Genomic DNA, 138,821 nt, shown 5'->3' on the forward strand with positions numbered 1-138,821 from the left:
GGCAGGTGCCCCACTAGGTGAGCCTCTGGCACACGGATTATCCTAATGAAGTTACTCCAGAAACAGTGGGTTCAAGGACGCTCACGTCCTCCCCCGTCCCACTGAAAGCAGGAAGCATATCTCCCATACGAAACATACCCTCCCTTTATTAAGTAAAAAAGCATCCGCATCTCCAGAGGACAGAGGCTGGAGAAAGCCAAGGAGATACTGGAGGGGGGACTGCTCCCAACCCCAGGGCTCTTTGGCTCTCTCAGCAAAAGCAGTAATTGACGCGAGGCCAAGGAAAGATCAGGCCGTGTTTATTGGGGGTTTATGCTCCAAGACCAGGGAGGCGGCCCAGGGAGCTAAGGTCTCAGCCCGCGCTCGCTGACAAAACCCCAGAAAGCCTGTAAAGAGGCCGAGGAGGGAAGGATAGACGTCCTGGAACCGAGGGGTGGAAATTCGGGAAGCTGTGCGCAGGCGCGGAGGCGGCACCAGCCTCCCACGCCTCATTAGCATCTTAAGCCTCCACCCCAGGCCCTGACGGTGAGCATTACAATGAGGAAAAAAGTAGGTGAAGGGTCGGCGCCAAGGTCCACCAGGGCACAATCTGGTTTCGCCCGGTTTCTTCTGGCAGACATCCTGCTTCAGCATCCCTGGAGACGTGCTCACAAACGGGTAGCTCCGCCTTGTCTTCTGGGTGACCCGCTGGGAGCACCGGGCTGGGCGGTGAGGGCAGGGGTGGGGTACCAGACACAGCCCCTGTGCTTGCTAGCTCAAGTCCCCTGAGAGATTTTACTCTCCTTATTTCTGAGGAGGAGGGGCTGAAGGTCTCCTCTTCTGAAACTGCTTCTTGCGGAGCCGGGGCGTTGTCCCTGTCCTGCCAGGAGGAGTAAAAATCTCGCTGACTGCTCTACTGATCTATAGGGTCCTTGTTCTTCTTGGGACTGGATAGGTGGGTCCCTTGTGCCACCATCAGTCTGACAGGAAACTGCTGTCTAGAAGACACAAACTTAACCAGAAGATTAAAGAGGCAAGGTTTGAATATTAACAAAAGAATTATTGGCACAAGCCAACCTAGGAAAGGAAGGTATCGTGTGATGTTAGGAGTCCTGAAGAGTTTGGGGATTGTGATTATGGAACCCATGCAACCATCTGGTTTGTCTGTAAATCTCCTGAGTATTTAGTTCAACTTCTCCAGAGATGCTGATGTATGTACAGCAGGTGTTGTTGACCACTGCACAGACACCCCCTTGTTCAGCCCGAAGATAATCTAGAGCTAACCGATTGTCAAGTATGTCATTAGCCAAGGAATCCAGGGACTCCTGGAAGCCCTCTAAGGCATCACCAGCGTTTGAGGCCAGGTTTTCAATGACCTGGGTAAGGTTTTTTAAGGTTGTTTCATGATAGGCAAACTCTCCCCAAGGGGCAGCCAGTCCCATGGCTTCTTCAGTTGCTCCCAAGATTAATCTGAGTGCTCTCGTATGTCTGGTTTGAGAAGTGACATTATATATAGTGGCACCTAATCCTTTAGGGCCCAATCGTCCCAAAGTGCATTCTCCCCGGAAGTGAACATTATCTAAACACGAATAGGCCACTGCCTGAGGAGGCCAAGAGAAAGAGGAATTGGGGCTCCCTTCATAGGGTAGTTTATTTTGTGGTGGACCGCAGAGAAACAGATACCCAGGGGGAGCACATGCTTGGTGGGGTGAAGAGGAATTAAACCAGCTTCGTAAATGGGGACCCCAATTAGGTACAGTTTTGCATCTGGGCGACAGGGGCCCTCCATCCAGTGGCCCCCCACCTAGTTCTGAGTCCTCTTCTATTCCCTCCTGGCTATCAAAAGCAGATGGGGTCTGGTAGGTGAGCCTCCAGGAAGGGGTTGCTGTTCCTTTCCAGTATGTACAAGAGAAGTTAGGTTGGTCGTCTGGAGAGAGTAGAGATGAGTCTACACACCAGTGGGTCTTGTTGGGGGTACATGTAGAGCTTGCAGAGGAGAATGACATAGGATAAATGGAGGGCAAGCTGCCCACATTGGTGAGGCAGGCGTTTGTCCGGCAGGGACAACAGGGCTGTCCCTGTTTTTTACAAAGAAGAGGCCGCTTAACCTGGAGACCAGTTTGATTCCAAGAGTCTGTAAGCCTGACACATGGCATAGCATCACGATCGTCGAGTTCTACCACTAGAAGTGGTATGCTCCTAACAGACCCAGAAGTCAAGGTGAGAGTAATATCCTCATTTATAGGTACAAACTGGAGCTTAGGAACCCCATCTTGTGGGCGTGGATGACAGATCCAACAATTGGAGAGATTATTTCCAGAGGCCACAATGCTAGAAAAATTGACAATTGAGTTTTCTCTCCAGGTTGCCCCCACTTTGCTATTTTCTTCCCAACTCATTCCCAGGAGAAGGGCCAAGAGGAGGGTCCACTTCATCCATCCCATCATTGGTTTTGATCTTCTAGACCCCGTAAGGGCAGAATGGGTCTTTCCCAGGGAGGGGAGGTAACCGGAAACAGTACTCACAGAGAAGGAAAAGTAAAACAAAGGCAACAAAAAGCAAAGTTGGCAAACCAAAGCACCAAGGTATAATCACTTATCTGATTATGAGGGTCGCTTCTCAAATAAGTACTTGAGATCTTCTACAGGCTCACATGAGTAAGATGGTCCAGGCCTTTCAGGAATTTCTGAGGCTGTCCAGGAGAAAAAGGTATCAGCCTGGAAAGATATACGCAGCTAAGAATTCCTTGCAGCTTAACTGCTATTGGGGTGGCTAAAATCACCCAATAAAGGCCTTTTCACTTGGGTGGCAACTGATCTTCCGGGGAGTCCTCCTTCCAGTGTTTTAAGGAGGATCAGATCCCCTGGATTAATTGCAGTGGTGGTGGTTGGAGGGTTCTCTTCTAAATTACCTCTAGGGGGGTGCTGGTGGTATGTGATTAGCATAATCCCTAAAGCTTTTTGCACCTAGCCCAAATAAAATGCTGCAAACTCTGGCTTATTTTCCCATCTAGTAAAATACCAGAGTTGAGCAGGGGTCTCCCATGTCATTTCAAATGGGTTGAGTCTTAGGTTAGTCTTAGGGGCAGTGGCAATCCTGAGTAGTGCCATAGGAAGCAATTGGACCCAAGGTTCATAAATTTCTTGACAAAGTTTTGCTAAAGTCCCTTTTAGGGTAGGATTCATCTTTTCATCCTTCTCTGAGGAATGGAGGCGCCAGGGAGCATATAATTTATAATTTATTCCCACAGCTGCCGAAAGGCTCTGGGTGATTTTAGCTGTAAACGGAGGCCTGTTATTGCTTTGGAGAGACTTGAGAGCCCTAACCAGGGGAATTCTCTTTTAGGAAGGAGTTCTTGACCTTGGTTGCCTTCCCAGACTAAGTGGGGAAGGCTTCTACCTATTTAGTAAAATTATCAACAAACATGAGGTGGTATTTGTAGCCCACTCATGGTGGAAGCTGGGTAAAGTCTACTCACTTGTCTTCTCCAGGATATGTCCCCTGGTGTTGGACTGGTGTAAGAAGTGGGAATCAAATGGACGGGTTTGAGACGCATAAATTATAGGCGAGGGTAACTTGTTTTATTGTCTAAGTCCCTATCCTGAAAAGACCCTTTGCACCAAGTCCCAAAGGATGTCTCTTCCATAATGGGTGGCATCATGGAAATGTTGGGCTTCTAGAATGAGAATTTTCTCTCTCCTAAGCCACCCAGTGCTTTGTTCTGTATATCCCCATGTCTCAGATCTTCATGTTCCAGCAGCAGGTATTGAGGGCAGCTGGGGAACTGGTAATAATCCGAGCTGGCTCTTGTGCTCAGGTGGCCTGTCTAAACAGTTGATTGGTCAGCCTTAATACTTTCTTCAATTACAGAGGTCTCATCTTTCTGACAACTTTTACAATAGACTCCAGCTACCTGATTGAGAAGTTGCGCTATCTCCAGGAGGGTGAAAATTAGGGCTTTATGTTTTATTGATAAATTTGTAACTGTTAACATTCCCCTTACTTTCCAGAAGAAAGAATTATTATTATTATCAATCAGTATAGAGACTTCATCTTTTCCCTTCTCCCAACTGTAAGGCCCTAATTTGGGCTATCAGTTTAGTCTTTTGGGTGGGCAGAGCATTGAGGTGGAAAAGCTCAAGCCTCTATGACTCTACTTAGGCTCATTATGTAGCCTGGCTTCCAGATGTCTCCTTCCGCAAAACTGCTCCTGTCCATAACCGATACCAGATCTGGATGGTCAAGGGGTTTTTCTTGAAGGTCAGGTCTACTAGAATATGTCTGTTCCATTGTCTCCACACACCAATGCTGGAAACCTTCCTCTTCTACAGACGGGAGCAGGGGAGCAGGGTTTAGTTTGGCATATGTTTAAAATAACATCTGGGGAATCTAGCAAGAGGACCTGATCCTTACTTAGCCTTTCTCTGGTCAGCCAGTGGTACTCTTTCATTTCTAGTACTGTCTGAACCTGATGGGTAGTCAGCAGTTGACCCAGGTCAGCTTAGGGGTCTCGCTCACTAAGAGAGCTGGGCTGCCACTGCTCACAAGCAGCTGGGCCATGCCTGTGCAACTGGGTCTAGTTATTTTGAAAAACAGGCACCAGTCTCTGATCAGGGTCCAGCTTTTAAGTCAGGACCCCCAAAGCAATTCCCTGCCTCTCAGGGACATCTAAGTAAAAGGCTTATCCAAACTTGGGTAGGGGCACCACCCAATCCAGTTTTCAAGGCTTTAAAAAGGCCCAGTGACATCCGTGTTGTTGGGGTCCCTTTCTCCCCACTCAAGGCCTATAAGGGGAGTTAGCATCAGACCATAATTAGGGAACCAAATGCAACTGAGCTCTGCCATATCCTGAAAGCCACAGAGAGCTGCTTTCTGGTTTGGGAAATGGGCACAGTGCTGGTGGTCCTCTTGGGATCCCCGGTCTGGTGTGAGGATCAAGTCCACATATTGGCCCTATTGTTGTGATATGTGGGCTTTTGATGGGGGAACCCTATATCCTCTCTTAACTAGAAAATTTCAGGTTTTTATAGTCTTATGATCTGAGGCCTGCTTAGCCAAACTGGCTATTAGCAAATTCTCAACATACTATAAGAGGATCCCATCTCTCACTTTTAATTCCCATTTAACTGTCTTGCATAGTACATTTCCAAATAGATGGGGGCTGTCTCCAAAGCCCTAGGGAAGCAACGTCCAGGTGTACTAAGTAGCCCCTTAAGTACCAGGAGTTTTTCATTCAAAGACAAGTAAATCTTGACCCTCCTCGTGAAGGAATATGCAGAAAAAGGCATCCTTCAGGTCTGGCACAGTGGAAAACTGAGCATTGCCTGGGACCTGGCTAAGCAGATGATTCAGGCTGGGTACTCTTGGGTTTAGGGGAACAATTATTTTATTCACAGCCCTCAAATCTTGTACAAAGAATATTCCCCACTGGGCTGCCTCACTGCAGGATCTGGGGTATCACATGGGGATTGACAAGGTTCAATCATCCCATACTTGAGAAATTGTGAAATTAATGACTGTGTTCCTCTTAAAGATTTACTCTGTATGGGATCCTATTATTCCCAAGGACAGCCTGCTCTGGGTTTTAACTTTATCTGAATGGGGTAGACATTTTTTGCCTCACCCAGGACATGAGTGTCACACACAGGTGGAGCTACTCGGTTTTGTGTTCTGAGCAATATTTGAGGGCTCAAATCTGGGACCATCCAGCAGTGCCTGTGGATGAATTTGGGTTTCTGTTCAATTTTCATCTTAGTACCAACCCTTTTCAAGGTAAAACATGGCTCCAGAATCATTTAGCAGACCTCTCCCCACCGGTAGGGTCATCAGAAAAGAATGAGTAATAACATCTGATCCGGCTTCACAAGCCAGGGGAAGAGTAAGCTGTCTTACCTTTGACTGTCCATCTATCCCAGTTACCGCACAGTCATGGTTAGAGAGGGGCTGATCATCAACAGGGTGAGGTGGGACACAGGAGGCGGCTATAGTATCCACAGGGAATTTAGTTTTTCTATCCACCATGTCAAGGGTGACCCCAGGCTCCACTGGCATGATGGTGATGGGCCTGGTGGGCGCTCAGGCCTCTTCTCTACAGCTGTGTGGCCCTGCTTCCAAGAGGCTGGCCAGGAGGAAGCCAGTCAGCTAGGGCTGCCAGCTTTCCCTTCCACTGGCCTTCCTGTCTGCAGGATGCACATTTGTTCCATCCAGGTGGCCTCTGCTCTGATCAGATGGCTCAGGCTAGAGTCTTCCAGGCCTCCTGGGATCACCCTGAGGTGGTGGGCTATACCAGGGCAGCCAGATCTGCACCTTTTTGACTAACCTTTTGTCTTTATTGGCCTCCTCTACCCTGTCTCAATTGTTCAAAACCTTGAAAGCCTCCTCCACCAAGGGTGACAGCAGGGTCTGAGAGCCTAACTCTAACTTTCATAGAGTCCTAATATCCGAGGCAGATGGGGTGATAAAATGCATGGCCAATAAAGACTTCCCCGCTGCTGACTCTGGTCTCCACTGGCATATTATCAGAAGCTCTCTATCACTGGTTTAGAAAGACAGCTGGATTCTCATCCTCTTCCTGAGTTGTTTCCCTCACTTTGTCGTAATTAACTGGTTTCACAATGCACTTCATCCCTTCAGAAAGGCAGGTAACAAAGTGCCTCATCTGCACCTTGTCTGTTCTGCCCTCATAATTCCATTGTGGGTCCTCATCAGCGACAGCATTTCCTTCTACCCAAAGCACTCTGTCCCCTGGGCTGGCGGCAGGTACCAGACTGATAGCATACTCACTAGCCTCCTAAAGATCCTGTCTTTCTCATCTAGGGTGCAACAGTAAGGACTATGATGACACCTTGTCAGGTGAGAAAGGAGGTTAGTTAAATAAATGCATCTCTAAATTTAGAGGGTTTTCTGGAAAAATGACCAAACTTTTCTTTCCACAGCCCCAGATCTGTGAGGGAGAAAGGGATGGGAACTCTGGTCACTCCTCCCTCGGGGATGGCACAAGTCCCTTAATTTGGGGTCTTGGTATTTCTCCCCACTTCTGAGATCTTTTGCAAAACAAGTCCAATTGCAAGATTGTATTAAAACTTAATGATCCGGGATCCCTGGGTGGCGCAGCGGTTTGGCGCCTGCCTTTGGCCCAGGGCGCGATCCTGGAGACCCAGGATCGAATCCCACATCGGGCTCCCGGTGCATGGAGCCTGCTTCTCCCTCCGCCTGTGTCTCTGCCTCTCTCTCTCTCTCTGTGACTATCATAAATAAATAAAAAATTAAAAAAAAAAAAAAAACTTAATGATCCATTTTGGGGCCACAGTTCCTGGTCTCCTAAGTTATGTTGGAGCCAAACAGTATTGTAAAATATATATATATAAATGTGTGTATATATATATATATATATATATATATATATATAAATTTCCTTTTCTTCAAACCATCCAATTTAAATTGATCCCAATGATTAAGAATATATCCTAGAAGGGAATCCTTTGTCACATCTAAGGTGCTGACCAGGTTGGGTGGTTAGACAAAGCTGATGATTTAATTAAAAAAAAAAAGGTGAAAGCTGACTAGCAGGTGTCATCCCTGGGACTTTGTGTCTGTGTGAATAGTGGACCTGTTCTCGTCCCACTTGGGCTTTTGGTAGAGGCAGACCAGTATGATGAGGCAATCTTGATTTCTTAAAAAAGGCAGCTTCCAGTACAGAAAACGATTAGTCCCTTGAGGCCCCCGAATCCAAATCAACGTCTGGATTTCTTCCATCTTAGACCAGAACCAAGTCTGGCTCACCAAGAATTTTCCTTCCCTCTAAATAGAATAAATTACCAAATGTTTCACAAGACAAACAAAAAGGGAAAAGACAGGATGATCAGCGGCAAGACAAGACATGGTAGGAAGTTAACATGCCACTTTCACAAAGACAATGAGATTTCTCAGGGCGACAGCTGATCTGAACCCCAAAGAAAATAACAGAGTCTGGAAATAATTCTGGGTTTTAAATAAACCCAGGAAACCAGCTGGTCTAGAGACCAGCTAGAAAAGCCAGGGGAGGGGCCACGAGCCATAAGCCACGAGTCACGGGGGGAGGGAACACTTAGGTCGGGCTCGGCCCACCAGAGGACCTCCAGTGACCCCGCAGGGGATCAATACCGGGGAGAAGGGAGTGTGGGCACAGGGGACACTCGGCCCCGGAACGCTCGACCATTTCCGCCGGGGAACTGCAGAGCGAGGTGACAGACGGGCAGGAATCCGCGAAGCCTCTGAGCGGAGGCAGGGGCCGAACTCACCGCCGCGGAGACGCGGGATCAAGCTCCAGGCCGCTCAGCCACTCCGCAGGGCGGACGGGCACCATCCGCGGTCCGCCAGGGCCGACACTCGAGCACCGGGCGTCCTCGGGAGCAGGAGTCCCGGCGGGCTCCCGGGACAGACGCCGGCGACTCCCCAACAGGCTGAGGCGGGAAAGGCGCGGAGCCGGGAAGCTGCGCGCAGGCGCGGGGGCGGCACCTGCTACCACCTGCCTCGCGCGCCTTATTAGCATCTTAAGTCAACACCCCTGGCCCTGACTGTGAATATTATAATAAGGGGAAAAGTAGGTGAAAGGTCGGCGCTGGGGTCCTCCGGGGCAACAAGCCGGTTTAGTCCGGTTTCTTCCGCGGAGTTCTTTCCGGCAGACATCCTACTTCCGCATTCCTAGGAGATGTCCGGAAAGACTTGCTCCGCCTTGTCTTCCAAGGTGACACGCGGGGAGCCGGGGGGGAGGGGCGGGGGGGGGAGGGTGTCCAAACACAGCCCCTATTCGATCTCGAGACCACCTTTGATGGCAAAGTTAGGAGGGTCTCCTGGAGGAAGTGATGGTTCTGGGGAGACTTGTCTGCTGCGTGACTCACCTCCTCTTAACCCCACTCATCCCCCTTCTCATTTCCTGCCTCGCGTTAGTTTGGAAGAATTTAAATGCCTAAACCAAGTGTTTGATGTTATTCTTTATTATACAAGCGATTTCCCACAAGGTACCCCACAGTCCACCCCCCACCCCCCACCCCGCCTTTCTCAGAGTCAAAACCTTTCTGATAAGGTCAGGGTTGAGTTCGGCACAAGTGAAAGCGTTTTTTTGTTTTTTGTTTTTGTTTTTGTTTTTGTTTTTAAAGCGTTTAAAAGAAATACAAACCTGCTCAAAGCTTTATTGTCCGGAATGCTGAAACACTGGAAAGCTGTAACTTGCTTAAAATCAGCATAGCCAGTTAGTGACGCAGGGAAGGGGAGGGACTCCATTGTTAGGAAGGCTCCATTTCCCTTCTCTCTGCAAGGCCCAATTTACTCATGTTCTGTATTTCCCCTTGCACCTGAGTAAACCGAAGAAGCTCTGTTCCCACTCCAAGAGGGAGACATTAAAGTTCATCATTCTGAGTTTCCTCCTAGGCCCCCATACACCTGGTAACATGTAAGAGGAACCAGATCCCGAGCATGTTCCAGAACATTAGCTTCCAACAAACCTCGGTTTTCACTGGTGCCAACCCCCTACCTCCATGATTTATGGAATTATGCTTGACACCTTTGACTGAACCCAACCTTGCATTCCTTAAGGAACATATGCCCCTTTCCAGTATAAACCCCTAACTCCAAGTGAGGAGGAAACTCACTTCTCTGAGCCTCCAAGACACTCCCATCTGCTATACTCTATCACTAATCCTAGTCAATAAACTCTGCTCTTGCTTTTTCCTGGCTCACATTTGATTTCTATCCCACTCAAAGCCCAGGACCCTCTTGGTGGGTCCAGCAGAAACCCCGCTGGGTCTTCGGGCCTGCCCTACCTACTGCTTCTCTGACTCTACTTTTTTTTTTTTTTTTTTAAGATTTTATTTATTTGAGAGAGAGAGAGAGAGAGAGAGAGAGAGAGAGCACAAGCAGGGGGAGGGAGGAAGCAGACTCCCCACTGAGCATGGGGCCCCACATGGAGCTTGATCCCAGGACCCTGAGATCATGACCTGAGCTGAAGGTAGAAGCTTAACCGACTAAGCCACCCAGGAACCCCTAGCCCACTTTCTACAACTGGATTACTACTATTTAAGCCATCACTTTAGATACCTGACTTGGTTCCAGGATCCTCCATCCTGGTTCTCAACATATGATTTGAAGATTTCTGGCAAGGTGGGGGGATCCCCTGTTATACTTTCAAGGAGTCTATAAGGTTAATACTCACTAGTGTACAGTGAAGCTTCTAGAGATGACGGCCTGTGATACCTCAACACTAAGTACAGACGTACCTGTGAGGGTCTAGCCCATCTTTTAGTGAAAGCCAGATATTAGATTTGTGAAAACCTTAAAGAATGCTACATTTCTCAATAAAATCTATTTTACTTTAGAAACAAGTTATTTTTCATAACACATTTTTATATTAACTTATAATGGGTTTATTATTGCTATTTTAATATAAATTGCAAATACATTTTTTAAATGTCTCAGTTTCCATCTTTAATGCCATAAATATTGGCAGATATAACCCAGCTGAGCAAAAGCTCTTTGAGGCCCTCAATAATTTTTAAAATTTTTGTTTATTTTTAAGGTTTTATTTATTTAGTAAGAGTGGGGGAAGGGCAGAAGGAGAGGGAGAGAGGGAATCTCAAGCAGACTTCTCACTAAGCACAGAGACAAGGGGCTGGATCTCAGGGCCCTGAGATCATAACCTGGGTTGAAATCAAGTGTCGCACGTTCAACCAACTGCACCACTCAAGAGACCCTCTCCATAACTGTTAATGTTTAAAGGCAGCCTGAGGTTAGCTGCTTTCCCCACTGAACCTGAACCTGGGGACCTGCCAGGTTGGGGGTACTCACCTGCTCAGCTGGGACCATAAACCTTAGGCCATACTCAGGAACTGAGTATTGACTTCTAGGCTATTGAGGGAAGACCTGAGCCAGGCTGAGATGTGTCTTTATCCTCATCCTCCTTTAGCTTGGAGGCCAGGAGAGTTGTGCTGTGTGGTCTGGAGATGCCAGGGGAGGAGTGGGAACGGACCACCAGCTCCAGAGCTCCCTCAGCTGTCATGGCAAGGCTCAGAGCACCCACACCCTAGGTCCCTATGCAACCCCTGGCTGGCTTCCTCTATGCCTGACCTCCACATGTGGCTTCCCTCCCCTGGCAGCCTGGTGTGTTCAGCTGCCTTCACCCTGAGTCACTCTGATCTGAAAACCTGTCACTTTCTCACACGTTCCTCTTAGGTGTGAGCCATGTGGTGGCCCTTCTTGGAACTGGCCCCTACCCCACGATACCAGCAAATGAGTTCCTAAAGCAGCAGCCTAATGAGGGGCTGGGCCTGAAAAGAGTGTGAAAGGAGCCTCTGGAGGAGGTTCTCTCAGGTGCCCAGAGGGAAGAAGGGCCCATTTCCTTCCAGGGGTGCTGTGCTATGGTGGCAGGAGGGCCAGGGCTTCTCTACTTGGGTCTGAGGCCAGGGAACTGATGGTGGCTGCGATGGGGCCCCGTCCTGTGGAGGATCAGGCCGCCCTCAGGCACCGTGACCCCCCGGGCCCCAGTGAAGGCTGGGCAGATGAGGAGCAGACTATCATCAGACCCCAGCCTGAAGAAAGGCTTCAGGGGCCCAGAAAAGGGTGACCGGGGACATGTGTAGATATGTGATCTGTCCCTCATGTTGTAGAAGGAGATATCTCCAGCTTCATAGTCCAGAAAGATGCCCACTCGGCGAAGACGCTCTTTCACGGGGAGAATCTTCTCGGGGGAAGACAGGGCCCGGTACTGGTTTCCAAACATCTCCAGGGTCCAGAAGCCATTCTGAGGAACCAACAGGGCCTCCCCTTTCCGCTCAACGCTGTCTCTACAAACCCCCACGGCCCACACCATCACATTTTCCACCTCCACCTCCCAGTAATGCCTCCCCGAGGAGAAGCTGTCCAGGCCTAGGACACAAGGCCGGCAGTCAAATCTCTCCAGGTTGTCAGGGACACTCTGCCTGGAGGGGCCTCGTCTCACTCCTCTTCTGTCCTCTGTCAGGAAGAGCTCAGGATGAGCACTGTCGGGGTCAAGCACCACATCAGCTGCAGAGGAAGTGTCAGTGTGAGGCCTGGGGTCCCAAGAGATGGGCTATCCCTGTGCTCCAGAGAGGTCCCAGGAAGGTGGTGGGAGATCCCTGTGTGGCCGCCTTTTCCATGGAGGCCCCTAGGTCCCAATTCCCAGGCAGCTAGCTCACAGAATCTGGGAGGTGACACTTCTCCCTCCTGTGTGACAGGGGCCTGGCCCCAGGGAGAGGACAATCAGGGCTCTAAAAAAATATGGGAAGGGAACACCTGGTGGTTCAGTAGTTAAGCATCTGCCTTTGGCTTAGGTTGTGATCCTGGGGTCCCAGGTCCTCAGATCTGATTGAGCTCTGAATGTGGCTCCCCACAGGGAGCCTGCTTCTCCCTCTGCCTGTATCTCTGCTTCTCTGTGTCTTTCATGAATAAATAGATAAAATCTTAAAAAAAAAAATGCAGGAAGTTTAACGAATGGAAATTAATGGCTCCCACTTTTTCTCCACATTCTTAGGTCAGCCCCCTTTTCTATTCAAGACACAGGCGGGGCAGGGACTCTCTTGAGTGAATGAATTTTACAATCTGGCCTAAACCAGAAAAGAGGCCCATCCTGCCCCCTCTCCCAGTGAAGCAGTGAATGCAATTTTTTCCCTGCAGATTCCCAAGTAGTGAAAAGTCCTTTCATTGATTCTCTGTACGGCACCAGTTTAACCAGGTAACAACAGATTTCAATGACTCACAAGAGCACCCCACACAGGGGACAAAGGGAGGGTGACGTCTCCACAAGCCAACCTGCTTCTGCTTTAGCAACATGGGTCTGCAGCCTCTGTCTCTGACTTCTCTGGATGTGGGAAAGGCTGCATACCCCGACATTCTGCAGATTCCACCCCTATAGGTATTTCTCAGCTGATCTACATTCTTATTGTATTAACGTGATTTGTTGATATGTCTGACTCTGGCAGTTTTGAAATTCACCTACAAAGGAAAGGTGCAAGTACGATGGTATCTGGTAGAACCAGGATTCCTCAGTGCTTTTGAGCAGAAGGGGAGAAATCATAAGATGCAAAGCACTCTCTAGGATGGGGCCTTTGGATCCTATGCTCTCCACTGTGCTCAACCCTTGCTTCCATCACAGGCCATACACAGAGCATCAGTGTTCCCAAGGAGCAGGAAGGTATTCTGGTTCCCCAAGCAGCCACCCTTACAGGGGGCGTGAGGAAGCTTATTGCTTTTCCAACACATGGTTCTCCAACCCTGCGGAATCTATACCATCTTCCAAAGTAATCCAGGATTCAAAGAGTAACAACTAGTAAAATGTAACCTATGGGGTGGTCCATTATGTATGGTAAATGTCTGGTAAGCATAGATCAAATTATTCTAAACAAGAGGACAATGGGAAGTAAGCCACAGCATCCTTCAGGAGCTGTGGGAATTCCTTAATGGCAGAGCGGACCAGCTGGTGAAGGAACCCCAGTCCCCTGTTTGTGACCTCTAATGTGCCCTGTTGGCTGGCCTGGGGGCAGGGCTTGAAGCCTGAGGGCATGTCCAGGGTGCTCACCAGCATGTAGCAGGGATCGTCTCCAGTCTGCAAGGGGAACAGAGATGTGAGCTGCAGGAGCCAGTGACTAGCCCAGCAGAGTACAGAATAGCATGGGCTACCCCCGGACATGGCACACTTACTCAATTCTTCTTGAAGTTGCTCTGAAAAAAGAAACAGAAGCCAACTAATGTCCTTGAAAGAAGAAATAAGAGAATTGGGGTTTGCAGTAAACAATGGGCCCTTTGTGAGCACCCCTCCTCCCCTGCCTTTCCCTATGGAGCTGTCAAGATTCCAGAAACCATCTGTGAGCCAGTGGCAGTATTATCAGTACTTATTAGGTTTGCTTTTGTTAGATGGTCTGGGGCTGCACACAGGTGAGGGCCCAGTGTCTGCAGGAGGCAGCAGGCAAGCCGGTAGGGTCAGTCCCCAAATGCCACTGTCCCCAGTCCCTGGCTGTGGCCTCTATTCATTCCCAACTCCCCACCCCCAGGCTTCCAGCTGTCAGAGCTGTGTCCCTGTGTGGCCGTAACCTGTCCTCCCATCTTTTACCTCGGATTTGACGTTCTTTCTCTTTTTCCACTTGTTCTTTTTCCGGTTCCTCACATGCAACTTCTTTCGCTTCATTTTCGACCTCTTTTCCCCTGTGGAGTTTCCTGACGAGACAGATGCTTCCAGCGGAGAAGAGGAGCAGAGAAGGCAAGACAGCAGCTAGGCTTACCATCCAGGGGAATGTGCTGGGAACAAAGGACTCTGAACAGGGAGCCAGAAAGGTCCCACTTAGAAGAAGGAGACCCAGGACAAGATGCACATGGAAAGAGCTTCCTGGGGTCCCTGCTCTGCCAGAAACCCCACAGAGGAGGTGCCTGGGGGGCTCAGTTGGTTAAGTGTCTGTCTTTGGTTCAAGTCATGATCCCATGGTCCCATTGAACCACCACAGCCGCCACCTGGCACAAGCTGCCATCCCTCCTTGCCTGAAATATTGCAGGCAATATCATCCCTACCCCTGCTTCTGTCCTCAGCTATCAGCCTAAGTGCCATCATGTTACTTCTCTGCTCCAAGCCTTGTAGTGTTTCCTATCACGCTCAGACTAACTCACTGCCTGTCCACCAGCCACACCTGCCTCTTGGGGTTCCTTGAAGCTGCCAGAGGAGCTCCTACCTACCCATCCTTCCTCCAGGCTCTAAGCTCCAGGCTCTAAGCTCCATACTCCTGCCTCAGGCCCTTTTCATGTGCTGTTTCTGCTAATGGCGTTGCTTGGTTCAAATATCTGCACAGCTCATGCCTCACTTGCCCAAATGGCATCTTTTCAGTGAAGACTTCACTGACCATCCTATTTATAATGACAACTCCCTCATCCCCCAGCATGCCCTGTCCCCTCCCCCAATTAGTTTCTTCTATAGTACTTATCACCATCTGATACAATCTGCAGTTTCATTATTTCACCTATTGCTCTCTGCCCCTCTAGAATGTTAGCTCCATGATGGTAGGGATCTTTATGTATTTTGTTCATTGATTTACCTTTGGTCTTTAGAACAGTGCCTTGAACATAGGTGATACTTGTTGTGTATTTGTTGAATGGATTCATGCATGTCTGTAGTTAGACTCCCACCCACCGACCCCTACCTTAAGAAATTCCATGGGCAGGAAGGGAGACACTCAGCAGGCAGCACCTCTGGGTGTAGCCACTTGCTCAGGCCACTCTACATTTACGATTGTCCTAAATATTTAAAAATTGCTGCAACGGGGCACCTGGCTGGCTCAGGAAGAAGAGTGTGTGACTCTTGATCTGGGGGTGTTATAAGTTTGAGCACCACGCTGGGTGTAGAGATTACTTAAATAAATAAATAAATAAAATTTAAAAAAAATTGCTACAGGATAAGAACCGTGACAGAGAAAAGACAATCAGAGAAGACTTTGATTTTGCCCTTGAGAAAAGACAAGGGGAGAGGTCTCGCCTCAGCTGCAGCTGCCAGCTATTCAGGGCTTAGGACCCTTCCACCCCACGCCTCTACCTACCCATCCCTCCTCCAGGCTCTAATATGTCTGAAGATCCTGCCTCCATGTGATGAGCCTCCAGAGGGCAGGGAACTAACCTGGGATGAAAATCACAGTTTCCCTCTCCTGGCCAAGCAGGGTGTTGTTGACAGAGCAGGATGCGTTCCTCACAGAGAAGTCCATGATGATCACAGCCATGCTGACCATGAAGAGGCCATCCGCATCCACAGTGTGAGCCTCCTCCAGGGCTGGCATGATCTCCCCATAAGGGTCCCTCCACGTGGCATGGGGCTCTGGGTACCACCCTATGGATGTGCACTCTAGCCGGATACCTCCATCCTCGTGGCCCTTCATTTCAATGAGGGGCTTAGAGCCCAGGCCTGGGGACAGAGACCAGGGAACAGCTAAAAAGGCAATGGTGTCTTAGCCTGAGTGTCTTAGATCAGCTCTCAACAGGGAATGCCAAGGGGAAGAGGAAGACAGCAAGTCACCAGTGGCCACTAAAGCTGGTTATGGGTATTCTACACATTCCCACAGTAGCCCTTCTGTGAGGCGGGGAGAGATAGAGGAGAGGAAGGAAGGAAAAAGACCCTGATCGGGGATAACATCAGGAGACCAATGTGCCAATAAATCATGAGATCTCTGAGGACAGGATGACATGGCACTTCGCTTTGGGCTCTGACCCCATCACAGTGGCACACCTCCATCTGTCTCATACTAATTGTTTGTCGATTGCTTCATTCAGTCAGAGAATTTAGTTTTCTCCCTTCTGGGTGAGTGTGTCCGCTCTGACCTGAAACAGGCCGGTTGAGGATTTCTCTTTCTGTCCTGGGAGGACTGCTCAGTCTTGGTGGTCTCCTGAGGCTCTGGAGTCACAGGAGAAGGATAGAAGCCTGTCAGGCCATCAGAATCTTAGGAAACTTTCTGACCAAAAGAGATTGTCCCTTCTCTCCTGGCTCAGGGCTTTCCAGGACCACAGGTCATCAGGAGTGGCAGGTTTTTAGGAGAATGGACAGAACTAGAATCCTGAACGAACCCTTACCCCAATTCAGAGATGATTACCTCGGGGGGGGGGGGGGCCTGTCAGCCAGGGGATTTCCTCTACAACATCTACCTATTATTAGAAAGATCTGGGTGCTCCTGGGATCCTCAAGCTAACAGTATCATCTCCTCGACGTCAGCAGAACATCACAAAAAATTCTGACTCTGAGCTCTTCCCAACTTATTGTCTTTAAAAGAATCTCTAAAAAGGGGCACCGGGGCGGCTTAGTTGGTTTAGCATCTGCCTTTGGCTTGAGTCATGACATAATCTCAGGCTTCTGGGATTAAGCCCCGTGTCAGGCTCTCTGCTCACCTGAGTCTGGCTTTGCCTGTTTGTGCTCTCTGTCAATAAATAAGTAAGATCTTAAAAATAATAAAAGCAAAATGTTTAAAAAAATAAGAGTCTCTAATAAAAGAGAATACTGGTACAAGACCTGCAAGGGCACAGTCCTAAGAAACTTCTGCTCCTTTAGCCAGGGGTCTTGCAGTCACCAAAGTCTTAAATTAAATTAAATTAAATTAAATTTTAGAACAGCTCAGCAAAATAAAATTCCTGTTTATTGTTGGACAATATTGTTTCATCCAAACTTTTTTTTTTAAGATTTTATTTATTGGGGCTCCTGTGGTGGTACAGTCAGTAAAGTGACCGACTCTTGGTTTTGGCTCAGATCATGATCTCAGGGTGCTGAGATCGAACCCTTGTCTGCCTCTACTTCGGGCTCAGCTCTACACTTAGCATGGAAGCTTCTTGTCTCTCTCCCTCTACTGCTATCCCCATACTCTCTCACTTTTTCTTGCTCTCTCTTGAATAAATACATAATCTTTTAAAAAATAAAGATTTTCTTTATTCATTTGAGAGAGACAGGCAGAGCAAGCACAAGTGGGAGGGAGGGTGAGAGGGTGAGGGAAAAGCTGACTTCCTGCTGAGCAGAGATCCCTGCGCTGCCCCCCACCCCACTAGATGCTCAATTCCAGGACCTGAGATGACCTGAGCCGAAGGCAGATGCTTGACAGACTGACCATAGGCACCTCATATTCAAATGTCTTTTAAATAATTTCTTTGTTGGAGAAGAAATGGGTAGGAAATATCAGAAAGGGAGACAGAACATAAAGACTCCCAGCTCTGGGAAACAAACTAGGGGTGGTGGAAGAGGAGGAGGGCGGGGGGTGGGGGTGAATTGGTGACGGGCACTGAGTGGGGCACTTGATGGGATGAGCACTGGCTGTTATTCTGTATGTTGGCAAATTGAACACCAATAAAAAATAAATTTATTATAAAAAAGTAATTCCTTTGTTAAGGCAATTCAAAAAATTAAAAGACAAAATTAAAGCAATCATGTAAGTCTCAGCTACCTGCTCCATCTGATTTTTGCCAAGAAGAAATAAACCAAAAATAAAAAAAACCTGAAAGACTGGCACAGAAACTCTAAAGTGTGAGAAGATTTAAAAGAATTTGGCAAGCTGGAAATAAGTTCTACAAAATGAGGTTCCATGGGGTTCAGCCAGGGCAAGATTGAGACAGTAGACATAAGGACAAAATCAGCCAGCCAGTCAACCGACCAAACAAAAAACCGATAAACAATTCTACAGCTCAGCTCAGAGTGGGGCAGGTCAGACCTGAGTCATGCTCACAGGGAAAGAATAGAGGCTTCCTGTTACATACAAATCATCCTACTCAGCTGTGCAGTGTTGCTGTGAAGAATCAGGCCACCAGGGTTGAGAAATCCTCCTGCCACAACATTTTCTATTCATCCCATACAAGGTTGCCCTTCTAAGTGACAAAGATGGGGTCTCCTGGGGAGGCCACACTGTCCCCTAAGCCTTCCTTCCATTAGTCTAATCGACTGAAATGCCATTGATTTATGTGTATCTTAAAGGCTCTTCCAGCCTTCAAATGTTCCTTTTAAAGTATAATACACTGGCCCCGAGAGCAAGGTCATGCCTTAAAACCATTATTAATAAACTCTGGGACATGCCACTTCTCCCCTACAGCCTTGCCAAACTCCTCCTGATTACATTGTCACTAGTTCTCCTAGGGGGCCAGCAGGCTTGGCCCTGGAACACGCTTTAATAAAATCATCTGGATGCGTCAGTCATTCTCATATGATTAGGATTTGGGGAAAGGGGAGAAAAAACAAAATTAATACCTATTGAGACAAGGGATGTCCATATGCCCTCCCCCATGTGGTTACTGACAGGGGCTCTTCTCACTCTCAATGTCAGAGGGTTCAAATGACGATGTATATGGTCCACTATCTGGCCCCCAGACTCTCGGCACTGGGCCAAATGGGACATCCCATTGGTTCCTCTGGGGGAGCCCCCAGAGAGGTACAAATCTCTCCCTGACTTTGCTCCAATTGTGGTCATTTGCCATCCTTTCAGTGAAGATATTCCCCTCACTCCCCCTTGGACTCTCAACCCCTTCTCTGCTTTTTTCCACAGTACTCACCACCATCTAAGGTACAGTTTAATTCAGTAGTTTATTGATGGGCTCTCTGTACTCTCTAGAACTTGGGCTCCATGAAGTCAGGAACCTTCCTGTATTTTGTTCACTACTTTGTCTTCAGTTACTTGGAATAGTGACTTGAATATAGGGGCTTGTTAATAACGGATTTGTTCAATGAACTTATGAATGTCTGTGATATGAGGGAGCCCAAAGATAAATTTTCCCACTCTGCCTTTTTTTGTTTTGCCTTTTTTAAATGTGTTTATTGAAAATTTTAAAAATATATATGTGGCTCACATTTGTGGCATATATTTTATTGCTAGTGAATTGTGTTGCTTTAGATGAACCACCATGCATCATTCTGATTGCCTCCAAAGTCTTGATGGTTTAAACTGACTCTGAAAGTTTGATATCAGCAATGTATTTGTTTTTCACTCATTCATTTTACAACTATTTATTAAGTATCTACTAGGTGTCAAGCAACTTGCTAGATGCTAGAGATAAAGTGGTGAATAACTGCTATTGTTAGATCCTGATTGGTTCTGGTTATGATTAGGACAATAAAGCTTAAGAAAAAAAAAAAAGTCCAAAGGGGCACCTGGGTGGCTCAGTTGGTTGAGTGAGTATCTGTCCTGGGCTCAGGCCCTGATCCAGGGGTGCTGGGATGGAGCTCCACATTGGGCTCCCTGCTCACTGGGGAGTCTGCTTCTCTCTCTGCCCCTCCCCCACCCATCACTTGTGTTCTGCCACTCTCTCAAATAAATAAAAACTTTAGGAAAAAAATTTTTAAAAAGAAGAAATCGATTGAAAATCAAATGAGAAACACTAGTCTTTGAACTTAATGAAAAACATATGGAGCATCATATGCTATTGGTAAGAGTGTATATTGGCATGAACATTTTGGAAAATAAATTTGTAGTATCTATTACAGAGGAAGAAGAGAAATACTTCTCATCATACAACACTTCTAGGAACATGCTTCAGTTGGGGATTTTGAGAGGGGGCATGTTATGAATTATACCCCCTCCCCACCCACATTCAAATGTTGGAGTTCTAACCTCCAATACCTTTGAATTTTTTTTTTTTTAATTTTTATTTATGATAGTCACAGACAGAGAGAGAGAGGCAGAGACACAGGCAGAGGGGAGAAGCAGGCTCCATGCACCGGGAGCCCGATGTGGGATTCGATCCCGGGTCTCCAGGATCGCGCCCTGGGCCAAAGGCAGGCGCCAAACCGTTGCGCCACCCAGGGATCCCTAACCTCCAATACCTTTGGATGTGAATAAGCGATCAGTAGGTACAGAGAAAGATACCAGGCTTGTGTCCACACAGAGGAAAGGCCATGTGAGGACACAGCCAGAAGGTGACCATCTGCAAGCCACGGAGAGAGGCTTCAGAAGCCAAACCTGTGGGCAGCCTATCATGGTCACATGGGTTATTGTTCATAGTTCCCGAATCTGTATATTAACTTTTTTAATAAGGATTTTATTTATTTATTCATGAGAGACACAGAAAGAGAGACAGAACCACAGGAAGAGGGAGAAGCAGGCTCCATGCAAGGAGCCCAATGTGGGACTTGATCCCAGGCCCTGAGCCAAAGGCAGACGCTCAACCGCTAAGCCACCCAGGTGTCCCTATATTAATGTTTTATAAGTTTTTCTGGATGTGTATTAAATATCACAATAAAAATATCCAATTAATTATAAAACAAGTTGCTGGGAAAGACCCTTAGAGATCTCTTAGTAGGCATAAGAATTATCTGTGGGAGTTAAACCTTCACTCTGGCTCAAGGCTACAGTGGAATTCTACATATGCTTCTCAGGAACTGACGCCCACACTGAAGCAAGGCAAACCCACTCATTTGGTCCTTGGGCCAGAAGGAGGTACCTTCCTGTTTAAAGGGGATGCTAGGCAAAAATCTGCTGGGCTGCAATGGTCCTGAGGTTGGGAGAGAAACTCTTCCTAAGGGTCACACTGAAAAAAACTGAGCAAAACGAAATGACGCACTTGCCACCATCAGGTGCATAACAGCCTCATCATAGGATCTGCCTTCTTGGAAGTAACAGTGGTAGATGCCGTTGTCATGGGCTGTGACATTGTGTATGATGAGTGCCACGCTCCCCTTGTTGATATGTTCGCTCACAAAGGTGGTTCTTCCTTGATACTCCTCCATCTGCTCCTCTGTTCTCTCCCGTCCAGCCTTATACACGAGCACCGCCAGGGAGAACTGAGCTCGGAACCAGCGCACCTCCATGTGCTCTGCATCCTTCTCGGGTGACAGGTGGCAGTGAAACCTGGTGTTTTCTCCCGCCATGGCCAGGACTGCATCTGTCGGCCCCACAACAGTAAACTGGGCTGTTCAACAAAGGAGCAGAACAGGGCATGGCCATCAGATATCAAAGGCAGGAAAGGCAGTGGTTATTCCAGGGGACAGATGTATTCTTTCTAGAGCCACAGGGGCTTCCTGAGCTGAGCCAGTCAGTGTGGTTGGTTGGCAGTGACAGATGCCTGGTGGGGGATCCACCGAGGTTGTGAATACTTATTAAGAAGCACACACTGAGCACTGTCCCTGCAGACCCTGTGCTTACAGAGATTTTTCCCCTATTCCCCAATGTAACACAATGCCTGGAGTCTAGGATAAACTTGATCTGTCCATTGTGGTAGCCACTAAGTCCCCACTGGAACGTACTTTAAATGAAAAGTACACACACACACATTTTAAAATGTTAGAATAAAAAATGTGAAATATCTCACTGTTAATAATATCTTACATTAATTAAAAGTTTACATACGAATATTCTGGTTATTTGGGGTTAAAAAACGTGCATTATTAAAACTTATTTCATCTGTCCCTTTTTACTATTTTAAATGTAGCTACCCAAGCACTTAAAATTGTACGTGCAGCTGGCCTTTGGGCCCTGCCTGTATTTCTATCTGATGGCGATGATGTAAATTCGGTGTACACGAGGGGAGTGAAAGTTGCTTGAACCCCAACCGCAGTACTGATGCATTTTACCTCTCGGCAGACTGAAGTGTTGATCCCCCACCTCCCACTCCCGCCCGGGAAAGCCGACGGGAGCCGGAGGCAGGCGCCCTTACCTGAGAGCAGTGCAGGGCCGCCGAGCATCACGAAGAGCAGAAGGGAGCCGGGCGCGGTGAAGCGCAGAGCAGCCGCCGGCTCCATCGGCGAACCCGGAGGGTCACCCGGGGGCGTCTGCGACCCGAGGCCGGGGCGAGGGGGCGGTGCGGGGTGCAGACGCAGAGGAATCAGCCACGGAGCCTGGGCACCCCCTCTGATGGATATCAGACCTTCCTGTGACCCGCCCCGCGATGCTCAGCGCCCCTCCTCTCCCGGCTCGGTAGTCTCCAGATGGACCCGTCAGACATCCCAAGGAATAAGCCAACCACGCGACCATCCGGGAGGCGGGTTTCCGCCCTCCCCCGCTCACTCCTCTGGCAAGAGTTGAGTTTCTTCAGGTGTCACTTGATACTTTTCCATCGCCTCCCCCCACCTTCCACCCCTCCCCGGGGATCGCTCAGAGTGATGGCGGGGAAAGCCAGACCCCTCCCGGGGACCCTGCCTTCCCCCAAATCACTTCCCTCCCATCCCCCACCCCTGCCCCCGAGGGGCGAGCGCGACCCTCCCTTTCCGACCATCTCGAAATAACTTCTGCGTTATTTCTCCTCTGACGCTCAAATGATTTTCCTGTCGTCCTTCTCTCTAATCTCATAGTCATAATCGGAGAACGATACATCCTGAAAGCGGAGGGAAAAAACCTTTATTCGCTTCCCACGAGGCGCGGCGTGGGCAGCGGCGGGACCTGGGACAAGCTCCACTCTATTCTGACCGCAGAGTCCCAAGAGGTCAGTGAAGGGTCTAGAGCCCAGGATTGGCCGGCTGCGGGCCAACCAGCCAATGGCATCCCTAAAGGTATCTTCTCGCCGGTCACCAGGCGGAATACACAACAGTGGAAACTCGTACAGCTGCGCGTAGCTTTTGAGATTATCTGGAGTTTTAAAATGTCCTTTTTCTTCTCTCCAGAAGGAAGGACTAACCACCAGGAAAGGCGTCAGTGCGTAGACATTGGGGGTGCGGAGGGGGTGAAGGAAACAGAGGCTTTCTTCCTTCCAAAGCCAGAGAACTGTTCCAGGTGCTGGACTTGTGAGGGCCTAGGCTAGTGAAGGAGAGAGAGAGAGAGAGACAGAGAGAGACAGAGAGGGGAGGGGTAGAGGGAGAGAGAGAGACAGAGAGAGGGGGAGAGACAGAGAGAGGGAGAGAGAGAGAGGAAGAGACAGACAGAGAGAGAGGAGGGGGAGAGAGGGAGAGAGGGGGGAGGGGGAAGAGGAGAGGAGAGAGAGAGATACACAAAGAGAGAAAGAGAGAGAGAAGAGGGACGGGGGAGGGAAGAGGGAAGAGAGGGAATGCAGGGAAGAGTAGGGAAATTGATGAAGAAGGAAGCCAGACAGCAGCTGCAGTAGCCATTATGGACGCCTTATCATTCATTCAAAAACGACTGAGTTTTTGAGATACCAAGGAGAGGATGTGAGATGCGGACATCCCTTTCCTGGAGGATTGGCATCTAGTGGAAGATGGCATCCAACAAAAACTTTCTAGTTGGGATTCATGGCCTGCCAGTAGAGGGTCTACACCCACACAGTATTCCCGGCCCATGCCCCACAGACCCCAATCAGGCCACAGATAGCTTTCTTCTAGAACAATCTTCCCAAGGCACATTTCTTAATATTTCCCCAAGTGCCTAAATGCTTCCTGGAAAGGCCTCCAAATCCCTTCTGATCCACTTCAGGCCTACACTGGCCTGGTACAGCAGAGCTCACAGTCCTGAGGCCCACACTCCTCACCCACGTGGCTCTCTATTTCTGCCTCTAGAGTCCCGTTCTCGGGATCCCTGGGTGGCGCAGCGGTTTGGCGCCTGCCTTTGGCCCAGGGCGCGATCCTGGAGATCCGGGATCGAATCCCCATCGGGCTCCCGGTGCATGGAGCCTGCTTCTCCTCTGCCTGTGTCTCTGCCTCTCTCTCTCTCTCTGTGACTATCATAAAAAAAATAAAAAATAAAAAAATAAAGTCCTGTTCTCCCTGAACAATTCTACATGTTCCCCATTTGCCGTGTTCTCAGACTTTCTGGACCCCCAAGGCTCTGGCCATTACTCTGTTCTGTCCTGTGTTATTGCTGTGTAGGTGCCATTATTGTACAACTTCGCAGAGACTGGAGTTTGCACCCCCAGGAGCAGATATTCACACTCTGTGATTCCTCTCTTCCTTAGGGTCAGCTATTGCTCTACACACAGCAGTTGTTGGACAACCGAGTGAGAAAGCTAAGTGGGAGGCCACTCCCCAACTCTGTATATCTGTACCTCTGCTTTGGGCCAGTCTCCCTGCAGATCACCTACCTTTGCTTCTCTGGGTCACAGTGTGAAAAATGCTGCCCCGACCCAAGCCTTCCATGCATACCTGCTATAGGTGTGACCCGTTATATAGCACTGAGTCATTCAGGCAAAACATGCAAGGCATACCCTCTGGCCTGGCCTGGGTCATGGTGTCCATACCAGATCTAGTCCATGTGTGTAGGGGGAGTGGGCAATGGGGCCAAGTTAGGGGTACTCGTACTGGAAGACTGGAAGTCACCCCTGCTAACTGGATGGGGTGGCGGGGGTGCCAACAGATCTTACCAGAGGCAGAGCCTTGTTGGTGTCAGTGCTGTTGATGTGCAATCCCATGTCCCCTTGGTCCTAGCAGGTAGACAACTTCCTACAAGGTAACAAGTCTCCAGGTGCCTAACTTTATTCTTCTCCATCTCAGAGCTTTCTCTAACACTGATGATGAACAGTAGAAGCACAGGGGAGTTGACATCCCTAGGGGCAGGGGGATGGGAGGGGTGGGTATGTAGCCCAGGCCACCCACACCTGCCAGGAGGATTCTGAGAGTAGGGGTGGGATTGGGCCTGGTGGCCAGTACAATAACCAACCAGTTAACATACACCCTTTCTGCCACATTTCATTTAGTTGACTTTTTCCCCTTTATTTACTTCTGAACTGGGGTTTCCTGGGGTCACTTCCCAAGTAGACTACCTGAACCCAAGTCCTTGACTCAAAAGCCAATTTTGGGGGAACCTGGGCCAAGAGACGGAATTAGGTAGCAATCTTATTGCACATCATATCTACCAGGGTGAACAATCTTTTCTGGAGAACTGCACTCGGTCATATATACCTGTTTCTCTACTGAGAAACTTTTGTGTTATTTTCTTTTTCGTGAACTAATAATTCATGTCCTTGGCTCATGTTCCTCATAGGTTGTTTTCTATTTTAGGGAGATTGGCTCTTTCTCTAAGATAGGAGTTGTATATATATTTTTTCCCATTTTATCATTTAGTCTTTGCCAAAGGGTCTGTTTGTACCAACTCACATTGCCTGTCATAGATTCTGGTTCCACAGTAAATATTTGTGGAGGAAACAGCTCTGTGTGGGAAAGAAATGTCTCTGGAGCAAGTAGGCTAGGGGTGCTGCTCTGTGCCTTACAGTCACTGCAGAAACCCAAGTCAGCAGCAGAGAATCAGCACCCTCCTCCCAGTAGCCCAGCTCAGTGCACTGTCCTCGCATAGGGGCAGATACAGGCTGTCTTTTACTGGCCCAGGAGGGACTTTCTTATGACACAGGATCTATCTGCTCCAGAGTTCTTTTCAGGTTCTCAGCTGCTGCGGCAGGGGCACAGATCTGCTCCATTTGCAACCAAAGAGGCTGCCTTGCTTAGCTGGCAGGCTCTCTCACTGGAGGTGGCTTCCCCGGGCTTGGGGCTGGGGACACAAGCAGGGGACATGCCCTCCAGGCGGATCCTGCCATCTTCATAACGCTTCATTTCAATATGAAGTTCTATCAGAGCCCAGCGCTGCAGAAGGGTCTATGAGCCTGCCATCTGGGGAGCCTCTTGCATTGGGGAGGTTCCCAGCAGGCATCAGTCAGCACACTCACATTGGATAATTCAAGAAGGGTTTCCCTAAGGAGCTGTTTACAAAAAGGTAGGATGGAGCTATACCCCAGGCCCAGGAATGCTGGAGCTGTTATCACCAGCCCTAACACCAAATAGATGAGGAGAATAAACTATTGTGAAGATGTAAAAGAACAGAGTCATGTAGAGAGGGCTCTCTTCAGAGGAGCTGTGACCTTTGAAGGGGAATGTGTAGCCAGCTACAGGAGCCCTGCAAGGGGAGAGCCCGGGAGAATAAGTTCCCAGACTTCTCTCTCCTCTCTCTCCCTTCCATCGTCTACTATGGCTGCCCATTGACCAAATCCAGCTAGAAGCTCAGGGAGCCCTGAGAAGGGGACATGTCTAACAGCTGGATATGGGCCTGGTCTCAGTGTTCTGTTGAACATAAGCAATTTCACACAGCAGCATCAGACAAGAGCATTTTGTCTTACGATGGATTGAGATGAAAACAAGACCCTCCACAGCAGTGTATGAACGTGGAGGAAAACATGAGTGTGTCCACTCCACAGCTGGGACCAAATATCCCCTTCTGAGAGGCTTTGAGAGACTGCTGTGCTTTCTTCATCAGTTACTGCTGTAGCCTCCCTAGATCTAGTCTTCCTCCTACATAAGACCTATTAAGATACCTGTCTACAGAATTACACGTGCCCCACCGCCCCGGCAGCATCCAACCCAGAGCAAAGCCCCTCTTCCATAAGCCCTCCCCCAAATTCCCTACACAAGCCCAAATTCTATGCCAAGTCCTCTCTGACACCTCTCAGACACTCTGACTTCCTGAGATACCCTGCAGTCCCACTTGACGCACATTCCCCCTCGCTGCCACGGGGAATAAACACCACTTGCCCAGGTGCAGCTGTGTTCCTGGGGGCCTTTGGTTGGTTTTCTTATCCTTCCTATCCCTGCCCTTCAACTCCCCTGCTCAGACCCAGGAGGAAGTACTTTACTGATATGTTTGCGATTGCGATGGCCTCAGAGGGAGTTTTCAAAGTCATTGCAGAAACAGTTGGAAGGAGATGGAGGCAGTTCCTAGTGAGCAGCCAGGAGTGCTCCAAGGTGGATTTGGAGCATGAACTCAGCATTTGCCCCCAGGTCCCTCGGAGAAATGAGCAGAAGCCCCGGAAACCACAGGCTGAGATGGCAGAGAATATAGTCAGAAGGAGGCAGGGGCATAGATGTCTCTCGGAACTGCCAGACTGGCTCTTACTTTGTTAAAATCCATCCTTCCATTCGTCCCCTTATTCACTCTTCCATATGTATTTCAATCTTTATTCATTTTTTTGTTTCATGCCCTTTAAAGTAAGCGGCAGAGATATCAGTGCATTTTCCCCTGGATACTGCAGCACACCTGTCAAGTAGAAGAATACAGTGGTGAAATGCTCAAGGCACCAATACAGTATTTGAAATATGTGTAGGAGTAATGTTCAGTTGTATGCTCTAAAATGATTAGTGTAGGGGTGCCTGGGTGGCTCAGGTGATTAAGTGTCTGCCTTCAGCTCATGATCCCGGGGTCCTGGGATTGAGCCCTGAGTCAGACTCCCAGTTCCTCCTGCTTATGTTCACTTGCTCTCTCTCTCTGTCAAATATATAAATAAATAAATAAATAAATAAATAAATAAATAAATAAATAAATAAAGTGTTTAAAAAATAATCAGTGGCTTATTTTTATTTGGGTATCCATAGCTCCTAAATTCTTGGCCATTCCTAACACTATTGACAGTCTGGCTCTGGGTACCTGACCACTCCTAGTTAGAATCAGGGCTGCCTCCAATAGGGCTCATGGAAGCAGGAGGTCTCTGGAACTGCCTTGCAGGACACCCTGAGGCAGAACAAGCCCTGCTTGTGCTACTTTCTGTTCATTCTCTGGCACCTGCTGGGAGAAGTGTTCCACAGGAAGGGACTGGATGTTCTTGAGGACCTACCTGTAGGATGGGGGGGGGGGGGGGCGCCCACAAGCCACTGGAAGAGGGATTGGCATAAAATCATAAGATTGCAAAGGACTGAAGACAGGCATGGGGTTGAGTCCAGAGACACAATAAAATAGAAAAATGGGCATTGCATTACGGAGGACTGAGGAAGTACAGGGTAGCTCAGAATGTAAACATGTGCCCTGCTGGTCAGCAGGCTGGGATAGCAGAGGTGTTTGCTAAAGCCAACTACATAGTGACTGGGAAATACTATTTCTCCCAATATCATGCTGCAGTCACAAAGACACCAACAAGCCCCTTCTCTGAGTGCTTCGTGCTTTCTTACTCACTGGGAAACTTGGTCTGTAATATTAACAGTCTACCAAAAAGCTTCGTGCCTGAAATCATATCAATAAAAATGAAACACGGGCAGCCCGGGTGGCTCAGGGGTTTAACACCGCCTTCAGCCCAGGGCCTGATCCTGGAGACCCGGGATAGAGTCCCACATCAGGCTCACTGCGTGGAGCCTGCTTCTCCCTCTGCCTGTGTCTCTGCCTCTCTATCTCTCTCTGTGTCTTTAATGAGTAAATAAATAATAAAATCTTTAAAAATAAATAAATAAAAATGAAACATTCCATCCTTGCCTGGAGGATCCACATTAGTTTGACAGGAGGTAGCAGCCTGATTTCCAAACTCCATGCTAAAGTTCAGGCAAGGGCTCCAGGAGGCATGTCCACCACTCCCCCACCACCCCATGCTGCATCATATACACACCAGAGCCCCAGGCTTGTTGATAAGCTCAAGGTGTTCTTGGCCCTGGGGAACCTTGATGACAAGGTGAACGTCACCAAATTCCTCTGCTGTCATTTGCATTCGGGGTATTTAAGGATGGGCTCCAAGGCTGGAGAAAGTGAGGAAACTTTTTGCAAACATTGCCTCCCTGAAGGACTGTTGCTATTTCTATATATTCTAGGACACGGAAGGCATATACTTGGTTAGACTCTTGTGAGTGGCTGTAACAAGTATATTCCAACATGCCAGGGGCTCAATTCAACAGTAATTAATAATGTTGTACTCACATAATTGTCAGTGCAGTTGCTCCTAGTTGGCAGGTAGGTTTTATCCGTGTTACCCCTTTTATCTGTGAGTTCCCATCCCTGACAGCAGAGTCCTCCACCTGTGGCTAGAAAGAAGAAAGAGAAAGTGGTCATCTCCAAGGCTTTGGCTCAGAAGTAACACACTTTATTGCTACCATGTTCTATTGCTGAGAATCAGTCCATCCCCCTCCCGCCCATGCAAGAGATGCTGGGAAATGTATTCCCCCACTGGACCGCTCATTACTAGTGACAATGTTACACTCTGGAAAGTGGACAGGTGGATGGGTTCCTTGGCCTCAGTGAGGAAAGCTGTTGTTATTCAAAGCACACCTAAGAAACAAGCCCCACTTTCTAGATTAACTACAATGGGGAACACAAATGAACCTTGCAGACAATCTCTTCTTTGTCTCTCTTTTTAAAAAGATTTTACTTATTTCTTCATGAGAGACAGAGAGAGAGAAAGGCAGACATAGGCAGAGGGAGAAGCAGGCTCTCTGCAGAAAGCCCAATGTGGACTCTATCCCGGGACCCCAGGATCACTCCCTGAGTCAAAGGCAGACGCTAAAAAAAAAAAAAAAAAGGCAGACGCTCAACCATTGAGCCACCCAGGTGCCCCCAGTCTCTTCTGCCTTGTTTTTGTGTTTGTCTGTTTGTTTGTGGGCTATTGTCAGTTAAGAGAGAGGTACTGTTCAGAAACATTGGTCTCCGCTCCAGGGATGGCAATTTCTAACTGACATCAAGAGTCAGAGAACTTGCACAGCCTCATCCCTGCACTGAACGAAGCACATACCTTTAGACCCTATTTCTGTTTGTTTTAAAAATAGACTGTATGTGAAGCCAATTTGTGGAATCCGAGAAGTTTGACTTCAGGATATCCAGTCTCCTCGGTGTACTCAGTTTCAGATGCCCAGGGCCTGCTGACTTTTTAACCCTATGCTTATCTGTAAGATGAAGCCTCTAGTATTTCGCATTTCCATACTTGAGGGGAACTGGAGTCAGTGCCTGAAAGACAGTGGTAGATGCCCAAGCCACTGACTGAAAAAAAAGAGAAAGAAAGAAAGAAAGAAAGAAAGAAAGAAAGAAAGAAAAGGAGAGAGAGAAGGGGAGATCATCATTACTTTCCTTAAAAACTCATTTGCTTTACTTTTTTTTTTTTTTTAAGATTTTATTTATTTATCCATAAGAGACAGAGAGAGAGAGAGAGAGAGAGAGAGAGAGGCAGAGACATAGGCAGAGGGAGAAGCAGGTTCCCTGTAAGGAGCCTGATGTGGGACTCGATCCCAGATCCTGGATCCCAGGATCAGGCCCTGAGCTGAAGGCAGACATTCAATGGCTGAGCCACCCAGGTGTCCCTGCTCTACTTTTTTTATATTGCCTTTGAAATCTGTGATTTCTAATCATTGAATAAAAGGCTATGTCTCTTATTAAAAAGACTTCAGGAGGGGCACCTGGGTGGCTCAGTCAGTTAAGTGTCCAACCCTTGATTTCAGCTCGGGTCATGGCTCAGGTCATGACAGGGTCATGGGATCAAGTCTCACACTGGGATCCCTGCTCAGTGGGGAGTCTGCTTCTCACTCCCTCTTCATCTCCCCCATGCCCATTCCCCAGCTAGTGTGCTTACTCTCTCTCTCTAAAATAAATGAATCTTTAAAAAAAATAAATAAAAAATAAATAGACTTCAGGAAATAGTGGGCAGGTTAGGAACAGATTTCCAGGTGCAAGGGAGTCTTCTCACCCCTGGGGTTATCCTTCATAACCAGATCCTGCCCTGGAGTTAAGCCTGTTTTCCCTGTGTGGGGAGGGCCAGGGCCCTGGGTCTTTGGGTTCTACCCCATCATCATGCTCAGCAAGATGATTAAGCTGCTCTGATTCACAAAATAGGAACCTCAGACATAGCCAAAATAGATCCCCAACTGATCAGTGGCAAGGATTTACCATTTTTATAAAATTTACCATTCTTTATCTAAAAAAATAATAATGGTAATAACACCAACTCCACACTGGATGTATGCGTATTAGACTGTTTTCTATTGTAATCATGCCTCCAAACAAAAACCAAACATCTTAGGAGATTATATCAACATTTATTTTCTCCTTCATGGTGAGCAGGTGACTGCGGTAAAGCTGGTCCGGGGTGCACTTACTTGAGATTCACTGACTAGGTTGGACTCCACGCTGGAGGTAGAGTTCCGGTCAGCTGAGAAGTCTCTTTTGTCTGAGACCAGACCCACAACGCATGTGCAACTCCCACTCCTGGCAGGTGGCAGAGGCTAAGGGGCCAAGCCAAACTATGAAAGCACATTTAGAGTCCTGGTCCATTTCACTGATATTCCACTGGCCAAGCCCCAAGTTAGGGAGGTGTGGCACTGCAAAGACACATGGTTGACAACAGGAGAATTAGGAGCAGTGATCCTATCCACCACAGGAGAGAGCTCTGACCACAGAAGTAGCATGTACCAAACACAGAACGCGCACATGGAATCCCAATCCCACCAAAAGAAACTCAGTTGAATTATTCTTTTCCTAGTGGCTGCCGTCTACACATCTGCTCAAGCCCGAACTGGAAAGTCATCCCTGCTTCTCTCCTCCCCTCACTACCAGCGTCTAACTCCCCAGCATCTAACCCACCAGCAAGTCCTATCAGCTCTACTTCCAAAGAAAACCTATATTTACATTCTGGGACTCCAGGGTTCCCACTACGGCCCAAGCCTGCACCATCATCTCTGGCATAGCCGGCTGCAACTGTCTCCTGAATAGTCTCTCTCCTCCAAGGTTAACCCTGCCCCATGGCTCTGCGCCTCACAGGGAGGGAAGGTCACCGTGGCAGGCTCCCCCTGTACCCGCCAGTGGTCCTCCTGTCGGAGCAGGCAGAGAGGCTCTAACAGGATGCCTGGAGGCCAGCAAGGAGGAGGTGGTGGCCAGCTGCGGGGAAGGTCCAGGCCTGTCCTGGCAGCACTCCACCACGAGAGGAGCCGCATCACACCAGACTGGCCCCAGGTGGCAGAGCCACCACAGGAAATCCCTGAGCAGGTTAGGAAGAAAAAGCCGGAAACCCTGCTTCCAGCCTCAAGTAATAAATATTCTGCCCCCTAGTTAACAACTGTCAGTAATAGAAACCACAAACCCGGGGCAGCAGCTTGCTCTCTCTCTCTCTCTCTCTCTCTCTCTCTCTCTCTCTCTCTGCCTGCTCCCACGTCTGGAGATTGTACCTTACTTTTTGCTTTAAAAAACTTTCCCACTTGTTCTCTGTGCTGCGCATCTGTCCTGGAGTTCCTTCTCATGACAAGAACAAGAACCTGTGGTGATTCCTTCAGGTCTGGCTGGGTCTAGGCACCAGGGCCCTGGGGTCTCCTCAGCTCGCCAGGCAACACTTGCAGCTTAAATCAGGTCCAAATTCCTTACCATTTTTCAGAGCATGCTTCCCCCCTGAAGTGTGGATCTCAATGCCCCTGGGGCGTGGCATCTTACTAAACTTTACCCGGGCTGGGTAAATCTTGAGACTTGGCAATTTTAATGAGCTTGGCGCTTTGTTCCCAGTGGAACACCCTCTGTGATCTGCACCCCCCCCCACTTCCTCTACAGCCACATCCTTCCAAAGGCCTTCTGTCAATTCGTTCCCCTCGCCAAAGCCCTCCTGCTCCAAGGACTCCCCCCTCTGCCTGCAGGCTCTCCTCTCAGCTCTGCACCTGGCTCATCCCTTCTCATCACTCCAGTCTCAGCTCAGATCAGGCATCACTTCCTCAAACAGGCTCCTCACCTCCTCATCTGGCTTGAGAGCTTCTAGCTTGAGAGTAAGAATCAATAAGGTCTCCATAGGTTGCCAAATGTTCCCTGAGGGATGCAAATCATCCTCAATCCCCAGTTGAGAGCCCCTGCTCTGTCTTACCACGATTTTATTCCCTCCAGACATCTTGTTTATTTGTTTATTTTCTCTGTAGAGTGTGAGCTCTGTATGTGTCTCTATGACCTCTTTCCCTGGTGCTTTGAACAGATACCTGATTGCAGGTGTCTCGTAAATATTTGTGGAATGGACCAAGGAATGAATGGATTTTTTCTTCCCCTCAAATAAATTCTTAAAGTTTTGTGCCATTGAATTATAAACAGTGTACTAGGAAGATTCTCATGCCATTTTTCAGCACATTTAAAACATTTTTATTAAGGAAAATTTCAAGCATACATAGAAACAGAAAATTGTATAAAGAACTCCTCAAGTGTCCATCCTCTGCTTCAGCAACTCCAATGTTTTGCTGGATAGAAAATAGTACATCCCTCTTCTCTTACTTTTCTCCCCACACACTATTCAATTTTATCTATAAGGTTAAATCTTTAATACTTAAGGACTCTTAAGGACTTTTTTTTTTTTTTTTTACATAACCACAATGCCTTTTTCATGCCTAAGAAAAGTTAAGACTACTGTAATTTCTTTGAGTTGTCTGAATCCAGTCATATGTAACTTTCTGCAAATGTCTCAAAAATATATTTTTACAGTTGGTTTCTTCAGATTGGGGTCCAAACAAGGTCAGATCATTGCCATTAAATGTGCATCACATCCAATGGTGTGTGGGACTGGGGATGAACTTGGCTTTACTGCTAATTACTGCCTTGCTCTTTTACAGGCACTCTGCTAATGTCTTGTAAATGCACTATTTCACGTAATCCTCAGATCACCACTTTTAAATAGTAAAAGGTAAGCTCATTCTACTCCAAAGAGACATCTGATGCTCAGAGACAAGTAAGCTGCCAGATCACTGACAGATGGAGAGACTGCTTAGATATAAAGCCAAATGTCTTATCCCAGAGTTTCTACTTATAACTGGTGATGTGGGAATGTTGGGATTTGGAGCAAATGGTCCAGAAAGAATTCTTGAGACGTCTTCAGTGTAAAAATAAAAAGGTGGTTTTATTAAAGCATGGGGACAGGACCTGTGGACAGGAAGAGGTGCTGTGGGATTATGACAGTTGACTGATTACTTTCAAATTGGGAAGGGGTTAGAGACAGTGTAAGTCATTAAGGGGCTGGCTATTGTTAGGAAAAAGTCATTTATTACCCTTTAGTAAAAACTCAGCCATGAGACCCTTGAAATGTGGATCAATGAGTCATGCTTGGAGGATGATTGCCAACATATATCTTGGGAAGGGGGGGTTAGCAATAAAGGAAATATAGAGGAATTTTTATATATTAAAGAAGACTTACAGGATCCTGGAGGTTGGGATAATGTTAAGCTATCATTGCCTTTGGCCCTCAGCAAATTATTAGCACCAAGGCAGTTGAGTCCCTAGGGGAAGGTCACTCAGCTTATTTTAAGGACTTGTCAATGGGTTGTAAGTAGTAAGGAAATAAATTTTTTTCTTTTGCCTTTGTTTCCCACATCAACTCGCATGCTGTTTTGAATCTACATAATAGAGAAAATAGTAGACAATCACTTAGGTTGTAGATATAATAACACAAATAGAGGAAAACATTTTGAAGGAAACATTTTGACTTTATGAAAGTAATGCAGAAATGCATTATGCCACCTGTTATTTGTTGATCATGATGTACATGATGTAAATGTATTTCCACTATCCTATAAACTCTGTGCTTGGGCACCTGGGTGGTTCTATTGGTTAAGCATCTGCCCTCAGCTCAGGTCATGATCCCTGGGTCCTTGGATTGAGCATGGAGCCCTCTGCTCAGCTGGGGTGGGTGGGTGGCTGCTTCTCCATCTCTCTCTGTCCCTCCCCCTGCTTGTGCACACACACACTCTCTAATAAATAAACAAAATCTTAAAAATAAAAATAAATTCTATGTTTAATCTCCAAAAATGACCAGCAGAAGAATTCAAAAACCATATGTCCAGTGAATGTGTATCATTCAGTACAGGTCAGATTAATTTATGGGGGGCAGCCTGGGTGGCTCAGGGGTTTAGCATCACCTTCAGCCCAGGGCCTGATCCTGGAGACCTGGGATTGAGTCCCAAGTCGGGCTCCCTGCATGAAGCCTGCTTCTCTCTCTGCCTGTGTCTCTGCCTCTCTTTCTCTCTCTCTGTGTATCTCATAAATAAATAAATAAATAAAATCTTTTTTTTAAAAAAAGATTAACTTATGGGTAAATTTTCATTGAATCCTAAAGTTTGATATTTGAAAAGAATGATAAAACTTGGCTGTGTTAGTTGCCCACACAATGCAGAAAGCCTTTCAACTACATCCTTCAGTGGCAGCCATCAGATCTCTGCTTAAACATTCCCCAAATGAGCAGTTCACTACCTTACAAAATGAACAGGGCTAATTGTGAGAAAGCTTTTCTCACACAGTACAAAATCTGCCTCCTCATACCTTTTTTTTTCCTTTAAAGATTCCATCAATTTATTCATGACAGACACATAAAAGTAGAGACACAGGCAGACAGACGGAGAAGCAGGCTCTCAAAGGAGCCCAATGCAGGGCTCAATCCTGGACCCCCAGGATCATGCCCTGAGCCAAAGGCAGACACTCAACCATTGAGCCACCAGATGTTCCCTCCTCATACCTTTCTTTCATCTTTTAGTTATAGCTCTGTTCTGTGGAGCTAAACAAAACTAATCCGATCCCTCAAACAGTACAGCTCCCAATGTTGATTACAGTAATAAACTCTCTCATTTTCTCCTGTTACTCACATTTATGGAGCACTCGCTTAAGGCTTATACTAACTCACTTGTTCCTCCTCATCAGAATCTTATGAGTTCTGGGCTACTGTCCCAGGCTTGTAGATGGGGAGACAATTCAAAACCTCCCCAACCACTCCCTCCTCCTCTGCCCTTTATCTTTCCTTCATGCTTAGTTTTTCTCCATAACTTATAGGTCACCTTCGGATATGCTATGATGTTTACTACTTGTTTATTTTTTCTCTCCCTGTCACTAGAATGCCAACTCCATGAGAGCAGATGTCTGTCAAGTTTGGAGTACTGCTCTGTCCTTTTGTCTCTGTGTCTGAGCTCTGACAGGATTGCACTCTTGGCCTGTTACTCAGAATAACTACAGGAACGGATTTAATGAAACTAAAATAGAGTAAAAGTTCCAGCAGTCTTGACATCCCCAGCCCAAATGTTTCTCTTCATTTTGTTACGTACAACGTATGTTCCGTTTTAATCCATAGTATTTCAGGTTGAAATAAAAGTAGGAATTATTATCCAGCTGGGTTGTTGCTAGGAGAAAATCAGACAGCATTGATAAACATTGTAAAACGTATCAACAAGAAAACCACGGGCCCCAAATGAACACATTTAGGCCAAGTCATCAAACCAGGGCTTTTTACCTCACCCAACTGCTCTGTCAATCTCCCAGAAATGCTGTCTTTACAGGTCAGTTAGCTTTCCGGTCCGCACCAGGGAGGTGCTCTGCCACCAGGGCCCCCTCCCACCCCCTCCCACCCCCCACCCCACCCCACTCCTAGAGAAAGGTGACTTGGACAGAAAAGATCTTTCCTTTTCTTTTGCTAATAACCTCTTTGCCCCACCCTCCTTCCTACACAGCCCTTCCAAGCTGGATGGGATGCTGCCCCGTTCACAAGTCTCTTAAAAGAACCAATTAGATCTTCAAATTTACTTAGTTGAATTTGTATTGTTCAGCTGACGTGAAGTATCCTAACTACCATCCAGAAAGTTATGTTTTCCCTCCAATAACTTGCTTTCTCTCCTCCCCTTCTTCCACCTCTTGTTGCTTCTTCGGACGACCTCCCCGCTCTTTTTCCCCCCTGCCCCTTCCTCCTCGCCCTGCAAGGCCCTAGTCCCTCCCCTCCTCCCCTCCCCCTTCCCTCCCCTCCCCCTCCCCTCCCTTCCCCCTCCCCTCCCCTCTCCCTCCGTCCCTTCCTCCCCTCCTCTCCCCTCCTCTCCCCTCCCCCTCCCTCCGTCCCTTCCTCCCTCCTCCGCCCCTCCCCTTCCCTCCTCCCAACGCCTCTTCTCGGTTCGTCCCAGATGCTCGTCTTTAGCCTTCTCTGCCCCCTAGTGGCCGCCGCGCGGCCGCCCGCGCCCAGGGCCGGGGAACCAGCCACCTGTCCACCCTGATGGAGGAGTGTCGGGTAAACCCACCAGCCGAGGGCTGCGCACAGTGGGATCCTAAGAGCTGAGAGATGTGGGGTTTTCCGGCAAGAACGCTGTAATAGAATCAGAAGATCCCGTGAATAGGTTTGAATGTTGTGGGCCGCAAACTCAGGATTTAATGTGGGGGCTCCCTGCCTCCCAAAGTGGGGATGAAGAGATCTGACTTGTCGGGGGAGGTGGGGAGCGCTGGCTCTGGACTGCCATCTGCGCGTCTTCCTGCACATCCCTGTGGCCCGGTTTCTCAGCGGGCAACGGCGAAAATTCGCTCTTCTCTGGCATTCGGGCGAGGTGGGCCTCTGGGCCTGTCAGACACCTGCACGTCTGGAGGAGCGGCTTTCTTTCCCTCCTCTGGTTCCAAGTCCTGTGGTTCCTATGTCTTTGTTCTAACACAACCTCACACTGGTTTGTTTTTTCACTGTGGGCCGCAGTAAGAAATTCATTTCATGTTGTGACTCACGGCCCACATTCTAATCTGTATGAACTGTATACCCTTGATGTGATGTGGGACAGGACCTGTGAGCAGACAGAGCTGCGCTGTGCTTGTGATGAGTCACTGATCACATACCTTCTGGTTCGTGGGGGTGGGGGTGGGGGGAGGGGAATTGGGGGTGGGGGGTGTTTATAGGGTGGCCTAAGCCTTTAAAGAATTTGGAAATAAAACTTTTGGGACCTTGAGGAGGCTAGTTGCTGCTCAGTTCAAGTTTTTTACTACTGATGTGGGAAACAAAGGCAGAAGGAAATGTAGATAAAATCGAACCTCCTTATAACCTGTCACCCATTGACAAATATTTGAAATAGAGTATAACATTCCTCCAGGATCCTGAGTCTTCTTTAACATATGAAAGTCCATTTGGAACTGCCCTATCTTTACTTCCCCCAACTCCAACATATTTAATCATTTGCTCCTCATAATCTGGGGACAGCAGCTCTTCCTGCCTACGGGTTCTGTCCTCGTACTTTAATAGAACCATTTTGCACCAAAGATGTCTCAAGAATTCTTTCTTGGCCATCAGCTCTGGTCTGCACCAAACCTCACCTATATTGCAAAAACAACATCACTACTGCCTATTAGAACATCAGTCTTGAGACTCTTCAGATGTCTAGCAGTGAGCCATGTGCTCAGGAGACTATTGTAAATATGTCTTGGGGAGTGTTTACAGCCATCAGAGAAAGTGACAGTAATGAGAGCAAAGCTATGGTGGTAAAGCACTAAAGGAAGTCCAGGAGGGTGCTGTCCGTGTTACCATCTGCCAGCCTCAGGAATTCTACCTGGAGACTTCAAGCCGAGGCAAAGTCTGGCCTTGGTTTCTTTGTCTCCCATAACTCTTAAAATTCCACTCTGTTCATGCTTAAAAAACATCTTGGTCACTTGATATGCTCAATATATTGATTTTACAACCTGGGAATAGCCTAGGACCTGCAGGCTGAAAGCCTTGTTCTGTGATCATTATCTTAGGGCATAAACATTATGGCCCAGGTCCTGTAGGTTTCTGTTTTTCGAAGACAGAATTTTAAGCCTCAAGAATTTTTCCTTCAAATTATCATTTCTGATACAGGTTTTTATTTATTTTTTTAATATTTTATTTATTTATTCATGAGAGACACAGAGAGAGGGAGAGGCAGAGACACAGGCAGAGCTGGAGAAGCAAGCTCCATGCAGGGAGCCCAACATGGGACTCCATCTGGGGGCTCGATCTGGGGGCTCAATCTAGGGGCTCCAGGATCAGGCCCTGAGCTGAAAGCAGTGCTAAACTGCTGAGCCATCCGGGCCACCCAGATACGGGTTTTTAAGCAAAATTTTGAAAGCTAAAAATGCACTTATTTTTCCTTTTTTTTTTATTAAGGCTTTTATTTATTCATGAGAGACACAGAGTCAGAGACATAGGCAGAGGTAGAACAGGCTCCCTGTGGGGACGCTGATGTGGAACTCGGTCCCAGGACCCCAGGATCATGACCTGAGCCAAAGGCAGACACTGAATCACTGAGCCACCCAGGCATCCTTATTTTTCTTCATATCAATGTCGTAAGAAACTTTTCGTTCAGATATGAGGCCAAGTGGAGAGTTTCCTGGTGCAAAAGGATATAAAACATGGGTTAGCATTTCTTAATATTGTCTTGCCTACCTCCCATTTACATCTATCAATCAATCGATACATCTACAAACCACACATCTATGAAAGTCATTATAGGGGTAAAGAAGGAACTGGGTTAGTCTTGTATTTCTTGCTAAACGAAATAGATTTCCAAAATTCCATTTCAGTTGTCTCTTAGAAGGGCCTCTCTTGATTTAACTTGGCTGACACCATCTCCTCTGGAAAGTCACCTCTCTGAGCTCTATTATTTACTTTTGTAAGCCCACATGTGTGAAGGAAAAGATATTAATACCAAAGTTATTGAAGGGGCATAGGTATGGGAGAATAAGGTTGTGGTCCAGAAGACCTAAGCCCTTGTACTCTAGCTGCCAGTAATTGATTTTATACTCTGGGGTGTCAGATTGCTTTATTGGCCTAAATAATATTTTTTCTCATTTAACAAGAAGTTCTGAGTTACGACATAGGGAGGGATCAATCCCTCCACAGCCAAGCCTCTCCTCCCTGCCCCTGGGGTCTTTAACACTAGAGAGGCAGGAAGACGAAAAACTGCATTTCTCAGGTTCTCATGCAGCTATGATTTGGGAGAGATTTAATTTTGGCAAAACAGGTGCACTCATGTGGGATTTAGAGGATAGAAATGAGGCAGGAGCTGCCATTTCTTGTTTCCAATGTTTCATTTTCCTGCGTCATGTGAGCCTGAGTCCCCAGTGACACATCATTGATTTCCTGGGAACTGAGAAGCAGGCCAGAAGTACCTGTTTTGCTGGCGCAGGCTTAGCAGGAGCCCCATGGTCCTGGAGCTGGCAGTGAGCAGGGCTTCCTGATGCTCACATTTCTTTGGCTGTGGCAATGGCACTGTAGTCCCAGTTCTAAAAGGGCTGGCAGCTCCCTTGGGGGCTCAGTTCTGCAGTATAGCATTGGGGAGTCAATTCTGATTTTCAGTGTAGACAGAACTTTGTAATAAATCCCTTCCTCTTTAGACAAACTAAAGTACATTCTATTCTCTACAACTGAACCCTGACCAACTCATGGGACAATTTCTGGGTGATTCACCAGGGACCAGATTCTTTCCAGCTTTCTACTTTGCAGGCTTAGAAAGTTGGCTTAGCTCCCCTCATGGTCACCAGGTACCTGCAGTTGCCCTGGGATCACATCCAAGCATAGCAACGTCCAACAGAGGAATTGTTTTTATTTATTTATGATTAAACACATTTTTTTAAGTCACCTTTACACCTAACATGGGGCTTGAGTTCACCACTCAGAGATCAAGAGTGGCACAATTGACCTAGGAAGCCAGCCAGACACCCTCAGAGGAATTCCTTTGTTTGTTTTGTTTTGTTACCTGAAGTATCCCCTGAGTCTAGAAAAGTGCCTGTCACTAGTAGGTCAATAACTATTTTTAGAATTAACAAATGAATGAATGAATGAATGGGTCACTAGAACCACAAAAGGGCCTTTCTACTTTTCTGGGAAGAAGGATATAGTAGCCTATCTTCCCTTTAAAAGAGAAATAATTTTCTTCTAAAGCAAAACAGCAGTTTGAATTTTTTTTTTTAAGATTTTATTTATTTATTCATGAGAGACACACAGAGAGGCAGAGACACAGACAGAGGGAGAAGCAGTCTCCATGCAGGGAGCCCGATATGGGACTCAATTCTGAGTCTCCAGAATCATACCCTGGGCCGAAGGCGGAGCTAAACCACTGAGCCACGGGGGCTGCCCACCAGTTTGAATTTTTATATCCAAATACTTTTGTTTTGAATAAAGCAACTCAAACTCAATTAAGAAGGGAAGAAAAAGGAATGTAGTATAGCATTATAAGGACATTGTAATAATATACTGGTGACTTGGGGACTCATGAACAGAGCTCCAACAGGGCCCCCAGAGGGACTGGGAACCCATGCAGAGGCAGGGGGTGGGCAGGCCTGGTGGCCTGGAAGTTAGAGCAAGCCCCTAGACACTTGTAGCTCTGGTAGGTTGCACATGTCCGTCTGCCTGCCCAAACCTGCGCTGCCCCAACAACATTCTGCAGATAGTTCCAATGCCAAGAGAGGAGCAATCACTTCTGTCCTCCCCAAAATGCCCTCCTCTAGCCCAGGGACCTGGGATTTTTTTCTGTACCGCCAGTTTTGGGAGCCACTCAGTCTTCTGCTCTCACTGCTCCTGTGATGCAGCGGTAGATGAATGCGCATGGCCGTCCTGAAAAAACTTTATTTGAATTTCATATAATTTTGACATATCACAGAATATTATTCTTCCTTTCACTTACATTCAACTGTCTAAAAATATAAAATATAGAAAAGAAAAAATATAAAAAAGGAAAAATATAAAAAAGAAAAAAGTTAAGGGCAGTACAAAACAGGATGGGCAATATATTGCCTGCCAATGATATTTGCTGACCTTTGCTTTAATCTAATGACTTAGGTGCTTGAGATCTTTTCTTAGGTCTGGTTTTCAAATTTTGCAACAATATTGGGAAGTGAGTTGCTCAAATAAAGGGAAAGTTAGTGAAAGGATTGACCTTTAATCATGGCCCGACTCTTCGTTAAAGTGCTTTATTTTTAAACAAAGCATTGAAAACCCTACTAACGAACCAGCCAAAATATCACTCTTATATAAGTTAATCATTAGTCTCTCTACTTGGGATATGGTGTGAGTTTTATATGCTGTATGCTTACATCTTAAAAAGGAAAGCTTTTTAATTGAATGAAATATTTGTAATTTTTCCCTGTGACGTGTATGTTGAATCCTTAGGCACTTCTATAAATACATCTAAAATGCAAACGTGTTACGCTAGAATTTTTATAATTGGGACTGCATACTTGAAAGACTTGGTCCATAGGGCACATTCTAATGAGAAGGCTCATTTACATATTGATTAAAACAGTTTTGGGGAGTAGATTTGAATACTGCGATCATAGCTGGAGGGATGTTAGATTCATCCCTTCCCTTCTCTTGCGCTTCTTGTGTTACAGGAACTACATCTCCCAGGCTCCCTTGCTCTCTGGCTTCTGCGTAGGTTTAGCCAATGAGAGGACTGAGGAAAGATTGGCCCGCAGGAGGAAGGCAGAAACCAAGAAATTTCTCCTCCTTCTCTGCTTCCTGCAGCATTTCTGCCGTTGCTACTGCCAGATCCTATCCTCTGGCTTCCTGGCTGCTGCTGCTCCTTTTCCTGGGCATCCTCTGTCCTCATCTTAGCTCCCGCCCTGGGCTCTAACACCACCTCTCCCAACCGTGCCTCCATCTTTAGCAGCAACACCAGCATCTTTCTGTTGCTGATTGGAGCTACTGTGCTCATCCTGGCAGCCTGTTCATTCACCCTCCCTCTGGCAATGTCTTTCAACGGCAGCTCAGGTCATCTGTTCCTTGTTGGCAGCAACCTCTTGCATGAAATCCTACCCCCCCCCCCAAAAAAAAAGAAGAAAAAGAAAGCCTACTCCAGAGGACAGACTCCCTACAGACTCCTAATTTAAACTTTAATTTTCTCCCCTGTCAAATGAAGCCACTAGTGTGGTTAAAATCCATTGACCAGAGACCTCCAGAGTTAGGATTATCTAACTTGCTGTTGGACATGGGACAGTGTTTGCCCTAGGGACCATGGGCTCAGAGGGGATTGGGAGAAGCTTATGCCTCCAAGGCTAGTGGAGGGAAGTCTGACATGAGTCCTGGATTGGGTGTTGTCAGGTCGCAGGAAGTTCAGGGCTTGGGTGCCTTGGTAATTTTCACCAAGGTCCTTGATCAGAGGGCATGGTCACTCTGCTAAGCTGGGAAACAGGGGTGATTGCCGAGTATCTTTACCTCTTTCTTGTTTCAGACACAGTTAGGGAGTGATCATCTCCACCTTGTTCTATTGTGAGGAACAGAGTGGCCTCTTCTGTTTACTGTCAATATTTGATGTTCTATCTTCCCAGGATTTAGCTCCTAGCTGCTAGGGCAATTCCTTCCCGACTTATGAGGATTGACTATAACTCTATAACAGCAGAGGAAAACTCAGAGAAATGTTGCTGTCCCACAGTGAGTGCTCAAGAAATATTAGCATCCTCTTATTGTCATTACTGAGAAATGCTGAGAAAATGTTCTATGAGACCTTGGTGGTCTGGAACCAGCTTGTACACGAGGGACGTATAGTCCCTCCCTTTTTTTTTTTTTTTTTTTTTTTTTTAGTCCCTCCCTTCCTAACTCAACATTCAATGACTTCAGTGCTTTCAGATCTCCAGCGTCAATCAGCTGTGGCAGGAGAATTTATACCACGGAAGCTGCCAAACACTGCAGACCAGGATAGAGTTTTTCCCTGGAGAGCCAACAATTAAATATTTACCAGCATACCACAGCCTGAGAAGGACCAAGAACCCAAGTAGCCCAGTGAATAATGAAGGGGCACTTAAAAATATTTGCCTTTATCAGAGTGAGAGGAAATTTGAAAGTGAGTTTAAAATAAGATCATACCCAAAAGAAGTCCACATTAATATGAGATTTTTAGGATAGCATCGCATTTGCAGAAGAGTACTATCCATTTATATATTTTTGCTTGCCTTGGATTTTTAAGGTGAGGAAGTGGCATGCAGGAGGAATCCTAAATTAGCTTATGAAATAATTATACATTTTTAAAACATTTTATTTATTTATTGAGAGACATAGAGAGAGAGAGGCAGAGACATAGGCAGAGGGAGAAGTAGGCTCCCTGTGGGGAACCCGATGTGGGACTCAATCCGGAGACCCCAGGATCAATCCCCGAGCCAAAGGCAGCCGCCCAACCACTGAGCCACCCAGGTGCCCCGAAATAATTATACATTATTAATGAGTTGATAATGTTGAAGAAATCTGTATTTTCTGCCATATACATAGCATGTGTGTGCAACTGATCCCTGTTAACCTTATCACTTGGTAGATTATGAAGATGCTGTAATTATGAGAGCTGGAGTTTGGGCATTGAAATCAATAAGATTACTAAGAAAGGAACAAGAAAACATTGTTCTGCTAGTGATATGTTTGGTTGCTGTTAACACAGAAACTCACAAATATCAGTTTTTCAACTCCATAAATATTTATTTTTCTCTCAGGCAAGATCTAATGCAGCTTTCCTTTTTTTTTTTTTTTCTTCCTTTTTTAAAGATTTTTTTTTTTTTTAATTTACTCATGAGAGACAGAGAAAAAGGCAGAGGGAGAAGCAGGCTCCATGCAGGGAGCCCAACGTGGGACTCAAGGATCTTGCCCTGGGCCAAAGGTGGTGCTAAACCACTGAGCTACCCAGGGTGCCCTAGTGAAGGTTTTCTGATTGGTCTTTGCATGGCTGCCAAGGGACCATCTTGTGGCTCCGGAGTCTGGGGTCATGGAGTCCTCTGCTGGTCCTCGGCATTTGAGAGAAAAAAAGAGAGAAACTTTCATGGGAGGTTTTCCTGGGTCAAGCCTCAAGGTTGTAAACTGCTGTGTTACAATTCTTCCACTGTCCATTGTTTAGATCTTAGCCATGTGGCCATCCCTAGTTTGCAAGGGAGCCTAGCAAATGTCATTTAGATTGAATTTTTGTGTTCCCCTCAATTCCTAATGCTCAGTGTGATTGTATCTGGAGGTGAGGACTTTGGAGGTGAACAGTTTGAGACCTCATGAACGGAATTAGTGTCTTTATTATTATTATTTTTTTTTGGAATTAGTGTCTTTATAAGAGACCCTAGAGAGCTCCCTGGCCCCCTCTGCTCTGTGAGGACACAGCCAGACCAAACCTGCCAGCGCCTCAGTCTTGGACTCACCAGCCTCCAGAAACTGTGAGAAATAAATGTTTATTGTTTAAACCCCCCAGTCCGTAGCATCTTTGCTACAGCTGCCCAAGTGCAAAGGCCCTGAGGTGGGACCAGCCTGTGGTTTAAGGATCAGGTAACTCCTAGGGAGATGAACTGATTCTGCCAACAAAAGATACCTCTTCTAACTAATAGAAGAGGGAACACAATTGATGACTTGTTTAAACATTATCATTATCACCTTTACACGAGTATAAGGTAGCACACAAGTGACTACCAAGTCTGGAAAGAATTCTCACAAATTTAGACAGTTAAAGGTAATTTATCCAGTAAAATGTATCTGCTGGAAGTTCTATTTCCCTGAGAGACAAAGCATGCACCTTGTATCTTTTGTATACCTGGTGAGAGACTCCTGAGTTGATTTCAGTGGTATGTGTCTACAGCCAAGGGCCAGACCTTGCATTGTTAAGTCAAGAAGTATGACGTCATAGCGAACATACTGTGTTTTTAAGGAGGGAGGGTGAAGAGGACACTGCTTCCCTCCTCAAAGCAACTTTCATGATTTTTCCCTTATGGAGGCCAATGTGGCTGGGACAGAGCACAGAGGAGAACGGGGGTAGGGTTGGCAGGGCACCAATCTTACCCACAACACACCCACCAGTGGTCATTTTTCTGCACCCAAAGTGGGACAGTGACAAGTCATGTTGCACCTCTGCGGCTGTCTTTACTAACCTCCAGTTTCTCCTTATGTCTGCCCCTGTGTCTTTCTCTTTTAATTACTTTTGTAGTTACTTTTTTGTTGTGGTGAAATAGATATAACCTAAGTTGCCATTTTAACAATTTTTAAGAGTCAGTTGAGTGGTATGAGGTGCAGTGGCATTGTTGTGAAAGCATCACCACCATCCATCTCCAGAACTTTTTCATCACCTTAAACTGAAACTCTGTCCCCTTTAAACAAGAACTCCCCATACCCCCTCCTTTTAGAGCCTGGCAACCACCAGTCTACCTTCTGTTTCTGAATTGGACTATTTTAGGCACCCCCAGGTAAGTGGAATCCTACGATATGACATAATATCACAAGTACTTTCTGTCCGAGTCCCTGCTTTCAACCCTTTTGACTATATACCTACAAGTGAAATTGTTGGATCATATGGAAATTCTACACTTAATTTTTTGAGGAAACACCATACTGTTTTCCACAGTGGTTGCATCATTGTACATTCATACCAGCAATGCATAAGAGTTCCAATTTGTCCACATTTTGCCAACACCTGTTATTTGTTTTTTCTTTTTTGGTAATAACCACCATAACAGTGTAAATCTTTTCATTAGGTTTTAGACACGCATAATTACATTTGACCTCTGTTTTCTACCCCAAACACAAATTTATGTCAGCACTGCAGGAGCAGTCTGAACCTCGGCCTACCTAGCAGAGCGGAAGAGGCTTGAGGGTGGCCCATTGTGGGAATCAAGAGAGAACCTGGCCAAGATGGAAGACCTCTTGGAGGAGGTGGTGGCAGACCAGGGTCTGTGTTCAGGTGAGCAGTCAGAAGGGGATTCCACAAAAATTTCCGCATCGTATCTGTCAAAGAGGGTGTGAGGATCTCAGTAGTGAGATGTGGGACAGGATCAAAGACATTTGGAGACCAGAGGAGCTACTGATACGGTAGGAATCTGTCAGCAGGTGGGTGATAGTGGGCAGGGGATGGTCTGACTCAAACCAAAGGGCTTATTCTTGGAGTCCCTTTCTTTAGCTCTCCAGGACCAGAGCCAAGTTTCTGGAACAGGTACTAGGAAGAAATAGAAGATGGACGCAAAGACAAAGCCAGCTATCAGAAACATGGTTCAAGATCAAGATAAACAGGGTGATTTGGTGCTAAGATGTGGGCTCTGAGGGATCCTGAAAACTCACTTGCTGGAGCTTCAGATTGGAATAGGGTAACTAGTAAAACCAAGTCTGCAAGGCCTGGGATCATGGGCTCTGGCTCTGGGAGAGAAAAGATTCCCCAGGCAGCAATGCCAGGCAAGGAGGGAGAGAGGTAACCTGGTGCTCTGGGAACTTGTGAGAATGAATGACCATTGAATTTTAAAGTATTATTCCAAACTGCTCTGATATTAGCCACAGTTGATTTTAAATGACAGGGCAGAAATCAGCTGTGCTGTGAATTTTCATTAGACATCAACTGAAAGAAATGAATAAAAGAAAGTTCTATGAGTTGAAGTGTTTCACTGAACTTTAATTTAAATTTCAGTTGTTGGTTTGAGGTGACATTGGTCTGGGTGTCCCTCTGTAGCCCTGCTTTGTCAATGCCTGTCTGATTTTAGCTCTAACCTGGGATGATACCCGTTTTTACTATTTTTTTTTTAAATTTTAGTTATTAAGAAAAAAACAATAGTTCTAACATTTGAGATAAGGCAGTTCATTTAATTCTGTTTGATAACAGCAAACTCAAAATCTGTGGAGGAAACTAACGATTGACAAATGTAAATTTTGTCACAGTCTCTGCCAAACCAGGCTGGCATTATGTGCACATGCTTTTAAGAATTTGAAGGTTATTACCACAAACCTTAGGGGCATTTGGCTGGTTTGGTTGGTGGAGTGTGTGGCTCTTAGTCTTGGGTTGGTGAGTCTGAGCCCCATATTGGACGTAGAAATTACTCAAAAGAATTTCAGCAAGCTTTATAATGACAGCAATTATATTAACTTGTTTACCTACTTGTTTAATAACTTCTGCATAATAATAATAATAATAATAATAACCTCTGCACCTACCATGGGGTTTAAACCCAACAACCCACAGATCATGAATCACATACTCTCTCTGCTGAGCCATACGGTCACCCCACTTACTCACCTTTATTGAGAGCTTATTGTGTGCCAGGCAAGCATTATTCTAAACATATATAACTCATATGAACTCATATATAACTCATATGAACACATTATATTAATGAGTATAATATAAACTCATTAGAACACATTATATTTATCAATGCCATCCTGGGAGGCAGGCACTCCTATCATTATCCCCATTTTATAGGAAGGTGAGGAAAGTATAGATTACAACTTTCTGCCAACAAGATCACACTGAATTCTCTGGCAGCAGCACACCTGGGATCCCATTCCTTTTTATAAGTGGCCTCAGATTCTACCAAACTTTTGGTGGTTTACTTTCTGAAAGCTGGGTTCATCTCACCTCTCAGCGCTGCCGGTTCCAGCACATCTCTCACCCAGGTCCCTAACCTCATTCCACCCCGGGACAAAGTGACTACAAGCCACAGAACCTACTAAGGATAGTCCAGTACTAGCGAGGTCAAACACACACTCCTTCAATCCACTATCTACAGTCCTGTAGCAATTCCCAAGCCAAACCTGGGGCTCTGGACCGATTTTTTTCAAGATGAAGAAAGGGAAACTGATTTCCAGAGAAAGATGTGTCTGTTTTACAACAGTGGATCACTTTTCAGAATCTCCTTCTCTAGTAGGAATTCAAGGAGACTTTTCACCATTTGAACAGATGGTCTGCATGATTTCAGGTCTCCAGAAAAATTTCCCTGTGATTCAAAAGCCGGTCTTCAAGTCTCCAGGTCTCCAGGTCTCCAAATTGGCCTTTTCACCAGCCAAGCCACTGTGCCAGAATTATGTACCTGCTCACACAGAAAAAGATCCCTTGCTCTTTTTAGGGGCAGTTTGTAGTTGGGCGACCAGATCCTGGAGGACTCTAGCAGGCTGAAACCAACCGCGGACCCCACATCTGAGCAGAGGCCCCGGGAGCCACAGGTCGTTCCAGGCTGGTGTGACACAGCCTGCTTGCCTGACTCACTAGTTAGAATCTATGCTTGGGAAATAAATCCAAAACCTGGTTACCCTGACTGGGGGGAGAGAGGACATGCAATTTTTCTTTGCTGTCTCCCCTACCTCCACTTCTCTCCAGAGTGACGGCCCTTCACTATATTTTTAAAAAGACGAAAACAACAAAACTCCCCCAAACTTTTTTTAAAAATGTATATGGAGAAAACCAGGAATGAAATAGAATAGGAAGGACTGTAAATAGAAACTATTGGGTGGCAGAATCAGGGAGTGATCGGATGGACAGCATTTTGATGTAGAAGGTGGCAGCCAGACAATATGTCATATTCACCTGCATGGTCTTCACCAGGTGCAGAAAATTAATTTCATGGATCATGTTGACAGGAAAAGAAACAAGGCATGCCCACAGAGACCTCGTGGCGCAATGGTAGCGCGTCTGACTCCAGATCAGAAGGTTGCGTGTTCAAATCACGTCGGGGTCAGTAATTTTAGTGTCGGTGGAAGGTTCTGGTCTGGGAAGTAAAATGGAGGAGGAAGAGGAAGGTGCCTGCCACACTTTCTCCCGCTTTGGCCTCCCTCATGAAAATGCCTTTAAAAAGTAGTAGGCAGGAATACACAGGAATGTGTGATGTCAGTATTCTGTTTTTGGCTTTTTTTGGGGGCCCATAGAAACATTTTTACTCTTTTATTGCAACTGTTCTGAATTCCACTTTTCTCCCACTTGGCCATTATTATTCCAAATGCTCCTGGCTTCCTTTCCACGCTCACTCAGTGCTGGCAGACCCATCTCTTCATCCAGATGTCTCTCTTTAACCTTTGGGACCTTAGTGGATCCTCTCAGACAACTAGTCTGCTTCTCCTAGTTGACCTTGGCTCCCCTGCTCCACATCTGGCTCAGCTTTTCCATTCTAGAGAGTTCACATAGCAAGCCCACCCTTGGCTCTCTGGGATTCTCCACCACATCAAATCAAAGAAGAGTTCCATTCCTTTCCAAATACAGAAAACCTGAGCACAGTTTTGTTTGCCAAATTGAGACTACAGGGAATGAGCCACGATATCAGAGAAAGTTAGCTTACCAGGCTAGAAGTTCTGTGAACCCTCTAAAACTCTATGTCAAGAATATGTGCAGGAATATGTGTCTTACCCTCACCTGGGGCTCTAGACTTTCATCCCCCATCAACAGATATGAACGATCCCATTACAGCATAGAAGAAAGGGAAAGCACATTTACTTCATCTATTCTATCACTTTGTAAAACATAGAATAAGTTTAAGACATGACCTCTGGGATGTCAGCAGACATTGTGCTATAGATATAATGTACACATTCACATAGCACACAGTAACAGATGTCACATCTGATTAATGCCTTTGTGCACTGTAGAAGTGTAGCCACAGTAAGCTTTTTTCATTTCTTCTTAATCCTTCTCCTAGGAATTAAGTCAGGCTCAGTGCTATTGCATTAAAAAGATAAATTGCATTCCTGAAGGGAAAAAAGAGAACTCATTTTTTGTTTCTACAGATTGAAAGGAAAAGGGGAAAAAAAGAAAAAAGGACAAACCAGAGGGGAATCAAATATGACCTATGGGAGTGCTACTTTCCATAGCAGAGTGGTGTAGCAGGAGCGTGCTGGGCCTATAACCCATCCTCTGCTGTGTTTAGTCCCTTTCCCCCCAAAGCAAGCTGCATTTTAGCACAGGGAGCAAGAAAGAAAAGATTAATTTGTGTTACAAATCTTGTGAAAGGCTTGATTCTTTAAATTATGTAAAAGGTTTAGAAATAAAAACCTAACAAAATTTGCAAACCTGCCATCTATATCTCTTTGATGGTGTCTGATAAGCTCTTTGGTCCATTTTTTTAAACATATGAAAAGGTGCTCCAAATCATAGGTCAGGAAAGAAATGAAAATTTAAACAATGAGTTACCATTACGTACCTCTTAGAATGTCCAAAATCCAGAACACTGATATCAAATGCTGGCAAGGATGTGGAGTCACAGGAACTCTCATCATTGCTGGTGGGAATGCGAAATGTTACAGCCACCATGGAAGGCAAAATTAAACATAGTCTTACCATATAACACAGCAGTTACACTGTTATTTGCCCAAAGGAGTTGAAATATATGTCCACACAAAAACCTGAGCCCTGATGTTTATAGCAGCGTATTCGTAATTGCCAAAACTTGGAAGCCACCAGGATGCCCTTCAGATGGTGAGTGGATTAATAAATTGTGGTCCATCCAGATAATGAAATATTATTCAGCATTAAAAAAAAAAAAAAGAGCTACCAAGCCATTAGTGGACTTGGAGAAAACTTAAATGCATATTGCTAAGTAGAAGAAGTCAAGCTGAAAGTCTACATGATTCCAAATACGTGACATCCTGAAAAACCAAAACTATGGAGGCAGTATATGACCAGTGATTGCCAGAGACTGGTGGGAGGAGGGAGGATGAATACACAGAGCATAGAGAGCACAGAGGATGGGGGGTGGGAAGGTTAGTGAAAATACACTGTGTGAAATTATAAGGATGAATACATGTCATTATACTTCTGTCCAAACCCACAGAACTATAACACCACGGGTGAACTGGAATGTACACTATAAACTGGGTGATGTGATTACGATGTGTCAAAGTAGGTTCATCAGTTGTAACAAATGTACCACTCTGGTGGAAGATGTTGATAATGCGGGAAGCTGTGCATGTGGTACCTTCCTCTCAATTTTGCTGTGAAACCTAAAACTGCTCTGAAAAATTAAATCTTGAAAAAAAGACAGAAGAAAAGATTTAGTACTTAGAAATACTCTTTGTGAAACTCCCAATCTTTACTTTCAAGGGATGATGCATTTAAAAGGTTTTCCTTCTATTAAGTTTTTATCATCCGATGCGAAGACTAATCAATTTTGAAGACAATCAATTCAATGATGTGATTTAAAGAAAATTTACATGTGTAAGAAAAGAGTAGTGAACTATATAGCTGGCCTCTGTATTATTAATATTTTTGGTCATTTTGTGTAAAATGATTTTACAAAAGAAATTTAAACATAAAAAAATTTATATATATATAATCACAGTGGTCTAAGAAAGATGGAAATTGTGGACCTCAGAGAGGGTAACCAAATAATGAGCCAGCCAGGAGTCAAACCTAGAATCTTCTGAATCATAGTCAGATGTATTATCCGTTGCGCCTCTGGCCCACACAGATACTATAATTTACACTTATAGGAAAAGGAAGTGGTGAAATTGCTATGTTGCTCTAAATATGAATGTGTGAAGTCTTTTCTTTCAACTTCCTTTGTCCCTCTTACCAGGATCTCCAACACCAAAACAAAAGAGTTCTATTGGTTCCTTAGCTTTAGTTCACTCATACAGTATGATTTCTTCGTGGTCAATAAGAACTCCATTTTGATGTAACTTCAAAAAATCTGAGGAATGGTTAATGTTTTTAAAAGTACGCTTAATTGAAGATGAATTACACTAAACAGAGAAAATGCAAATATGTAAAACACTACCCACCCCATAGTCAGCAAGATTTGAACCTGCACAGGAGGACCCCAGTGGATTTCTAGCCCATCACCTTAACCACTTGGTCACAACTACAGCTGCTAGGAAGTGTTTTCTATCTCCTTAATGTTACCATATATTATGTATTCTAGGCTACTTCAGGATTAGTAATACAAGAGAGCAAAACAGAGGATCCCCATGAATGAAACTGGAGAGGAATCAACCAACTTCTCTTCTTGCAGATGATAAACTCAGAATGCTCTTTGGGTCTTTTCTAGATAGCAAATCAGCTATATGTTGCAATAATCCTCTTTAATTCCCTTTAAATAATCCTTTAAAAACCCTCATATTCTTGCTGAAGTAGGAAATTTATCCTCAATAAATAATCTGACAAAGATGTCCTCATAGATACCCTATGTCTTCAGGAACCAAATCCAGTGCCTGGAACAAGGGCTCAATGCAGTCAGCTGCTATTGTAAGCATCGTTTTTAAATTCGAGAAAGTAGACCCATCAAAATGTTCCAGAGGGAATCCTATCTCCTGTTTCTTGGTAAAGCTCAAAATATTTTAAATCAGCTGATAGAATATTTTTAAATGAAATAGGGAAGTAGAAAATATTTCTGAAAGTCAAAGCCACTTCATTGCATGGAGCCTTCTCTCACAAGGGCAAGAACAGCTGTATCTGATACTCTGGGGACAATAATTTAAAGGTGACTTCAAAGCAAGAAGAGATGGGATCCCTGGGTGGCGCAGCGGTTTGGCGCCTGCCTTTGGCCCGGGGCGCGATCCTGGAGACCCGAGATTGAATCCCACGTTGGGCTCCCGGTGCATGGAGCCTGTTTCTGCCTCTCTCTCTCTCTGTGTGTGACTATCATGACTAAATAAAAAAAAAAAAAGAGATCCCCAGGATCTCCACATTTCTGAAACTATACCACCATTGTCACAATCTTATCTGTATGTTTATGAGTGCGTGTGTGTTAGTGTGTGAGTAGATGATTCTATATTTCATTGATCGCTCTATAGAATTGAAGAGGGATAAGACTTGACTGATAAACTACTGTTCATGTACTGAAGGATTGAAAATTATCTGCAGCCCAGAACTCTCCTCTGGGCTTCATGATATAGAGCTGTCCTAGTAATTTTAGCATGTTCATGGACATCTCAAAAGTAAGACATCCTAAATGAATGCTCTACCCTCTCCCTGCAAATCTGAATCTCCTTCAACAACCCAAATTTCATCAGGAGCCAAAAACAAAGACTTATAAGTCCCCTTAACTTTCTTCCTTTCTCTGATTCTCAACCCATCAATCAGGCTTTCAATTCAACCTCCCCATTAGTTCTCAAATCTGGCTCTTCCTCCCAAGCCATGGGCCCATTTTCTTCCATCAGCTTCTTACAGTTTGTCTCAGGGGTTATTACCACAACTTGTTAGAGGTAATTTGGCTCCCAGGCTCTTGTTTTTGAACTGATTCATTCATTTCTTCATTCTTTCAAAAATATTATTTGAGCCCAATCACGTGCCAAGCACTTTGCTAAGTGCTACTCATTCAATGGAGAGCAAGAAAAATAAAGCCACTCCTTTGAGGGATTTCCAGAATAAACAATTATAGAAGTGGACATTTACAGTTAAGTATGACAAGTGAGAGGTCCAGTGTGCCAAGTAGCCTGGAGGAGTAGTGCTAGGTCCCAGACATGAACATCTTGGATGGTTGCCTGGAGAGTCATTCATTAGACTCCAAGTTTCATGAAGAAAGTGTACAGTTCTACCTTTATTACCTTGGAATGGATAAATGGGTACTTGATGACTAGATGTAGAATGAATCATAGCTAAGCTCAGATGTGAAGGATGAGTAGGAGTTTGCCAGGTTGGAAAGGGGTGTGGTGGTCTAGACCTAAACCTCACAGGATATGAGAGAAACTGAAGAAAGTTCTGTCTTGCTGGAACATTATTTTTTGGAGAAGTCCAGGGAGGGGCAGCAATGAGAGGGAATAGCAGAGATGTATTTTAGAAGAGATTTTCTAGGTAGGGCTACGTCGGCACCAACTGATGTGTTCATTTGAGAATGCAAATCTGGCTGCGTCCCTTCCCTCCTTTTTAAAGTCTTCGAAGATATTTTGTGGCCTAGAAGGAAGATCACAAATGGCATAGGAGGCCCCCATAATGGGCTTCTATGTGATCTTCTCGGCTTCCTTTCTGGGCCCTCAGTCAAGGGAGCCTGGGATTCCTGAAACAAGGAAGGACCTGCTCTTTTTATATGGTGCAGGCTTTTTCATGCTGACCCTCTGCCTTATTACCTTGGAGCTCTGTGCCCCTTCTTTAGGGCTTCTGTTTAAATAAAAAAGTTGAAAGAGTAAGGGATTATCTGTATACCCATCAACTAGATTCAACAACTGTTAATATTTTGCCATATTAGTCTTATTTGCCTTCTTCTTCTGGAACATATAAAATTCCTTTGTAGACATCATGATGCATCGTACCTACACACATATACATGTATCGCGTCTCGTAATACCATGCCACCATTATCATAACTAAAGAACCCAGTGATTCTTTATAAAAACATCTAAGATCCCAGCCTTATTTAAATTTCTCTAAGTAGGGCAGCCCCGGTGGCGCAGCGGTTTAGCGCCACCTATAGCCCAGGGTGTGATCCTGGAGACCAGGGATCGACTCCTAAGAGTGGAGCTTGCTTGCCTCTTTTCTCTCTCGGTGTGTGTGTCTTTCATGAATAAATAGAATCTTTAAAAAAAAAAATTTCTCCAAACATATTTTTTGGAGTTGGTGTTTCTAACCAGGATCCAATCAAAGTTCATTCATTCATTGCATTTGGTTTGTAATGTATCCTTAGTCCCTTACAGTTTAGAACAGCATCCCAGCTTCTCCTTACTGTTCCTGTTTGGACATCGACTTTTTAAAAAATCCAATTTGTCTTGTAGAATGTCCCACATTCTGGATCTGTCTCACTGTTTCCTCAAGGCAACGTTAAATATCTTCCTTGACCCTCTTTAAAACGAGAAGTTGAGTCGAAGTTACTGATTAGATCCATTCTGATTAGATCAAATTCAGGTTAAAAATTGGGGCTTGGCACTACCGGGTACTTGACACAGTACTTCACATCAGGAGGCATTTGTCAGGAAATCCACAGATGGCGAAGGTAGAGTGGTCCCCTCAGGGCTTTCTTTTTCCCTTTGCAATTAGCAACTAATCTTGGGGAGGTCCTTTAACACCGTGCACACACTGTCTCCCAGATACCCTGTCCTGAGGGTTTGAAAATAAGGGGTGCTCTGTGCTGAGTGTGTGATTCCTCTGAGGATTGCGGACGGCGAGTCTTCCAATTCCACCACTTCCCAATATTTGTTAGAGGGTACAGTGAAGCTTGACCTTTCTCCTGCCTTTCCCCATCCCCAGTCCTTCCTGGGGTCATCCCCCCACCCCCAGCAGGTGGGTTGGCGCTCTGTTGGGGGTGTTTGCACCCAGGGACTGGAGAACCTGGAAGGGTCCGGCAACCTGCAGGGGCTTAGCTGCGGGCATCAGGGCTCCCCTGGCAGGCCGACTGAAACTTAGGGTGCTGGCCCGCGCCCCAAAGATCCTAACCTGTAGGCCGAGGGTGGTGCTGAGAGGAAAGAGGGATTAGCTGGGGACTTCCCCAGCTACCGCTGGTCTGCGGCCCGGGAGGAGGGACTGTGCTAATGGCGTGGGACAGACACTGGGGAACAAAGGGACACGAAGGAAGGGGTGTGGAAGAGACATACCCCGGGGTGTAAGGCTATTGGGGTGACGTGAATAGGAAGAGAAGATGCTGCTTATCGACTTTCACCGAGAAAACAGAAGTAGTAAAAAATTGGACCACCAGGAACCGATCCTGGTGTCTTAAGCGGACAATAAATAAAGGAGCTGCACAACAACCACGAAGGGATTCGAACCCTCAATCTTCTGATCCGAAGTCAGACGCCTTATCCATTAGGCCACGTGGTCCTCCTGCAACATAGTTTATATATGTTCAAAATTTGTTACAAGAAAATTGTCATGAGGTTTTAACTGCAACCTAGTGAAATTATTATTGTCAACCAAGGCATTTTCAAAAGTCTTATGGTCTAGACTCTTAGCCACAGAGAATGCATTGAAGGTTCCGGGAGGTCGGTGGTGGGGTGGTGGAGGAGGCAGGTGATGGGCAGTAAGGAGGACACCTGTTGTGATGAGCACTGAGTGTTGTATGGAAGGTGAAGGATCACTGAAGTCTACAACTGAAACTAATATTACACTATATGGTAACTGGAATTTAAGTACGATCTTGAAGAAAAATAGAAAATCCTCAAGTCTGGTTGGAGAGACAAGTTGAATCTAATGGTGAAAACCACAGTAAAGTTACAACCAAGGTAACCACCAAGGAGAGGGATATGGCGCAGTTTGGACAGGGATCTGGAAGAGAAGGCAACAGTGAGGAGGGGGTGCTTGAGCCCAGGGCTGGGGTGGGCCATGGGAGGGAGGCAAAGATGACACCGGATTGCTACCTGTACCCAGAAACGGGTACAGGTTGGTAGGTAGAGGTTGTGGGTAAACACAAGAATTCACTTCTGTGCACTCCAGAAATCCTGCGGAAAACAACTCTGAGATAGAAATTCACATAGGACAAAAACCATGGGAGAGAGATCACAGCAGCAATGTTTTGTGATCTGGAAAGCCAGTGGAGGTGTGATAGTTGACTTGTCAGACTCCAAAAAGCTGAATCCTAAGCAAGTCGTGTGGGAAAGCCAAAGCAGTCAGATTTATCCATAAGCCCTCCAATCCTCATACCCCAGGGCCAGGCTCAGGGACTGTCGGGGGGGGGGGGCTTCATCTGGATACTGCCTGTGAGCCGGGGAATTGTGTGTCCCACCGCCCCGCCCCCAGTACCCTAGAATGTGGAGCTGGATCTGGAGCTAGGGCTTCCAAAGACATAGACAAAGTGAGGCGAGGTCATATGGGTGGGTCTGGTCCATCACGACTGGTGTCCTAATAATAAGACGTTGGGACACAGACACACAGGAGGAAGACAACCCCACGTGAAGACACTGGGAGAAGAGAGCCCTCTGCAAACCTGCTGACAGGGTTGACCTCCCTCCAGAACTGTGAGAAAGGAAATCTGTGGCTTAAACCAACCACCCAGGCTGGGGCACCGTGTTGTGGTGGTCCTAGCAGACTAATCCATTGTCCACCCTTCATCCTGGAGGAAGACTGAAAGTTTATTTTCTTGAGAGAGAGAAATATGTGATCTCCAGCCTGGAGCAATTGATTCTCAAACTTTCCTCTGTATCACAATCACCTGGAGAACTTGCTAAAACACAGACTGCTCTGTTTTTGATTCCGTGGTTCTGGGGTGTGGACAAGGATGTGCATTTCTAGCCAGTTCCCAGCTGATACTCACTATCTGATTCCAGGGGACACTTTTGAGACTCACTAGACTGGAGGAGGATAACACACAGGGCTAGCAGAAAATAGCAAGAGCTCAATTAATATTACCCACTTGCTCTGAGTTGTTGCAGTGTACTTTTACACACACCAGAAGGCCCACACATTCTGATTGAAAGGAGCAGTGAGAATTCTGGGAAGAGAGGTCATTTCTTTTATTTTATTTTTAATTTTTTTAAAAATTTAAATTCAGTTAATCAACATATAGGGTTTTATAGTTTCAGAGGGACAGTTTAGTGATTCATCAGTTGCAAAGAGATACCATTTAAACTAGGCTTTTGAGTTTAAGCTTTTCAGCAAGTTGAGGATGGGATTGTCGGGCGCTGGGAAAGGAGGGAGGTGGGGCGAGGGCAGGCACTGCAGGGTGATGCACGGCTGGGCCTCTTTCAGAAGAGGGAGAAGTCTCATAAGTTGTAGGAAAAGTCGTCGTTCAAAATTTATAACCATTATTACTTCTGTTTCACTGTGGGTCTAAACCCAGTAGGTAGAGGAGTTTTCTCCAAACAACTTCCACAACTAGAAAAACTGAGCATGAGAAAGCACAGAGTTTTCCCCATAGGGAGCATTTGGGTTTTTGCATTAATATTTAATTTGATAAGTTCCTTTCTTTGCTAAACAAAGCATCAGTGAAGCTATGGCTAGTGGGGAGAAAAATGATCAAATCCACTTAGTAAAAAGAAATAAGCCCTTAGAACCTGAAAAGATTAATTGGGATTTAAATTCTAATTTAGAAGATAAGCACATCTTTCTCGTGGCCTTCTGGCACAAAGGTAGCGTATCTGACTCCAGATCAGAAGGTTGTGCGCTCAAATCATGTCGAGGTCAGTTGAGGGTATCTTTTTAGGGTGAAGACGAAATGGAAAACAAGACCCTTTCCCTCTGAGATATATATAGTAGTTGGCTTGGAGAGGTTTCCAAGCAGTTGTGATTGTGAAAAAACAAGATTTACTGAGTGAATCTTAAAGATCTTACTGACTTTATGGAATGATTCATGAATTGGGCAATATCCCATCTAGTAGATAGAAAGGAGCTCCAGGGAGTTGTAGGAAATGAGACTTTTATAGGCAGAAGGGACTGGGAAGAAGGAAGTTATACTAGCAAAACGCAGAGAGGTTCAGGCAAAGTCACTTGCCTTTAGGGGGTGACAGGCACCCTCTTTAAAAAGATGTTATTTAAATTCAATTAATTAGCATACAGTGTCTTATTGGCTTCAGAAGTAGAGTTCAATGATTCCTCAGTCTGACACCCAGTGCTCATCCCATCACCCAGTTACCGGGTTCCCTACCCAGTTGACAGGCATCTATCTGGCAGATTACCTAATGGTGCTGAGTAGCCGATTACTGATTGAATGACTGGTTGAAGATTCCATTTCTGGGCGATGCTGAAACTGTAACTGTTAAGTCTCAGTCTCCTTCCTGTGATTGGACTTAGTACACATAACTCCATTTGGGGCTTGTGGTCCTGGTTTTAGCTTGACAGAAAGGACGGCACATCTGCTCTTAGCAGAGTGTGGGATGCATTGTGAGTCCTCTTTTGCTCTTAGCTTGCCATCGGAATTCTAAATGGGGGAAGAATCCCCTACATGGACAGTACATTCTTTGTGACCTTCTTTAAAGATTTAATGTCAACACCCTCTTCTTGGGCATCAGGGGATGCACAGTCTTCCGGTTTCCCCCATTCTTCTCTGGTTCCTCACTGTTCCTTTGTTAGTATCTGCCTGTAACAATGCATGTATTCTTCTCAGCTTCCTCCTCCTTCCCCTTCCCCCACTGAGCCAGGAATCTAGAGCTCTCCTAGACATGTCCTCTTCTTCACTTCCTGGTCTGAGCAGCGAATTCTGCTTTTTATTTCCTAAAATGTCATAGCCCATGTATCCTCCTCTCTTCAGGACCACAAGGACCTCTTTCCTTTCATCAGTATCTCTTGCCCTGGATGTTGACATGAACCTCCTAACTCCTCTTCCCAGATCTCCTGTTAGAGGTTCAGTGAAACTGGAGTCCTTGTTACACATATTTTGAAACCCACATCTTGTCCTGATATCATCCTGCTTAAAACAGCCAACTGTGTGTCACACAGGCCTTCTTTCAGCTCCTAGAATACATGTTACTCCTTCCCAGGATGGGTCCTTGGTCCCTGATCTTTCCTCCGAAAGGAATGTTCCCCTTGGTTTGCTGCATGATTCTGCTGCAGGTGAGCTGGGGAGACCCCAGGCCTTGGGGCCTTGCTCCAGCCAGATCCAAGGGCTTTGCCAAAGGTTCTTGGTCTTGTCATGAGGATGAATTCGAGGACAGGCAGGTAGCACGGTGATGAGTAACACAAGGGGGAAAGTTTTTTAAAGCAAAAACTCACTGTGGAGATGTGAGAGCATGAGAGGCAGGGGGAGAGAGGGGAGGAGAGAAAAAGATGGAAGAGCTTGAGAGAGACACAGAGAGAGCTCACACAAGCAAGAGATTACCCTGGAGCTGCATGCCCTGGGGTGTTGTGTTTCTATCTTTTATTGATAGTTGTGAACTAGGGGACGGAAGGTTTATTACTTGAGGCTGGAAGCAGAGTTTCCTGCTTTTTCTTCCTAACCTGCTCAGGGGTTTCCTGTGGTGGCTTCGCCACCCGGCTCCTCTCATGGTGGAGTGCAGCCAGGACAGGCCTGGACCTTCCCCACAGCTGGCCACCGCCTCCTCCTTGCTGGCATCCAGGCATCCCGTTAGAGCCTCACCAACTGCCTGCTCTAAAAGTCCCACCAACATGAACACCAACTATGCATGTTACCCTGAAGAAATAAGGTAAACTCTCTTATTTTTCAGTAGTTCATTTAAAAGTTGCATTAAGTAAAAATCAGTAGCTAATACTTAACTGGTGGTTTTATAGAATTTTTCAAGTGTTTTTAATAGACATCATTTTTATTTACCTTTAAAGTCCCTGGAAGAATGTAGGGCAATCACTCTAGGCTCCATTTATCTATGAATAAACGAGAATTAACGCATCACATAACTTGATCAACTTGATTTATTTGTCTCATACTGTCCTGTTCTGTTTTCTTCTGTTGCTAGGATTTGGAGAAACCCATTTTATAGCTCCAAATCTTCCTTTAAGATCAACATTGATAGCCTTTTGATTTGCTACAGTAGCTTCCTGCCATCCCTCCCCTTCAAAGCATCCTAATCACAGCTGCCAAGTAAATACCATAAGTTCTCTATTCTGAATAAAAGATGTAAAGATAGAGACTAGAGCAAGATAGATACATGTGAAAAACCTCCTGGCTTTCTTTATATAATCCAGACTATCAGAGTCTATCACCTCCCTGAAACCCAAATTTAAGACTCACCTCAGTAAAGATAATTTTCAACAATTGTCATTTTTTTTCTCTGTATTGGTTTTTTTTTCCCCCCAAACTACTGAAAAGTCCTCAAAAACAGAGGCCACACTCCTATTTGTTTCCAGGCCCCCTTTGGCTTTTGGTTCCAAAGCACACATGACCCTCAGCAGCTGGTGGTCATCCTCCCCAGCGGCAAGTGATAGGGATGAATGTAAGGAGTAGGATTCAGGGGGATTCCTATTTTCAGCATATTCTTCACTATTCTCACTTCTGATGATGATACCATCCTTGTACAAACTTGAATCTTCACAGAGGAATGACAATAGGTCTTTTTTTCTAAAAGGAGATAACTTGTTTCAAACTTGAATTGAGTGCTGTGACCTAGTAATTAATCAAATTGGCTTGCATAGTAAAATGAGAGATTTTTCAGAATTTGTTTTTATCAATGATTTAAAGGAGGATGTGGAGAGACTTTTTTTTTTTTTATATGTTGGGTATTTATGTTTGCTTTTCACCTTCAAAAGTCTCCAAGGGCCCACATATCCATTTCACCTTTCTTCTAGGCCATTGGTTTTTGTGTTTAGGTGAAGCTTTTTTTTTTTTTTTCATTGGATTTAAGGAAATCCTATGGGGAAAAAAGTCGATTTTACTAAGGCAATGAAACTTTAGTTAAGAGGAGAAATAGATACCACAGGCTGCTGGTCATTGATGGTTGGATGGTAGAATTCCTGCCTGCCACGTGGCGGGCCGGGTTTGGTTCCCCGCCAATACATCCTTGGCATCTTGCCCACGTTGGAGTTAAAGTATTTTCACTGAAAAACTACAAACTAAAATTACTTTGAAGTAGCTGTGTTCCTCGTACCCGAGTATGGCTGGGAAAGATCAAAGCTAGTCTTCCTGTTGGGATCCCTGGGTGGCTCAGCGGTTTAGTGCCCGCCTTCGGCTCAGGGTGTGATCCTAGAGTCACAGGATCGAGGCCCGTGTCGGGCTCCCTACATTGCGTGGATCCTGCTTGTGTCTCTGCCCCTCTCTCACTCTGCGTCTCATGAAAAAATAAACAAAATCTTAAAAAACCTTACATAATAAAAAGCTAACCCTCCTTTTGCATGCCATTTCACCTTCATGAATTATGCCAGTTGGCATGCATTTGGTTTTCCAATGCCCTGAAACGTCATCCTGTCCGAGCTGGAGGGCACTCCGACTTCAAGGGAGGGGTCTTTCAGAGCCCCTAGTAGTCGAGGGCGGAGTGTAGCCACGGACGGAAATCAAGGTATTTTCATTCTGCCTTGGCAGCGATTATTAAAAAGTAATAAGAAAATTCAGATGCAGGAAGGTGCTAAAATGTATTATCTTGACATTTAAAGGTGAAAAGCGAGCTTACTTAACGGGAGCAGAGTGGCGCAGCGGAAGCGTGCTGGGCCCATAACCCAGAGGTCGATGGATCGAAACCATCCTCTGCTATGTGTTAGGGCTTTTTTGCCTGTTTCAAACTCAAGATTTTAGAAAAAGGGAGTGAATGAAGTTGATGACCAGACGTGTGAGTCCCCAAAGTAGTTTGTTACAAGTACGGCCGCCTGTCTGTAACAGAGGCACGCCTGGCCATTGCATCTGGTTGGTCTATTTTTATTCGGTCCCCGGTTTAGGGACCATCCAATATGACCCTCGAAGGTCAGGGAAGTGTCACAATTTGTAGTAACTTCTGTCACCACATCTCTATATACAAAATTTTGTTCCTTCAAGTATGAGAACAGGTGCGCTGGAGCAGTTGTCATAGAAACCAACTGAAAGGTCAGTTTATGCAGGGAAAAAGATATTATTCCTCATGGGAATATATCCAGACAGCTATAAAGCCGTCATGTAGTCGTGGCCGAGTGGTTAAGGCGATGGACTTGAAATCCATTGGGGTCTCCCCGCGCAGGTTCGAATCCTGCCGACTACGGAGTAGTGTTTTTCTCTCTAGGTGGACCAGCTTTGCTTTGGAAACTAAAACACAAAATAGCACGAGATGCATCGTTTTCCTGGGTCTTCTTATATTTCTCCATGGGATTGTAAGTAGGTAGTCCTGTCCTTTAAGTGTGACACTTGGTGGAAAAAACTTTTGAAAATGATTTTGGGAAAATACTTAGGGATTTCTGAGACCTCCAGAAAGATGCTGAAAAAATGCCTGGGCTTTCATTCTTTCTTTAATTGCTATTTCCTTAGTGGACATCCAGCTGGAGCCTGACTTCCGAAACCTCGCTTGCTTCAGCTTGTCGTTCTTGCAGGAATTAAGGCACATCCAGGGCATCCCTTTCCTATTCACGAGCACATTTAGTGTTTTGGAAACAACATCTCAAACAGAAATTTCCAATCTTTCCTCCTTCTGTTATCATTACACTTAGGAAGCCAGAAGTGCAGAAAGGAAGGATAGTATAGAGAATTTTCAAAACTATTTTCAGACGTTGGCTAAATCTTATTAAAAAAGAAGAAAAACAAAACTGTTTTGCTCCATAAAACTAACACATACACAATAACTGTATATGCAACACAAATAAGAATAACTGTAACAAAAATTTACCTTTCTTTACACTTGCAGTCAATCCATAACAATGCAGATAAGCAAAAAGAAAGATGTAAAAATACTTAGAAATGTAAAATACTTAATCCTTGAAAGTACTAGTAAATTCCCATGTTATATTTAACTTTTTTTTACTTCTTGCGTTTTCTATATTCGTACATGTCCTAAGAGATTTTTAAGTGTTGACACCCATCGGTAGACAAACTTTCATTGTCAAGGCTAGGAATATAGTAAATGCAGTTTTGATTTTTCTAGGGACACTGGTACTCAAGCCCTCCGTGGACCCTGGGGAAAAATCCAAGCAAAGATGAGCTCTGTTGGGCTGTTCCTTCAGCGGAGCAAGTTTGTTGCCTCCTGGGATTCCGAGAACGAGAACTTTCAACCTGTCCAGAGCATGCGACTCACTGCAAAGAACTTCCAAAAGCTTGTCTGAAAGTTCACTTACCTGTGGCCCCATGGTGTAATGGTTAGCACTCTGGACTTTGAATCCAGCGATCCGAGTTCAAATCTCGGTGGGACCTGTCTATATTTTGGTATCTGCCCTCTTCTCTTAAAGCAGCCCGCACCCACACTTGGCTGGACTCCTGAGCACCTGCGAGCCTCAACACCGCATCCCACCATCCGGCAGAACAGCGTCGCCTGCGCTTTCCTCTAGAATTCTACCTACGTCCTCCTCGGCCCCTCCTCCTTCGTGAGTAAATCAGGTTTTCATTCGAACCGCCCTAAATACTCCTGCTTCACACCCCAGACCTCAGTTCTGGGTTCCGGGTGCACCAGTTTCTAACACGAACTTGGCAATGCGTGTGAGTTCCAGTTGTGTTCATTTTGGAGCATTTGTCGTCTGGGATGCAGTGGATTTTCTTATTAATATTTAGGAAATGAAAATTGCAGTTTACACAAGATTGAGCACAAGGACAAACTCTGCATTGCATATTCATAAGTATTCCAACAAAGATGTTTATGAGGTGGCCCCATGGTGTAATGGTTAGCACTCTGGACTTTGAATCCAGCGATCCGAGTTCAAATCTCGGTGGGACCTGCTTTAGTTTTGGTGACCACCCTCCATATTTCAAATTGCTGGAGGGTTCTGGCTGTGAGCGTGAACTTTCCACTCTCGCTTTCCTCATCCGAAGAGCATCAGGTAATTCCTCACACGCTTCTCACACACTGGAAAAATGACCAATTTACATCACTTTTGTATCCTTGTGAAACACTCGCTCTTAACTCCCTGGGGTCCGGGAGTCCATCTGATCTTTAGTCTTTAGGCCCTAATAGTTCACTTGTCAGAAGACCCTCCCTCTTTTCTTCTCTGAAGCTCCTCATGATGTCATGCACCATGCAAGAATATGCACAACAATTGCAATAGAAAGAGTCCTCAGAGAAGGACTCTTTGGTTAGCACTGTGGGCTCTAAATCCAGCAACGTGAGTCCATATCTCTTCCAGACCTCAGCAACATTTTGGTGATTTTTCCCTCTATGGTTCTCCTAACTTATTTGATCCCCTTCCAGGTGTATACATCTGGCTGCAGGTTCTGCCAGTTGCTTCCAAATCAACATAGAAGAGTCCCTGGCCAAGAGAAAATTGTCTCTGACTACTCATCTCTGGAATCCTAGCCCTACTCCCCCTCACACTCCATGTCCCTTTTTTCCTTTTTGCCCAGAGCTTCTTGGCTCCTGGTGAGTTGGGCTGCCGGCCCAGGTGCCTAAGAATTTATGTTTTACAGTTCCAAACCTAAGTCCTTCCTTTCATGGAGCCACTTAAACTGTTCCATCAGCTTCTAAACGCTGTCCTGAAAAAGTTCTCTTGTGCACTGGTACAGCTGCAGACTACATCTTAGAGCCTCTACTGTCTGCATTCATTGGAGGCTCCATGCCCACCTCAAGCTACTGTGTCACCTCCATTATTTTGCAGATACACTGATCTCTTAGGGGTACTCATTCGTCTTTCAGGGGGGCCCCAATTTCAAGGGCCTCCTGATGTAACGCATAGCACTTGGACTTCAGATCTCAGTGGACCTGTCTCAGTTTTGGTCACCTTGCCCTTGCGTTTCCCAAACCAGGAGTACACTTTGGTATGTATGATATTCCCTTACCCTTGCACTTCCTCTTCCACATCAATAACCAGCTCCTTGCTCTTTCCTCCGGCTACTGAAAATTGCACTCTGTTCATCATCCTCACATCCTCCTAGAATCTCTCCTCTTGGAGCTTCGTTTTGCTTTGTCTGGTGCCTGAAGTCAGTCAGATCCCCGGAAGTTAATTATGTGCTCCAGTGATTAAGAGTTCATGTGTCAGAGGCCCCACCTGTGACTCTTTCCCCAACATGATCTTCATGCACATCTTCTATAGACCTGCAAACGTCCAAACCATGGAGTGAGACCCAAGCCATCATAGTCATTTGAGAGTTTCCGCTGTTTTCATACAAGAGGCTCCCTCTTAATGTTTCTTAGATTGAATTTCTGCCCACACACTTTGAAGATCAGCTGACCAGATGCAGGAATGTACATGTCTTCCCTTGAAGGTTTGTTATACAGAAGCCCCATGGTGTGACAGTTAACCTCTAGGCATTGGACCATAAATTCCCTCTGTTGATTCTCCTTAGTTCAAGCATATCCTCTAGGGCTCTTGATAACAGCAAAAGAAGAGCCTCTATAAACTCATCCGGCCTCTAAACATGGTTCCAGAAAAAGCCCTGCAAACTTCCTCATATCTACTAAGCCCTAGTCCTGGTAATGTTTTAGAACTTCTGTATCAGTTTCCTACTGCTGCTGTAGCAAATTACCACACATTTAGTGGCTCTAAACACCTTACCAGCATGGCAGCTTGTTTTGTCAAAGCACATAAGATGAGAAAGCAGTAGTTCAAATGTTTTGGTAAATTGGAAATCACAATCTGTTGTAATCTAATCATGCAAGTGAGATCATATCACATTTACTGTGTTCTGAAGGTCAGGAGCATGTCACTAGGTCCAGCCCATGCTCAAGGGAAGGAATTTCACAAAAAGTACGTCTACCACACTGGGCTTCAAAGACCCTAGAGAATGCAATGCAGAATGAGCCCTGTCTGGCTCTGGCCTTCTGCTATGACTGACTGATACTTTGCAGGCAGCATTTTCTTTTCTTTTTTCTTTTTTTTCTTTTTTTGCTTTGTCAGCAAATGCTATATTGAGAGGCTATATAATTCCTGGTACCTCCCAACTGGGAAAATAACTTCCAGGTTTTAGCTTTTATCTATCTTTTTTCTAGGTTTTCCTTTATCTATCTTTCTTTATAATGAAGCCAGCCAGCATTGAAGAGCTAGACTATCCCTCCTGACAAGTAAATCAGAATCTCATGGTATCATGCCCTGACTTGGGTAGTTTCCTAAAGTGCCCCATGGATTCAAATGTGCAGCAAGGAATGAGACCCACTGAGCTAATTTTCCCCTGACCATCCTATTCAACTGGCTGCCACTCCAAGGCATTTACTACTTTCTGACATATAGTATGTTTTGATTTTTAAATTGGTTATTGCCTATTTCTGCATAAGTAAGTTTCGCCAGGGCAGGGAATTTTATGTATGGTGTATGTTCCAGTACTTAGAACAGTGCCTGGACATATGAGATACTTGATAAATATTCCTGGGAAGACTATTAAATGATTCTTTTAGTTGAAATAAATTAACTCTTTCGTTGAATAAATGAATAAATGAGAGAATCAATGAACTCTTCAGTTTGGCCTTGGTCATCGTGTTTGACAATTCCCAGACCTAACACTTCCAAACCCAAATACATTTTTTTCTTTCCAGAAACATTTTAGAATTTGTCATGCACTTAAGCTTAACAACAATTACAACTTTGTATTCTTTACCTGTTTTATAGGTATTTATTATACTGATTTGATAATTAATGTTTGCTCTTTATTAAATAATTCCTTGAAAAAAAAAATTCCTTGACACCTCCTTAGAGCCTGCAGTTTGAATCCTGATCATGTTGTAGAGCATGTGTATGCCTGCGTGCACACACACAGACACACACATACCCAGAGTTATATTTCTGGTAGTGACATTGGATATAGATGAGAAAGAGAAAAATCAGCTCCTGGCATTCAGGAACTGGCTTGACTATCCACTAGGCCTGGGTGTCCTCAGGAACTGGTCTGGCACTTACTTCTAGGGGATTTTTTGTGTGGAACATAAACAATTTCACAAAACAGGAGTATCAGACAAGGGCTTTCCCTGGTCATGATGATGTGATACAGAAACAAATGAAAGCAACAGAACATTCCATAATCTAGTCTAAAAATAGACAGGAAAAGAAGGTCACTGTGTGTACCACAAAAATACCAAACATCTCCTTCCAGCCAACATAAGGACCACTAGTTTTCCAAATTTAGCTTCATTCTATTCTTACCTTTTTCTAGATAGAATTTATGAAGATACCAAATCACAGACCCTCTCTTCTTGACAGCAATCAATCCAGAACAAAGCCCAGCTTCTTTGTCACTTCCTTCAAGTCACCCAACAGAAGACAAATGTTACAATAAGCCCCTCCTCTCCTTTTTCCAAATTTGAGATATAATTGACATATAACATTGCAGAAGTTTAAGATGTGTAACATGTTGATGCGTTTATATGTTGCAAAATTGTTACCATATAGCATTACGGAACACCTTCATCATGTCACATAATTGACATTTCTTTTTTGTGTGATGAGAATATTTAAGATATGGTCTCTTAGCAACTTTAAGGTATATAACATAGTATTCTTGACTATAATCATGAGCTTGTACATTAGATCTTGAGAAATCACTCATCTTCTAACAGCAAGTTTTGTTCCCTTTGATCTCCAACTCCCCAATTCCACCCCCCTGCCCAGCCCTTGGCAACCACCATTCTACTCTGTATTTCTGAAAGTTCAGCATTCAGCTTAAGAGTCCATGTAGAAGTGAGATCACACAGTATTTGTCTTTCTCTGTTTGATTTGTCCCACTTAATATAATGGCCTCATGGTCTACCCGTGTTGTCACAAATGGCAGTTACCTTCTTTCTCATGGTGGAGTAAGATTCCATTCTGTGTGTATCTTTGTATATACATAATGTATATATACACAGCCTTTTCCTTATCCATGCATTCACTGACATGTCGGTTGTTTCCGTATTTTGGCTATTGTAAATAATGCTGCCATGAGAATGGGAGTGTGGATATCTCTTTGATAACATGTTTTCATTTCCTCTGGATAAAAACCCAGAAGTGGGATTTCTGTGTCACATGGTAGTTCTATTTTTAATTTTTTTGAGGAGCCTTCACACTGTTGTCCAGAGTGGCTGAACCAGTTTATATTCCCACTAACAGTGAACCAGACCAGGGGTCCCCTTTCTCCACAGAGTTGCTAATGCTTCTTATCTGTTAACGTTTTGGTGATAGCCATTCTAACAATGTGAGGTGATAGCTTATTGTGGTTTTGACTTGTACTTCCCTGATTATTAATGATGGCCATTTAAATGTTTCCTTTGGAGGAACGTTGTTCAATGAAAGGGAAGTCTGCACAAAATGATCTCCAAAGGCCGAAGGAGCCAGAAGACTGAAAGCATAGGCCAACAAGTCCAGTTTGAGGAGAAATGATTTGCTAAGGGGATTTAGGGACCGAAGCATTTCTTGGGAGACTTCAGCTCCTGTATGACCTGCTTTTATAGGCTTAGAGACTGGGAGCACCTGCAGGGGGGCCCATCGGGGGAGGTGTTGGAGACTCACGATTTTATCTCCAGAGCAGATTGAGGACATTGCACCCTGCGGGTGTCCTTATAAGGGTGGGTTAGACAGAAAGAATGCCTGCATGTATGTGTGTGTGTGTGAGGGGGTTTGGAGTGTGTTTGGGGCTGTGCTCAGGAAGGCTTCAGGCCACAGGGGTTTTCATAGCAGTTTTATCTAAGATGGTGTTAGTCTAGTTCATACAAATGCCTATATGGTTCTCTGACCATTTTTAAATTGGACTTTTTTTGTTGTTATTGAGTTGTACGAGTTCTTTCTATCTATATTTTGGATATTAACTCCTTATCCAATATATGGTTTGCAAATATTTTCTCCCACCCCATAGTTTGCTTTTTCATTTTGTTGATTTCTTTTGCTGCACTGAAGCTTTCTAGTTTGAGAGTCCTACTTGTTAATTTTTTCCTTTTGTTGTTTGTGCTTTTGGTGTCCTATCCAAAAAAATCATTGCCAAAATAAATGTCAGTGAGCTTTCTCCCAATATTTTCTTCTAGCTCTATGGCTTCTTGTCTAATATTTATGTTTTTAATCCATTTCGAGTTGATTTTTGAGGGTGTGAGATAGAGGTCCAATTTCTGTTTTCTGCATGTGGTTATCCAGTTTCGATAAAAATCCAGTATTTGGGTTTTATCCAACATGAAGGTTGTGTATGACTTTCATTATGTTGAGGTACATTCTTTCTAGACCCAACTTGTTGAGAGTTTTTCTTTTAATCATAAAAGAATGTTGTGTTTTGTCAACAATATGGCAAGACATGTGAAATATGAAAGGATGTTTGTATTTAATAAGGTCTTTTCAACTACCCCTTTCAATGTGATCCTCCAAGGTTCTAGTGGTGGCAGCAACCAATGCAACTTATCCAACTGCAGGTGTATTCTTGGTGATCTTTGGTCAGAGGGCATTGAAATAGGCAATTAAAAAAATAAAAAATAAATGACAGTAGTAAATCGTTAAATTTACCTGCTCAAAACAAACAAAAATCGAAACAAAACCAAACTCCCTCAGATGGTCCTAAAATTCTTTAATCAAGTTCAAAATCTTTAGTCTGACATTGGGTACCAGTTGATCTGACCTTCACCCCTCACTCCAGCTTTTTACCAACCACCTGCTCGCACTTCCTGGAGGTGATGAGGATTTCTAAGAAGACCTAATGTTCCATATGGCAGCCATCCTTCTGAGAATCCTGCAATAATATATGTCATGTAGCTAGTTTAATGATGGTTTCAGTATACATGGCCTATAGGAATGACGAAAACCAATTTGATTCTTAAAATAATAGCAGTCCTGAACTTCATGTCAGGGGCTCCCAGGTATCCTCAGGAAGTGTATTTGGTTTTTATTCAGGTCCACTCCTCCCCCTGAACCCCTCTTTCCCCGGGCTATTCTTCCTCCCTCCCTCCCTCCCCTTTTTATTTTCTTTCCCTTTTTCCTTTATCACGACAAGAGGGCCATTTGCAGAGAGTAAAGAGGTCTTCATTAAGAAAAACATATAATCAAATAATGGAGATTGCAAGAGAATCCTGGCCATGCTCAGTATTGTTAAGAACTGCTTGCTCAATATAGCAACATAATATTTCTGTGATGCCCCTTTCCTAAGTGACGAGGTGGCCGAGTGGTTAAGGCGATGGACTGCTAATCCATTGTGCTCTGCACGCGTGGGTTCGAATCCCATCCTCGTCGTCAGTTCTCCCACTCCGTCAGCGGGCTGAGGTTTTAGCTCCTTAACGAGAGATTCTGAGGTTTTAGCTCCTTCACGAGAGATTCGTCAGCAGTTGGTGGAAGTGTTGGTTTAAGAAAAACAGAAACTGGCGTAATGAGGTATTTTGACTATTAATACCGCTTTAACCGTTTTACGGAGGTTTCTGGGGTTGGGAAATGTTCCTCTATCCCTTACGGTGCGAGTGTCGCGCCGAATCTGCGCCCCCAGGGTGCCCACGGAGGTCAGAAACTCTGGTTCCGGACCGTGGGACTTCTAACGCCGGCCAGCGCCTTGAGCCCGCGGCCCTCTGCGGCTCCTGCCTGAGTTCCGGACGACGGTGCAGGTGCGGCGATTACCGGACGTCTCTCCCTCTGCCCCCTTCACGGGGTGACCTACGCACTCCCAGGTGAGGCCCGGCCGTCGCACAGGTGATGCTAGCGCCTCCTTCTGGCAAAAAATCCCTCTGCAAGGCCCGATCACCGAAAGTCCTCCTCCATTTTTGTATTTTAGTTAAATGAACTTAAATCCAAGAACTTTTGCAAGCGCTCCAGCCTCTAATGGTTTCTCCCTTCTTGATCGTCTTCTGCCACTTGCAACTTGATTTTAGCATATAATCCCCAAAACTCTCTCCTGCCATCTGTTTTCACTTTACTGTGAATTATAGCAAAGGTCGGGTTGGTTACCCAGCATAGAATAACAGCATTATAGCAAAGGGTCAGGTGCACAGTGTGGAATAACGAAATTCGAAGGGACCAAAGAGATGATGGCTCTGGAAACGCTCCCCCTGTCACTTGTCTCTGTTTTACAGATGAGGAACCTGAGGTAGAGACCAAACTGATTGTTCTTTAAAAAATCACATAATGAGCCTTTCATGGAAACCAAGTTCTTTCAGATCACGTGGTTCTGGTGATGGGATCTTTCCAACATGTTCAATCCTGCGACCGACTCTGTGACTTTTGATAGCTAGAAAATCCTTCTGAAGTAGATTGTTTTATGAGCCAGCGGATCTGCCAGAGCCTCATGAGGATTGAGGCCTACAAAGCATGATTTTGAATTTCATTGAACAATATCTGGTTTATACAGTATATGTATTTTGGAGATGGTTTACAAACTTCTAAATAAAAAAGACCATGAGACCATTAAAAATTATTACCATGTTAAAAAAAATCACAATGGAAAACATTGATAGGATTCCTAAATAAAAATTAAAAACTATCACATGGCCCAAGGCACCCCATATCTCAACAAGAACATAGCATGTTAAAATATAGCAAACTGGAAAATGTCACTCTTATGACATGCAGAGATCGTCTTCAACTTTTAAACCAATGTCCCCTTAACCTGGCTGAGTGATGGATGGAAGGAAAATGTCACATAACAGTTAATTGCCCTTATGTCTTGCTTCAAAATTCAAGATAATTGATTTCCTCCCAAATACTATGAGGGACACACTGTAGTTGAACAAAGTTGGATTTATTGTGTTGTTGCAATGAGGAAGGCAAAATATCATGCTAAGTGACTCAGTAACTCTCTGAGTGGTTATTTTAATAATTTTTGTCTTGGATAGTGAGAGGATCAAAGTAGGACTATATTGGTTTAAAGAATTGGTCAAAGGCTAAAATTGGTTTAAAGAAATGCAGCAGTCCCTCATATTAGCAGGAAGGAGGGGATGTTTGGTTATTTTTGTTACATGGGCACTGTTACTACTTTTCATCTGTGCTCAGACATGATTACATACAGTTTTTTTTAATTTTAATTTTTATTTTTTATCTTGCTTCCTGATGGTCACAGAGTGGCCTTGACTGGTTTCCTTTGAAATTATTTATGTTCAACAGGAATTGACCAGGGCTTAGCTGGGTGTGCCAGGCCAACTCCTAGCAATGCTCACGCTGAGCTGTGAATGTCAGAGCAACTCCTGGCTGTCAGGGACTGCTCTTCTTTTCTCAAAATGCATCTAATTCATACACTCAATAACTCATTTTAAAGATGAAATGCAGTAAGGTCTAAGATAATAGGAAAGGATTAATGATTTCTAAAATTCGTAAATCTGCATTGATTTCTCAGATGATTCAAGTACTGGCCTCAGTTTCATATTCCTTACAGTATCCAAGCCCTTTGTCTAAGTGACTTCTTAGTTCCTCTTCAAGAGATGCAGTGTCACCCCTTGTCTATGGGCTGGGGCAGGAGGATGACTTGGGTCAATGGGATATGAGTAGACGTGAGTGGACCAGGGCCTTTAGATATGTTTGCATGGTTGAGCTTGCCTCCTGCCCCTCTGCCATCTTCATGAGAGGCATTCTTCTGCAGGGAGCACTGTGCTTTTACCCATGGTCCCAGAATGAACACGCTGCCAACTGACCAGAGCGCCTGCAGTGAGGAGCTGAGTGGAGCTGTACCCACAACTTAAAATACAGCCTTTAGTTAAGTTTGGCTGAGATCGTTTGCCTTCAGATGCTTGAGTAATAAATGCTTATTGTTCTTTGCTTCGAAGTATTTGTGGTTTGTTTTGTGTGTTTGTTATGGAGCAATAAGCTAATGGAAGCACATAGTCTTTGCTCCTTCCAGGACATAATCAAGAGTCCTTCCATTTTTGAGCCTGTCTCCTCTAATATATAATTTACTTATATTATATAATCTACTTAGTCTCCTTTTGGGTTTCTGTTGCTCCCTTCCCCTCTCCCTATCCCCCACCCCAAGTCTGTTAAGGACATAGACTTTTGTGTACTTTGTTTATTGTGATCCTAGAATCTTAGATCCTAGATCCTGGAATCCAGCACTTGGAATAGTGGCTGGGGAGGGAAATTGGAACATGGAATGTGCTCCATGAGCATTTATTATGTTGATGAATCTGTTCTTTCCTGTCCAGCAGGGCTCACATGTAATCCACATCCAGGAAACTTTCTTCTTTTTTTCTCTTCTTCTGGTCATTTTTTCCATCAATCTCTAGAGTGTTACTTTTTTTTTTCTGAATCCCCTTCTCAAAGCAGAAAGCTTTACACACTTATTAGTGGGTGCATATATTCTTATTCTCTTGATTTGGGGGCAAGCCCTTAATCTCCAATGACAATGTAAAGCTCAGGATGCCTGTGGATTGGTCTACCATTTTCAATTTTTTTCTCTTTGGCACTTCTTGGTCTGGAAAGGTTGTCTGCTCCTTTGATATGCTTTGCTGTGAATGCAGGAGAAAGACAAGGAAAAAGAAGAAGATAGGAAAGAGTTTGTGTCAGGAACATTTTTATCTTTTTGGGTCAGATTTTCCATTTCCATTAAAGTCCTGGGGAGAGTATGGGTAAAGAAAGTCAGTTTATCCTCTGGTCCACAGGTTTAATTAAATACCCATCTAGTGGGGAGGAGGAAGTTTTTGTGTGTTCTCAGGGTACGAGAAAAATGTGAGCCATTTAAATGTCTTCTAATTATAACTATTCAGTTCTTTTGAGATTATGTCATTTCTCTGGTTTATAAAAGGATGCTTAGAGTAAATGCTACATTTTGTGAGGAAGGAAGCAATGAGTGGCTTCACATGACATTGACTTAACATTGCTTTTTTTTTTTTTTTTTAAGTTTGAGAAATCTCAACACCTAGGACTCAACGTTCAAGCCCCAACTTTATAGCTGATTAGGGAAAACCAGAGTCATAGAAGAGATCTAAAAAAAGAGGCTGGGGAGAGGAAGAGGTAATTATTACCTTGTAACATTCATTGCTTTGACCTAGCAAAAGCATTTGTATCCTCCACTTGATTTGACTGAACTGTTTCACCATGAAGCCAAGAATTGCTAATAACTTTTTCTTTATCCTGAATTATTAAGTTCAAGTATTTAGGCACAAAAATTTGTTTTTGTGCATTTCGCACAGCTGTCTTCTCGGTGTCCTGCTTGCCTACACCCTCTGTCAGCCCCTGGGCTCTTTGCGTGGCCTTACTGCACCTTGCACCTGTTCTGGAATGTAGGTCGGAATCTCGTCCTTTTGATGGCAGCAAGAGCAAAGGCAAGAAGGAAGGGAAGGGGGAAGATGAGGGTAAGAGTGAAAGCCAGTGACCCGGACTCCGCGAGTCCCCGGCCTCCCGAGGGCACCCGGCGAGCTGCTGACCCTCAGCCCTCCTTGGGGAGGCGCCGCTTCACAGCCGCGAGCCGCCCTGGAACTGTGAGCTCAAAAATCCGGATTACTGGACGGGCTTGTTCCGTGTCTTCGGTTCTGACCCTGGTCCTTCTCAGGCCTTTGAGAAGGAAAAAAAAAAAAAAAAAGTAGGAGAAAAGACACGGGTGTGGAAAACAGAACAGGTAAAAAAAAAAAAAAGCATATCGGGGCAACGCATAAAGACTTATACTAACCACGAAGGGATTCGAACCCTCAATCTTCTGATCCGAAGTCAGACGCCTTATCCGTTAGGCCACGTGGTCTTTGAGCCTGCTGCGCAGCCGTGGCTCTTAGTACGTCTAATGAGCTTTCTGGCCGATCAGCAGTCGTCCAACAGCGCCCCGGCCTCCTTGTCCTTGAAACTATGGCCTCGAGATGAGGTTATTTGGTTTATTTGGGGCAGCGGAGTTGGAACTCGGGAAGGTAGGCACTGACAATTATTTCGGTCTGGGGTACCCGCCTGACCAGCCCGAGCAGAAAAGCTGTTTCTGGCACCTGAGAGATGCCAAGATACTTCATTCATATGTCTGCATCCAAGGACATATATATTTTTTAATAAACTAACTCAGAGCTGCTTCCTTATACATACTCAGCCACAGTCAGTATTTTCAGACTCTGGGTACTTGGAAGGTCCTTCTGGACAGTTATCATGTAAACCGCAGCCGAAGAAAGCCTTAGCATCTGTACGGTTGTCTTTCTCGCTTTTCCTCCTGGACACCTGCAGGGTCCCTGGGCATCACCATTTGCCCTTCTCGTTCTCCTCTGGGACTTTTCTCCGATTGTAATATTACACTTTCCCCAGTGTGTCTATCTGTTTGGAGAAGAAGAGTGGTCTCAGGCACTGGCCTGGTGGAGACACTATCTTCAGGAAGATTACTGGCAAGGATATCCAACCAAAAGAATTTTTGAGGATGACTGGTGTGTTGGTATCCATGACATGCATCAACATATTTTCTGATGATATCTAAGAAAAAGCTATCCTAGATATCTGTAGTAGAAGATAATGATGAAAGCCTCGGACAGTTAATAATTGTTGACAAGAAATGTGCTGCTGATATGGGCCTGGTTACAGAATGGTGGACAGTGAAGGTTGGGATGGGGGTCAATCCATCTATCATGTTCATCTGGATGTTTTTGGAGGGGAGAAGATGAATTGGCCTCCTTGTTTAGCATACTTTAGGGATAATTTTCTTTTCTCTTGGCAATTATCAAGTTTGCAAGTTCCAATATGTTAGACAGTACACTTATTTTTGCCTGTATATGGAGAGGTTGAAGAAATAATTTTCAAAAACCCTATACATTACAAAAGACATTGTTGTATAGTTTATGATTAAAAAACCCCCCCAAAACACAAAGACCAGATCACAAACTTGAAAACTCCAGAGATTTTTTTCTGATGAGAAAATGTTACTCATATTACTCCTTTGATCAAAATTAGTGATGGTTTCTTACTGCCCCTAGACAAATAAAATCAAAACCTGTTTGTACTGCATACTCACTTTCTTACGACTGGCACTTTCCCTATCTCTTCTGCCACAACTCAGGATTATATTGTAAGATCTAAAATTTCAAGGGCTCCTTTGGCATCTCTGAGCCTTACAGGGCCCCAAAAAGTCCTGTGAATTCACCTGTTCTCACAGGATATGCCCCGTACTTGGCCAATTCCCCCATCAACCAGACGAGGTACATTCCAGCCCTTCAACCTAATGGGTTTCACCTGTCAGTCCTGGAAGCTATTAAAATAAGCCAATTCCATCTTTTTGGAGAGAACTAGGGGTCACACCTTCCTCTCTCTGCTCCAGAGTTCACCTCTCACAGTTCTTGCTGGTCACTCTATTCCGGAGTGCAACCTGAGCAAACTTGCATAGCTTGCAGTGGCCTCCTCTTCTAGGCTGTGAGTATACCTCTACCAGTCTCATCTGTTCAGTGTTGAGCGTGGTGTATCTGGCCATCTGGTATTGTTTAGGGAGGAGGATCCCTCCTTCACCTATAGTGTAAATGGGAGGTGATCAGAATACAGCTGCTTTACTTTTCTCCCCAAAACCTCCTCCTACAATCTGCCTCACCTCCATGTTCGGTCACACTGTTTTGTAGTTCTCTAGAAACCCTTAACTGTTATACCTCCTTGTATTTGTTATTTTTCTATCTAGAAGCCTCTTCTTGGCTACCTGCCAAGCTCTTACTCATTCTAGATTGGACTCAAAATCTGCCACCTTTCCCAAATTGGGCCATTGTCAGGGCAAAGGTAATGCAGCAAATCTTTTTTTTTTTTTTTTTCAGCAAATCTATTTTGTTCAAGTTTTCACAGATCTCTTTATCCATGGTGATGACCCTTTGTCAAACTCTGAACTGAAATACTGGAATGTTCACTTAGTTACTGGGTAATGATGTTATTTTGGGTACTGAAGCAGTGGGTCACTATGAAGTAGGTTGTCAGCATATTTAAAGTAAACTTGGAAATTCAAGTTTCCATGCGTATCTGGTGTCTGGATGGCTGATCATGTGTCAGGTATCCGATTAGCTCCTTTTCAGAACTTGGGCTCTAATGCTCAGGTGGACTTTGTTTGGCAACCACAGCTTTCACTAGTCCCTGCAGTTCAGAACTGGAGAGAGAGTGAGTATCATCTCTGAAGATGGATGGAGATTGAGGACAAAAAAGACTTCTCTTGTGTTTGGTTGTATATCTCTTTTTCCTGCTGTGTCTGCACTTTTTGCTGTAATGAATCTTTGTATGTTCATGTTCAGTCATGTGAGTCCTTCTAGAAAATCATCCAACTACTCGATGATGGAGCTACCAGAAACAATCATTTTTCCTTATTCTCACTGTGCTTTAGTGAATAATATTTGAAAAATATCTTACTGTACTATACAAACTTGTTTAAAAGCATGACTAGGCCATAGACTACTTAAATACTTTTCTTAGTGCTTAGTGCAGTATCTGACACATAAATATCTGTATAGGGATCATTTCTGAGAGATATGTAACACATACACTTTTAAAAATGAGCCTAGAGAACAGTCCTATCAGAGATTGTAAAGAAGGTAGGTGGTAGAGACATTACCAGCAGCGACCACATAAGTGGTTTTCTCAGGTCAGAGTTCTATCGTGGCCACCAAGACTTTGCATTCTGCCTCAAACTGTTACTTATTTACTCTGAATAAGACTCTCATAGCTGCACAGGTTTGGGGCTGGGATGGCCCAGTAAATTTCTTGTCTATGGCTTTAGCCACAAGGCCACAACTACCTAACAAGCAGCTCTTTGAATTATGCGTGAAAGGAAATAAAACTCATTGCTACATTCAGCTTATTTTAGCGTTTACCCGCTTTCATACATCAGTGAGACTCATGATAACTGGTTGCAATAGTAGCAGTATCACTTTGGCAGCCACTAGAAATGAGGTTTATTGTTGAAACTCATATTAGTTATTGATAGAGTGTCCTTTATTGATGTTCTATTTATGTCTAGAAGTTGTAAACACTTTCACGAAACCATTGAAACTTCAGAATTTGGCAAAACAGCCTCTTTTTTCTTAGTTGTGAAACTAAACCACAGAATTTTAACTAAAGTGCTGAAGCAAAAACTGTTAGCAGAGGATGGTTTCGATCCATCGACCTCTGGGTTATGGGCCCAGCACGCTTCCGCTGCGCCACTCTGCTTCTCGGCAAATTAGGCTTCCTAATAATACTTTTAACTATGTTTCAAGGTACAGGCAGAACCCTTCCCCCACCTTACGAAAACGCCTATGTACTTCAACCTTCGGCTACCACAAGCTGCCAGTTCTCTTCGGAATAATATCGGTCCCAGAATCAAAGAGAAAGCGAAGTAGACGCAGAACTCCCGGTTGAGGTTCCGGACGTAGAAGTGAGAAGTGGCGGGATATATGAGAATTACAAGGTTTAATCAGCAGGGAGGGTAGAGAGAGGAACCGAGTAAGGAACCCGGGCTTCGGTGCGGCCGCCGAGGATTCCCCTGCGGAGACGCTGCCCAGGCTCGCTTCCGCCCGCGGGAGAGCACCCCCCGGGCCCGGTGATGCGGCCATTGGCTCTACGCGTGAGCCCGGGGCCGGGCGAGCGGCGGGAAGGGCTGGTCCGCGGCCGCAGAACGCCGGGGGCTCCGCGGACTAACGCGGGAAAAACGGTGCCAAACGCTCTTTTCCTTTAGCGCAGTTAAAAAAGTCTGAAATTCCCATTTGGGGACAGAGGGCGGAGGGCGCGGAGGGCACGGCGGCAGCGGGGGAGGGAGCGCGCCGGCTCAACTCCCGTGACGTCACGGGGGTCCGGGCGAGGGGCGGGTTCGGGCAACGGCCAGTCCCGCGTGAGCGCTTCCTGTTTTCAATTAGGTCCGCGATCCGCATATATAAGGAGATTGCCCCAACGGTTTTCACGCTGATTCTGAGAACGTTCTGAACGTTGCAGATATGTCTGGCCGCGGCAAGGGCGGGAAGGGGCTGGGCAAGGGCGGCGCCAAGCGCCACCGCAAGGTGCTGCGCGACAACATCCAGGGCATCACCAAGCCCGCCATCCGGCGGCTGGCCCGGCGCGGCGGCGTCAAGCGCATCTCGGGCCTCATCTACGAGGAGACCCGCGGGGTGCTCAAGGTGTTCCTGGAGAACGTGATCCGGGACGCCGTCACCTACACGGAGCACGCCAAGCGCAAGACGGTCACGGCCATGGACGTGGTCTACGCGCTCAAGCGCCAGGGCCGCACCCTCTACGGCTTCGGCGGCTGAGCTCCGCATCCGTCTCCTCTTCTAAACACACAAAGGCCCTTTTCAGGGCCGCCCACATGTGTCCCGAAAGAGCTGCAGCTTTTCTTGCTGTTTTAGTAAACCCGCGTTTGCGCTTTTCGATTTCAGACGCGGGGCGGGGGTGGTTGGGTTTTAGCTGCGGAGTGAGTCTTTAACTGGTTAATTCCCGGATTCTGGGAGTTGCTTTGCTGGCAGTCGGGTCTGTTCAGATCTTCGCTTCCTGACAGTTTTAAGATGGGAGAACAGGTCACGTGGCGCCGCCTGCTCTCCCAGGGAGCTTCCCTCTGTTTTCGAGGGCCGAGGTAGGAGTCGTGCGTGCCTGGCTCCACTAGAGAGAGGGGATCCCCGGCCGGTAGGCAGCGGGTGGGCCTTCCCTCCGAGCCCCGCGCCCAACATGGCGGGGCGGCTGGGAGACAAAGGGAGCGCGCCCGGCCCCTGCTGGGCGGCGGGGGAACAAAGGAGTCCCGCGGGATGGCCGGCCACGACCTCGCTCCGCTGTGTCGCGCTCTCACCCGGGGCCCCGTTCCCGGTCGTCTACGTTCGGAAGGCACTGGGGGGAAACACCCTCGCGGGGGGAGCTGGCCAGTGTTTAGCATCCCCCCCGAAATTTCCTGATAGTTTGAAAACCTTAAAAAGATAAGGATGTTGCTTAATGAACAAAATGTCAACAAAACCTAAGCAGACACGATAGCATTTTTAAAACGTGTACAAACAGGCCTGGGGATATTTTACCCAAGGTTACTAGGTGTAGGGAAGGATATATTCTTCCTTCAAGGTCTTCCAGCTGCACTAAAGTTTACAGGAGACGTATGGACAGGAGAAAAAATACCTAAAGTTTTATTACCTTTGGGCAGAGGCCCAGTAATGAAATGGAGACAAACATGATGGGCAGGCAGTTTATACCTTTTAGACTGAAGACAATAAATTTGTGGGGAGTTGACAGGATTAAAAAGATGTGTTAATTAACTTTTAATATTAAGGAAATTTATTGCACTGACCTTATTTTTCTCATTTTTACACAGAGTAGGAAAAATAATAGAGAAAATTGGCACAGACTAATTAATACTAGCCATAGATGAGTATTTGGACACCAGTGATGTGTTCAAGTTCCTTTTGTTTCAAAATTGAAAAAAAAATCTCTGAATCAGCTCAGCTAATCAGAGAGTGGGGCAAGTAAGTTAAAGCAGATTTCTTGACTATTTCCCCTAAAATTATATACTTCTACCTGTTTTAAACCTTATATCCTATTATCATAAGTAATTCACACATGCATTAATGTTATTAGTAGAATATTATGAAGTAATCCACACAATGAAATTTCTACTTAATATTTTATGTTCCAGCAAAGCATCCTATAAATTTTTTTCAAGGTAGCCAACAAAGCAAATGTCAACCAATAGATGTATTGTAACATAATTAGGCATACAATCTAACATTGCTACTAAAACAAACTAGATTTAGCTACATGTGTCGACATGGCAACTCATTGTTCCCTGAATAAAAGCACTCCCAGAAACTAGCTGCAATATGATACTGTTTTGATTCATTTTGGCTAATTATGCTGATAGTCCTCACAGCATAATTATAGTAAGTCCCGTTGACTTACTATGATAAAGGTTTATGTTTTGCTCATAATGTTTACTGACTGTGGGTCATTTATTAAGTATGAAGATTTCTTATTTTGAAGTTATCTGAATTTCCTTTGAGCATATAAAAGGAGAGTTCTTTTAGGAAGGGAGGTTGATAGCAGTCTTCTAAGTTGTTGGCAACACCACAGCAATCTTTAGGGTGCCCCAAACTTTCCCTAGTCGGGGAATGATTGTGGACAGCAATTTCATGTTTCTCTTGTAGCTTTAAAAGTGCAGCTGCTTTTCTGAAGATGATTCTTCATTCTGGCCAGGTACTGCTGTAAGGTTAGGCAAAAAGAACTGGAGGCATGGGAACAAAATAGGAATAAAAAATTATTAAAGCAGCTTTTATGAGTTTCCAGGGTCCTTTCCTCATAACCCAACACATCTGTTAAATGAGGTATTCCTAATACTAGTGAGACATGAAGTCTCTGGAAAATAAGTCACATGTTGCTTGAATTGGTGGGCAGGGGCAGAGAAATCTCACAGTCAATGGCCCTAGGTTGTCTTCAAAAGAGTTCAGGGTAGGAACACCTGGGTGGCTTCAATGGTTGGGCGTCTGCCTTCAGCTCAGGTCCTGATCCCTGGCTCCTGGGATGGAGTCCCTCATCAGGCTCCCTGCTTCTCTCACTGGCTGTGTCTTGGCCTCTCTCTGTGTGTCTCTCACAAATAAATAAATAAAATCTTAAAAAAAAAAAAAGTTCAGGGTGAAGAGATGGTCCTAAAGAGGGGTGTAGACTGTCAGAATGGGATTAGATTGTCATTCACCTTGCCAGTTGAGGAACTCTTAACTAGAATAACGTGCTGCTAGGCTTTGGAGTCTACTGACTTGTTCAAAGCCTCAGGACTCAGATTCCAATATGGGCAGGACCAACTCACCTTCCCTACCACTTCAACCAGAGGCTTTAGCTGTCATTAACGTTTTGGAAGACTTTCCTCTGCATAAGAACCGTCCTAAACGCTTTATAGTGTTCTTTTACTAATCATCCAGCAATGCCATGCGGTAGTTATCATTCCCATTTTAAAGGTAAGGAAATGTTCACAGACAGTTTAAGAAATTGGCCTAAATTTAGCATTGAAACAGTCTTTCACAACTATATCTTGTTTTAAGGGATTCCTCCTTAAGCCATGGTAGTATATTTGTTTTCAAATGTGCTTAAAATTAGCTTTGGAGAGCAAGAAATGAATGCCTTAATTACATGTGGGGCTTAGAGTATCTTCTTCACAAGTCCTATTACAAAATTGAGTCACTTATATAGGAAATAGTTGGGGTTTGGAACCAATGGCCAAGAAAGAATTCTTAAGACATCTTTGGTGCAAAAAGGTGGTTTTATTAAGGAATAGGGACAGGACCCATGGACAGGAAGAGCTGCCCTGGGGTCATGAGGAGTGGCCCAGTAAATACTTTCCAGTTGGGAAGGGCTTAGGGACAGCACAAGCCTCCAAGGTATTTTGGAAACAAGGTTTCCAGGATCCGAAGAGGGCTAGCTATTGTTAGGAAAAGGTCATTATTATTACTTAGTAAAAACTCAGTCAGGAGACTCTTCAGATGTTTATCAGTGGATCATATGTTTGGAGGATGATTGCTAATAGATACCTTGATGGGTAGAGATAAAGGAAGTTTCCAAGGGAATTTTTACATGTTAAAGCAGACTTACAGGATCCTGAGGGGTTGGGCTAGTAAGTAGAAAATGAGGTTTTTGAGCTTAGTTTTATACTGCTAATGCTCATGGCTTCCCCTCTATGGCACAGCACTCAGAAAAGTTAAATTTGCCATAAGGAGATCCTTAGCTTCCATAGCTCATTATATACTTTGGGTGGTTTAAGGCCTGTGTTGTGCAGCAAAGAACAAGCGTATCTCCTGACCAGTTTTAATTTAGTTTTATTCTAATGCTTAATTTTCCTTCTGAGCCGGTTTCCCTATTCCTATGATTGCAACTGGCCTCTATTGCTTGAAAGTCTAATAGTGTGCAAACAGTCCTTAGGGATTCAGATCCCACGTTTCAGTAAGGAATTACTTAACCTTAATTCCGCATTCACTTGTAATATGGGAGATTCCATTTCATAGGTGATTGTAGGCTAAAATCTCGCGGACAGGCACACGATTGTTAATGCCTTGACTTTTCTCCCTTAAAATAAAATCCCAGGGCATGAATAAGTCACTGGACATGGAGAGGTTTAGGGAGATCTCCTTGGGCCTGGAAAGTGAAGAGGCTGAGGCAGATCCTTATGCCTGCCCACCCCCGCCCCCATCACAGATAGATTTTCACTTGCTTCCTCTTCCTTCACATATTCCACTTGTAGTGTGTCTTACATTCTTGTATATTTAAGCCCGGTAGAAAACTCTAATGGATGAATTCCTGACCTTTGCAAGCAGTATTTAGATTACGTTAACATCTTTGGTGAAGAAACTGGTGGAATTGGAAGGACATGGGTTTGAGACTGGCAAGAAATCCGCTGGGATTTAGAAATGCAAGTCGCAGATAGTACATGGCTCCATTAGATGCCACTGTAGCCACTCAGATGCGCACAGCAAGTTGATTTTCTAAAAGAATGTTCCTCTTTTAATTTAGGGCCACCCAACACTTTGCCCAACTTTGCCCCTAATTACTCCCAGATCTAGGGCAGTGGAAATGACAAAGCAAAACAAAATGGGGAAACGAAGCCTCTCCAAGTGTGGTGGGCCTCCAGGGACATTACACGCAGTAAGGAGCTAAGGAGCAGCTAAGAGAACACAATAGTCCAGTTGCATAATTTTACCCTTTGGTGTCTCACAGGCTGGAATTATGTATTGCTCCTAGATTAATACTGCTTGACAAAGTATTACAGTGGCTGTACTGATCATTTTCAAGCTTAAGTTACAACTTTAAATGAGCATATAGGTGCTCTTAAAACGGTCTGAAGTCTTTGTCGTAGTTACACAGGAGTTTACTTGGAGCTGGTGTACTTGGTGACGGCCTTGGTGTCTTAGGGGACATATATGAAGACATTTTGTCAGGATTATTTGGAGGTCCAGCTCCCAAGGGAAACAGCAGGCGCACGGCCGTCTGGATCTCCCTGGACGTGATGGTCGAGCGCTTGTTGTAATGCGCCAGGCGCGACGCCTCGCCCGCGATGCGCTCGAAGATGTCGTTGACGAACGAGTTCATGATGCCCATGGCCTTGGACGAGATGCCCGTGTCGGGGTGCACCTGCTTCAGCACCTTGTACACATACACCGAGTAGCTCTCCTTGTGGCTGCCCTTGCGCTTCTTGCCGTCCTTCTTCTGCGCCTTGGTCACCGCCTTTCTTGGAGCCCTTCTTCGGGGCCGGCGCGGACTTGGCGAGCTGTACAATCAGAAAACAGTACCAAAACGCAAAGAAAAAGGTACGCCCACGACCAAGCGCCCTCCTATTTATTTGGTACGTATGCAAATTAGGGATTGCAGACTTGCGTTTCTGATTGGCTTCTACAGTATCCTAACCGCCGATAGGCTCCTTCTTTACCCTAAACTCTCATTGGTTTTTCCCCGTAGTTCAACCTTAAATAGTTTGATCTTGCAACTCGCAAACGTTCTATGCAAATTACGGGCATTGTTGCTCTGGCTGTGTCTCTTGATTGGCTGGAATTTCTTCTGTGCCAACGGCATAAGCTGCTTTACGAAACCGCCTCAGGATATAATAGTTTACCTTTTTGTGTTTTGCAGTTCTCAACTCCTGTTTTTTACTGCCTTGTTGCTGTGCTATCATGTCTGGTCGCGGGAAGCAGGGCGGCAAGGCTCGCGCCAAGGCCAAGACGCGCTCGTCGCGGGCCGGGCTCCAGTTCCCGGTGGGCCGCGTCCACCGCCTGCTCCGCAAGGGCAACTACGCGGAGCGGGTCGGGGCGGGCGCGCCGGTGTACCTGGCGGCCGTGCTGGAGTACCTGACGGCCGAGATCCTGGAGCTGGCGGGCAACGCGGCCCGCGACAACAAGAAGACGCGCATCATCCCGCGCCACCTGCAGCTGGCCATCCGCAACGACGAGGAGCTCAACAAGCTGCTGGGCCGCGTGACCATCGCGCAGGGCGGCGTCCTGCCCAACATCCAGGCCGTGCTGCTGCCCAAGAAGACCGAGAGCCACCACAAGGCCAAGGGGAAGTAAACCTACCTAAATACTTCTTTGTGCATCTAAAAACTTATTTTCTCACCCAAAGGCTCTTTTCAGAGCCGTCCACATTTTCAAATTAGGAAGCTTGTAACAAAGTGTTGCTTTTCTATTACGTAAGCCTTACACGGGCACAGGCTCTGGATAGTAAAATCCGTGTATCCATTGCAATAAATCGTGGCTGCTTAGTTCGCACAGAAACGGTAGTATGGTAAGCAAGGTTCTAATAGGTGAGGGGAAGCTAGTTAGTGATGGTAATGTTTACAAAATCCTAGCTTTATATAGATGGACAGGGGCCTCCATGTTCAATCATGTTTAGCGAGTAATACACCTACAGTGAGGAAACCAGAAGTAAGGGATAATTCAATGAACCTCCATGGGAAGGGTGGTAGCCTGGGATGTCGTAAGACAAAAAAAGTATGGGACCGGAAATCGGCGCAGGCTGTTTCTATGCTGAAGTGAATGAAGCATAATACTACTTGGGCACCACAGGAAATCCCAACATTTGTCACACGGTGGTGACCGCTTCGTCCCCGGGCCAGGAGTCTTACCTGTGGTTTCCCAGAGTGGATATAGAAAGGGGCTGTCCCCGCTATTCAATTCAGTTAAAGTAAACATCAGAAAACAAATTTGTTCTTAAGACGTGACCCTCCGTCTTGGGCTTCATTAAGCGAGTCTCCTGAGCCAGAGTTAGCATGTTCCCCGGCCCCCTGGTTATGCCTTATTTGGAATCTGAGAGGAGTTGAAGCAGAACATCATAAGGTTAATTTCTGGATTGGCTGACTACAACAAAGACCGGATTGGAATGTTTAATAATTCATCCAATCGGAGCCTCCAGTGGTCCACCAATCACGTCCTCACGCTTCAGCCAATGGTTTCATCGCGCGGGAGTTTTGAAAAATGCAAGACCAATCGGAACGGTTCTGAGTATATATAAGGGCAATGTAGTCTACGAGCCTTGGTAGTGTAGTCTTCTCTCGGTTTCCTCAAGATGGCTCGCACGAAGCAGACGGCGCGCAAGTCGACGGGCGGCAAGGCCCCGCGCAAGCAGCTGGCCACCAAGGCGGCCCGCAAGAGCGCGCCGGCCACCGGCGGCGTCAAGAAGCCGCACCGCTACCGGCCCGGCACGGTGGCCCTGCGCGAGATCCGGCGCTACCAGAAGTCCACGGAGCTGCTGATCCGCAAGCTGCCGTTCCAGCGCCTGGTGCGCGAGATCGCGCAGGACTTCAAGACCGACCTGCGCTTCCAGAGCTCGGCCGTCATGGCGCTGCAGGAGGCGTGCGAGGCCTACCTGGTGGGGCTCTTCGAGGACACCAACCTGTGCGCCATCCACGCCAAGCGCGTCACCATCATGCCCAAGGACATCCAGCTGGCGCGCCGCATCCGTGGGGAGAGGGCGTAAAGCTTCCCCCGCTGATTGAATTAACTCAAAGGCTCTTCTAAGAGCCACCCACTTTTTCTCTAAAATTGCTGTAATTGTGTTCCCTCAATTTCGAGTCTTTTTAAAACCTGTTTGAAGTTGGTTCTTGGTTTTCAGGTGAGGTCTTAAAAGGTGGAGGCTTGGTACGTGACATTTGCTTTCCCTGGGTTTTCAATTGTGTCTTCCGCCCCTCCTTTCAGCCTCTCCCTATGTGCAGAATACTTAGGTGTAAGTTCTCGCAAGTTTGGGCAATGCGCGTTGCAAAACTAGCTATGTGGACCTGTTTGACTTCGTGAAGTCTTGGTTCTCCTGTAAAATCTTAGATGCAGGCTGGTACTTGATTTCTAAAGAATTCGGTTCAGGGTTTTTTTTTTAAATTCATGAAAGACCGGCAGCGGGAAAACCAGCGTCCTCTGGACCTCAATAAGGGACACCATCCAAGGACTTGGGATCATGACCTGGGCCAAAGGCAGATGCTCAACTGCTGAGCCACCCAGATGTTACCTAGACTCAGGATTTCTAAGGAGCTTACTGGTCACAATTAAAGACCATTAATGACTTCTGTGGTCCTTGACTACACCTCTGTCCACCGGTGACATGGGCATCATTTGGGAGCTTGCAAAAGATGTAGATTATCCCATCCTATCCTATGCAGGCCTAGTGAGAATTGACATTGTGTCACATTCACCTCAGGTGGTTGACCTAACACTAGTTTAAGAAGCCTATTTTGAAAAGTATTTTTGGGCTCATCAACAGAGGAACCTGTGAACTCTCACTAGGAATAAGCATTTGCAAACAGCATGTTTATGTCACAGAATTAAATGATCTGTAAATCAATTGCACAAGAAAACCAGGGAAGGTAGTTTCATTTAGAGATCAGGGACCTTGATATTGAGTGCACAGTACAACTGGAGGTTTTATAAAAAATACCTGCCTGTGGGCCAGTCAGTGGCATTCTAATTTTAGCCTGGAGGGTAATCCCAGGCAATTATAATCATTAAAACTCAGGCGTTTCCAACAGGTCGCTAGTCAAGAGCAGATGCTGCATAATACATTCCAATCTTGTGATTTGCTCCTATTGCTTGGACTGCAGGTTTAGCAACGATTTATCTGCAGAATCAGGCTTTCTGAGAGTGAGCTTGCTTTTGGAGGAAACATACTGCTCTTCTAAAGACGATTTCCTGGCTTGCTTGAGGACTATTAAATCTCTGCTATGAATCAAATAGTATCTGGTTTTTGTAGTAATTCCTAGGGACAGTGTTAATGTGAGCCTGCGATGAGAGATGGACCTGCTTTGGGCAATTGACAATACCAGGTTTTAAGGGATGCTACAAAGAGGAAGTTCCTGGCAGGCAACTCGTGGATACCTGTCTATCTTCACACTGGGCACACAGTCCTGTTTAGGTTTTCACCTGATCTTTCTCCATGGTCATTATTTATTTATCAGTTTATATTTTCCTTCTTTCCTAGCTATTCTTTTCATTTTTTTTATTATGTGGCATTTCAGAATTATATGGAAGTAGAAACATTAGTTTAATAAACTCTGTGTGCCCTGCACTTGGTTTCAACATCATCAACACTAGCCAAATGTTTTATCTGTGTCTCTTCCATCCAGCTGCCTTGATCATTGGAAAGAAAATTGTATCCTTTTCGCTCTCAATATTTTAAAACACGTCCACCGTTTTAAAACCTAATTAGGGTGCCATGACATTTTCCCCAACCAACCAACACTGGTTAGCATTGATGAATTTTAAAATTTTGGTTACTCTTCACGTATTTGTTGATAGTTTGCAATGTGCCAGGTCCTGTTCTGCGCATTGGGAATATACTCAGAGAACAATCCATTCAGAATTCCTAGCCCTTGAGGAGTTTACATGAGTCTAGGAAGGAGAGACAGTAAAATCAGATATGTGTAGTATGTTAAACGCAAGAAGGAGAGAAATAAAGCTAGAATAAGGAGTGTCATGGGGAGGTGAAATTTGGATTAGGCTACCTATAAAGATGGCATCAGCATAGACTTGAAATGAGTGGAGAGGGGAGGGTAAGGGGCCAGGTGGCTGCCTGGAGCGGGTGGAGCACAGCAGGAGGAGACACAGAGAAGCAAAAAGAAGCCGGATCAAGGAGGGGCTTGTAGACTTTAGTTCTGAGATGTAAGGCCTTGAGAGGAGTTGAACATAGGAAGGAATTTCTGTGTTTGTTTCCCACTTAAACAGGTTCTGCTCTCTATTTAGATAGTCTCAATAGTGCTCCAGTACAAAAGGAGGGCCCTGCTTTATGCTCTTCAGACCTTGAAAATAGAAGCTGACCTTTAGCATTTTATATAGAGAAAAAAGTCTGAAAGTTAAGGGTTAAATGTCATTCATATCCTGATACTTCATACTCATTAGTGGTTTTTTTTTTTTTTTTTTTTTTTTGCTACAGGCAAAATGTTTACCCTCAGGTGACACCTTCCATTTATTTGGATTGCAAAATAAGGATTACAGATGCAAATGTCCTCAGGGTTTTAGGCAAGAAGTGCTTGTATCAGGAACAGGGGTGAGCTACCCTTCAGTACTTCACTGGCTCAGTCAGTGGCAGTGTTTCTGGAAGAATCTAAGGCCTTTGACAGCCAGCTGCAAGCTCTGGATAGCAGCTCAGTATCTGTTGTGTCGTTTGCCCAATAGAGCTGTTAACAATACCTGCCTTGGGAACTGTCTAGGTAAAAGAGCCATGACTTCATTAGTTCAAAAGTGTAATTTGGGAGGCACACCAGGGTGGTTCACTCTGTTAAGTGTCTACCTTTGGCTCAGGTCATGATTCCAGGATCCTGGGATTGAGTCCCGCATCCCCTGCTCAGAGGGGAGTCTGATTCTCCCTCTCCCTCTGCCTACTGTTCCCCCTTGCTTGTACTCTCAAATAAGTAAATAAAATCTTTAAAAGATAAATGAAAACAAAGTATAATTTGGTGTCTACATAGGTCATTTTATTTAATCTACACAATAACTCTGTGGCTTAGGGGCCATTAGTAGCCCAAATAAATGATGAAGAAACTGAGGTGAACTATTCACACAGTAGAATAATTCAGTCATGGACTTTATCTCTGGTACTAGAGAATGGATGACTGTTGCATGTTACCTGCATAGTTTAATTTTACTTCATCCTTCCATCAAAAACTAGAGTGCTTACTATGTGCTCCGCATTGTTCTAGGTGCCAGAAACAGAGCAGTGAATAACATGGGTAAAGTACCCTGTGTGGAGCTCACGGATACCCTCTTTGTGGGTGACAGGAAATAAACAAATATAGTATTTTGGTAGGTAACAAGATTAAAGGGATTGGGGCATCTGGGTGCCTCAGTTGGTTAAATGTCTGCCTTTGGCTCGGCCAGTGATCCCAGGGTCTTGGGGTCCACCCTGTGTCCAGTTTCCTGCCCAGTGTGGTGCCTGCTTTTCTCTCCGCTTGCTGCTCTGCCTACATATGCTCTCTCTGTCTCTCAAATAAATAAAAAAAATCTTTAAAAGAGAGAGCGAGAGAGAGAGAGAGAGAGAGAGAGAGAGAGAGAGAGAGAAAACAGGCCAAAAGATTAAGGACTGCCGGAGAGTGGAGGCATGGGTAGTAGAGGGTTGTGGTTTTAAATAGGGTGAGTGGGGAAGATTTCACCACTAAGACGCTACTGAGCCGAGGCAGGAAGCCAAGAGGGAGACAGGAGACAGGTGTGCACACACCTGTGAGAAGATCATTCCACAGAGAAGCTACAGTTTTGACTAAACCGATCCTAAGCTGGGAGAAAATTCGGGGTCATGGCCACAGGTCTGATGACCAAGTAGATAGAACCAGGATTGTCTTCTGTTTTCTCAAGCTGGATTTTCTAGGTAAATTCAGTATTGATGCACATGTTTATAATATTTTTTAAAAGTATGACTCCATGTTCTTGAGCACACCCAATTTAGATGGTGATCCAAGAGGCAAGGGCAGGAATGGATAAGTGTTTATCTCATGGAGGTCTGCCAGCCTGTTTCAAGGACACCAGTAGTTAAGGAAAGAGTATTAACTACGTGATAATTTATTTAAGATACAAAGAGATCTGAGGTTCCAAATGATCACTGTCATCATTTTTCAGAAGAAAGTACATAAACAAACTGAGTAGTTCCACACCATGCCTCTGGTCACCTAGCTAGTAAACGATGAAACAAATTTCAGCCCAAGCTCTGGGCCTCAAATCCCTCCAATTTTAAGCATATTTTATTGCTCTTTTGTAGCTGTGTACATTATTATTTTCTCTACGAGACAATATTTCATGTCCTGTATAACAGAGACCATGCCTGGTTCACCTTTGTGCTTTGATGGAATGATAGATACAGTTAAGTGATGTAGGTATTCCTGACACGGGAGGCTTTGAGGAACATGTCTGGGTATTTTGAAATGAGAGAGCAGAGTTTTTTAGAACAAAAGGCAAGACTGGGTCTTTAGGAGGTTCAGTGCATAAAGAATGAGTTGAGACAATGAGTTGAATGAATTGAGAAAATCCACCAAGATAGAAAAGAACATAAAAGCCAAAACTGAGGCAGGTAGGACTGGGACTTGTCTACTAGATTGTTGGGCTGGAATGTCCATTAAAATCATTTGGCTATCACTGGACTCCCAACTCAGCCTGACTTTATTCACAGGCTGTAAGTCTGACCATATAGAAGCCTTCCTCCACTTTCCATCGTGTCTTCTTGGTCTCCTAAGCCTTGTACTGATTCCACCTAGCTCAATCAGGATTCCCAATTGTGTTGAGCATCGTTCATCTGCAAAGGAAAATGTGCTCCTAACTAGACTTGTATCATTTTGTTTTCTCCTCAACTAAAGCAAGTATTGCCAATATTTACAATTCATTTGTATTGTACCAGGAAACTCCAGTGTCTTACTGTAGATGTAAGAACTCATCAGTTTCCCTCCTGTCTTATTGATAATATTTGTAATTACCCACTTAGGTAGGAATTACCTACTTATAGTAGCTATGGCAGGGACTACCACACAGCTGTCCCCTGAAATGGGTTTTCCTTTCTTACACACTAATTAAACTCCCTGAGCTTCTTTTGTAGCTAGTGTGGCCATTGACTATTTTTTGGCTGATGGTATGTTAACAAAGGCAGATTTATGGCATCCTCAGGATTTCAGTAAATGGTAGGGGTGTTTCCTTATCCTTTTCTCCTTCATTCAGGATGGAAAGTGAACAGGATAGCTGTAGCTGGAGTGGACATCTTGGACTACAAGGTGGAAGAGGTATGATACGACTGACAGCTAGATTCACTTGTAGGAAATGACCTTAATGTCTTCAGATACCAGATTACCACCAGGCAGGCCATTTCTGATGCACAAGGCCTCCCCTATAGGCTGACAGTTACATCCCAAGCAGCCATGCCTTTTATGTCGGTGTTGTCTGCAGACGGCAAATGTGGCTAAAGCAGAAGTCACCAGTGGGTGGACAATATAAGACTACATAAATACTGAATACCTCACAAATATTTGGTGTCTCACAAATATCTGGCGCTTCTTGGTTCTTTCGTCTTGTCCTATCTCTGTGAAGCCCACAAGCTCTACTTACTTTCTCTATGTGAAACATGTCTTCCAGGCACTAATTTATGATTTTTGGTAAATATAGCTTTTCAATTATGCCTGTATCTCATAAAATTCCTTGTTTATCTATTTAACACTTCTTAGAAGTTTCTTACTTAGGAATTACCTACCTAACATTTCTTATGTTTTATTCATCTGATTAATTGGTCTCGTCTTGGTCCTCTGTAGATTTTCATAGCAGAATATATTTGAGAATATTCTCAAATAATAGAGAAAACACACGTTGCACACAGAGGGAGAGGAGTTCTCTAAGGAGAGCAGGGCCCCATTCCAGGCCTGAGCATGAGAACTAGACTTTTATCGAGTTTAACCAGTGACTATTTTAGGTTGTTGGTCACTTCCAAGTGTATCTAATACTAACTCTTAGGTGTACATAAAAAATAGTCCTTAAGAGGATCAATGGACAAGATTTACTATCCTAGCATTCCTTTCTACATTTCAGTAAGATCTTACATTTTAGTAAGGTACAGCACTAGGACTTTTACAAAATCCCTGTGAACCAGATGAGACATGGCCAGATGAATATATAAATACATCGCCCTTGTTGTTAACTATAGTCCATAAATACAAACTCTGCACCTTTGTCTGCACATGGATTTTCCTTTCCTTATTGTCTCCTTTTTCCTTATCATTATCTCTTGCTCCACCTTCCTTCCAGAATTGCTTTTCAAGATAAATCCATTCAGCTTTGGCAATGCTAAAGTGACCCTCAGAGGCTTACCCCTTCTGTTAAGGCTGTAAGATTACTATTTAAATGTCCATTCTAGAGTAGGAACCCTGTGAAGTCAAGGATTGTTTTTATCCTGCTCACTCTTTCCCAAGTATCTCACTTTCTGAAATTTAACAGGCTCTCACTACCTGAACAAATAAACTCAGAAGTTCTAGTCCTTTCACTCAACACGTCCTTTAGGCAAGAATTTGAGGCGCATTCAGATCTATGATCTTGGAATACCAACTACCAACTACCACCCTCCCTGCCCCACACTCCATGATCCAACAGAGAAATGCCTGTAAGGGTGGACTTGTCAAAAGTGAGGACAGTACCTGAAGTGCTGTGGTTGAGATTAATCTCAAGGTATTTTGTACATCTATAGCTGACATTGTATTCTGTTAATGATTCCTATCAAGCCTTCTAAGGGAAGATTACCCAAACCTGGCTTCTTTGCTGGCTGCCTGACATTTCTCCAATGAGGCATTGTTCCCAGGCTGTTTGCTGTTGCTGCTTTCCCTTCTTCCTCTTACAAATCCAAGAGGCCTGAAAGCTTCTATTACTTGCAGAATAGCCACAGTTGAGTAATTCAATAGTCTTTCTTTTCAGGAAGTCTTCCTCAGCCTCTTCCATTTACTATGAAATTAGTTTCTCAACCTACCAAGTATACAGTATCCAATTTTCTGCTAAACAAAGTCTCAGACTCACCAAACAGTATACACTCTGGACAGGTTCGTCTATAAAGGATGCCAATATATATTCAACTCGTCCGCACAACTCAAAAAATTTTCACCTGTAAGCCCTGGCAAAAGTTTTGCCCGGAGTTAATTTCATCTTCTGAAACCCTAAACCCAAAACCCAGAGCAGTAGCTCAAACTGCCTTAGTTTGCAAAGGAAGTTTTTCTGCTCTGCGCTTGCGGAGACCATCTCTGTTCCAGCAAAATAAGCTACTGAGGGGTACCTGGGTGGCTCAAGTGGTTGAGCACTTGCCTTTGGCTTGGGTAATGATCCCGGGGTCCTGGGATTCAATCCCACACTAGGATCCCCTCAGGTAGCCTATTTTTTTCAGACTAGGTCTCTGCTTCAGTCTCTCATGAATAAACTTAAAAAAAGAAAAAGAAAAAAAAAAGGCTACGAAGGAAACAACGGGAATATGAAATTGAGGGAGATAAACATTTTAACTTTGGCAGACTTTCCTTATTACAATTCAGTACTAAAGCTCTTTACGTGAAGGAGTGCGTGGCTCTGAAAAGAGCCTTTGGGTTTGGGGAAGGAGACGCTTACTTGGCACGTTTACTTGGAGCTGGTGTACTTGGTGACGGCCTTGGTGCCCTCGGACACGGCGTGCTTGGCCAGCTCCCCGGGCAGCAGCAGGCGCACGGCCGTCTGGATCTCCCTGGACGTGATGGTCGAGCGCTTGTTGTAATGCGCCAGGCGCGACGCCTCGCCCGCGATGCGCTCGAAGATGTCGTTGACGAACGAGTTCATGATGCCCATGGCCTTGGACGAGATGCCCGTGTCGGGGTGCACCTGCTTCAGCACCTTGTACACGTACACCGAGTAGCTCTCCTTGCGGCTGCGCTTGCGCTTCTTGCCGTCCTTCTTCTGCGCCTTGGTCACCGCCTTCTTGGAGCCCTTCTTCGGGGCCGGCGCGGACTTGGCGGGCTCGGGCATAATGCAAGTCCTACACTGAAACCGAAAAGTGAAAGCAAAGGGCGGCATTGGCCTACTTTTATATGGCTTGTATGCAAATAACGGCTTAATGGGTCTTAATGCCTGATTGGAGGAAATCAGCCAATAGAAACCTTTTATGCAAATAAGGTGAATTCCAATCTACTTTTTGATTGGCTGTTTATGTGGAAGGAACTCCAGTCTTTTCTCCGTCAGAAAAAAGTTTTCGTTTTCAAAACAAAAGCTTCATGTTTCGTCAATAATACATGTTTATGGACCTTGTGTCTCCCTAGGTCCTGACCTAAAGAGACAGAAGCCTGTTATAAATTTATGGCCCCATTTTCCTGCCAAATTGCAGTTCCCCAGATACTAAATACAGCAAAAAGAATACAAGAGTTAGCTATTTAAATATTTTAAAAATTATGCCATGGCATTTCTAGTTTGATTTGATCAAAGTCGGCAAAACTTAAGTTTTCAGAATTAGAGGATCGCTACATTTCAACAGCGGTGCGATCTCTATGTTTCCTAGGAGAGGAGTGTCTGGAAGGAGGGCCAGTGTTAGCGTGTTCGGAGTTTTGGGATAGAGTGTTTCCACTGCTAAAATAAAACGCTGCTTCAAAGTCAAACTTTGAGAAATGATAAAGGACGAGACGGTACTGGATCAATCACCTCCAGGCGCAGAGCTTCTGAAACCGCTCAGGAACTGTAAATTTTCATTCTAGTCTCTTCCCAAATTTAATCCCAAACAAAGGGATTAAAACAAGACCAATTAAGGTACTGCAAAACATGAAATACAGGCTAAACAAAGGACAGAGAACTCAGAGGATACAAAACACCTTTCAACATGAGACTTTCTGAAGTGAAATCTGGTAGCCAATCACAAAGCCCATCAAGTTAATTCACGGCGCGGAATTTGAAGATTCGGACCAATCAGGAGGATGTTGCCTTTATAAATAAGAGCCGGAATGTTCAACTGCGAACCACCTTTTCAGTTGGTGGTCATGGCTCGCACGAAGCAGACGGCGCGCAAGTCGACGGGCGGCAAGGCCCCGCGCAAGCAGCTGGCCACCAAGGCGGCCCGCAAGAGCGCGCCGGCCACCGGCGGCGTCAAGAAGCCGCACCGCTACCGGCCCGGCACGGTGGCCCTGCGCGAGATCCGGCGCTACCAGAAGTCCACGGAGCTGCTGATCCGTAAGCTGCCGTTCCAGCGCCTGGTGCGCGAGATCGCGCAGGACTTCAAGACCGACCTGCGCTTCCAGAGCTCGGCCGTCATGGCGCTGCAGGAGGCGTGCGAGGCCTACCTGGTGGGGCTCTTCGAGGACACCAACCTGTGCGCCATCCACGCCAAGCGCGTCACCATCATGCCCAAGGACATCCAGCTGGCGCGCCGCATCCGCGGGGAGAGAGCGTAAGTGGCCACGAAGAACGCAAGTTTTGAACCCAAAGGCTCTTTTCAGAGCCACCTACAGGTTCGCTTGGATGAGCTGTACCTGGAGAGAATGGGGTGTTTGCACTCTCCCTGTCCCCTTCCGCCCTCCGGGTACTGATCAGCTGGGACAGCAGCATTTGCGGTGCCAGTACGCACCTGTCGGCTGCCCTTTTCTCTACCCTGGCCGCCACGTGAGCGCTCCAAGCCTCGCGCTCCTTTCTTCGGCTGGGCAGTGTACTACGGCCAATTGTAGTGCGCTCTCCAGCGGAGGGTGTTTGGTAGGTCTTAGCTTTTCCTACTGTCGATATGGCTGAGCGTATTAAGGAAGCTCACAAAACTGCTTTGGTCTTTAGCTCAACCAAATGAACCGGCAAATCTTACCAATTCCTGAAAATTATTAGCTCCCTATTTGGGAAATCTATAGGGCGTGCTGCCCAAACCGTGACCTGCAGCTAGCTAGGGCGATCTACAAGGGCAGCAATTGATAGATGCGGTCATGTTACCACTTACAAGTATGCAACTTGCCAGGAATCCAGGCGTGGATTTCCTCATTTCATTCTGACTCTGAGAAAGGACGGATCCTTGGGCAACCGGGGAGTCCTCCTAGGGGTTTACAATGGTGGGACCTAACACTGATCAAGAACCTATGCTGGCTGGTGCCTGAAAGCAGTTTTGCAATCCATTTTTCTTTACCGAGCAATACATCCTATTGTAATGGTAGCTTTTCCGTACTGGGAATAGAGACCCAATACCCCAAACATGGGATCTGTGGAGTTTCCAGTTTGATTTGTAGCAATACCAGTAGCAGTGTGGGCAGTGGCCTATCTGGTACAGCTGGGCAGACCACCACTGTACCTAACCGGTGGGGTGGGGTGGAGTGGAGTAACAGCTAAGTATACTCACCCTAGGAATTCAGAGCTTGTTACAGCTCATGTCTGCACCTTCCTTGTGTGAGAAACATGATGTAGTCAGTCATTAAGGCAGAACTCGGCCCTTGCACAGGTGGTGGTGCATGATCTGTTAATCCTCAAAGAACCAAGGAGGCTACAGATTCTAACGTTTCCTCCAAGAAATTCAGAAGCCTATGGTGAACCCCAGAGCCATGCAGGATTTGCACATCAGTCAGATTTTACAGACCTTAGTCGTGGGAATGTCTAGCCTCATCACAGGGTTTCTCCCAAGCTGTGGGGATTACTAAACATTGGAGGCTTTTCAGGAACTAAGTAAACAGCTCTGCATGTCAGTGAAAACACAAGTCCTGTGGCAGGAACCACAGGATAGGGATACTAGCAGTTTATTCAACAAACATTGCAGGCTCTTGGAATAAATCCCCAGGTACAGAACCTAGATGTTGGATTTCGGAAACAGCTGAAAATATTGCTCAGTACAATGTTTTGGAAACTTGAAGCCAACTTGTAAATAATAGCAACACCATGTGATTTCTTTGTGACTATTGAGAGGGTTATTGGCTCCCAGTCATCACAGCAGTACTTTTGCATCTTGAAAAATGTAATTTTGAGGTGGGATGCAGGAAACACAAAAATAAAACAAAACTGGTGGGTAGGAGGGGGCCCAAAACAAAAATGTACATGAAAGTTCGTAACAGCCCTAAATTAGAAACAACTTAATATCTTTTTTCGTTTTTGCAACTTAATATCTTTCAATGAGTGAATGGTTAAATGTTTTCCTGCATCCATGAATGGAATCATACTCAGTAATACAAAGGGAGGCTAGTGATGTAACAACTGGAATGGATCTCAAGAACATAATGATTAGTAAAACAAACAAACAAAAAAACTGCTGAGGAAAAAATTTTCCTCTACCCTTGTAGGTTTTTGGCTGTAAGCTGATACAAAAACATTACCAGGAGAAAAATTTAATTATGTATGTATGTATGGGAGCCCCATAAAAATATGAGACCAAAGGATAAGGCTGTCATTTGAGATTTATTATTTTTTTTAATTTTATTTACTTATTTGAGAGACAGAAAGTGATCGCAGGAACTGGGGGGAGGAGGAGACTGATGTGGGACTTGATCCTAGGATCCTAGGATTAGTACCTGAATTGAAGGCTGACTGCTTAACCCATTCCACGTCCTTCACCTCTGGCCAACTTCTGCATGAAGGGAATAATACACATGCCTCTGACACACATCCTGGGATCGAGTGTCCTGCGGCTTCTGTCCCCTCTCTACACGCAGACAGATCTTTACACTCACCTGTTTAGAGCATCTCTCTCATAGTGACACAAATCACTTTTCAACACATTTTGTCACCTGTTTTATTTTCCCCCAATTTGTATTATAAAACATTCAAACGAAGAAAAAAGACAAAAGATGGGTTGGTCATTTATCTGTAAGCCCTCACCTAAATTCAGTAACTGAGCACAATTCACCGCTTTTGTGGATATGTCTAGGTGCATGCACAGTTTTTGCTGAGCCTTTTAAAAGTAGATTGCAGGGATCCCTGGGTGGCTCAGTGGTTTAACGCCTGCCTTTGGCTCAGCGCCATTTCTCGCGTTGTTCGGTGTTTTAGTTTTCACCAAGTTCTGCACAATTGTTACAAAAGGGGGGGCTGCACAATTGTTACAAAAGCTGGGGGCTGCTTTTAAGCTCTTTGGTCTGTAAAATCCAGTGACTGTTACTGGGTCTGGTCGCGGCAAGGGCGGCGCCAAGCGCCACCGCAAGGTGCTGCGCGACAACATCCAGGGCATCACCAAGCCCGCCATCCGGCGGCTGGCCCGGCGCGGCGGCGTCAAGCGCATCTCGGGCCTCATCTACGAGGAGACCCGCGGGGTGCTCAAGGTGTTCCTGGAGAACGTGATCCGGGACGCCGTCACCTACACGGAGCACGCCAAGCGCAAGACGGTCACGGCCATGGACGTGGTCTACGCGCTCAAGCGCCAGGGCCGCACCCTCTACGGCTTCGGCGGCTGAACGCAATGGACCGGTTGTCCTCCCTAAACACAAAGGTCCTTTTCAGGGCCACATGCTCTTTCTACTAAGGATCTCTTTCTCCTGCTACTGGGTGCTGCTCTGTGGAGGTGGCTTGGTATAAACGTTGGAAGTTCATCAGCACGATTGTCGCCTAATGCTGTTTGGTGTTCGTTATCAGCCGCTGCGAATGTAGCATCGAACGAACACTTTCAGGATCCATGGATCAACGGGCAGGAAGTAGTTAAATTTGGAGATACAGCAGGCAATGAAATGGTGGGTTAGACAGGTTCATAGATGTGGAATCTTTTGGACTGCCTCCAGACAGCCCAGATGTCTACACTGCCTCTTTAAGGCAGCTATAGAAAAGTTTTGCAAAGTGTACTAGGATGTTTTCTCTAGTGTTAGTTTTTATTTTTTCAACATACATTTGTGTGTGTGTGTGTGTGTGTGTGTGTGTGTGTGTGTGTGTCTGGAAGTGGTGGAATCTCCCAGTCATATTACATGCTGCCGAGTCAGATCTGTTAGCTCTAGAATAAACAGAAATGAGCATAAACCTTAGCATATGCCATCTTGAATGTATTTCCTGCACACAAATTTTGTCCTATTGTCAAACCTATTTTTGACCAGATGGTCAGAGATAATCAATGCTAAAATCTTTTGGGGAAAAAGTTGGGGAACACAAGATTTAAACAGTGTCATAGTATCCTCAAGCACCCTTATTTGCAAAGGGAAAAAATATCTTTACAGTGGACCAATGCTCCCCCCCCCACGTGTTAGCTAAGTGTTCGTACTTAGCACCACTAAAAGTAATCCACCACCTGTGTGCCTTCCCTTGTGTATTATACAGAACATCACCTTTGACAAATGTGTTAAGAATCTAATCATGTCTCAAGCTGCCATTTGCACACAGTACAGGGATAAAGGACCCAGTTTAACACCATGACAAGGGAAAAACATCAAATCAGAATGTAGGACGTTATATAACACAATTGGTTTGGTTTCTCCCAAAAGGTGGAGGACTGTTCAAGATTAAGAGAGACTCAAGTAATATAGCACTGAACAAGGTGTGTTGATTGGATCCTAGTTCTATAGATAAAGCTATACAGGCCATTTTGGAGACAAGTGGGGAAGATTTCAGACTATTAGGTCATTTTATGAATTAATTTTTTTTAGGTTTGATAATGTTCAGATTATGTGGAGAATTCTCTTATTCATAGGAGTTAGATACTGAAATATTTGAGGGTAGAGGCCTCATGATGTCTGCAATCTATTTTTATTTTTTTATTTTAAAGATTTCATTTATTTATGAGAGAGAGAGAGAGAGAGAGGGAGAGGCAGAGACAGGCAGAGGGAAACAGGTTCCATGCAGGGAGCCTGATGCAAGACTCGATCCTGGGACTCCAGTATCACATCCTGGGCCAAAGGCAGGCGCTAAACTACTGAGCCACCCAGGGATCCCTGCAATCTACTTTTAAAAGGCTCAGCAAAAACTGTGCATGCACCTAGACATATCCACAAAAGTGGTGAATTGTGCTCAGTTACTGAATTTAGGTGATGGTTATAAAGATAATTGACCAACATATCTTTTATCTTTTTTCTTCGTTTGAATATTTTATAATACAAATTGGGGAAAAATAAAACAGGTGACAAAATGTGTTGAAAGTGATCTGTGTCATTATGAGAGAGATGCTCTGAACAGGTTGAGTGTAAAGATCTGTCTTCGTGCAGAGAGGGGACAGAAGCCGCAGGACAATCGATCCCAGGTTGTGTGTCAGAGGTATGTGTATTATTCCCTTTGTGCCGAAGTTGGCCAGAGGTGAAGGACATGGAATGGGTTGCTTTGGGCCATGCTAGCAAAGAGTAGGACAACCACCAGAGTGAAGATTCAGGGGACAGTGAGTATTAAATGCCATGGAGCTCGGGGAAGAATTTCTGAAGGAGGGCCAGCAGTTGCCTGAGTGAGGATGGTCCCTCCTGTCAACTGAAGAACTGGGAATCAGCCTGCTTGCATCATCTTTTTCGAATATTGTGATCATCCACTTTGTGCTGTGTAGTCACCAGTTTTGGTTAATGTCACTGTTCAGTTAAGGTCAAAACAGGCAACAGAGAGCCCCCTCACATTGGGCTATAGGAAGAGATTTTCCTAAAGAAGCTATTTGCAAACTGAGTGCAGGGAACAGAAACCCCAAGAAATTGTAACTCACCCCAGTCCTGGTAAGTGGGGCATCTTATCCCCTACAAGCTTAATGGGGCGAGGAAAGCAGTTAAGAGAGCTGCACGGGGAGGGATCCCTACCAGTGCTGAGGTGTTGAGAGGGGAAGTCTGTGGGGACCCCTGGAATGGGAATAAATACTCACAAAACCCATCTCTCCTTTCCTCCCAACTCCTACAGGTGGTTTCACTGGCTGAACCCAACCAGAGGTGGGGGTCCAGGTAACATGTTGATGAGATCCACACAGGGGAGCCCTACATGGTTAAGGGTCAGGGGGAGAAGGTAGAGCTAAGTCTGGAGGCCAACTGGAAGATACCCAGTACAGTTATGTTTGAAGTAGGCCATCTCCATGTTTTATAAAGTGAAAGATCTAGAAAGTTATCTGTTCTTATGACAGATGAATCTTTTGAAAGATTTAAAAGTCTTTGTCTTGTGACTGGAAGTAGCTTGTAGGGATGATGTCACAGTTCAAAACATTCATGGACCACATAGGACTTTATAAACTATTATAAAAAACTTACTCTATATACCCCATTTCATAGAATTAAATATTTACTCTCTAAATACATGAATTTTGAGTTCAGAATGATGTATAATTGATTGGCATTTCGTTTTCCATGGGAAAAATTGAAACCTGACAAAATAATTCATGTGTTTTAAACTTAAAAACAAACAAAAAATGAAACAGAAACAGAACACAACTAAAAAAAATAGATGTTAATTCAAGGTTGCATTTAGAAATTTTAAAAGATTTTTTAAAAGTTTACCACAGATAAATGGTTATTTTTAGATTCTTCTATGTGAATTATAGAACTTGGTTTTTTGCTTCTGCCTTTACCTTCCCATTGTGAGCTATTTTTCGTAACTTCCTCCAGTTTGTACATGTGTTTTTTTAAAAGATTTTATTTATTTGTAAGACAAAGAGTGTGTGAACAAGTGGGGAGAGGAGTAGAGGGAAAGGAGAAGCAGACTCCCAGCTGAGTGTAGAGCCCTACACTGGGCTTGATTCCAGGACCCCGGGATCATGACCCGAGCCAAAGTTAGATACTTAACCGACTGAGCTCCCCAGATGCCCCTGTGCATGTGTTTTAATATGAACATGATATTTTGGACAAGTATATACCAGATTTTTGGGTAAGGTTTTAGCAGGGCTGCTCAGCTTATAACAAGGTCACTGCATGATTTTGGTACTTTGCTACCTCCAAACAGATATCTATAAATCTTTGCTCCATTTCTTAGACATAAAGTCCTTTCTAGGATATATATTTTCCCATTGTTACTTTTTTTTTTTTTCAATCATAGCCAAGCTTTTCAATCAACTTTCCCTTAGGCACCAGAATATTTTGGGCCCTTGCATGGCAGGGTTTATTTATTTATTATTTACTTATGATAGTCACACAGAGAGGCAGAGTGACATAGGCAGAGGGAGAAGCAGGCTCCATGCACCAGGAGCCCGATGTGGGATTCGATCCCGGGTCTCCAGGATCGCGCCCTGGGCCAAAGGCAGGCGCCAAACCGCTGCACCACCCGGGGATCCCCGCATGACAGGGTTTAAACAGCGGACGAGAGGTAGAGTGACTGGCTTAGTATTGTGGTTCCAACACTTACTAGTTGTGTGATAAGTCACAACCTTTCTGTGCCTCACTGACCTCATCTGTAAAATGGTGATGATACCTTCCCCACAGGGTTGTTGTGAGGGTCTTGAAGTCAAAGAGACATGGTTGAATCTTGGCTTCTCTCTTTTCTGGTTTGAGATCTTGGAAAGTGTTAACACTTGGAGTGTTCACACTCCAAGAAGTGGTGTGGAGTATTACACAGTGTTTGAGAGTTGAATTTTTATCTCTAAATCTTAGTTTAACCCATGTGAGGGATAGATGATGATCATCAATACATTTTGAATGAATTTTTCTCTTATATTTTGCTTCTAAAACCCAAAGCATCTTCAATTCTCCAAGAGAAGAGAGGAAAGGAGAATTTTGAATCATAATAGGGTTCTTTTAGCTCCCACTGTGGTTGGGAGCATGTGGCCACTCTGAAGACAAGCACAGGGTTACTTTAGCTCTCCAGGACAGGCAGCACCCATGGGACCCTCTGTTCTCTGCCTTTCCACCTATTCTTTGCGAACTTGGCAGCACTCACATCATTCAATGGAATGGCTACCTGGCTTTTCCAGCCCCAGGAGCCATAATCCTCTCCTCCAAGATTTCTGTAGCTCCTCACTATAGACCGAAGTGGGTTGGTTGCTTGTGTTACGGGCTTCACAGAGCAGATTTTTCCCTTCTCTTAGTTTTTTGGCTGGTCAAATATTTGAACTTACATAAGACAGAATAACAGAGGAACAGCAAATATCATACATACGAGGGCCCCATAAAAAGTAGATTCCTCAACAGTCACGTAATTGAGGTTTCTATCATCCTGAGCTAAGAAGGGGGCAAGGGGGTGGGGATCCAACAGGGAGGAAGATAATTTACAGGAAGATGGGAAGAGCAAGTGTTTGGTAAATAACATTTGCCATGGCATGCACATAGGTCTTTCTGACACAGAACTTACCTGTGTCATAGCCCCAAATGATTATTAGGCTTCTCAGCCTCATCATTGATTTTGTTTTAGTTTCTCAACAAGTGCTTAGGCCCTTGGGGGAATGGGCTCAATTCAAACCGCACTCCAATTAATTTGTAAAGAAGAAAGCTAATATATAAAACTAAAATGGCTGTTACATCTAGGGTTGTGGCCTTGAAGAGCAGAGGACTTCAGAATTTACAAGAGCTGTTGAGAGAGATTCAGTGACTTGTCTAAGGTTACCTCGTGAGGTTTTCTGAGAGAAGCCTGTGGTCTTTTTACTAAATGTCTGCTTAGCTGATAACTGTTTGTTTACAGATTGTGGTTGAATCAAACTAATAGTAAGGATTTAAAACGTGTGTTTCTCCAAAGCTGATGGTTTTCCTCCCCACTGCTATGTATGCGATGCTGATATTCTTGGTGAGGTACTTGATTATATGTGATCACAACATTGCAGGTAGGAGGCATTAAGAGGAAAAGGACTGAGGTTTCCTCTTGGGATATTACCTCTACTTATATTCAGCACACACCAGATGTCCTGAGCACCCACAGTGTGACAGGTACTATGCTAGGTACTTGTGAGAGGAGGCAGACAATGCCCAAGTGCATAGAGAAGGTAATTTCAGATGGTGAGCAGTGTTGTAAAAGAAAGAAACTGGGTGATTTCATAGCAAATGGCCTATCACTTTAGATGGGACAGCCAGGGAAGTCTTCTTGGAGGGATTGCATCGTACTTAAAAGATCTGGAGTTCAAGAGGGAGCTTGGCTGAGGGTGTTCCAGGCTAGGGGATCTGCAAAGAGGAAAGTCTCAACGCGAGACAAGCTTTGTGTGTTCTGGGAACGACAGCGCAGCCAGTATGGTTGGGGAAAATAGCCAAAGGAGGTGACCAAGCCAACTGAGAACCTACTAGGAACAAAGTAGGAAAGGTGGTCAGGGATCTTGCAGATGCTGACAAGGATTCTGGTTTTATTCACACAGAGAAGGAACATCTGGTATAGGTTTCATGTGTCAAAAGATTCCCTGTGGAGAAGCCACCTCTGTAGTTTAGCAGATGTCAGAGTGGATCAGAGTGCAGAGCAATGTGGAGGCGTGGCAAGAGTGGAGTAGGTCTTACATGAAGGTGGAAAGGTGGGGGGAAGTGGAGAGAAAAACTGACTTTCACTCTAGGATTACTATACTTGGAGGGCCAACTAAGCCTTACCACCCACTGCACCCTTTCCCCCTCAACAATGCTGCACACCCGTTGGCAAGTTCTTTTGTCTCCTTTTAAAATAAGCTGTATCAGTCTTCCAGTAAACTTGGTCTGGTCCTCCCACTGTTGGGACAAGAATGATGCACTAATTCATTCTGTATCTTTTTTTTTTTTTTTTTTTAAGATTTTATTTATTTATTCATGACGGACACACAAGAGGCAGAGACGAAGGAAGAGGGAGAAGCAGGCTCCCTGCGGGGACCCTGATGCTGGACTCAATTCCAGGACCCTAGGATCACGACCTGAGCCAAAAGCAGATGCTCAACCACTGAGCCACCCGGGCATTCCATTCTGTGTATTCTTTTATATCAGCCACATTTTAGATTAATACTTCCTCTTTAGAGTGGCATCTTGGGTCTGTTCCTGAGGTTCAGGAGCAATCTGAGCCACGAAGGACATTTAACATGAGTGAATTTTTACAAGTCAATTCATGTCTGAACCCCTGTAGAAACAGGATAAATCACCATACCTACCTCCCAAAATTGTTGTGAGGACCCAATTAAACACTCTGGGTACACATTATGAACTTTATAAGAAAAGTGTGAGTTACTGTGACCAACGATTCCACCCCTACGAAAGCCTTACTATCTGAAGCAATTTACCTAATAACAAGCTAAGGATTTTACAGAAATGACTATTGTTGGTTCTTAATTGTTTACATATAACTTTCTGACTGTGACATGGCATTTTGAATTTATGCCAACTGCGGCCTGTAAGTCCTTTGAGCAATGACCTGATTCATTTATGCTTGGAGTATAATATTTGTTCTGTCTATCTGATTTCATTGTATCTTCAAAACAGCCTGGCCAGAGCCTATGCCCCAATCTAGAGATGGGAAAGTGGGGCTGAGAAGTTAAGTCAACTGAATCTAGGGCCTATAGGAACAAAAGTCCATGGTCTTTCTTCTCTAGCATTCTGCTTTATTTTCAATAGTTATCCATTTATCCCTGCTTTACCTTTTTCTCTTAATAGCACATGTGTCCTACCAACAGTTTGGGGATGAGCCACTCCCTGACCCCATGTGATTCTGGTTAGGCTGCCCTCATAGCAGGGTGATAGAATGGATCCCTCATTTGGAAAACGGTGCAGTCACACAGGGATGATCTATGTTGTGATTTTCTCTTCTGTTCTGCTTTTTTGTTTGTTTGTTTTTTTGAGAGAAATAGAGAGCTTGTGCATGGGAGCGGGGTAGGGGCAAAGGGAGAGAATCTCAAGCAGACTCCCTGATGAGCATGGAGCGAAATGTGGGGCTCAATCTTAGGACCCTGAGATCAAGATCTGAGCTGTAATCAGATGTCAGACACTTGACCACCTGAGCCGCCCAGGCACCCCTGTTCTATGTATTTTTGGCATATTAGTCAGTCATTTGGCTTTTCTCATTTGTGAAGTTCCTGAGCTAGTCTTTTGTCCAATTTCTATATAATTTCCCCCTTTTTGTTATTAATTTAAATAGGTATTGATATATATTCTAGATCCTAGCATTTTGTCAGTTTTATATCTTTTTCAGTTTTGTGACATATTTTTGCTCTTTATATGGTTGCCCATACAAACTGCATTCTTTGTTTTTAATACCGTCACATTTATTCATCTTTTATTTTATTTTTTCCTTTTTCCTGTCTTATTTTACAAATTTTCTTCTCTAATCCAAGATCACAATGATACTTATGCTATTTTTTAGAAGTTTATGTTTTGCCTTTCATGTTTCATTCTTTAGTCATCTTGGGGTGAAATTTTAATTCATTAATTTTTCTATGTGGATATCCAGCTTTCCAAGCATCATTTATAGAAGGCATCACATTTCCCCTGCAGGTGTGTTATGCCTTCTCTACCCCATACTGAGTGCTCCCAGGTGTGAGAGTTCCTGGGTTCTCTATTATATTCCGGTGGTTTTTTGTCTGGACTTTTATCAATATAATATATAGTCCCACCATGATGTCTTGATGATCTTTACTATCTGGGAGCACAGTCCACCTCATTGCTTGTCACATAGGAGATTAAGTATTGGTTTTATTAAGAATCCAAACTGCACATCTTAGAAATAAAAGAATTATGCCTTTTACTCTGGGAACTAGAGTTTATTATGTCAAGTGTAGGTTAAGTTCCCAGGTAAAATCTGAAGTCAGATTTTCACAGCATGACAGAAGGTTTTTTATTTATTTTTTTTTTTTTTATTTTATTTTTTTTTTAGCATGACAGAAGGTTAAGGCTACTTCAATTGGAGGGTGCCTGGGTGGTGCAGTCAGTTAAGTATCTGCCTTTGGCTCAGGTCATGATCCTGGGGTCCAGGAATCAAGCCTGGAGTCCACTACTCCTTCTCCATCTCCCCTGCTTCTGCTCTCTCTAATAAATAAAATATATATATAAAAAAAGTTACCTCAATATATTAGTTTTGTATTAATTTCCTGTGGCTGCTTTATCAAATTAACACAAACTTAGTTGTTTAAAAGAAAAACACCCTGAAATTTATTAGGGTTTTCCACTTCTGGAGGTCAGATGTTCAAAATGGGTCGAAGGTATTAACAACGAAGGTCTAGAAGAGAATTTTTTTCTTGCCTTTTTCAGCTTCTAGAGGTCACCCACATTCTTTGACTCATGGTCTTTCCTGTGTTTGCCAAGCACTCTGATGCAGTCTCCACTTCCATGGTCACTTCTTTTCTGACTCTCATGTCTCCTTTCATAAGGATTCAGGCATTGCATGGAGCTCACTGCACAATTTGGAATCATCACCTCATCTCTACACCTTCTACTTCATTGCATCTGCAAAGTCCTTTTTGGGAAAGTAATGTGTTCCCAGCCTCTGAGGACTAGGAAGTGGGCATCTTTGCAGGGGGGGCCGGGCTGGGTATTCTGTCCACCGTGGCCGCAACAAGGAATCAAGCCTTTCTGCATTTGTGGGGGTTCAGAGCATGCCACCTCAGTAAATGCTGGTTTGATATCAGAGATCAAGTCAATTGGACTTGATAATCAAAATATTGAGTATTTTGGGGCACCTGGGTGGCTCAGTTGGTCACGTGTTTACCTTTGGCTCAGGTCATGATCCCGGGGTCCTGGAGTCAAGTCCCGCATTGGGCTCCCTGTTTGGCAGGGAGCCTGCCTCTCTCTCTCCCTCTGCTACTCCCCCTGCTTGTGCTCTCTCTCTCTCTCTCAGTCAAATAAATAAATTTAAAAGAAAATTGAGTATTTTCAGCTAAAGGCATTTGAAAAACAGTAGATGTAAGAAGGGTGCTCTGACCTTCCTTTTACTTTCTGAAAGCAGGAGCTAAAATTCCCATGTGACAGGTTGCCCCTCCCTGTCCCAGGAGGAAAAAACATTCTCACCAGAGACAGGAAATGAAATGGAGAGAAATCTGTAAAAATGGACTTTATTAAAATAACTCTTATCTTCCTTCAGCCTCCCTATATCATTCTAATTACTTTTTTCATAATTTCCTTTGTTCAACCAAGTATGTAAGTACGTAGGCCTAGCCACTTCTCTGGGTTTTTGTTTTCTTGTGAAGACTCCATGTACATGGAAAATAAAATTTGTATGTTTTTATCCTGTTCATTTTATCTCCCTTACACATCACTGTTGTGAAGCAACATTATTTATTTATTTATTCATTTGGGGGCAGAGGCAGAGGGAGAAGCATATTCCCTGCTGAGCTGGAGCCCAACATAGGACTCGATTCCAGGACTCTGAGATTATGATCTTAGCCAAAGGCAGATGCTCAATTGACAGAGCCACCCAGGTGTCCTGAAGCAGCTTTAAGTATCTAAAATATACCAGAAAGCATTTAAAACCACTTTATATATATACATATGAATATGAGTTTATGTTTTGTTACATATTTTATATATATATATATATATATATATATATATATAGAGAGAGAGAGAGAGAGAGAGAGAGAGAGAGAGAGAGAGTTCGTTCTTAGTCGCAGACAAGAAAGGCTGACTCTGACTGATCAAACGTTAAAGGTGATGTTTAAAGGAATAGATGACTACGTTCTGGGGAGGGCTGTGGAACCAGGCCTGAAGACACTTCCAGGTACAAAACCCAAAACCTAGCTATGCGGTCAGCCTGGCACTGCCATTACAGCTGCCATCAGTACTTGACCCACCTGGAAGCCATGGTTGGTGCCACTACCAAAGTCTGGATGTTCTGATAGCTCCTGTCCCAGCAGAAGGGTAGCTCCAAATAGTCTCTGCTGTCCCGTCCATCAATTCTGAAAAGAAGTCTTTGGAAGGTGAGCCTGATCAGTGGCGCCTGGTCACATATATCCATTTCAGCTGTGCGGGAGGCTGACGGTTGCAGGTCGGGTGCCCGGTTACGGGAGGCCAAGCTCTAGCCTGGGAACTGCACAAATGTATGAAAGAAATAAATGGGGCGCCTGGGTTGGCTCAGCGGTTGAGCCTCCACCTTTCGCTCAGGGTGTGATCCTGGAGTCCCGGGATCGAATCACAGGATGGAGTCCCACATCGGGCTCCCTGCTTGGAGCCTGCTTCTGCCTCTGCCTATGTTTCTGCCCTTCTCTCTGTGTCTCTCATGAATAAATAAATAAAATCTTAAAAAAAAAAAGAAAGAAATGGACCAGTAGTTTATGCAAATAAATGTTTGCAGTAGTTTGCAAACATTTTGTCTTCCAAGTTCCCCAGAAGAAAACAAAACAAAACAAAACCATATATGCTTGAAACCAAAATTTAATGATGTTATATTTTCATGTATTAAATGAAATGGTACTTTGATATTTTCTATCCATTCCATTCCATTCCATTCCATTCCATTCTATTTCTATTTCTATTCTATTCTAATAAAATCCACATCAATGGATACAATGTAGGAAAGATGTTAGGGCTCAAAGCCGATGGCCAAGAAAGAATTCCTGAGATATCTTTGGTGCAGAAAGGTGGTTTTATTAAAGCACTGGGATAGGAAGAACTGCCCTGGAGGAAGGAGGGGCCCATTAAATACTTTCCAGTTGGAAGGAGGTTAGAGATAGAGTAAGCCTTTCAGGTATTTTGGAAGCAAGGTTTCCAGGATCCTGAGTGGATTAACTATTGTTGGGAAAAGGTCATTTATTACTGTTTGGTAAAAACTCAGTCATGAAAAAAAAAAAAAAAAAAAAAAAAATCAGTCATGAGACTCTTCAGATGTATATCGGCAGGTCATATGCTTGGAGGGTGATTGCCAACAAGTATCTTGGCAGGGGCGGGGGCGGGGGTGGGGGTGGGATGGGGAGGGTGGGGCTAGAGATAAAGGAAAGTTTCAAAAGGATTTTTTAATGTTAAAGTAGACTTACAGGATCCTGGAGGTTAGGATACTTTTAAGCTATGATTGCCCTTTGCCCTTAGCAAAGTATTAACATTGAGGCAATTTCTAGAGGAATGTCACTCTGCCTGCCTGTTTTAAGGGCTTTGTCAGTGGGTGATAAGTAGTAAGGAAATTTTATTTTTCTTTTGTCTTTGGTTCCCACATCAGATATAGGTAAATCCAAATTTTAATCTTGGATTCAGAAGTGCAGTCAAGGGACACCTGAGTGGCTCAGTGGTTGAGTGTCTGCCTTTGGCTTAGGTTGTGATCCCAGGGTCCTGGGATCAAGTCCCACATCAGGCCTTTTGCAGGAAGCCTGCTTCTCCCTCTGCCCGGGTCTCTGCCTCTCTGTGTCTCTCATGAATAAACAAATAAAATCTCAAAAAAAAAAAAAAAAAAAAAAAAAGAAAGAAAATTTTAAGAAAAAAAGTGCAGTCAATAACTCTGAATAAACATACCATTTTCAGAGTAAATTAATTTGGATGATTAAATATTTTCATAAAAGATATGTTGCAATAACTGTTTTTCATACTGTATATGTGAATATGCTAAAAACATAATAACATACATTTCTAGGAAAGTTTACATTATATTTTTTCTTTTTTTTAAATAATAAATTTATTTTTTATTGGTGTTCAATTTGCCAATATACAGAATAACACCCAGTGCTCATCCCGTCAAGTGCCCCCCTCAGTGCCTGTCACCCATTCACCCCCCACTCCCTCCCTCCTCCCCTTCCACCACCCCTAGTTCGTTTCCCAGAGTTAGGAGTCTTCATGTTCTGTCTCCCTTTCTGATATTTCCTACCCATTTCTTCTCCCTTCCCTTCTATTCCCTTTCACTATTATTTATGGAAAGTTTACATTATAGAAAAGATCAACTCAAGTTAGAGAACTAAAGAAACAGTTTTTTGCTCTTTTCTTTTAAGTATGCTTCACACCCAACATGGAGCCTTGAAACCATGACCCTGAGATCGAGTCGGATGCCCATCCAGCTGAGCCACGCAGGCACCCCAATAAATAGGTTTTTGAATCACACTTAAAGCAAATATGGACCTACCAAATCCTGCTAATCCCTCTTTTATTTTCTTTCTCTTAGAACTCATGCCAGCAAAATAAAGCTTAGGAATTCCATAGCAACATATGGCTATTCCATTAAATAGTGATAGAAATCTAGCTCACTTTGATTACATATGAGCCTATAAAAGTGGCATTTTTGTGAGAAAATTTTGGGTAAAATTATCCTCTTTGAAAGGTGGACATTAAAATAAAGATCTGTAACAACAAGAAACAGGAGACATATTTATTTTACAAATGCAGGTTGGGAACCATTAAACAATTTATTACAAATTAAGGGTTTACAGTCTGTATCTTAAAAGTCTGCAATAGGGCTTTGTAGCTACAAGCCTGACATCTGTCTAAAGGAAAATGTTAAGAGAGGAAAAAGTTCTAGGGGAGCAGTTAATATTAAAGGGGAAGAATTCATATAAAAGTTTTCTTGTGGCCTTTGATAGTGTAATCATTGATTGAATCATTTAGGCATTGCACAAATATTTACTAAGGGAATAACATGTGCTGGTAATTACCTGGGTCCTGAGAATATCAAAATGAAGATATTGTCCAAGTCTTTAAGGCATCTAGGGAGCTGTTTAAGTGTGTAGTAGCTCGGAAGTCGTATAGGGAACTCCGAAGTTGTGTTAGGCAATGTGTGGAGTACATTTTTTGGAATGTTAGGAAGTCCTAGGCACTGATTTTTCCTGGGAGAATCAGGTGAAGTTCTCCTGAAGGAAACTCTTAATGGAATGAAGGGGATCAGGATATGCCCACCCCAAAATATGCCACCCTATATAAGCACTTATACAAAGCATAAGAATTAATTTTGTACTGAAGGCATTTGAGTTCCTGAAATCTTTCTTTGCCTAAATGCGGATCCTCAAAAATAACTCAGTGTCATACATCCCCTCCTCAGGAGCAAGACTAGTCAGTCTCCTGTTGGAAATGAGAAGCTGGTACCACTTCCAGACAGACTGTCATCAGCTATCATATCTGCCATCTACTCTTTTAGGGTCCATTTATCTTTCCAAAAAGTCATTTGCTTTTCCATGAGAGCCCTTCACTCCCTGTTCCCTAAGAAGTGAGATACATAGATCCCAAACTCTAACTTCCGCTTTAGGCTGTCTTTTCTCAGTGTAATTTGCAGGGCCCAGCCAGAGAACCTCAGAGCAGTGGAGGAAAAAGATTTTTGTAGAATCTCCAAAGGAGTTGCAAGTTATTTGTGGAAGAAGAAATGGTGTATATAAAGGACACTGTTGAGGAAAACAAAATTCCACATATGACAAGTTGTTGAGTATATTCAGCTAGAGGAGTCAGCGTTGGATGGGGACAGAGGCTGGAAGAGGAGATTGTGCAGGTGAGCAAGTGCCAGAAAAAACACAAGAATTGGATTTTATTCTGTAGATGTTAGGAGAACCAGTGAAGGCTTTTGATTTTTGTTGTTTTGCCTAAAAGATAGTGAAATGTGCACATCACTCAGTCTCTGACCGCAGTGAGGTGGAGGGATTATAGGGGAAGTGGGGTGATGAAGCATGCAGGGAAAGATCGGACATGAATCTGTGGGCACAGAAGGGCATTGAGAATCGGACTGGAAGGCTATGTACAAGAGACAGAACTTCCCTCTACCCTTCCAGGGTGTCTGGTTGAACCTGAGAATTAAATTGACATAAAACAGATTAACTAGGGGATCCCCGGGTGGCGCAGCGGTTTGGTGCCTGCCTTTGGCCCAGGGTGCGATCCTACAGACCCAGGATCGAATCCCGCGTCGGGCTCCCGGTGCATGGAGCCTGCTTCTGTCTCTGCCTCTCTCTCTCTCTCTCTGTGTGACTATCATAAATTAAAACAAAAAAAAACAACAGATTAACTAGAGAAAAGCATACACATGTTATTTAATATTTTTATGTGTTCATAAATGAAGACCCAAAAAGTGGTTAGGCCTAAGGGTTTACATAGTAGGTTGAACAAAGTGTAGTAATCCTGAAATAGCAACAAAAATAGGGAGGAAAGGAGATGCAGGCTTATTTTAACAAGGCCTGTCTGTACAGATTTCTCTTAGTGCAACTCCCTGTTTCTGGTGATAAATTCTTCTCTTCTGGATATAGAGATGACACCTTTCACATGGGATCATTATGTGCTTTCAGAGAGAAATGGGAAAGTCAGAGCCCCATTCTTGTAACCGTTTTTCAAGTGCCTTTAGCTCAGAATAATCCTTATGCCAAACTGGTGTATGTTGGGGTGGTCTATTCTATCTTTCAGCTGATGCTCAGGTCTTTCCTGGGTGTGTGGATGTCTCACCATTTATGGAAGAGATGGCTCAAGGAGGATCTATAGGCTGATGTGCAGAGAATGCAAGTTTGTAAATTGGTTAGAATCACAAGCAGGAACCCCAAAAGCAAACTGAGAAGAATCATACTCACATAGGATGAATCAGGAAGAAAGGTACCACAAAACCCTGTGAAGAGAAGGGAGGAGAGATGAACAGTGTCAGATTTAGCAAAGATGTTATTAGGTCACTGGTAACCACAGCAAGGGTATTTTTAGTGAGTGGTGCAGAAGTCAGATAACCCTGAATGGTTAATGAAACATGGAGGTACTCCAGATTACTTGGGAGATTTAACATAAGAAAAAGGTAGGAACTGACAGGGCTCTGGATCAAACTGAGACACAGTGTGTACATAGATAGTAAGGCACCAGGAGAGGAATATTAAAACTTAATGGAAAAAGTTGGTAATATGTCATGGGCTCCATTAAAACAGCCTAATGCTGTCCAAGAGAAGCAAGGGCACGTTTTCAGGTAGAGAAAGCAGATATCGAAGAGAAGCAGCAGGGTGAGCATGGCCTGGTCTGAAAGCCACCCTAGCCGGCTGCCAACTACAAGTTTCCAGAACCTGCCAGGGGACGAAGTGCGCGCGAACTAGAGCCCACGGGAAGGAAGGACCAGGTAGCGGCGTTACCTTCGTCCTGCGAAAACAGCTCTTCTTCTGAGGAACACCTTGAGCACCCCGCGGGTCTCCTCGTAGATGAGGCCCGAGATGCGCTTGACGCCGCCGCGCCGGGCCAGCCGCCGGATGGCGGGCTTGGTGATGCCCTGGATGTTGTCGCGCAGCACCTTGCGGTGGCGCTTGGCGCCGCCCTTGCCCAGCCCCTTCCCGCCCTTGCCGCGACCAGACAAGACCTACAGTGAGTGACAGTCACACTAGTGCCGACATCCTGGCTGCGGCCGTTTATATACCACTGCTGCGGCCCTTTGCGGAAACTGAAACGGTGGAGGCGGGACCGGCACCCGCTCCGCCTCTTCCATCTCTCCGCGCGGGGCTCGCGGCTGAAGCCTGGAAGGGGCGGAGCCTGGGACTCTCCCACTCGGTTTCCTCGCAGAGCGGGAATCGCGGGTTTCCCTGCCCAGGTCCGCCTGTGGGTCCCTCCGATCCTTGACGTTTGTTTAAGTCCCCTAAGCTCTTTTATCATTTATAAAATGTGAAGATTCTTTTAAAAATACAAGTACTAATGCTTACAATTTTAATAATACTTACTTAAATTTGGCAGATCAAAGGGGAACATTCCCTTTGCCCGAACTTGTAGACTTAGGTGGTTTTCAGCATTCCTGATTAAAGAGGGAGCTGTAGGACGGGGAGCAAACCTTAATTGGATTTCTACTCTTTACTCCCAAATTTATAAAGCACCATTTGCATCGTAGAGATGAAGAATCCCAGACCCGGAGACCTCACTCTGTTCCAGTAAATGATATTGTTGGGGTTAGACCGGAGGCCTTCTGATTCCGGTCTTGTGAAGTTGCCATCTACCACTGATCTATGTCAGTAAAACATTGAAGATACGTGCATCATGCTGTGCAAAAGTTTGTAAATCAACAGAAGTAATAATAAAAATCAACGCTAAGAAACTAAAATATTGTCCAAGTAAAAAAGAGAATTAATGTTCTACACACAGATGATACATTGATATACCTAATAAAGAAATGCCAATATTTACTCATTCTGCACACTCGTAGTAAGTGCCTCCCTTCTGTGTCCTATAAAAGGTAATTAAGAAAAATTCCTTCTCTGCTGGTACCTATGGTATAGGCAGTCAGCAGATTATTCATTTCACTATCTGAAATTTAACTCAGTTACAGTTACCTGAAAACTTAAGACACAGTGATCTCCTTATGCACCAAACAAGAATCACTGATTCGTTCACTCATTCAACAAGTTTGGGTCTAGTATATGCCAATATCAGTGTACAAATACCAGGTTTACAAAGAGGATCATACATGTTATTTCTTTCTCTTTTTTTAAAGAATAAAAAGCTTAGAAGAGTGAAGAGAAAAGTAAACTCAGGGTGAGGGGTCAGACATCAGCCCAGAATGCAGTTTCTGCTGAGCAGTAAAGGGTGGAGAAGCTGTATCCCAGCAACAACAGCATCACCTGGAAGCTTATTAGACACACAGGATTTAAGATCCAACCCAAAGTCTACTGAATTGACATGGCAATTAAAAATAACAGGATCTCAAAGTAGGTGGTACGCTTTCTCAAGTTTGAGAAGAGTTGTTTTAAAGCAGTGCTGCCCTATGTTAGCCACTAGCCACGTGCTCATTTAAATTTATATTACTTAAAATTAAATCAAATTAAGAATTTCTTCAGTCACTACAGCCATATTTAACTGCTAAATAGCCACATGTAGGTGGTGGCTGTCTATTTGACAGTGCAGATAGGGAACAATTCTATCCTTGCATATATGCTGTTGGGCTGTGCTGTGACAGTAAATTTCTTCTGAGGAACTTCTACTCCAGACTGGGAAGGGACTGTGGTGGATGTTTGAAAGTGAGATTTACTGTAGGAAGTGATGATTAGAGTATTTTTGAAATATGATGGAGAATAATCAACTTCTGGGTATACCAGATAGTATAGACAGAGGGGGACATACAAAAGGAAATTGGAAGTTTGACATCAGTAGTGCCCTTCTTAGGAAATAAAATGAGATATAGTTATCCTTGAAGAGGAGTTTCAAGTGGGAGAATGTCCTCAGATGACAGCATCTGATAGGAAATTTAAAAAGATGTGCTATCTTATGGCCCTTCTGAATACATTTGACCCAAATGCAATGCTCTATCTGCTATCGAGGCCTTATGTTTTCTTCACTCTTTTTGGTATTTATTTAGTATTTACTTATAGTCCTATTTCTCCTTAAACTTTGAGATTCACTGAATTTTGGAACATGAAAGTACAGCCACTGTGGACTGACCTGATGAGTGCTACCTAGATCTTTCATGGTGGTTTATGAGAGCGATCACTCATCCAGCTGTGTTTTTTCTCAGTTATTATTATTATTATTATTGTTTTTAAAGATTTTATTCATGAGAGATACAGAGAGAGAGAGAGAGAGAGAGGCAGAGACAGGCAGAGGGAGAGGCAGGCTCCGTGTGAGGAGCCTGATGTGGGACTTGATCCAGGAACTCTAGGATTAGGACCTGAGCCAAAGGTAGACACTCAAGTGTTGAGCCACCCAGGTACCCCTTTCTCTGTTTTTTTTTTTTTTTTTTTTTTTTTACATTTATAAAATAAATGTAAAGTTTCAGTCTAGTGTAAAATCAATCATCTTAATATATATACACAGACTGAGGCTTGAAAGTAATGAACACAATTTTTTTGTGTGGGCTACCAAGGTAATAGGGGAAACATTTCAAGTTTACAGTCCCTTGGGATGAGCCAGCTTTCCAGAATGTTGTCCATGCTACATTTACAGAGAGGTTAAGTACTTGGGTCTTAGGCAGTAGCAGTGATCATATTCAGTCAAGCCCAACCTTCTATAAACATCTGTGGAAGAATTTTTGAGGCAGAATCAAGTCTCAACTATTGCCCTCTGGGAAGGGCAGAGATTACCTACAGTTAAGGAAATAGCCCCAGTGTCTTCTCATTTATTTGGAACCTAAATAGCCCTGGGAACCAGCAAGAACTGTACAAGAATGGAATGGTGACATCTGCTGTGGGAACTTGTCACCTATCTTAATTGAGTGTATGTAATTTAGGGAATGATCAGCTACTGATGTTTTGACTACTATGATGACTGAAATGGTAAACTTTTAAAAATCTTAATTTTAATTCTATCTTTAGGTCTAGATAATAATAATAACCTCTGATCTGAAAAGAAACAGGGCTGATATAATGTTTGGGACTATTGCTATTGACAATGCTATTGAGGATGACAAATAGCCTCTTCCAGATATTCATAAAATGCCTCTGGGGGGAGAACTGCATGCTGCAGATCCAACCCTATAAATCTACCTCTTTATACACAGTATTTGTGGTTGATATATAACATGGACCTAATCCCAGAGGCTTGGTTTGAGTTAATGCTGTCAATAAATGACTATTTAAAAACAAGCCAAGTGCCCTTTATGGAATTAGTTAAGTGTGGAGAGATGACATCTTCCAAACTGATTATCCTATCTTGGATTTATTTGAGAAAATTCTTAAATCATTATTGAATGTAACCTAGAATAACAAAATTTCGATAGTAAGGGTATTTGTTAGAAGAAACATAACACCAAAATACTCTTCTTGTTTATCTGTTTTAAGAAGCATGGAGTTTAATTTCAGTATCCAATTAGTTGGTAGAGAATATTAAATTTGTGCTTACTTACCCAATATTTACCTAATTTCATTAGCTTTGTTGTGTTGCCAACTAAAAGAGATAAAACAGTAAAGTGGGTCATATTGTCTGTGAAATGTTTGTTCAACTTCTTAGGTGGACATATTTAGCCAAATAATTGAGGTTGTGATAGCCTAGTTCATATTCTGTTAGTAAAAAGTCCAGGAAGCATTAGGAAAATCCAGAGTGACTTAAATGAGAACTTTTGCTTTCTAATCTTATGTCCCTACTTCCAATGTTGGAAAAGAGTCAAATGAAATTTGTACTTTAAATATCATTTTGAAATACAGGAAATATGTTCAAAATTCTATATTAAGTATTGGAGGGAAAATATCTTATGGACAGGGTGTCTGTCATTAAGTAATTTGGTTTCAAGGAGATGGGATATAAACACGTGACTTTGTGTTCTTCAACACCAGACTGGTAAAATGACATAGAACTGCCATTCCATTGCTTCTATGACAATATCACTTTTCCTCCTTAGAATTTTGGTGGTTGATTTCTAATGCCCACTCTGGGTCTGAAAAATCTATTCTACTCCTATTTTAGGGAAGTTTCCATTTAGAACTGTTTATCTGGAAAATGAATGGAGCAACATTGCCCCCATCCTTCCTAAAATGTTTAAATCCCCAAAACACGGGGATCAAGCAGTTTACGTACTGGTCACTCAAATACTTAAAAATGAATCTATTAAAAAAATAGTTATCTATTTTGAACGTAAAATTTTCAATCCCAGGGCCCATCCCCAGTGCTCACTGCAAACAACTGTGGGAGAGCTGTGCTATTGCTCTCGCGAAAAAAACGTTTTTCCTTGTAGGTTTGAGTAAAAATGAGCTTATTTATGTAAGCTCGCAAAGAAAAGAATGTGCAGAATAATACCCTGGAAGACAGACGTGCAAAGGAAACAGAGAGAAATGGTATTTTTAAGGAAAATCTGAAAGTTCTCTCAAGTTGACGGAAGTTTTCGAGAGAGTTTGGAGAATCAGGAAAGTTTCAGAGTACTGGTTTCGAAAGTAGGTAAAGCAAATAAGGCAGGAACGAAGCCTGAAGACTCTTGGATCCGTTTCCTCCAAATCTCTAATTATTTCATGCCTAGATTTCTGATGTTTTTCTTCTTTTTTGAGAGGAAAGAAACACAGCCACGCTACAGAGCGGAGGAGCCCTACGGAGCAGCGCGGCGTACCGCGCAGGCAGCCAATCATCACTCAGTCGTGCTCTATATAAACCCGCGGCCGCCCGGCTGGAGCCACGTCGTCCTGACAGTCTTCCCGGACTTTCTGTGTATTTTGACTAAGCAGGAAAATGTCGGAGACCGCGCCAGTTGCTCCTCCTGCTTCCGTACCTGCAGAGAAGACACCTGTTAAGAAGAAAGCGAAAAAGGCGGGCGTTGCTGCTGGAAAGCGCAAGGCGTCCGGGCCCCCGGTGTCCGAGCTCATCACCAAGGCCGTGGCCGCGTCCAAGGAGCGCAGCGGCGTGTCCCTGGCCGCGCTCAAGAAGGCGCTGGCGGCCGCCGGCTACGACGTGGAGAAGAACAACAGCCGCATCAAGCTGGGCCTCAAGAGCCTGGTGAGCAAGGGGACCCTGGTGCAGACCAAGGGCACAGGCGCCTCGGGCTCCTTCAAGCTCAACAAGAAGGCGGCCTCCGGGGAGGCCAAGGCCAAGAAGGCGGGCGCGGCCAAGCCCAAGCGGGCGGCGGGGACGGCCAAGAAGCCCAAAAAGGCGGGGGGGGCCGGCACCCCCAAGAAGAGCGCCAAGAAGACCCCGAAGAAGGCCAAGAAGCCCGCCGCGGCCGCCGTCACCAAGAAGGTGGCCAAGAGCCCCAAGAAGGCGAAGGCGGCCAAGCCCAAGAAGGCGACCAAAGCCAAAGCCCCGAAGCCCAAGGCGGCCAAGCCCAAAGCGGCCAAACCCAAGGCGACAACAAAGGTAAAGAAAGCTGCGCCTAAGAAGAAGTAAAAGTTGCAGCTCCTGGATGTCTTGCAAATATCAAAGGCTCTTTTCAGAGCCACCCACTAACATCCGGCAAAAGAGCTTAGTAACTAGTAAGTATAGTGCATTTTGCATTTTCCGCTCTTTGCGCGTTCCCAGCCCGCGGTGCTTTTTCACTTTGCCGCCGCTGTCTGATTGGCTCGCTGGCACTTCAAGCAGTTTTGCAACCGCCATTTCGGGTCACCGTTACCGTAGGAGAGACTTGGCTCTGAAAAGGGCCTTTGGCTTTGGGGAAGTAATAGCTGTGAAACTCTCCACTTGCTCTTGGCCTTGGGGGCTCTCGGTCTTCTTGGGCAGCAGCACGGCCTGGATGTTGGGCAGGACGCCGCCCTGCGCGATGGTCACGCGGCCCAGCAGCTTGTTGAGCTCCTCGTCGTTGCGGATGGCCAGCTGCAGGTGGCGCGGGATGATGCGCGTCTTCTTGTTGTCGCGGGCCGCGTTGCCCGCCAGCTCCAGGATCTCGGCCGTCAGGTACTCCAGCACGGCCGCCAGGTACACCGGCGCGCCCGCCCCGACCCGCTCCGAGTAGTTGCCGTTGCGGAGCAGGCGGTGGACGCGGCCCACCGGGAACTGGAGCCCGGCCCGCGACGAGCGCGTCTTGGCCTTGGCGCGAGCCTTGCCGCCCTGCTTCCCGCGTCCGGACATGTTAGAGAAGAACGTGTAATTCTCTTAACTAATTAGGAATTGTTACTATAGTCTCCGATTGTTGAGCGAAATTTCCTTTCCCATTGGTTTGCAGAGCTGTTGAGAGTTAGCCAATCAGAAGGTACTCTGGGTTTACAGTACCTCCGTTAAAGCAAATACTTAACCAATTAGAGATTGAGGTAAAAATTATTATATATTTCCAAACAATGGGAAATCTTGGATTTTTTTCCCCCTTGATCACATGGAGTCTTTTGAGGGACTATTCAGGGTATTCTTCGCTAAAGCTGCATAAATTTTTTGCCACCCTGGTGCTAAGGAATAGTAAAAAGTGTAAATGTCATCTCTGGTGGTTTATAGTTTATCCTCCCTACCAGATTCCTTCCCCTAGTTTGTTGAGAGGTACCAGGGGAGCCATGGTTGGCTGTCGATTTTTCTGCTGAATAGGCAGCAGGAATTGGAACGGTGAAACACAATAAAAGAAAAATCTCTGGGAAGGCTGCGTGGTTGGCTAGAAAGTTCCTGGAGTTGAGGTGACCAGTGGAAAGTAAATGGGTTCTAGATGGTTTGATCCAGGTCCACTTTTTTCCCAGGGCAGAAATGTTCCTATTTATTTCTGGGAAGCCCACTTAATTTTACTGGGAAATCTTGGCAAAAATTGAAGTCCTACAGATCATGATGGGGCTGTAAACCTGGTGGGGAAACATTTGTGTCTTTATTTCCACAAAGTGTAAAGGCAGCTTCTCTTTTCTTTCCATGATGGGTGTAGGGAGCTAATGACAATGGATATTGCAAGTTCCTGTGTTTTTTTTCAGAAATTGGAAGCACAGATGTTTTCTTATCACTTGAAGTACTGCAGATATCTTAAAAAAAATTTTTTTTTTAAATTAAAAAAATTTATTCATGAGAGACCAGCAGATACATAGGATGGAGAAGGCTCCTTGGAGGGAGGCTCATGTGAGACTTGATCCCCAGACCTGGGATCAGGCCCTGAGCCAAAGGCAGACGTTCAACTGCGAGCCACCCAGGCATCCCAGTACTGCAGATATCTTGAAATAACCTTTATACTCATAGTGAGCTCATGAGGCCTTCATTATTCTACATGCTACTCCTAGTTATTTGGTGAGTTCCTAATGAAAGATATTATTACATGCACATACTTAAAAGAAATACACTTTGATAACTTTAAAATATTTTATTTATTTGAGAGAGGGAGACCACAGAGAGAAGCAAGCTCCCCACTGAACAGGGAAGCCTGGCTTGGCGCTCCATCCCAGGACCTGAAATGACCTGAGCTGAATGAAGGGAGATGCTTAAATCACTGGGCCACCCAGGCACCCTGATAACTATTTTAATTTTGCTTTCTTATTCTGTATGCCTTAAGTATTGAGAAGGTGTTGTCTTTATGTTCCCCCAGACTATCCATAGCGTCCATAGTAGGATAGAAGTCCTAAACTTCTGAGCCTATCTATCTCCAGTGGGCACAATACCTCATACTTGAAATACTTTTCACTTTCTTTCTTAGAGCCTCCCTTTCCTATGCTTATTGTTCAATAGCTCATTGAAATTGACAATTAAAATTTTCTCACAACTAGGTGGGGTGATGTAGCCTGTAAGTATCTTTCTAGTTCTTCTAAGCAGGAGTTCGGTTTTTCCCAATTACAGTTACTCCCCATATTTTCTTCTTTCCAGAAAGAGTCTAAAAAACCTTGATGACATTGGTTTGTATGAGAATGAGATCTGGATAAATGAGGAGAATGAAATATTTACTGAAAAGAACCTTTTTGAAGACAAAAGTTGTGTGGAGGGGAGTAAGGGACAAGAGACCCATGAGCTCTTTAACACTCAGAATGAGATCGCTGGGCTTCTGATGAAGAGGAATGGGGGAATATGAGAATTATGCTAGAATGTGACATTCAATGAGTGGTCAAATGACTACAGAATATCTCTGTAGTTCCTTACAATTTACAGAATAATCTGATTGCATTCCTAGAAAGCATTTGCCTTAGGTATAGTTAAAATACTTGTTTCACAGTGAAGAAAATTGTAGCTTAGAAAGATGAAATGGGCAGAATTGCCTTGTCAGTAAAGGGTGAATCTGGGTCTCACAAGTTTCTATGTTCCTGGGGCCTGTTTCTTTACACTGCACCCCATCTATTCTATAAACTACAAAAGGAGTGGAGTTCTTGGTTTCATTTTTAGGCTCAGCCAGCATGATAGTAGAATTTATATGATTCCCTTGTAGGCCCTTTATGAGTTATCTATTTCACAAGCCCTTTGTAATGCTTCAGACACAATTAAACATGATTTAATCAATGACCTAGTTTTAGTCTGTATTCTCTGTAAATTAGTTTTCAAATTCCTTTCCCTAGGACAGGCCTTGATTTTTCTTTTCAAGGGCATCAGAACGTATTACAGTCTTTTTCCATCTCCCCCAATTTTTGATACAGTCAAATCATAAGTAAAGAAGACTAAAGACATTTTAGTGTACTCTCTGCACCAGGAAGTGATAGTGCAGGAAGCTCATTCCCAGTCACTATATTTTACCACTAACCACATGCCTAGAATGGTCTCCTTGTGAGGATCTCTTGGAATGCTCATGTTTGGGTTTCTGATGCTCTTTTGCTGCACAAAGATGGTCTGTCAATTACAGTGGCCAAATCCAGGTTTAGAAAAATCCCAACAGAACAGAATGACACTTCAGGATGGTAAAATATCAGACAGGATCCTGTGTGAATAGTTCTCTCTCAACCATACAGCCCAATCGACCAACCAATCAATATCAATCAGTCGTCTTTTTTTTTTTTTTTTAAAGATTTTATTTATTTATTCATGAGAGACACAGAGAAAGGGAGGCCACACAGGCAGAGGGAGGAGCAGGCTCTATGCAGGGAGCCGGACATGAGAGTTGATCCTATGTCCCCAGGATCACATCCTGGGCTGAAGGTGGCACTAAACCGCTGAGCCACCCAGGCTTCCCTCAATCAGCAGTCTTACCATGGAAATCATGAAGAGCAAGTTCAAATTTTCTTAATGGCAGGAAGGTTTTTATGCACATTGCATAGATCTGAGCCAAAAGTAATTTTTAGGACCAGGCTGAAGTAACTACATTTTGCTTTCTGCTTAGTAATCATCTGACTTCTTACAACTGGAGGAGGCACACTGTATTCACTGCATAGTGTTGAGGTGTTGATTATTCCTGTCAGTCACTAAATCAGGGTGATGTTTAAAGAGTCTAGCTACTGACAGTTTCTTTCTTACATGTTCTCCTTCTCCATTTATACTTGGGGATGATCTCATTGTTTCCTAACCAGCATCTTTATTCCAATGTCTCCAGCCCCTAATTCCTCAATTTTGGTCATTCTGTTAAGTGTCCTATGAATAGGGTCACTGGCTCCCCATGGCCTGAAGCTCAAGTGAGAAATTTGTAGTCTTTTTTTCATAATACTTTCTGCTTGCAGTAATTAGCACTAATAACAACTCACATTTCCTTTTCAATGCCTTCTTGTTTTTTAAACAACTTGGTTCATCTGCCATTCCTTCCCTGGGATAGTCTTTCCAGTTCCATCTCAACTTCCAGCCCCATGAATAAATTACCCTGATTTAAAAATCTTCTCATAATGTGCTTTGATGATATTTATTAACTGGGTGCAATTAGTATCACTGGCAAATGTATCATGGTCCCATTCTTTTTTCTCACTAACTATACTTTGGGGTGTTATTCATCTCTCTTGTTTTCTCTGACTTTAAGTATGTGTTTTTAATTGACTGAGGGTACCTCCACTCCTCCCCCATCACAATATGTACTTTTTAATCCTCATCCCCTTTTTCTCTCCTTGCCCCACCCACCTCCTGTCTGGTAACCATCAGTTCTCTAGAGAAAGAATCTGTTTCTTGGATTGTCTCTCTCTTTCTCTCCCTTTGCCTTTCTTTTTCCCCCTTTGCTCATTTGTTTGTTTTTTATATTCCACATATGAGTGAAATCATATGGTATTTCTTTTTCTTTGTCTGACTTATTTCGCTGGGCATTATACTCTCTAGCTCCATCCAAGTTGTTGCGAATGGCAAGATTTCATTCTTTTTTTTATGACTGAATAATATTCCATTGTGTATATATACCACCTCTTCTTTATGCATTCATCAGTTGATGATGGACACTTGTGCTGCTTCCATAATTTGACTGTTGTCAATAATGCTGCAAAGGTGCCTGGATGGTCCAGTCGGTTAAGGGACAGCCTTCTGCTCAGGTCATGATCCCCAAATCCTGGGATTGAGTTCTGAATCTGGCTACCTGCTCAGTGGTGGAATCTGCTTCTCCCTGTTGCTCTGCCTGCCTCTCTGCCTACTTGTGCTCTCTCTCTCTCTCTGTGAAATAAATAAAATCCTAAAAAAAAAAAAGAAAAATTATGCTGAAATAAACATAGGGGTGCATGCATCCCTTTGAGTTACTGTTTTTGCATTCTTTGGATAAATACTGGGTAATGTGATTTTTTTGGGTCTTTGGGTGGTTCTATTTTTAATTTTTTAGGGAACCTCTGTAGTGTTTTCCACAGTGGCTGCACCAGTTTGTATTCCCTGCAACAGTACACAAGAGTTCCTTTTTCTGCAAATCCTTGCCAATGCCTGTTGTTTCCTGTGATTTTGTTTTTAGCTGTTTTGACAGGTGTGAGGTGATATTAGAATGGACTGAGTTTTTAATCCTGTCCAATGGATGATGTTACCCCTAGATATTATCATATTTAGTAATTTTATTTTGTTTTTCTATGTGTTAAGCCAAGAGTAATAAATCTCTCTGCCCCTTGTATGACCCTCTTCCCCTTGGCTTGACTTATCCATTATCTCTGATACTTTTTGAAGTATGCTGTCTAACTTGTTAGGGCTACTGCAAAAAGAAAACAAAATATTTATAACACTTTTATGGTAAAAAAAAGTCTGATATAAAATATTGGTATTTATCTGTGGGCAGATGGAGTAGGAAGGCTATGAAGAATGAAATGGAATTCCTGAATTGTGTTGATTTTTAGCTGTCATTGCCATAAGAGAAAGTTCCTGGTCATTCAGAGATTATACATTTAAACAAAATGATTCATAGTTAAAGGAAATCATGTAAGCCAGAAATGGATAAACAACCTATCATACCAGTAGGTGCATATAAAATGTGACCTGAGTCATATGTGTGATCCTTCTCCAACAAAATAAAAATAATTTAAAACATTTGATAACAAATACTACTATTTTAATGTATACCTTTAAAAATTAAAATAAAATATTTTTTGTGTGTATGTGTTTAAATATGAAGAGTACTGTTTGTATAGTGGGCAGAAAGGCTAACAATTGTCCATAGTCATGTTATGTTTTTATTCTTGTGAATTGGTTATATCTATGTGCAACTGGCTGTAAGCATAATAGTATAATAGAACGTCACAATCATATAAGACCCTGTAAATTTTCAAAACCATTCCATTTTCTCAACAGATTTGAAAGAATTAAACATGCCAGTCTTTCTCTGACAGCTTTTCCTAGGAATAAAGCCCTCAGGGATAAGTGATGATAAGTATTATGTTAATGCTGTTGTTTAACGTAGTAATGCATAGTGGGAAAGTTGTGGCTCAACTCTTCATTGTCTGAAACTTTCCTACTTTTAGTTTCCTTATCTGTAAAAGCACTAATAGAATAATAATTGTATATAATGCATAATACTAGTAGGTCATGATTGAACTTTCCTTATATTTTGAAGTCTTATACCTGACTTCTGGCCCATTGTGACCCACTCAATAAATTTATTTCTCCTTTGGAAAAAGATCTATTAAAATTACACAAACTCTATCAATCTTTTATTTCTGTAATCAGGAGTGCACCAATCAGTAATATGTTTGTCCAATAATTTTTTATTTTAGATTCTAATTTAACTAAAAAATTTTCTGAGCCTTTGTTTTAGGCAAAGGACCATTCTAGATATTCTGATGGATTTAATAAGACAAAATGTTTTCTGTGCTCAATATGTCATGTCTTGACAACCAACATCTGGTGAGATAGAAATACATATTAAAAAACTTACTGTGCTAGAAACTCAAAGAAAGTACAGGATATAGAAAATCACAGTCTAATAGAAATGCCTTTATCCAGCATGGCAAATATCCAACACTCAAGTGATTTTAGTTATGGATTGCTAAACTCTTCTCCATATGGACCCAGGGTTCCCTATTCCCAACTCCCCAAGTCTCCAATGCCTGATAGAGTTGCAAGAACAAAAATGTTTTCTATAAAATCTCCAGGACTTCTAACTATGACTTGTGTACTTTATTTACAGCTTTGTCCCTCTTAAATGTACCACCTGACTAATCTTTTTCCTTAATCTTTTGAGGGGAAACAGCCCACTAAAATTTTTTTTTGATAGAAGCCTCTTAATTCCATAGTTAAGTGTACCTTCTCCCATCTCCAAACTCAGATCTGCAGAAGCATTCAAACAGATGAAATCCTTCCAAATAGTATACAGTATCCTAATTAGGAAACATCCTCCTACATTTCCAAATAACTGCCTGAATGGTTTCAGAACAGAATTCCTGGCTTCTCTTCCATTGGGCTACCAGTTTAGGAACTAAGGAACCTGTTATTTCCATCAGAAGGGAATATGTTTCATAAGTAATAACAAAGTCGTTTTGTCTTTTTTAAAAAAATATTTTACTTATTTATTCATGAGAGACAGAGAGGCAGAAGACACAGGCAGAAGAAGCAGGCTCCACGCAGGGAGCCTGTTTTGGGACTAGATTCTGGGACTACAGGATCACACCCTGGGCTGAAGGCAGGCACTCAACTGCTGAGTCACCCAGGCGTCCCAAAACCGTTTTCTTATAGGGATAGTAGAGAACAAAACATTTTCTGCTAGAAAACTATCCAGCTTCCAAAGGATTGTCATGTACTCTCATGAAATTTAATTTAGATTAAGATAGAGAATTTAGGAAACCTGAAATAGACTTTTTAAAGAGTGTTAATTGAGGGGCAGCTGGCTGGCTCAGTTGGTAGAGGATGGGACTCTTGATGTCAGGTAGTAAATTCCAGCCCCACTTTGGGTGTACAGATTACTACAAGTAACATCTTAAAAAAGGATCCTAATTCCTGCATTCCGCATTCCCAGAGATAACTTTCTCATGTTGGTTGCTTAGTCTGTTGTAGAGACGCCAAGGAGTCTGCAGGAAGAGCTGTGGTCTTAGAAACTTTCAGTGTTTCAGCTCATAACCCAAGACGTGGCTCCCTGTAAGAGGTTTAGGAGCATATCCTTGATCACCCTCAAGGTTCTGCTGGTTCCTAGGGAGTTGGGCTCTCGGATCGTTGAAAAAGTGCAGACCAAGCGATGGCCCCTTGGGGTAGTGGCAAGCTGAAAAAGTCTAACTCTGGGAAAGAATTCAGCCTTGAAGGCTCAATCGAAGGCTATCTAGCCTCCAGAAGCCACAATGGGCCAATCCGTGGAGCAGCGTTAAGTGAAATTCGAAGAGCCTGTAGGCTGCACGACCCAAGAAAGTACCCCAATTCAAAAGGTGTATCCAGCCATTCCAAAAGAATAAAGAAAATAAAGCAGAAATCCAAAACCTAAATGTCTCACCTGCGTTGAAAATATAGGTTTAGGAATAAAACTGCAGGTAATACGGTTTCAAAAACCCAGGTTAGGACATTGTTGGTCTTAAGAGCTTAATTCTCCGAGTCAAGGATGTTTCAGGTCTACCCAAAAAGAACTAAGACTTTATCATCATAAAGTAGAACCGGCCTTCGGAGAGTGTCACGGCATCTATCAAAGATAAGGTGGTTGGCTCTGAAAAGAGCCTTTGGGTTTAATTAAAGCTGGAATCGAATTAGGAAATTAGGCTTTAAGCCCTCTCCCCGCGGATGCGGCGCGCCAGCTGGATGTCCTTGGGCATGATGGTGACGCGCTTGGCGTGGATGGCGCACAGGTTGGTGTCCTCGAAGAGCCCCACCAGGTAGGCCTCGCACGCCTCCTGCAGCGCCATGACGGCCGAGCTCTGGAAGCGCAGGTCGGTCTTGAAGTCCTGCGCGATCTCGCGCACCAGGCGCTGGAACGGCAGCTTGCGGATCAGCAGCTCCGTGGACTTCTGGTAGCGCCGGATCTCGCGCAGGGCCACCGTGCCGGGCCGGTAGCGGTGCGGCTTCTTGACGCCGCCGGTGGCCGGCGCGCTCTTGCGGGCCGCCTTGGTGGCCAGCTGCTTGCGCGGGGCCTTGCCGCCCGTCGACTTGCGCGCCGTCTGCTTCGTGCGAGCCATGGCTTAGCTGCAACGCAAAGAAACCGCAGAATGGGCTCATCCCTCTCTTTATACAGGAAAAGAACCACTCTGATTGGATAATGGGCAATTCCAATTAGCAAACCGTTGCTCGACTCCGAGCCTGTGGAGGGATGCTGCAGGGGTGCTGCTCTTCCGTGCACGTTTCTGATTGGTTGATTTCAATTAGCAGATATCTTCCCACCCCCCCTTGAAAAAAAACAACTTGTTATCCGTTTCATTTGTGATGCTTCACAACTCGTTAATTATAGCTAATAATAATTTTGGAGTTTTCTCCTGTGTGGATAGATAAGACAGTCTATTCGGAAGAGAAAGTGGTTTAGGATTTCTCTTCTTTAACACATGTACGCCGTTTGCTGAATTTAACTCCTTTTCATCTGCGTGGTATTTCCGGTCCTTACCTATTTGCAAATTCCAGTATCTAAGCATCTCATGAGTTCTCTTTCGTTATGTTTAGAGCAAGTATCTAGTGCACTGTAGCATGGTCTCCTAGGACATAATGTTAAAACGCAAAGGATTTATTTTAGGCTTCACGTTTTAAAGTTGCAATATCTTGGAGCCCCCGGCTCTTCAGTATCGGTTTTAACTCAAGTTGGTTTTCGGACTACGCGGTTTGGTTTTGATGAATTAAAAAAGTCAGCCGGGGTGTAATGGCGAGAGTTCTGGGGAAAAGGTTTGCGAGGCGGAACCTTGGAAAAGATGGCGACGATCGAGTGTCTTGATTTTTTTTAATAGCAATGGTCCAGCCTCTCGGGATTCTTGCCGGAAGAGACCCGAGGATTCCTGGGCAATTTGTCATAAGCCCGAAGAAGCTAAAATCACCACTGGACTGGGATAGATAATAGGACTTCCTTCCTTGGTTTTCGCGTTCAAATCTGAAGGTTTCTACTTCTCAAAGTTAAAAGTACGGTTTTATTGGGAGTTGCGTTCGTTGTTCTTTTTAAGTGAATGTACTTATAGTAATGTAGCCGTATTGCAAATCAACCTATTGGAGTCCTGAAAGCATTCGTTGATTTGTCCAATAAAAACGCAGATTTGGAACTCACGATTTACATACTACTAATCTATTGGTCAGTTTTTGTCCAATGAGAATTCAGATTTTTTGAGCCTTCTTTTGCATGTATTTGCTATAAATCTTTGGATTTTTTTTTTTCCTTCTCCCGTTCTTCCTGTGGGTCCTAATTATAGTAGTCTTGTCATTATCATCCCCGACCCAGCCAAGTACGCGCCGGTCCCCAAAAAGGGCTCCAGGAAGGCGGTGACTAAGGCGCGGAAGAAAGATGGCAAGAGGCGCAAACGAGGTCTTAAAAACCGATTCCATCTACGTGTACAAGGTGCTGAAGCAGGTGCACCCCGACACGGGCATCTCGTCCAAGGCCATGGGCATCATGAACTCGTTCGTCAACGACATCTTCGAGCGCATCGCGGGCGAGGCGTCGCGCCTGGCGCATTACAACAAGCGCTCAACCATCACGTCCAGGGAGATCCAGACGGCCGTGCGCCTGCTGCTGCCCGGGGAGCTGGCCAAGCACGCCGTGTCCGAGGGCACCAAGGCCGGCACCAAGTACACCAGCGCCATGTATATGTTTTCCTACGTTTTACTTTACTTAAAGGCTCTTTTAAGAGCTACTCACATTTGCAAATCGAGAGTTTAGTAACAGTTTATAGTTTACAGCACACTTTGGTATTATGCATAAGTTTGGTGAAATGATTACAGTAGAAGCATCGCTAAAGGTGTAAAAGTCTGGTTTTGGGGTCTTCATTAAGTCTTTAATTTGTACTCTTTCATCTAATCGAGACTTTAAATTGTTTTGTAGAGTGCTGCCTGGATTTTAAAGTTGCCTATGCTTAAACTACATGTTGGATTATTGCTTTAAATACAATTCCTACTTGATAACAATATAGGTTTCATAAAGGTTAAGTCGTCCAATGCCTTTTTTTTTGGTGTTGTTACAATGGACACCAAGTTTCAATTTTTGTCTTATTGTAGAAACTGAACTAAGCCTGGGGAATTACTGGACCCCAGAATTTAATGTTAGCTACTGATGTAGACTGCTTCAAAGATGATTCTGCAGGTTTGCAATAAAATGTTTTTATCCTTATTTTGCCTTTATGTTACTAATGTAATCAACTGTATAGCATGTTTGCTAAACATGTATACTAAACTCTGATTTGAGTTACTTTTATATTTTTTCTTGCCTTCAGTATTTACTTCTGTATTCGCTTAGAAAAAAAGAAAAGTAAAACAAGACCAAAAATATAAGAGTAAGAAAAGATCTTGATACGCACCAATCCCACAACATAAGGACATCAAGAGGTTTCGTGTGTTAATTATTTAAAAGTAGACCGTTTGTTTTCGTGCTGCTGAAAGTCCAGGTAAGGATTTATAGGCTTGGTAACAGGGAGGACTGTAACACATGAATTTTGTAGCTCAGTGTTCAGGGTATGCATGAAGGGTTACATAGTGGTGAAAGGGAATGTTGCCACTATAGGGTTTCTCCCTCACCCCTTTTTCCTTTTTTCAAATATGTGTCTTCCATTAGAAAGAGATGGCAGTTTCAGTTCATTTCATCTGTTCATTTAGATGGGACACATTTTGCTGAAAATGCTGAGTTGAGTGTGTTGGCTAAGTGTATTAGTTATGTATTGCTGCTAATACATTACCTTGAATTTACTAGCCTCAAACAACACAAATGTTATGTGACAGTTTCTGTGGATCTGGGCATGGTTTTGCTGAATCCTATATAAGGATGTTATTGAGATGTTAGCTAGGATAGAGTTTTCTTAGATGCTTGACTGGGGAAATACCTTACAAACCCACTGGGTGGTTGAATTTTCCTTGTGGTTGTAGCGCTGAGGGTTCCACTTTTCTTTCTTTTGGTGGTTTTTCTAGTGTTTATTTTTCTGGTTATAAAAGTAATACATGAGGAGCACTGGGTTGGGAGACATTTTGAGTCCTGTAGCATCTAGACAGACAGTTCTTGGAACTTCCATTTCCACTTTCTTGCTGGCTGTTGGCTTCAAGGCTTGGAGGCAGTTAGATGGAGGCCTCCCTCACTTCCTAAAGAGTCCCCCCGCAGTTTCTTGTCCTTTGGGCCTGCCAGCATGGATATTTGGTGTATCAAAGTTCGCATACAAGAGTTGAGGAAGACACGTTACTTAATAGACTCAACAGGTCAGATAACCTAATCAGATGCAGAAAATTACATCCTGGGCAGCCCCGGTGGCGCAGCGGTTTAGCGCCGCCTGCAGCCCAGGGCATGATCCTGGAGTCCCCGGATTGAGTCCCACGTCAGGCTCTCTGCATGGAGCCTGCTTCTCCCTCTGCCTGTGTCTCTGCCTCTCTCTCTCTCTCTCTCTCTCTCTCTCTCTGCATCTTTATGAATAAATAAATAAAATTTTTAAAAAAATAAAAAAAAAGAAAATTACATCCTGTCGCCTCTGGAGTACTCTCAGATTAGAAACAAGTCAGAGGTCATGTCCACACTCAAGGGAGCTATTTCACAGAAGGGTGAATACCAGGAGGGGGAACGCTGGTCACCCTCAGGCCATAAGCACAGGGATCCATCAGGAAAAATAAAAGGCACCTAAGAACCCAAAGAAAGTTAAGATAACGGTTCCCTCCTTCCCCAGGCTACGTTACCCTGGTTCAATTTGCTTTCAGGCAAGAACAGTTTCTTAGAAGTAAGGAGAAAGGCTACAAACATGTTCAAGTGCTTTTAAATAGGCTCCTGCCAGTGACGTTCCTGTGAAGCCAGGAAGCAGAAAATAATTTGCCTGGGTTATTACTTTGGAGGATCCTTCTCCCCCCTTTCCTTTGCAAGTACTGACACATGAGAAAACATTGTGTGGTTGAAGGCTTGGTGCCGTTGTATGCCCCTCTGGCTTTAAAGCTGAGAAACAAGAGGTTTTGAGACATTGTTGCTTTTATTATAGGATATCCTGGAATATGTAACACGGTATAGCAAACCCCCAAATCTATGTGGCTTAAAAATACGTCATTGGTAATCAGTTTACATGATCCACACAAATACTTTATGGGGGAGAGAAGTCCCCATGTACCACCTAGGCCTGCTTATTGGTGCGTTCAGTTTTTGAGTTCAATCAGCTTTTCATTGAGCCCTCTCTAGTTTCACAACTACTGGCTGATTGATCAGTCCAAATTTAACAAATTTTTTGAGTTGTGTAGGCTAGTAAAGCATTACAAAACCAGGAACGGAATTAAAAAATCTATCCCACTGGTGTGAATCTCATTTGAATTGCTGCGTTATTTATTGTATTCCGGCAGTAGGAAGCAGGTTATATTGAAAACAAACTTTCAGTGGGCAGCGGGATGGCTCAGCGGTTGAGCATTTTGCCTTTCTTAGCCTTAGGGTTGTTGTGATCCCGAGGTCATGGGATAGAGTCGCGCATCACGCTCCACTTAGGGAGGAACCTTCTCAGTTTTCCTAGGTTTCTGCCTCTCAAACAAAACTTTAAAAACACATTAAATACAACCAGAAAACCTTTCATTCCTTTCTTGAGGGTGTTAAGGAAGCAGAATACAAATACACCAATGTCACCAGCTCTTTCAAAGGAGTAGATTGTGTGGCCCTGAGAAGGGCCTTTAGATTTTTTGCAGAAGTCGAGATGGTGGGAAAGATCTTAGCCGCCGAAGCCGTAGAGCGTGCGGCCCTGGCGCTTGAGCGCGTAGACCACGTCCATGGCCGTGACCGTCTTGCGCTTGGCGTGCTCCGTGTAGGTGACGGCGTCCCGGATCACGTTCTCCAGGAACACCTTGAGCACCCCGCGGGTCTCCTCGTAGATGAGGCCCGAGATGCGCTTGACGCCGCCGCGCCGGGCCAGCCGCCGGATGGCGGGCTTGGTGATGCCCTGGATGTTGTCGCGCAGCACCTTGCGGTGGCGCTTGGCGCCGCCCTTGCCCAGCCCCTTCCCGCCCTTGCCGCGGCCTGACATCCCTACCGAGTCAAAGTGGAACGAAAAGAGAGAATGTACGGGTTGACGAGCGACCTTCTTATTTATAGCCCTGTGGCGGACCTAATTGAGAACTACCAAGGAGGCGGGGCCCGGCGCCGCCCACATTGCGCGCGAGTTGGTCCACCCTTCTGGGCGGAGGGAATCCTGCCTTGAGTCCCTGTTCCTCCCCTGAATTCTCGGAAACAAGCTCTCTCTAAGGGCGTGTAAGGAAAATCCAGTTTATTACGGGACTGAAATAATGGCACCTCTCAAGCTGGCATCTGCTTCTGAGGTTTGAACTGTTAGGATCCTAGTGCGCCGTGGCCTCGACGGTGGACTCGGCGTGTACCAAATTCTACCTCGCTTTGAATTCTAAACGCGTGCCTGAAATGTAGCTGAGTGTCGGGCTTCTCTCCTCCCCCTGAATCCTGTTTGTAAATTTTATTTATTTATTTATTTATTTATTTATATCCAAAAAAGTAGTTTTATTGCTTATTCACTCTCCGAGCTATTTCACAGGAGCAAGTAAGGGGTGCTGTGTGGACAGCCAACACTGCTGGCAGGGGCTTCTGGGTTGTCACAGGCTATGTGCCAAGCTCATGCTGGCCACAGGCTATCGACTAGATTAGAGACATGAGGGAGTTTGAAGAAATTTGTCATTTGATCTGGAACAATCTGTAGGGAGGTCCTGCCACCACGTTTTGGACTAAGCCTTTCTTTCACCTTCAGTTTGTCTAAGATGCTGTGGGTACCCACTCGGGTGGCCCTAATGGCTCTGTGCCGAAAAGAGAGCTAATGGCTCCCAGATGTCACTAACAGTGAAAGAGCTAAGGGGCAGGCTTCATTGTCTGTAGAAGCCAGTAACATGTCACCAAGGTTCAGATAAACATCTGTGGGGGGTCAGATGCCAGAGTCCTCATCCTCATAGGGAGGGCAGAAAACAGTTGGATCTGCAGCTAAGAGATGCTCTTTGCACAGAACTGTCCCAGCTTGGGACAGGGCAGTCTGTTCCCTAACTTCCAGTGTTAGTTTTCAGGTTTCTCAGCAACTCTATTTGGAATCTCTTTTTCAGAACTGAAGAATCAAACATTCCTAGTGAAAGTACTTCATGAGAACCTTTTCAGCTTCCTTCCAGACTCTGAGGATGCTGGAAGGAAATGCCCAGCCTCAATTTCCTCAGTGGGTCTTGTCCACCCCTATTCTCATTTTGCCTTTGGTAGAGGCAGGGGTGCAGCCTGCTGCAGTCTGGGTTCAGGCTAGAAAGCTTCAGGCTGTTGTTGGTATGTCCTCCATTCAGTTGGCAAAGTGGGACAAGCCCATAGGACACCACATCATCAGTTTCGGTCTGAAAGACTCTGCTGGTAGGGGGTAAGGGGACTGATTTATAAGTAGGGAGGCAGTGGGTACAGGGAAGGTGGGATAAGCAAGCAGGAGGCCCTCTAAGAGTTCCCATCACTGAACTGCTCTTTTAACCATTTCATATGCTGAGGGGTCACTGATGTTTGAAAAACTCCTGCCACAGGGCACAGGTGCCAGGGAAGAAATGTGTAGAATTTTAGGGAGAACAGCAACTTGTTCCTGGCGCAATGCTCTTTAGAGCCAGAAAGAGAAAAAGGTGGTGCAGTCTCTAGACCATCTAGATTCACAGAAAATCATGAGCAGGTTTGGAAAAAAATTTCTCTTCTTTGGACTGAGGTTCAATAAAAGAACACATCTCTTCTCTCTGGAGACTGACTTTTTTCACTTGCAAGGTTGGCACTGGCAGGTCCACCATCTGTGGGGAAATATATTTTCTTATAGTGGGCTGAGCTGGGAGGCAATCCTGTGCTTCTGGCTATCTGGGCAGAGTTGTAATTCTCCCACACTGCAGACTCCTGAGGATGGGCTAGGTGTCAATCTTGCTGGAGGAGACTTAGGAAGGGCTTATCATTCCCATTGGGCTGGGGCTCTGAGATCACGTGCCCACTGGAGTAGACCTGAGAGTAGACAGGCTCTGAAGTGCTGGGGCTGGCTAGGGAGGGGTAGTGCCATGGCTAGTCAGATTCAAAGCGGGGGTGGAGTGAAGGGGGGTGGGGGGGGAGTGGGGGGGGTGGAGCTCCCGGTCAGGGAAGCTGGGTACTGATCCATAGTAAGTATGGCCTCTTGAACTGGGCCCACTCAAGCTGCAGTTGATGGCACCATATGCAAAAGATGCTTCTGGCTCTGGCTCTGGCTTTGTCCACTGAGATGAGAAACACCACTGGTTTGGAGGCATGTCACTATCATTCCTCAGGATCAACGTCTGCGCCCTGGCTCAAGGTGCTCAATCCTTGAGGGCTCTTGACATTGCTCAGAGTTCTGGAGAAATGTTCGTCCACTACGCTGCCCATGTCTCTCTGGAAATAGGTGAACAGGACACACTGGGTGTTCTACTCTGTCTTTATAGGTCTCTGTAGCTGGATATCAGTCTTCTCCATTTCTTCCATTGTGAGTGACACAGGTAAGTGGTAGCTTAATTCCTGACCATGAACTGAGACAGCCCCTGTTTGTACACTTTAAATCAAAGTATGATAGGGTTGTTGGCATGATGGTCTCCTAGAGTGAGAAAAGAACTCAAGTCCCCAGCGGCACAGGGACACCCGGATGGGAGCTGTTTCTGCGGAGGACTGGCCCTGGGGCTTGAACGCTGTACTCTCCCCACGCTTCACCTTCTAGGGGCTACGACCTGTATTGTGCCTTGAGAATATCTCATTTATGCTTTAGTTTGTTCTTCTGTAGAATGGAAATGTGAATCCCGACATCAGAAAAGCAGTTTGAAAATCAAAAGATAACTCTTTGGTCTGGTGTGGAATGTGTGACAACTACCTTGCCTGTGGAAATTCTGTCTTCATGCCCAGGAATTGGCTTCCTTCCTTAAATCTCTCAATGTTGTATTTTGCAATATGGATTTATACTCAATTTTTATTATTTTTATGACCTCTATATCTTTGAAAGTGAAAATCTTTGAGTTTAGGGGTCAATTCTAAATTTACTTGGTTACATTTAAATTTGTACACTTTCCCAATTTAACCAGCAATCTCCATCACCACCTTCATGTCACAAACATAATTCCTTCTGGAACTGCATTGTCTGACCACTGCTGGGCCTCAGGGCCTTGGTCACTACTCCACAAGGCTCTTTCCAGAGTCATACTCAGCAGGATGGAGGCTCTTAAAGTAGCTTTGTAGCTTCAGAACTGACTTCTAGGAAGAGACCAAAGGCGGAACAGTCAAGTCTACCCTGGCTGTGGGTGGCCCGTCTCCTGGGACCATCCCACCTCTTCCCTCCCATCCACTTCCATAGCTATGTCCTCATACCTTCGTGGGGAGAACGTGCAGAGACCACAGCCGCAGTCTGTCCTGTTCCTAAGAGCCATAAGGGCTCACCCGCCACACCATCCCCAGGCCCATGAGGTCATGCACATAGCCTCAGCCACCATGACTCCCTCAGACACCTGGTCTGAGCTCATCCCCGTGCCTCAGTTTCCTTAATGATAACCAAGAATGGGCACATTTCCCCTGCCTACCTCATGGAGCTGTTCTGAGGATCCATGTAAAAGTACTTCCTCCAAGGAAGATGATGCAGACTGAAAACCATCTGTGGCTGCCAGCGTGTGGAGGGTGGCGTGGGGGTGTGAGTTAGGTGGGTCCCAGGCAGAAGCACTCCCCTCGGTGACCAGATGGAACTAGGACTCAGGTCACGCCACTGCTTACCATTGGGCAAGGCCCAGGCCAGGAGGTGGCCCACTGTTGCCTCCTCCCATGTTGTCCCCTGGGTCAGTGTCTCCTCAGGGCAGGCCGGCTAGTGTCCTGAGTCAGTGTCATGGCTGCAGCTCAGGGAGTGGCCAAGGATGGCCTTGTTGCACTATCCTCGCCCCCAGATGGGAAGACTGGACTCCTCTCTGGGGTCTGGCCTTTGTCCTGGAGCAGGTTCCACATTAGGAGACAGGGCCACTTATATCTGTGGGGTAGCTGCCTGAGCTCCTATGCCTGTCCCATGCCCCCTTCCAGACCTGGCCTCTGTCTGGAGATGAGGGGAAGCATGTCTCCTGTGTGAACCTGAGGGCTGGGCTTGGTGGCCACCGTGGGGCCTGAACCTATAGACCGAGGGGTGCCCCCTCTGTCTCTACAGACCTCCTTGAAGGCCCCCATCCAGTTCATGTCCAGCTAGCTCATTGTCCATTGCTTAATTTCTAGAATGTATGTGTTGCTAGGGTTTTTTTTTTTTTTTTCCTTTTTAAGTAAAAAACGGGATTGATATAAATAGCCTCTTTGGGGAACAGATTCTAGTCTGTAATGTATGCACCCATGTAGACTCTTAAGGTGCTGACCCAACAGTAATAAACCTGGAGAGCGCCTTCCTCCAAAAATAAAATAAAATAAAATAAAATAAAATTGCATTGTCTGATAAAGTGATCTGGACCCACTTTTGAGCACTGGGAGAGAGGTTGATGTTGGGAGGGGCTGCATTTTTAATTTTCTTATAAAACAACTTAAATTTAAAAGCAATTACTCTGTTCAGTTATTGGAAAAGTTGGAATGTATTTGAA

General features: G+C 44.6%; 13 protein-coding genes and 9 non-coding genes across 24 annotated transcripts in view; 11 read left to right on the top strand and 11 right to left on the bottom strand.

The window, feature by feature from the left end:
• Positions 1-945: 945 nt before the first annotated feature.
• Positions 946-8,603, bottom strand: LOC121500069 (endogenous retrovirus group V member 2 Env polyprotein-like). Its single transcript, XM_041771503.1, has 2 exons — positions 8,259-8,603; positions 946-2,671 (listed from the first exon to the last, which is right to left on the bottom strand). Exon 2 carries the CDS (start codon positions 2,424-2,426, stop codon positions 1,083-1,085), a length of 1,344 nt encoding a protein of 447 aa, XP_041627437.1. The 5' UTR covers positions 2,427-2,671; positions 8,259-8,603; the 3' UTR covers positions 946-1,082.
• A 1,988-nt stretch (positions 8,604-10,591) lies between these two features.
• LOC121500076 (butyrophilin subfamily 2 member A2-like) lies at positions 10,592-22,440 on the bottom strand. 2 transcript variants are annotated; one of them, XM_041771521.1, is made up of 8 exons: positions 22,137-22,440; positions 18,516-18,528; positions 17,970-17,991; positions 15,623-15,904; positions 14,109-14,278; positions 13,669-13,687; positions 13,547-13,573; positions 10,592-12,015 (listed from the first exon to the last, which is right to left on the bottom strand). In XM_041771521.1, exons 1-8 carry the CDS (start codon positions 22,193-22,195, stop codon positions 11,396-11,398), a joined length of 1,212 nt encoding a protein of 403 aa, XP_041627455.1. In that variant the 5' UTR covers positions 22,196-22,440; the 3' UTR covers positions 10,592-11,395. The 2 variants fall into 2 exon arrangements, with proteins under 2 accessions (XP_041627455.1, XP_041627456.1); XM_041771522.1 differs by lacking the exons at positions 17,970-17,991; positions 18,516-18,528 and adding an exon at positions 21,019-21,366 and having other exon boundaries at positions 13,669-13,689; positions 14,078-14,278; positions 22,111-22,440.
• Positions 22,441-49,118: 26,678 nt separating this feature from the next.
• Positions 49,119-49,190, top strand: TRNAW-CCA. The gene has a single exon. It is a non-coding gene; the product is annotated as a tRNA-Trp (tRNA).
• A 6,922-nt stretch (positions 49,191-56,112) lies between these two features.
• On the bottom strand, positions 56,113-56,185 carry TRNAR-UCG. The gene has a single exon. It is a non-coding gene; the product is annotated as a tRNA-Arg (tRNA).
• Positions 56,186-62,360: 6,175 nt separating this feature from the next.
• On the top strand, positions 62,361-62,432 carry TRNAM-CAU. Its single transcript has one exon. It is a non-coding gene; the product is annotated as a tRNA-Met (tRNA).
• Positions 62,433-62,828: 396 nt separating this feature from the next.
• Positions 62,829-62,910, top strand: TRNAS-UGA. Its single transcript has one exon. It is a non-coding gene; the product is annotated as a tRNA-Ser (tRNA).
• A 1,067-nt stretch (positions 62,911-63,977) lies between these two features.
• On the top strand, positions 63,978-64,049 carry TRNAQ-UUG. The gene has a single exon. It is a non-coding gene; the product is annotated as a tRNA-Gln (tRNA).
• Positions 64,050-64,495: 446 nt separating this feature from the next.
• TRNAQ-UUG lies at positions 64,496-64,567 on the top strand. The gene has a single exon. It is a non-coding gene; the product is annotated as a tRNA-Gln (tRNA).
• A 6,302-nt stretch (positions 64,568-70,869) lies between these two features.
• TRNAS-GCU lies at positions 70,870-70,951 on the top strand. The gene has a single exon. It is a non-coding gene; the product is annotated as a tRNA-Ser (tRNA).
• Positions 70,952-75,295: 4,344 nt separating this feature from the next.
• On the bottom strand, positions 75,296-75,368 carry TRNAR-UCG. The gene has a single exon. It is a non-coding gene; the product is annotated as a tRNA-Arg (tRNA).
• A 3,222-nt stretch (positions 75,369-78,590) lies between these two features.
• On the top strand, positions 78,591-99,926 carry LOC121500116 (histone H4). Of its 2 annotated transcripts, XM_041771579.1 has the most exons (6): positions 78,636-79,810; positions 83,665-83,695; positions 84,515-84,527; positions 86,597-86,947; positions 89,066-89,081; positions 99,067-99,926. In XM_041771579.1, exons 1-6 carry the CDS (start codon positions 79,525-79,527, stop codon positions 99,366-99,368), a joined length of 999 nt encoding a protein of 332 aa, XP_041627513.1. In that variant the 5' UTR covers positions 78,636-79,524; the 3' UTR covers positions 99,369-99,926. The 2 variants fall into 2 exon arrangements, with proteins under 2 accessions (XP_041627512.1, XP_041627513.1); XM_041771578.1 differs by lacking the exons at positions 83,665-83,695; positions 84,515-84,527; positions 86,597-86,947; positions 89,066-89,081 and having other exon boundaries at positions 78,591-79,563; positions 99,096-99,926.
• TRNAM-CAU lies at positions 78,692-78,763 on the bottom strand. The gene has a single exon. It is a non-coding gene; the product is annotated as a tRNA-Met (tRNA).
• LOC121500110 (histone H2B type 1-C/E/F/G/I) lies at positions 80,779-95,015 on the bottom strand. The gene is made up of 2 exons (XM_041771571.1): positions 94,618-95,015; positions 80,779-81,782 (listed from the first exon to the last, which is right to left on the bottom strand). The coding sequence occupies exon 1, from the start codon at positions 95,005-95,007 to the stop codon at positions 94,627-94,629; it is 381 nt and encodes a 126-aa protein (XP_041627505.1). The 5' UTR covers positions 95,008-95,015; the 3' UTR covers positions 80,779-81,782; positions 94,618-94,626.
• LOC121500101 (histone H2A type 1-E) lies at positions 85,192-86,565 on the top strand. Its single transcript, XM_041771560.1, has one exon. It carries the CDS (start codon positions 85,210-85,212, stop codon positions 85,600-85,602), a length of 393 nt encoding a protein of 130 aa, XP_041627494.1. The 5' UTR covers positions 85,192-85,209; the 3' UTR covers positions 85,603-86,565.
• Positions 96,003-96,431, top strand: LOC121500122 (histone H3.1). The gene has a single exon (XM_041771587.1). It carries the CDS (start codon positions 96,006-96,008, stop codon positions 96,414-96,416), a length of 411 nt encoding a protein of 136 aa, XP_041627521.1. The 5' UTR covers positions 96,003-96,005; the 3' UTR covers positions 96,417-96,431.
• A 9,367-nt stretch (positions 99,927-109,293) lies between the features above and the next one.
• Positions 109,294-115,035, bottom strand: LOC121499896 (histone H4-like protein type G). Its single transcript, XM_041771140.1, has 3 exons — positions 114,967-115,035; positions 114,689-114,909; positions 109,294-109,728 (listed from the first exon to the last, which is right to left on the bottom strand). The coding sequence occupies exons 1-3, from the start codon at positions 115,033-115,035 to the stop codon at positions 109,629-109,631; spliced, it is 390 nt and encodes a 129-aa protein (XP_041627074.1). The 3' UTR covers positions 109,294-109,628.
• A 4,601-nt stretch (positions 115,036-119,636) lies between these two features.
• Positions 119,637-120,658, top strand: LOC121500088 (histone H1.3). The gene has a single exon (XM_041771544.1). It carries the CDS (start codon positions 119,682-119,684, stop codon positions 120,330-120,332), a length of 651 nt encoding a protein of 216 aa, XP_041627478.1. The 5' UTR covers positions 119,637-119,681; the 3' UTR covers positions 120,333-120,658.
• LOC121499897 (histone H2A type 1-H-like) lies at positions 120,552-121,010 on the bottom strand. Its single transcript, XM_041771141.1, has one exon. It carries the CDS (start codon positions 121,008-121,010, stop codon positions 120,552-120,554), a length of 459 nt encoding a protein of 152 aa, XP_041627075.1.
• Positions 121,011-128,373: 7,363 nt separating this feature from the next.
• LOC121500096 (histone H3.1) lies at positions 128,374-129,407 on the bottom strand. The gene has a single exon (XM_041771553.1). It carries the CDS (start codon positions 129,278-129,280, stop codon positions 128,870-128,872), a length of 411 nt encoding a protein of 136 aa, XP_041627487.1. The 5' UTR covers positions 129,281-129,407; the 3' UTR covers positions 128,374-128,869.
• On the top strand, positions 129,294-131,400 carry LOC121500114 (late histone H2B.L4-like). The gene has a single exon (XM_041771575.1). The coding sequence runs from the start codon at positions 130,579-130,581 to the stop codon at positions 130,951-130,953; it is 375 nt and encodes a 124-aa protein (XP_041627509.1). The 5' UTR covers positions 129,294-130,578; the 3' UTR covers positions 130,954-131,400.
• Positions 131,401-132,755: 1,355 nt separating this feature from the next.
• Positions 132,756-134,569, bottom strand: LOC121500115 (histone H4). The gene has a single exon (XM_041771576.1). It carries the CDS (start codon positions 134,252-134,254, stop codon positions 133,943-133,945), a length of 312 nt encoding a protein of 103 aa, XP_041627510.1. The 5' UTR covers positions 134,255-134,569; the 3' UTR covers positions 132,756-133,942.
• Positions 134,570-134,586: 17 nt separating this feature from the next.
• LOC121500121 (histone H3.1-like) overlaps positions 134,587-138,821 on the bottom strand; it is a gene marked incomplete at its 5' end in the record, with an annotated part of 8,224 nt that continues 3,989 nt past the window's right edge. Inside the window, one exon of the mRNA XM_041771586.1 lies at positions 134,587-138,821. This exon is cut by the window's right edge and continues 3,989 nt beyond it.

The sequence above is a fragment of the Vulpes lagopus genome, chromosome 10 (assembly GCF_018345385.1).
Source record: "Vulpes lagopus strain Blue_001 chromosome 10, ASM1834538v1, whole genome shotgun sequence".
Lineage (NCBI taxonomy): Eukaryota > Metazoa > Chordata > Mammalia > Carnivora > Canidae > Vulpes > Vulpes lagopus.

Bases quoted from the DNA above. Each gene is read 5' to 3' on its own strand.
- LOC121500110 (XM_041771571.1), bottom strand. From the start codon at position 95,007: ATGCCCGAGCCCGCCAAGTCCGCGCCGGCCCCGAAGAAGGGCTCCAAG.
- LOC121500114 (XM_041771575.1), top strand. From the start codon at position 130,579: ATGGCAAGAGGCGCAAACGAGGTCTTAAAAACCGATTCCATCTACGTG.
- LOC121500122 (XM_041771587.1), top strand. From the start codon at position 96,006: ATGGCTCGCACGAAGCAGACGGCGCGCAAGTCGACGGGCGGCAAGGCC.
- LOC121500115 (XM_041771576.1), bottom strand. From the start codon at position 134,254: ATGTCAGGCCGCGGCAAGGGCGGGAAGGGGCTGGGCAAGGGCGGCGCC.
- LOC121500088 (XM_041771544.1), top strand. From the start codon at position 119,682: ATGTCGGAGACCGCGCCAGTTGCTCCTCCTGCTTCCGTACCTGCAGAG.
- LOC121500116 (XM_041771579.1), top strand. From the start codon at position 79,525: ATGTCTGGCCGCGGCAAGGGCGGGAAGGGGCTGGGCAAGGGCGGCGCC. The intron at 79,811-83,664 runs GCACCCTCTACG...GGAGAGGTTTAG, and splicing joins CGCGCTCAAGCGCCAGGGCC to GGAGATCTCCTTGGGCCTGG.
- LOC121500076 (XM_041771522.1), bottom strand. From the start codon at position 22,195: ATGGAGCCGGCGGCTGCTCTGCGCTTCACCGCGCCCGGCTCCCTTCTG. The intron at 15,905-21,018 runs GTGCGTCATTTC...CTCTGTCCCCAG, and splicing joins TATGCACCTGATGGTGGCAA to GCCTGGGCTCTAAGCCCCTC. The intron at 13,690-14,077 runs GTAAAAGATGGG...TTCTTTTTTCAG, and splicing joins GAAAGAACGTCAAATCCGAG to AGCAACTTCAAGAAGAATTG.
- LOC121500096 (XM_041771553.1), bottom strand. From the start codon at position 129,280: ATGGCTCGCACGAAGCAGACGGCGCGCAAGTCGACGGGCGGCAAGGCC.
- LOC121499897 (XM_041771141.1), bottom strand. From the start codon at position 121,010: ATGTCCGGACGCGGGAAGCAGGGCGGCAAGGCTCGCGCCAAGGCCAAG.
- LOC121499896 (XM_041771140.1), bottom strand. From the start codon at position 115,035: ATGGAAGAGGCGGAGCGGGTGCCGGTCCCGCCTCCACCGTTTCAGTTT. The intron at 114,910-114,966 runs GTATATAAACGG...CACTCACTGTAG, and splicing joins CGCAAAGGGCCGCAGCAGTG to GTCTTGTCTGGTCGCGGCAA. The intron at 109,729-114,688 runs GTAACGCCGCTA...ACATTTGTGCAG, and splicing joins GCTGTTTTCGCAGGACGAAG to TTCCCAGGCTAGAGCTTGGC.
- LOC121500069 (XM_041771503.1), bottom strand. From the start codon at position 2,426: ATGATGGGATGGATGAAGTGGACCCTCCTCTTGGCCCTTCTCCTGGGA.
- LOC121500101 (XM_041771560.1), top strand. From the start codon at position 85,210: ATGTCTGGTCGCGGGAAGCAGGGCGGCAAGGCTCGCGCCAAGGCCAAG.